Raw genomic sequence first — 144,179 nt, 5'->3', positions numbered from 1 at the left:
TTCTGCATCTCACACGTGAAACGATTCATAACGCCAAAGCATCTGCTGTCTGTTTTTGGAGGGGTTTTTTTCACGTCCCTCTTGAATCATTTCCTCAATTCATCACCCTGTGTTCTTAATATATGTTTTGAAAGGAAGGACAAATTAGTCCCAACTGGCCAGTGTTGAAGTTTCAATGGGAGAGATAATTCACTTTTGATACATAACCGTTCCACTGATTGCCATGTGTTTCCAAGGTAATGGATAGCTGTATATACACATAAACTGTATTATATCAGCATATATAATATATATATATAAATATAAATGTGCTTTCTATGCCCAGGACCCCACAAACGGCTACTACAGCGTCAACACCTTCAACGAGCACCACGCGCCGCCCGCCATGCCCCTTGCCGCCAGCCAGCCGCCCGACGTGGTGCGAAGCCCCCCCAGTGGAACCATGACCATGGGAAAGCAACGTGTGCCCACCGGCATGTCCTTCACCAACATCTACAACACGCTGGGCGCCGGCTCCAACCGCCTGTATGACTACGGCCAGCGCTTCGTGCTGGGCATGGGCAGCAGCTCCATCGAGCTGTGCGAGCGCGAGTTCCAGCGCAGCTCGCTCAGCGACTCCAGCTCCTTCATCGACACGCAGTGCGACAGCAGCGTCAGCAGCTACAGCAAGCAGGACGGCTACGTGCAATTCGACAAGGACAGCAAGGCCTCGGCCTCCTCCTCATCCCACTACTCCCAGTCCTCCTCCCAGAACTCGGACCTTACCCGGCCCCTGCAGAAACGCATGCAGACCCACGTCTAGGGTGGTGGCGAGCCACGGGGTGGGGGGCGGAGGATGTGACTTCTCAAGCGGTCGCATATCAGTCTGATCCTGACTCTAGGGGGGACGGTTTTGTTTTTTGTTTTTGTTTGTTTTTTTACCCGCGTTGGGTTCTGGGTGACGAAGCAGAACATAATGCAGCGTATCCTGAAGAAATGCCAGGAATCAGAAGACGAAGCTACATTACTGAGAGCCACACAAACAGAAAATATATATATATGTATATGGATATGGATATGTTTATATATATATATATATATATATATATATATATATATATAAACGTAACATGAAACAATGATTTGTCATCTTTCTCTACTCCTTGAAGATTCGACCTTTGCCTCATTGTTGCTTGTCGTGTTGGAGCTGGAGAGCAGCCTTGACACGCGCGGCAGCAAAAAGGACAGAGCCTGTTAATAACAACAACGTGTAGCTTCTCACCTTTGAGGAAACTCAGAGCACTCCCGCGCTCGGCTGCCCCCGCCGACGCTCGGAGAGGCGAGATATATTGTCGGCGCCGGAAAGGCGTCTCTCGTCCAGCGCGGAGAATTTGCAAGATAAGCGTTAAAACCTTGAAGGGACTAAGAATGTGGGCCGAGCATCGAGCCCTGTTATGCGGAACTCCTTCCCAGTAGATCTGTTACCGCCGCGGCGTGGTGACTTGCAGCGCTCGACCCATAAGAACACTGGAGTTACCTCCAGAATAATGTGATCTATTTTTCCTCTTTTTTTTGCCTCCTTCTCATTTGACGGTAATTCTTCTAGATGTGACGGTGATGGGACTTGCAAAAGATTATTTCGTTGGTCATGGATGCGTCATCTCGTGCGTCACACGCAAGGTCGTCGGTGTTCCCTCACCTGTCGGTCCTCGAGGCGTTTACTTTCAGCCTCTCTCTCTCAGAGGACCTTAATATGTTTACAAGTGTAAGGCAAGGCTCGCGGAATGTGTACTTTTCCCATTAATGTGAGACACTCAGCTTGTGTGTGTGTGTGTGTGTGTGTGTGTGTGTGTGTGTGTCTGTGTGACTGTGTGTCTGTGTGTGTGTTGTATCTCTGTAAAGTGCTTCCCGGCTGCCAGAGCGATCTTCTCTCATTTCCATATTTGGCTGATATCGTGTTGTTTACATTTTGAGCTTTGTAAACCCACCGTTTTTGTCGTAATGTGATTTGACTTGGGGAATGACGAGGGGTGCGGATGGAGTCTCTTTTTATCCTGTCTGACATGTCTAATCTCATGGTGACTCTCATGCCCACTGTTTTAAGTGAGCCAAAGTGTTTGAACCCAAACACAAAACACATTAGTGTGAAGCCTGACAATTAGCTGAAAAGTATGAACAAACATGTTTGTTTCTTCTTCAATCAACTCGAGTGCTCTTCTCGCAAAATTAAGACAAGCTTATCTCAAGCTGTTATTACTATGTGCTGTGTTTTTCTTTTGGTTAAATGCCGTCACTCGGAGAAGCCATACAATGAGATAACTTTGCCATGAAGGAGCAGGGTCACAAAGGCTTTCAACGCTCCGAAGCGTGTGACACCAGCGCTGAGGTGAAAGATCCTTACTGAGCAGCCGTGAAGAAAGCCTGGGCGTGATTTACTCAGAGCCTGGTGTTTTTGGAACTCAATGAACATGACTCAAGTGATGATTTTGGAGGGGGCCGTTCTTGACGGCAAGAAGGGTAATAAACCTGGAGCGTCCTGAGTCGAGCCGAAGTCAAGTTCCCGAGTCTGTGATGTCTTTTTCTGATTTTATGATATTGTATATTCTTTTATTTTATTGTATATACTTTATTAATCTGTATCTGACCCATCCTTGTATCTTACGCATCTAGAAGCAGCATGGGGGCCAACTCCAGATCTTGACCGATGCCTTGCTCGGGGGCAAATCTTCAAAAAGAGACACTTTTCATTACTAATGCAACAGTGGATTTAGGGGTGTAAATGATTTCAAAATGGTGCGACAGCGTTAATGGTAGAAATGACCCTTCTTGAATCTCACGGTTCCTCGCGGCCCTCTCCTAAAGCATCCAGGTTAGGCTTGGGCCATCGTGCAAAATTCCAATCCCTGATCGCTGGAGGACAGCGCATAGAACGTAATGTGATGTTGCAAATGCGATCTCCCCGTTTCGGAAGTGCAGGGTTGATTATTAACAAGTAAAGTATTAACACAAAAATATCCAGTTTTTCAGTCCCATAGCAACGGAAACAACGGGGAGACGCGTGTCCCGACAGTGGGGACTCAATGTTTTTTTGGAACAGTACGGAGTAAGGACTTGGACAGTCCCTTAACTCAGTTGTGTTTAAAAAAATGTTGTTTGATAAATGTAGGAAACAAACAAAACAAACGGATCTAAAATAAAAAGACGGGCACGGGAGCCTGCGCGGACCACTGTCTGGGGAAGAAACAAAAAAATCTCTGTTCCAATTCTCTGAGTTAGGTTTACGTTTTTCATTTTCCATACAAGTAAGAAACTAAGGAAATTAAATGAATTGAATCCTTTCTGTACGAGATTATATTATATATTACTAAATAATAATCACAAGATTTGCATATAGAGCTGCAGGTACGTGCAGAACCTGGCTGAGCACCTGCCCTTCTGCCCCACGGTGCCCTTATCAGGTGCGCTTTTTTTTTTTTCTCTAATGGTTGTCGAGGTAGTGGATTGTCAGGGCAAGATGTATTCATGAGGAGCACCTCATGCTCCTCGGTGCCCCTGCGATGTGCACACAGCGGCGCCGCTATGCTGCGCCGTTTGCCCAGAGCCGAAAAATGCCTAGAACTGGAGGTCCATGGGATATTTCTCTTTTTTTTTTTTTTTGAGCACCTGCCCCTCAAAGTCTCTGTACGGGACTGTAGAAGGGAAGCGAGACCCGATCACCAGTGGTTACTGGACAGCTCTGAGCGGAGAGGGGGAGACCCATTCTCCAAAACTGCACTTACGCTGTTTCAATGCTCGGATTTTTCGAGGCAGATATTTAAAAACAAACGCCTGTTATCAATGTCAATCGCGATCGATGGAGTCGATCACTGATAGACGATTTCATCGTAAATCGGCCCAAGCCTAATCCAGAGCAAATGTTGCTGAGCGGCTGACCGGAGCGGTTTGGCTTACATTTCTCTGCGGTGTAACGTGCGACAATCCTGCATCACCTTTTGGGACTTCCGTTCTGTTGTGAACATACATTGCTGTACAGTATGAAAAGATTTTGTGCCAACATTGTGTTTTGATTAAAGAAACCTCAAATTTCAGCTCCATTTCAGTTGATCCGCAATGTTATTTCAAGGTCCCTCCGTTCATTGGATTGAAGTTTCTTTTCCAAACCTTTTGTCTGTTTTGTTTTGTTGTGTTGCCTGAAGCTTCTTGAAAGAACGGGTAAAATATGTAAAAATCTGTGTAACCAAACATATCTGAAATCCGTGTCATTTTGGCAGCGTTCCTCTAACAAAAAAAAACAAAAAAAAAAACACACACCATATGGAAGGAGCGCCCAGATTTTGCCCAAGGAATAACATGGATTCTGGAGGGCAGTCAGGAATCTTTGGGCCGCTGTTTGCATAAACTCACCCCTTGACGTGGAACACCTCCCTCAGTGAGACGCAGACGTGCAATAAGATAAGTTAAAAGTTCATCGGTCCCTGGAGGAAAATTCAGGATGGGAGTCAGAGCACTTATCTTAAGCGGGGTACACACTACAAGATAATCAAGACGTCATTTTTTTTTGGTGTTTCTAAAGATTATCATGCCAGATTATCCTGTGGTGTGAGGTATGTTACGAGTGTATTTTATTTCCCCTATCTGCTCAGACGTCCGTCCTGGCCGCACCGATCGCAAATCAAAAATATTAATCATGAACAACATTTGCGATCCGATATAGTGTGTGGCGGGAACCCCGAGGACCCGGGCTGTGAATCGTCTCGTGGGAAAGAGCGATAGCCAATTGGGAGCCAAGCTGACTGAAAGGGAACAAGTCATAAACATAACAGCAGCCATGGCGGCAAATGCCAAGCTGCAAAGCATAAAGCTCACATTCCAACATGTACAGCCAGGGCCAGCCCGAGGCATAGTAGGCGGACTAAGCGCCTGCTTAGGGCCCCTGTGGCCACTGTCCCCAAATCAAATTCTGCTTAGGGCTCCATAAAGGCTTGAGCCGGCCCTGTGTACAGTCCATGTTCACGCCATCTCCACGACTTCATTCTTTGTTTTTTCTTTTTCCCTTTTGCATTTTCTGCGAAACATAGTGTGGTGTGGGGGTGGTGTGGTTTCAGCAGCCACACCTGTCTTGGGTCTCGATAATTGGGCCCAGGACCAGGGTGGCTGAACACCTGTTGCTCATTAGACAAATCAACGAGCAACAGGTAAAACCCCCATCCCCACACACACACAGGAGAGGAGCCCTTGTCATGACATGCCGGGAATATTCCAGTTTTGAGAGTCGGGACCGGTAATCTTGCGTTAGCCACACGTCCGTGTCAATTGTTGTAGTCTCTTGGTGTGTGGTGTTCTGTTTTGGCCAAATTGTTGTTCTCCATACACTACAGGGACAAAACTTTTCAACTGATCATGATATGTGGTGGGGTCGCTGATATTCTCAACATCTCAGTTCCCACTGAATAATAATCTAAGAATATTTTTATATATATATATATATATATATATATATATATATATCACATACACATTTAACACATTCAACATATAATAATCACAATATGTTTTACATGATGCACAACTAATGGAATTTGAAAGATATTGAAGGAAAGTTTTGCTCTTTTTGTTTATTTGTTGATGTTGTCGAGTTCTTCAACAGAAGGTCTTTGTTGCTTCGCGTCCGGGAACCAGACAATCGACAGACGGAGTCGAGCTCTACACAAACAAACCCTCTTTGCGCTTGAATCAGAAGTTCAGCGCACCAAGAATAGGGTACGTACACACATAAATATTTATACACAACATTTATAGGTTTTATCCTCACGAAAGACGGAGTTTGGCCCAGAAGTTGTCAGTCGTTACGACGTTATTTGTCTTTATGCGTCGTTGGAGAGAGAAGGGCGTTCGTTCCGAGCCGAGTCAGAGCAGTTTTACAAGAGCGGTCGCTCGCGCAACCTTGAAGCGGGAGAAAACACTGGAACCAAATACATTCAGCTCACATTTTCACATTTTCACATTTTTCACTCTATTCGGTGAAAAATAAAACAGAAAAATAAACATAAGGTTGACGCAGCCTCCATTTCCGAGGGTTGTGTGATCCGTAATTGAGGCGGTCAGTTTTCACTGATCCTCGAGAAGAAAACCCCTGTTTGTTTGTTTGTGATTTGTTTTGCATTTTCTTTCAGGATTAAAAAAAATAAAAATGAAAAAGTGAAAAAACGGAAAATAGCCTCCGCCTGCAGATCATCCACCCCGGAGACGAGAGTTGGCACAGAATTCATTATCCTCTGATATTTGCGTTTTTAAATTAATTGTTGAATGGTTGCGGGCAGGCAGGCTTTGGTCCAAGGGAAATCAACGGGTGACATTTCATGCTTTCATCCTTGAGGGAGAACAGCATGAGGGCGAAGACCAACAACCCCCCTGTTCCACCGGGGCAATTTGCTCGTGTCTCGGTTCCCTAAATTATTTCTCAATCGTGATCTGGTGTTCAGTAAAGCCGCTAATTGGGCCTTGTTGACATGCGGAGCCCCCTGGCATCAGCCCCCGATGATAAATTGATAAATATACATAAGCAATTATCTTAACAACACCAGCAAAGGTATTTTTCCTCTCGCCACTTTATTTTTTAATTGTCTTACTTAGCGAGAGACTTGCTTTATTTTGCTGTGTCGTGCAAACTCTACTTTCCACCGTTTCCTAATTCTCCGCTCAGGTCTCCAGAGATTTATTTTTCTTCTCGTTTTTAATTCAGGCTTTAATCTAGACATCTTTTGTCTTTCCACCAAGGAAGGCCCCCCATGGAAACGGCCAACAAAGCGTCTCCCCGGCTATTAATCTCTCAAAGATGCGAGAGAAAAGTGCCTCACCTCGTCAGTAAATGACAAATAGGGAACTCAAAATTAAAATCATCCCCCGATAAGACTCCTCAAAAGTGAGTGAAACATCATATCTGGCCGTGCGTCGTTATGGAGCTGGGCGGTGAGGCAAGAGAAAACGCACTGTCGACAGTCCTCGCGACCGATCCGAGTGAATCACTCCTGGTTTTAAGTGCATCGGGCTTAATGAGCAGGAACGATTCCGGAGAGGATGGTGCAGTACATTGCGCTTTCTGGAATCTCGATTATCGACTATGTAGTCGCCAAAGTCAAAAGCCATCGTGGGTCATTTTGATTTGTGATGTCTCACAAATCTCTCTGAATAAATTTGTGGACGTAAAGTTTGCTCAATAGCACTTTAATCGCCAGTAACTATTGTGATATCCGCGTTCACTACGGAACCCGACCCTCCATAGAAATGAATGGACTTCTGGTTTGTTGTTGTCGTTTGTCAGATTCAGTGTAAAGCCGGCTTCACGGTATAATTTCCTGAAAATCCCAAAATCCCACTTGATTCCTTCGAGCTCCGCTAAGAGCTCTCCGTCTTGTAAGGTGAGTTTTAACCGTTGTTTCTTTGTTGTAGTTCACGTTTGGTGCAGTTCGCGGCGGACGCGCGGCGCCGGGAGAGACAACACGGAGAAAGGAGATCCAGTTACATCACCCTCGCCGAGTTTTGCCCGATACACAGTTCGAGGCAACTCGGATCAAAGGTTCTCCCGCGATACCAGAGGTTATAATATTTTAATGTTTACAGAGATGTCAAACTCGGAAGACAAATAAATAAAGACAAATTTTTAAATGAAGGCATTCGGCTTGCACACACGTAGCCCACTCACTTGTTTCCAGTAGGGTTGAAGATCAACAAAAGCCTTCATTAATAATATGTTTTTGAGTGAGAACGCTATCCAACAAAACTGTATCGACCAGACACGAGGCGTGCACTCCTCCTCGGGACTTTTAGATAATTTACTATGTGCTTATCGACATTTTGCAAGTGCAGCTCGCCAGCGAGGTGAAGCATCAAGACCTCTCACCGTTTATGCAGCGTGAAGAGATCCGGGAAAGTGGAGTTTTGTGCACACTGGAAGCCATAGGAAGCAATTTTTTTAGCGTCAATGAAATAGAGAAAAAAACGACTTCATTTCACAAGGTGATGTTTACATCTGTGGAATGATTCATCATCTGGACAAAAAAACAAAAAAGACAAAGTCCTGCCATACTGTACAGACAGAATGGGGGGGGGGGGGGATGCAAAAATCGATGACACTCCAAACATTCCTTGAATAGAGATTTGGCTGAAAGATGATGAAAAGTAATATCGGCCACAATGAAAACTTAAAATGGACCCGTTTCTCCACTGCCACCTAGAATTTAAAATTCTACTTTGCGATTTTGAAGAAAGGCTCTCAAACTGGATGGGAACACAGAACCCGCATCAGCGTGTGAGACTTAATGAAAAGCGGCGGCGCTCTTCAAGTTCGGATGAGCTCCGTCAACGCCGGAGAAATGCTCTGCGTCCAGCAGACGTTCCCGCCGCCACGCACCTGAGGAGCGTGCGGTGGTACACGCGGCGCCGTTTTCCCACGCGGCCCCCATGCTGGTCATGGGAGCCCGGTTGAACCAACCAACCTGGCGCGGCTGCCCGTGCGTTGCCGCCGTCATAAATGTCAACTTTTTTTTAATCCTAAACCTCCATCGGGAGTTAACCTCGGCGATCGGAACCTTTTAAATTGATCCACCTTTGGGAGAATGGCTTCAACGGGGGGCGATCACGGGGGCCAGTGAACTTGGCCACGGCGGTCTGCGGGAGCTGCTCTCTCAGTTCGTCTCGATGCTGTCCATCAACTGCGAGGAATCATTTTTGCCCAACTGCCCTCACTTTCTAAACCGCGTTGACGAGTGCGCGTGTCATCGCGTGCCGTCTCCCCCGTATTTTAACTCTAAATATGGCTCATCGGGCTGCCCACATGACTCGGTGACGGCGGCACCTGTTGCGTGCAACAGCGACAGAAGTGTCCTCCTCTGCAGCCTCCTGGAGAAACTCTTTTTTTTGCTTTATTTCCACGGCTGCTGGCGAGAAAAGGTTTTTCCCAAAAGTTTCTCGCGTTTCTTAGGTCTCGAGATGTTACATTTGGCTGGCGCGGCTCACCATGCCACGCCAGCCTACTTTTTTTGGTTTATTTGTGGGGTTTTTTGTTTGGGTTTGGGCTTTTTTTCTTTAAATGAAATAACGCCATGGCACCACCACTATGCCGTTTACAACGAAACTGCTTATTATTATGGCCTACAAATAGGGATGCATGTGCTATTTTATTCAGCTTCATATTCTGAAAACACCAAGTGTAATTGTGTGGATGAATTAAGCGTTTTTTAATTTGCTGGGCCAGATTTATGGGGATGGTAGCTCAGGAGGTAGAGCTGGTGGTCTAGCGATCTAAAGGTTGCTGGTTTGATCCCAGGCTCCTCCTGCTAGCATGCTGTAGTGTCCTTGAGCAGGACAATTAACCCCTAATTGCTCCTGATGGCTGCGTCCGTCGGTGTTTGAACAATTGTAAGTCGCTTTGGATAAAAGCGTCTGCTAAATGACTAAATGTAATGTAAATGTAATTTAACAAGATATTATAAACCTGTGAGCGGGGCCACATCAAATTGTCTGGCCGGCCGGATGTGGCCCCCCGGCCCACAGTTTAAGATCCCCGCAGGTTTACATGGTCATAGTCTCCAACCAACAGAATGCTCCAAGGATTGACTCATTGTCGTGACCTCATACGTCCGTGTAGAAAGGGCGATGAATGAAACAGGCGACCAAACGTTTAAATACAGTACGTAGCATGTGTTGGAGATGAGTGAAAGTTCTTCTCATTCTGGTCTCAAGCTCATATTCATATGACGTCCAGTACTGCTGCCACTACACAAGGCCCACCTCCTCTTTCATATCCTATTCTATTATGCATTCCACTGACTCTACACTGTGTATTTGCGAGCAGTTTGTTGTTCCGTCATTACATCTTAATTATTTCATCCTACTCTGTTGAGCTGCTTATAACTCCTCTTATTTGTTTTGAATGTATACAATGTGAATATATTGTGCTTATCGTCTCACTCTGTACTTCATGTTCTCCAATCAGCTGCTGCGACGCCTGAATTTCAATCCATCAATAAAGTACTATCTTATCTTATCTCAACACAATTACATTCTGCTCGAATTGTTTGAGTCAATCGTTAATCCATTTTTGTATCTTGCATATATTTTGTATATTGTTTGTACTGTAGCGGGTGTTGATGAGCTGTGGGATTTCTCTCTATATTTAATCATTTTCGCGGGTATTTTCGGCATTACCGCCTCAGAAGGAACGTGATTCCGCACCTGACGTGTGACGGGACTTGGCCGCAGTTTTGATTCGGTTTGTCAAAACAAGTCTCGAACGTGAAGCCTTTTATCCGTTGCTCCTTTGGCTGTTACACGCGACACATTACCTGCACCATAATATGTTTATGGTATATTTATATCCAGCACCAATTCTACATTCTCATACTGTAGCGTAGAAACACACTCCTGGAAAGAAGTTGAAACACCCATAACCCTTAAATGGAGGCAGGTAGGGGGAACAATTAGATCAAATACAGTTGGATGTACAAACCAGTCATTAGAACATCAGTAACATCCTGATGCGTTTGATGCAATGTCGTTCAATTGACTACTTCATTTTACTTTCTGCAAACGAAAAGAACCCGAAAACAAACAGCGAGCAAGCAATAAGCAGCCGTTATTGCTTGCTTGCTGTTTGTTTTCGGGTTCTTTTAATTTGCCTGGAAGATGAATAGACGCCGGGTTCGGAAAAAGAAAACACTGTCAGTGTGGAGCATTGAGGAACTATCAGATGACAAACAACAAAACACATCGTTCCTCTTTGTCCTTCCCACATCTGTTAAAGTAAAACAGTAACGGTTAATCATTCCCAGTTACCCCCAAAGTAAGTAAGTGCTTCATGTCATCTTTTCCCTCTGAATATGCATTCGAACCGGGCGGGAACTCGGCAGTCTGTCCCTGCCAGAGACAAGAATAGTTTCTGTGTTTAAAGAGTGCCGACACCACTATCCATAGGGGCTGAGAGGAGATGCCCCCCCCCCCCCCCCCCCACACACACACACCCCACCCCCCAGTCAATTCATGAGAGCCTTTCTCTGTGTTTCATCACTTTTCCCATTATGCCTTTCTGAATTCCGCCTCAAAACGGGCACAGAGCGGGAGCCGCGCCGTGAGCTTCCGAAGTGATTTACTGCCCACTGTTGGCGAGACGCGGGCAGGACCCGGGGAATAGAAAACACTTCCCTTCTCTCCCATCGCCTCCACACAAAGGGAAAGGCATAATGAACACTCGGCACTTTAGTCGTTCTCATTAAGTGCTCAAATCTGGAATTTAGGCGGAACCCAATTCCAGGGAGCCGTCGTGGTGGGAGAACAATTAGAGACCCCTCCGAGCCTGGATTTTTGCTTTGATTTCCACGGGCAGGTTAGGGCCCGTGTTTGTCCAACCCTGTGCCATGAGGTGTGCCGTGAAAAATCCATCCATCTTATCAAACTCCACTTGAAAAAAAACCCAAGAAGAACGGAAATGATTCTCTTGTGTTGCAAGATCAAAACCGCACGGCTGCACTCCTCATTTGATTCATCGGTTCCGGACAGAATAGCAGCTCCAGCTCCTCTGGTGATGAGAGGCTTGACTCTCTTTTGAGATTTGGTTCTTGACGAGTCTCTGATTAAAAAGAGTCGGTCGGCTCTCAGTTGTGAATGGAGTTCTCACAAAAATCTCCTCATCCTGTCAAAATTATTTATTTTGGTGCGATGCAAATAGTAAATCGGTCACATTCAATTTGAATTGTGTCAAATGCCATGGCCTATTGGACTTTAATTTAGTCCTTAGCAATTATTTTCAGTTTGAGTCGAACACTTGCACGGCAACTATTTTACCGGGTCATTTAAAAGATGTGTTGGCAGAGAACGAATCCTTTGTGAGTCCTGCATCACTAGTAGTAGACCATAATAATAAGCACAGTTATACATGTTTCTGGTGTTTTTACTGGTTAACAGGATAGGGGTGTGGATTATTATTAGTGTGCCCTGGAAGAGAAAATGTTGGGAAACACTGGGATAGGGTGTTGTTAAAATTGTACATGACATCAAACCAGGCCGTCCTGTACTAGTTGAGCGCTCAGGCCTTGAATCGGTTCAAATTATGAATAAATAAAAAAATGGAAAAGTGCCAAATAACTAGAGGGGAAAAATTACAGAATTTCATATAGTCCTGCAACAGAGGAGGCTGCAGTTTCAGTAACGCAGTCCGAGGAGCCCATTTCTAGGACCCCATTTCTAGGACCCCATTTCTAGGACCCTAGTTTTTCCACCAAACAAATTCTAGTGTTAAAAGTTCATTCCACCCGAATACTGCTTTCTGTCAAACGACTTATAGTCTTAGGAATAAGGTTAGAGATGGTTACGTTTGGGTAATAAGGTTGGGGATGGTTGAGTTTAATTATAAGGTTAGAGATGGTTAAATTTAGGTATAAGGTTAGAGCTGGTTAAAGTTAGGTATAAGGTTAGAGATGGTTAAGTTCAGGTATGATGTAAGAGATGGTTAAGTTCAGGTATAAGGTTAGAGATGGTTAAGTTCAGGTATAAGGTTAGAGATGGTTAAGTTCAGGTATAAGGTTAGAAATGGTTAAGTTCAGGTATAAGGTTAGAGATGGTTAAGTTCAGGTATAAGGTTATAGATGGTTAAGTTCAGGTATAAGGTTAGAGATGGTTAAGTTCAGGTATAAGGTTAGAGATGGTTAAGTTCAGGTATAAGGTTAGAGATGGTTAAGTTTAGGTATAAGGTTAGAGATGGTTAAGTTCAGGTATAAGGTTAGAGATGGTTAAGTTCAGGTATAAGGTTAGAGATGGTTAAATTTAGGTATAAGGTTAGAGCTGGTTAAAGTTAGGTATAAGGTTAGAGATGGTTAAGTTCAGGTATGATGTAAGAGATGGTTAAGTTCAGGTATAAGGTTAGAGATGGTTAAGTTCAGGTATAAGGTTAGAGATGGTTAAGTTCAGGTATAAGGTTAGAAATGGTTAAGTTCAGGTATAAGGTTAGAGATGGTTAAGTTCAGGTATAAGGTTATAGATGGTTAAGTTCAGGTATAAGGTTAGAGATGGTTAAGTTCAGGTATAAGGTTAGAGATGGTTAAGTTCAGGTATAAGGTTAGAGATGGTTAAGTTCAGGTATAAGGTTAGAGATGGTTAAGTTTAGGTATAAGGTTAGAGATGGTTAAGTTCAGGTATAAGGTTAGAGATGGTTAAGTTCAGGTATAAGGTTAGAGATGGTTAAGTTTAGGTATAAGGTTAGAGATGGTTAAGTTCAGGTATAAGGTTAGAGATGGTTAAGTTTAGGTATAAGGTTAGAGATGGTTAAGTTTAGGTATAAGGTTAGAGATGGTTAAGTTTAGGTATAAGGTTAGAGATGGTTAAGTTCAGGTATAAGGTTAGAGATGGTTAAGTTTAGGTATAAGGTTAGAGATGGTTGAGTTCAGGTATAAGGTTAGAGATGGTTAAGTTCAGGTATAAGGTTAGAGATGGTTAAGTTTAGGTATAAGGTTAGAGATGGTTAAGTTTAGGTATAAGGTTAGAGATGGTTAAGTTTAGGTATAAGGTTAGAGATGGTTAAGTTCAGGTATAAGGTTAGAGATGGTTAAGTTTAGGTATAAGGTTAGAGATGGTTGAGTTCAGGTATAAGGTTAGAGATGGTTAAGTTCAGGTATAAGGTTAGAGATGGTTAAGTTTAGGTATAAGGTAAGAGATGGTTAAGTTTAGGTATAAGGTTAGAGATGGTTAAGTTCAGGTATAAGGTTAGAGATGGTTAAGTTTAGGTATAAGGTTAGAGATGGTTGAGTTCAGGTATAAGGTTAGAGATGGTTAAGTTCAGGTATAAGGTTAGAGATGGTTAAGTTCAGGTATAAGGTTAGAGATGGTTAAGTTCAGGTATAAGGTTGGAGATGGTTAAGTTCAGGTATAAGGTTAGAGATGGTTAAGTTCAGGTATAAGGTTAGAGATGGTTAAGTTCAGGTATAAGGTTAGAGATGGTTAAGTTTAGGTATAAGGTTAGAGATGGTTAAGTTCAGGTATAAGGTTAGAGATGGTTAAGTTTAGGTATAAGGTTAGAGATGGTTAAGTTTAGGTATGAGGTAAGAGATGGTTAAGTTTAGGTATAAGGTTAGAGATGGTTAAGTTCAGGTATAAGGTTAGAGATGGTTAAGTTTAGGTATAAGGTTAGAGATGGTTGAGTTCAGGTATAAGGTTAGAGATGGTTAAGTTCAGGTATAAGGTTGGAGATGGTTAAGTTCAGGTATAAGGTTAGAGATGGTTAAGTTCAGGTATAAGGTTAGAGATGGTTAAGTTCAGGTATAAGGTTAGAGATGGTTAAGTTCAGGTATAAGGTTAGAGATGGTTAGGGTGTAGTCCATCCTTTCCATGTGTCCTTTAAAATGCTGTCCTTGGTTCACCTTGGCTGTCATGAAAAACTAGGGTTTGAGAAATGTGGTCCCAGGACTGTGGCCCTGAAACTATAGCCTCCTCTGCTGCAGGAACACACTCGGTCCAGCTGGTTCCGCTCGTCAGCTCAACACCTCTGGGATTACACTCACGAGAAGATCCTCGCGGTTGACTCAAAATCCCAGAGTTTTTTGGGTTTTTTTCTGAACCCGGCTTTTCCCTCTTTCTGCTAATTAATTTGAAAGACAGAGACATTTACAGCTTTGTTTCATTCTGGCCCAGAGCAATTCACAGACCAATTTAACCCACCTCGGAACGAAAAAGGGACCTGGTGTTTGTCAACTCTCAGAAACCTTTGAAAGGCACCTGCCTGAGGACCCGAAAAGTGGAGATTGGGTGTAATATGTTAAGATAGATAGATAGATAGATAGATGGATAGATAGATAGATAGATAGATAGATAGATAGATAGATAGATAGATAGATAGATAGATAGATAGATAGATAGATAGATAGATAGATAGATAGATAGATAGATAGATAGATAGATAGATAGATAGATGGATAGATAGATGGATAGATAGATAGATAGATAGATAGATAGATAGATAGATAGACGGATTCTTTCTTTAATGGCTCCTTTTGCGGGGATGGGGGCTGCGCCAGATTCGTGTTGGGGGGAGTGCGAGTTTGAGCTCAAATTGGAGTTTGAGGAAGAACTGCGTGTCAGCTCTGGGCGGCCTCATCCCCACTGCGCACTGGTCGACCGGGGAGAGAGCGGACGCTCTCGCCGGCGCTCCTGCTTGTACGATTGGCTGTTTATGTCACATGGTTGTTTCTCTGCTCTGTACCATTGGCTGTTCGTGTCACATTTTGTAAAACGCATCACGAGTTATAGTTTTCCAAGTTTCCTTTAAACGCAGCACCGGCTCAAGGTGTCTGTCTAGGTGTCACACTCACAGGGGGCTGGAGGGGAATGACTTCCAAGAGGCGAAGCTTAAACTTGTATAACTTTGGCTGATGATGTCACAAAGCAGCTCGCGCCTGAAAAGAATGAAATTACGACAGTTTTTCACAAATTTCTGCTTCAAATGTAGATCAATATGGATCAAACTTGAACAACAAGACATCTGTTATGTCCCGGTGCTAACAAGATCTCAACCATATCTGTGCATTCTGCCGTTGTCATGTTTAAGATACTTTCAGCTCGAAAAAACGTTGGGATGAAAAAAAAAAAAAAACAGTGCAATAACAATTTTATTGTGCTGGACCCCTAATAATAAATAGTAATAATAATAATAACGATAATAATAATAATAATAATAATAATAATAATAATAATAAATAATAATAATAATAATATCAATAATAACAATAACAATAATAATAATAATAATAATAATAATAATAAATAAAGACCGATGTGCGGTCCACACAAGCGCAACCCTCCTGTCTTAAAAACGACCGTCAATGTTTGCCTGTAAACAACAACTTCTCATTGTTATAACTCACCCTGTTGTCTGTGGAAATAGAGCTGCACTCTCAGTGACGCGTGGCATATCGGGAACGTAGTTCATTTGTTGAGTTTTACGTACATTTTTTGAAAAGCTGAGTTTTTTACTCTGATTATGTCGTGTGTGGATGGAATGGTTTGAGCAGCCACACCTGACGCTCATTGGTTGGGCTTGTGACGCGCAGACAAATTTTGAAGGACTACTTTTTATTCTATTTTTCTTTAATCCGGCAAAGTAATATGGACCACAGATTTTAAATATCATTCAAACAGATCTACTCACATCTACCAGGTAGGAAGCTATATAAATACACACGTAAATCGATAGTTTGGTAACGTTGGAACACAACAGAGTGACCCAGTCCACGCCGCACACTGGACACAGTCCCACTGGACATTCTCAATCGGACTCTGTACATTTATAGTAAATAATATGATGACATTGTAAAGCGTCTTACTGTGAATCTCATCTTGTTCATCTTAGAACGAGACTTGGAGACTTGTGACGTGTCAGTTCACCAAGACCAAATGAATATTTAGGGTCAAAGTTGTTCGTTTTTTCACTAACATCTGCTCCATTTGTGGATCGATTTGGATGAAATCCAAACCAGCAGATCCTTGTGACATACCGGTTTAAATGACACCTCAACCATGTTGGTAGGCTATGCCGAAGTATGTCTTCCAGATAGTTTGAGCCGGGTTGGACATATTTCGGCATCAAACGCATTGGCTCCTCTCTGTAACATAGATCTAAATTTGTTTGGTTTTTCGTTAATATCTGCTCCATATATGGATCGATTTGGATGAAACTTCAACCGCAAGGTGTTTGCGACAGCGCGGTTCAAACAAGACTGTGTTTATGTGTTGTGCCGAAGTTGGTGTTTCAGATAGTTTTAGGCTTCAAAATTCAGATACTTTTTCACCCGAACAATAACCATAAGGGTCCAGCCAATTGAAGAAAAATTAAAAGAATAAAATAGCAATTTATGGAAAAATATGAAAATATACAATAAAGACAAGTTAAAATATATTTAGTTCGCCAATGGAGCTGTCTATGGTGTATTACAAAATTGGGGTACAAACTAGAGGGTTTTTTTTCAACGCTTAACCAAGTTCGCAGGAAGTTAAAAGAAAGAATCTCTTTTAACAATCTCACCCTCACGCTCCTCCTCCCGGGACGTAGGCAATTACTTTTAGTGGACCCCCTCCCGCAGGCGGTGATCTGTGTAAATTGAAACCAAGTTGTTGTGTTGCAGTGATAGTGTGCCTGAGGCGTAAGGAAGACACACGCAGGCACACACACACACACAAACACACACACACACACACACACACACACACACACACACACAAACACACGTGCAGTAATATTATATATTATATATAAATGATATATGATGACTGTCAAGTGAAAATTCAAACACATGAATATCCCGCAGCCTGTTTTACATTTAATCTTTTATTATATTGTTTTATTATTTCAATCAATCAATATTATTTCTTTATTTATTGATTCATAGTGCACTTTAGAATGAGAAAAACAATTTTGCTCCCAAGTGCTGCACAGAGGGCAGGGATAAAAGAGAATAAAAGGAATGGACTGCAATAAAACTTCACATGTTCTTCCAAAATGGGAACGTACATAATGCAGATATTAAAAATAAAAACCTATAGAAACCAGATTTTGCATTCTTGCAAAATCACAACACAAGAGCGTAATTAATTTCATTTACAATTTACAGCCACTTGGATTAACGGAGTGAGGAGTAGCTTCTTGTTTTGTTTTGTGTTGTGCTGTCCAGTGCCATCACCCTTGTGTATCCAAAACCCTTTCAAACATTAGGGGGGAAAAAGAACAAAAACTGTGAAAGAGTATATTAATAGTATGTATATTAATAAACAATTATCAATATTACAAGATTACATTATAATCCCCTAAACAAACTGCCTTTGGGGATTGATTACACTCATGAGGGAATTACATTCAGGCTCTAAGATTTTGGGAGTTGGGACACAAAAGGAAAGATAATAGAAGTGGAAGACGCTGAGAGTCGCGCCGCGCCGCGAAACGCTTTGGCGTCATCCAGTGGCGCAGGAAGAAGCAAACAGCCTTAGAATAAAATGATTCTAAGGCTGTTTGCTTCGAAATACATATATATATATATATATTTTGAACAGCTTTGTGTTTAGAGGCGTGATTCTTCCCTTTTCAGTCACGCTTGTTCAATGCTGCACACGGAGAGAGAGAGAATAGGATAAAGCCGGACGCACAGCAGGCGCGTTCGGGCGCGGCGCGGAGCGGCTCCACGTGGGGAAGCGTGGGATGAGGGAGGAGGACTATTACCAAACAACAGCGATTTAAAAGGGTTTTTAACACACGCTTTGGTGATAAGTTTCATGTCTGAAATGCCACCGATGCTTTTATCGGAAAAGCAAATATGAAGCAATCTTTGTGGTTTTTGATTTTTAGTTGTTTAAAAATTACATTACAACATGTTGATCTTGTTTAGACTGTCTCACAATATAATATATCTCTGAATACACTTTAAATTAAACAAAGTCTTTCAGTTATCCAGTTAAAAGGTGTGTGTGTGTGTGTGTGTGTGTGTGTGTGTGTGTGTGTGTGTGTGTGTGTGTGTGTGTGTGTGTGTGTGTGTGTGTGTGTGTGTGTGTGTGTGTGTGTGTGTGTGTGTGTGTATTGCATATGTGTTTGTTCTATGTATTAAAAATGTATTTAAAATCTTGCTCAATAAGCAAATCCGACAGCAGCTCGAGGTCCGTGGTACAATGCAGACTCACACTCAACACTTTCACATCGATTGCACTCTTTACAAACACATTTCTCTGTAGTTTGATGTATCCCATGTTGGTGTGGGAAAGGCTCGCGTAGCAATGACGTGGCCGGTGTAGCCGCAGCAGTGGATTAACATGGATTTAATAGGAAACAGCACTTACTGCACCGCGCCTGTACGCTGCGCCAACGCATCCGGGGGACACAAATAATCACTGGAGGGAAACTGAGGCATTACAGCAGCAGCAAACAAAAAGAAAAAAGGGGGGCAGCTGAGAAAGAGATAGTAAAAATGAAATAAGAAATAACACATATGTACACACACTATCTACACGAGGGAACATGAAGTATCACTGTGTTAACTAGTGGCTGTAGTGAGCCCAATATGGCAGGTGTCAGTCAGTCTTATACAGTAAGTATAAGTTGCAGCATTTCAGCATCACTAATAAAAAAATGATGTCTAGTAATAATAGCCGCATCCATTTTAACAACAGTCAAAATATGGCATCCGACATGTCTTGCATATGAAGTGATGATCTAGAGTACCAACAATTAAACCTAGTGTTTAAGTAATTAAGCCTAATGTTTCAAAAATGCACAAATAAATATACGGAAAGCAATAAAAAGTCACAGAAAGCTTGGAGCATAATGCACATTAAATATGTGGTGCTGTGGATCTACTGCATTGTCGTCCAATGGTGGTAGCCCAGAGACAGAATAGATGTTTCACACAGTCCTCTGCTGATATATTATGGCGGCTCATTTAAATAAACCAAGTGCATTGTATCTACATCTTAGTTCTGTCAGACAACTCGACTGCGCCACACGCTTCCACGCCCTTATGGGCTGTGCTATTTAAGCAGCCAATCCCCCTTGCCTACTGTACCTGCTTTGCTTCCTGCTTTGCTCGCCGTGTTGCTGCGCTCCCTCCACCTCCTCTGCATCCACCTATTAGGCTCCACTCTTCTATCTGATGGAGGGACTTGCGCTCTTCACTCCAATATTTCTCGATCATTAAAGTGCAACTATTATGCTCCTTTTCAGCAACTTAATAGAGGTCTCTGAGGTCCCCAAAACATGTTTTAAGTTTTAGGCTGAAAATACCACTCAGATTATGCATTGGAGCCATTCTAACATGCGTCCAATCCACCCCGTCTGAAAACGGGCTGATTCAGTGGGTGGAGCCATCCTCCCGAGGCCCAGAGTTTCTGTGTGCCAATGCGGTTTGAGCACAAGTTCTGGGCTCTGTGAGCAAATGGCGTTTGTGCATGGCTTCCAGGTAGCGTTGTATTTAGTCCGTAACTTTTACCTACTTTACCATAGCAGTCCACCAAAATTTGTTCCCGAACAAATTTGCGACGAGAAATAAACTATTCAGTCACTGAATCTTCACTCACATTCGATCTATAAGGCCTCATTTAAAAGTTTGTTCCAACTTTCAACTTTCAGGGCTGAGCTTGGGGCAGCGAGGGACACTGCAAGGCTTGGGGCTTTTTTTGCTCCATGCAATTACAGAAACGTCGGAAACTAAAATAAAATAAATTAAATAAGTACATCTACAGTTTTGTTTGGAAAAACACTGAGTGGATCGAGCACCGCAGCCTACAGCACAGTCAACCTAACGTGGACACACGCGCGCACACACACACACACGCACACACACAGCAGAATACATTTTGAAATATTTACATTTCCATAGTCTGCAGTTTTGTCACATACAGTTGGTATTAATTCCTCTTTCTTTTAAAAGATTTGTGCTGGTCTCTGCAGCCAACAGAGCATTTCCCGTGATTAGCTCTCAGCATTGGTGTTAGCGGGTCCGGTCGTGCTCCAGGTGTGGGTAGAGTTACTCAGCTGGAGGGCGCTTCTAATTCTAATGCAGAACGGCTCGTTTTAGGACATGTTTTCTGAAACGGACAGCTCACAATAAATGGAGACTGGGTTGTCTCATTTCACTGTTTGTGTGTTGGCAGGCGCATCAGAAACCCAAATGCACAGTATGTGCACTACCACTGAAAAGGTGAGTTTTGCACATTCGGTCCCCTTCAATCATGCCTTTGTTTTCTGTACACCGCGCCGCCGAGAGTGATGAGCAGCAGAGCCTGTACTCCCAAACTCAAACGATGCTAAATAAATAAGGATCATTTAAAACCAAATCCAAGAGTTTGTCCGTCAGAAAAGACGCATTAAAAGGAGTCGTTGTTTTTTTTATTTGCAAACAAGCGGAAGATTAAAGCCCGCGGCAGTTTGGTCAAGTGACAGAGTGCCAATACCACAGATCCCTGTCAGCAGCAGCTCAGCACATCGTCGGCTGCAGATGCTGATGTCAACAAAATATGGAGGCTTTCCTCCCTTTCCCAGACACGGGCAAATACTTCCATATCTGCCTGCTACACGACTTGCTTTTCTACTCCAAAGCGGCATTTATGTAAACTCACCCCTGACAGAGAGAGACCTGACAGAATCCGTTCTTAAGGCTAAACTAAGCTGCCCAATCCTCACAATATTAAAAGATTACTCAAACCCCGGCTCCTCTCAGAGTCACTCCGTACCGGGGATACCGTATTTATATTTTAAAGGGACTATCGTTAAAGGTCAAAGCCGAAGTGATATTAAAACCACCCGTCACCATTTTAATGTCTGGACACTGACATTTTAGGGTTGCTGTGAGTTTGCTTTTTTTTTATTCTGAGAAAACGTCAGAACATCCAGCCGTTGTCATTAGATTCGGTTAAAGCGACAAAGCAATTAAGGTCACCGTTAATAAATACATTTGATAGCGTTTTGTGTGATAAATAATCCTGGTAAATTGCCTCCAACAATATCATGTATTATCCATATCCTTTAGCAATGAAATGAATTATTAATAATAAATAAATAAATAATGAAAATGATTTTTGATTGGACCCTTGAACATGCCTCATATTTTGTAATAAAGATTTGAGAGTAGAAGTAGTAGTAGGACCATAGACACGTCAGGTGGGACTGGGGAAAAAAAATTAAAAAATTGTTGTTCTCCACAGAAGCTACTAACAAGGTTCATACGAAGACAAACTCTCTACACAACTTCCATGTTACTCTAACACTTCCACAACACCTGGGAAATGCAGCTGCACGGAGTAGTCAAACCATCGCAGATAGCCGTGCACCATCAATGAGCTACATGAGGGCCACAGTGGAGAGTGCACAATGGATTCCCAACACATCCTTAAAAGTATGACTGGACGACGGATGTGGGGGCTTTACAAGGTTGAAGTTTGTAAAACTGAAGAGGTCCCTGAACAGCTTTGTACCGACATCAGTAAGACTGAGGACACAGGTACAGCAAAGAAATAAAAAAATATTCTATTCTATTCTATCCGAGTCTATCCTACCCTATTATATTATATTATATTATATTATATTATATTATATTATATTATATTATATTCTGTTCTATTCTATCCTAGTCTATCCTACCCTATCATATGATATCACATTCTATTCTGTTCTATTCTATCCGTCCGATTCAGAGTGAAAATCGTTTTAATTCGGCCAGATTTGCATTTTTTAATGTGTCTCTGGAATTTATCTTGTTAGAGTTGGTGCAATCATTCGCGGAGACAGACGAGTAAAACATATTGTCTGTCTAGTACAGTGTATACTAGAAGAAGAATCTTTACTTGTCACACACCGCATGACAACACATGGACACACACACACACACACACACACACACACACACACACACACACACACACACACACACACACACACACACTTTGGATGGTGGCTGGTGAACTGTGGCCTCTGCATTTGACCCATCCTGGCTTGTCCTTCCTCCAGGGGGGCAGCCAGGAGCAGTGGGCGGCGTTCGTCGACCTGGTTCCAAATGTCCATCGCTGGTCAGACGATGATGGGTGCATGTTTTTGAGGGGGGTCCTTACTGACGTGAGGTGGAGGAAACCCCATGTGAGCACGGGGAGAACACGCAAACCCCACCCAGAAAGGCTCCTAATTGGGAGATAACCCCCCGGAGCAAGGTGCCAACAGCGCCCCAGGCGGGAATCAAAGCCAGGACCTTCTTGCTGTGAGGCAGCAGTGCAATGCACTGCTCCACTACATGTAGCATGCAGTTGGTCGTGGCTGTTCAGAAGGTTTATGTTTCAGCATATAGGTGGTTGTATCTGCCCCCAGTAACTGAATTTAGTTCCAAAAAATAACCAGTATCGTTTGTTTACTGGCAGGTCGTGCCCTCCCCAGTATGACGACCAAAGACGCAGACGTCAAACCGCCACACGCTACGCTGCGCGTATGCGTTTGTCTAAAACGGTGGGTCTAGAACCGAAGCGCAACTGTAACGCGCTTAACTGTGAACCGATTTTCATGAGAATGATGATGTTTGTTATAAACATTTAATGTAATGTTTGGAATTGAATTCAGTTACTGGGGGCAGATATAATCACCTATATGCTCAAACATCAACCTTCTGAACAGCCATAACCTGCTCCGGGACGTTCAGGCTCCGATCAAGTGGAAGTTATTTGGAAATTCAGCTTTTGTGAGCTTCTTCAAAAATGTAGATTTCTATATCGAATATATTGTTATAAAGCCGCCTGGTTAGTTGGCATTGTATTAGTAATTATATCAATTCATTAATAAAACAAGCAAGACGATTTTTGTTCCCCAGAACATTGGGTTGACACACTACATTGTATGTAGTACCCTATTGTATTATTATATTATATTATTGTAGTATTGTATTATTGTATTACTGTATTATTCTATTACAGTACAATACAGTACTGTAATATACTGTTGTATTGTATTATTATAGTTTATTATAGCATTATATTATAGTATTGTATTATTATATTATATAATATAATATAATATTATATTATATTATATTATATTATATTATATTATATTATATTATATTATATTAAACTATTGTATTGTATGTGTCGGGTCTAAAGTGAATTTATGAAGATGAAAATAAAGTATTTGAGATGAACAATATTTGTGACATTGTTTGTGTAATGGCAGCTGTCCTGGCAACTGATTGGGGGTTCTTCTCTTAACCGTGGAACCGAACGGTCTTCTTCACCTTATTAATTCATTTATTTAATTTCTCATTTATTCCAAAAAGCCAAAACATGTATCATGCTCAAGTGTCCGTTTTGTATGATAAAGCAAGTTGAGTGAGAACCGGTGGAGAGTTATGCGCGTCACAGTGGATTTGGTGGAGAAGCCTGCGTCTCTCCACACACGTTGTATTTGTTTATATTGGCGGGATCTTGCCCGCTCCAATATGGCGGACGCGCAGACGCATAGCGGCGACATACGGCAGCGGCCAACGAGGAGTTCGCGTCTGGAACTGCAGCTCTCCGCCTCTGCAATTGGCTGTACGTCGACGATGACGCGTTATCTTCGCGGCACTCGGGATCGGAAACCGGCACAGAGATGCCGGCATGCTGGCTGCCTTCGTCCTGGGCTTCCTTCGGTACTTCACGCTTTCTCTGCGCAAGGCGGTGTCCGGCGTCCCCCAGAGCCCTCCGCCATTCACGTTGTCGAACTCCTGTTTTACAGAGACCTAAGCCCGCTGCGCGAATTCAGTTCCCCGTCGCCGCGAAAGGGCCGGACTTCGCCGGGTTACGGATTCCTGCTCCCCGGCTCAGCGGCAGTATGTCGTCCGCCAGATCGGAGCCGGCAGACGCCATGCCCCAGAGGATGGTGTGGGTGGACCTGGAGGTAAAGTTACTTGGGGAAATACGTGCGATTGTTTTGCCTTAAAAATAAAGTAAGTAAGAAGGTAAGTGAATAAATGTGGTGTCATCGTTGGTGGCGGGGTCCGCCTTTCCCATCAAGAATGCCTTGAGGTGCATGGCAGCGTAGCTAGTTTCTTGCGGACATACCGTCACCCAGCAGCAGAGACCTCCAACAGGCAGCTCTGAAGGTATTTAACGATTTCGATCGGCGCTTGTTGGTGATATTTTTCGTTGCTAAACCGTGTTTCTTCAAAGAAAAGCTGAGCATGGGATTACTATTATTTTCAATCGACATCGCGCAGTGGCCTAGGCCCATGTAGTTGTGCAGCACATTTCATACACAAACGTCCAGTTCCAAGGGCTTTAAACGAGGCGTCAGATAAGAGCACATCAAGTCAAAGCTAAAAACACACGCAGGCATTTGAAGTGCAATTGAAGACATAAACAATGCCGCAGGGCATTTAAGATGACACTTTTTTGACCCATTCCCCCCCCCCTGCTCCTCCACTGCTGCCCAGATGACGGGGTTGGATATTGAGAAGGACCAGATCATCGAAATGGCGTGCATTATCACAGACGCTGACCTCAACATTCTGGCCGAGGTAAAAGAGAAATCTTATCGGATGTCGCATCTTCTTCTTTTTTTTTTTTTTTTTTTTTAATCTTCCCTTGGTGATCTAATTCTACTCTGATTTGTTTCCGTTTGTTTGTTTTTTTTCCCCCTGGCGACAGGGACCGAACCTGATAATCAACCAATCTGACGAGCTGCTGGATGGAATGTCGGACTGGTGCAAAGAGCATCATGGACAGGTTTGTGTGTCGGTAGTTAGAGGAGGGCATTGTCACCTCCGTCCCCGAAACAAATGTGCTGGGGTTACAGGCTGTTAGGTACTGCTAACGCGCAGGCTTTAATAGATTGCCTTTTTTTCCTCGGAGTTGGATCGACTCCAGTATCACTGCAAGCAAAGCAACCACAGATTATTTGGTTATTGGCAATGACCAGCATCCTTTAACATTTGTGCTGTGAGGTCTTGTGTTGATCCATATTCCGGTTTTTATAATGCTACAGATTTTCCAGGCCCCTCTCTTGGAGGTTTCAAATAAAGTTTGTTTTCGTAAAGTTGGGGTTTAAGCAAACCCAAGCACTCTTCTTGCTAAAACTGGGAGCCAGAATCAGTTTGGCAAATTCCATACAATGACTGGTGGTCAGCAGCTCCGGAAATAGCGTGGTCGTCTGGTCTAGCGTGGTCGGAGGGTTGATGGTTTGATCCTCGGCTCCTCGGACCGCGCCATGATAAATGCTTTCATTTACCGGCCAAATAAGATAACATAACCTCCGGTAAGCTTGTTTTCTTTCCCTCCCTGTCAGTCGGGGCTCACCCAGGCCGTGAGGGAGAGCAGGATCAGCCTGCAGCAGGCAGAGTACGAGTTCCTGTCCTTCATCAGACAGCATACTCCACCTGGACAGTGTCCCCTGGCCGGTGAGTAGGGCTGGAGCAGGAGCCAAACCTTGATGCAATTGGATGGATGGATAGATAGATAGGTACTCTCTTCATTTCCGGGGGACATTGTAGCGTCATACCAGCTTACATCGGAAATAGGCAATGAGAATAATGCAATAGAATACAAATGGATAAAATAAATGGCAATACACAATAAACCTCGAAGTTAACAAAAGGATGGAAAAATGGGAAACTATACATCATCTAGTAAGCGCTCAGGTTCCTTGTTCGATCGCAGGCTCCTCCTGGTAGCGTGCTGATGTTTCCTTGAGCAAGACACTTAACACCCTTACTGCTCCCCGGGCGCCTCTACATGGCAGCCCACTGCTCCGAGATACATCAGATACTAGGATAAATGCAGCGAAATTGTGAATTTCCCCGTTGTGGGACTGATAAGGGTATATAAATAAATAAAAATCCAATAAATACCCAGTTGATAAACAATAAATATAAACTCAAAAAGAGTAAAAATTACCTAACAATTTAGATTGAAAAATTGGCAATGTCCAAACACCTAAACACTAACTAGAAGATGGGTAAATGTGCAATAAACCTAAGTAGTCCATAATGTAATAAACCAAAAAAAATGAACCTGGAGATAAACATTAAATATTTGGTGATGAACAAATGACGAATATTAAATATTAACCTATAAATTGGCAAACAATAAAATAATAAACCTAAAAGTAATTCAAGTAAACCCAGAAATTAATAGGAGGTGGGGAAATGTTCCTATATGAACCTAAACACAGCAAACTAGAAAAATGAACCTAAAAGTGCCGGTAAGGCAGGGTAAAAACAAATACTTTGGGGCCTCATTTACAAAACTGTTCTCAAACACCCGCTCCTTTTAGATGTTGGCCGTCCCTCGTCCCCCGTGTGTGAACGTGTCGTGTCCCCCTCACAGGAAACTCTGTGCACGCCGACAAGAAGTTCCTGGATAAGTACATGACGCAGTTCATGCACCACCTGCATTACAGGATCATCGATGTCAGCACTATCAAGGAGCTTTGCAGGTGACTTTTTTTTTTTAAGTATATATATTGATTTCCAAAAAGTATTTTTATTCATTTGTCTGCTTGTTAAAATAAGAGCGTTTGTCATTCGGGTTTGTGCAAATGAATTGGCACACACAGCCTGACCACCGTTCAGGTGTGATTGTATCACTGTTAATGAGCATTTGAATGTTTTCCAAATCCTGCTGTTTTCCACCTGTAGTCTGGTGCCTTGGTAACCGCAATGATAAGATCTGTGAGATGCAAATTACAGCCGGATGTATTTGTTGGTTGGGTGGTTTATTTTTGTAATGGGTCCTTTCCATCCAGTTTTTCATTAATGGATCTCATTATTTACCCATTTGTTAAGCCCAGCCTAACATTGCACACCCTTATTATTATTGTTATTATTATTTTTGTGGTGATAAAGAAGAAGAAAAGTTTTTATTTAGTAAAATGTAACGAAAGGAGTGAAAGAATTATTTGATAGTTTAGTGAAGTCAAGAGCTGTGTGTGTGTGTGTGTGTGTGTGTGTGTGTGTGTGTGTGTGTGTGTGTGTGTGTGTGTGTGCGTGCCAGACGGTGGTTTCCACAGCAATATAAACTGGTTCCTCAGAAGAAAGCCTCCCACAGGCAAGTTCGACCGACGCATTTTTTATTTTTTATTTTTTTCAATTTCATTTACACATTCACTAATCTGTTCCAACATCTGCATGCCCACGTGCACCGCGGCAGCTATTGGCTCCGAAACTAACTCAAAAAACATGCACCTTTCTTAAGATCGTTTCGCATCGTGTCGAAAAGCTCACCGCGTGGTGTCGTCCCTCCCAGGGCCCTGGACGACATTCAGGAGAGCATCCGAGAGCTGCACTTCTACAGAGCCAACGTGTTCAAGAGCCAAACGGAGGAGCACAAACGCCGGGTGGTGGCCAACGGAGACGGGCGCAAGGGTGGACACGACTGAATGAGAGCGCCGATGGCACCGCCTTCCCGTGTCCGCAGCAAAAGCAACTCGTTGATGATTTCTTTTTTTTTTTTTTTGTTGTTGTTTGTTTTGTTTTGTTTTCTTTGCCCCTCATGAAAGTTGACGTCCGATTGTCCTTCATTGATTTTAGTTCCCGGTTTTGATCCGTCGAAGAACAAGTCTTCGATTCCGCACGTGTTCCAAAGTGAATTGTGTATAAGCTTCATTGTTGAAGCCAAGTTGCTGTGGAAGCTTATTTAAAAAAAAAAAAAAAAAAGGGAAACAAAAAAAAAAGCTTTGTTTTGCTGTTGTCACTGTGATAAAGTAAACATTGTGGTGTTGATGTGACTGTTTTTGTCTTTAATTACTGTGGGATTTAATTTATTTTTTATAATAAAAAAAAAAAAGAGAGAGAGAGAGACTGCCTCTTAAGAGAGATGCCATTTGTAGAAATAATAATTATTAATACTAGTGTTGATATGTGGGCCTGTCCACCAGGTGGCTGTATGCTCCTAGCGTTAAAGGCATTGTCTGAAATGCATCGCTCCCAACGCAGGGCAGTGGTTTGGATGAGAAAGTAAATCATATTTCTAGAAAGGGGGTTTTTTCCTCACCAAGATAATCTCAGGTGATACGCCAGGTTTCAATTTTTCACGTAAGCTGCACCTTTCAGGTGGAGGTGGGGGGGGAATCATAAACGTCGCCCCGGGAGTGTCTGGCAGGACACTGCCCAAAGCGATACCGGGGCAGGCCTCGGTATGTCGCTCTGTCGCTCTGTCGGGCTGCGAAGTTACAACAGAACGGGAGTCTCTCCCGCGCCGAGGAGTTTGAACTTTGTAGGAAATGGAAGGACAGGAGCAAACCGGAAGTAGACGGGAGCGAGGTTTGTTGTCCTAATTGCGGAGCCGCGACGTTTCAACTGGAGTGGAGGGTGTCCCGTATTTGGCGAAGACTTGACAGATAAAAGCACCACAGGGCGGGGGTGTTTTTGTCGCCCTCCACCTTCTCACCCTGTGTTGACCTTCCTTTGTCATTTGTCCTTCAAGACTTCACCGACCGTGTGTGTGTGCGTGTGTGCGTGTCACTTACGCGAGGACCGCTTACGTCCGCGTGGCGTCCTCGCTTTGACGAGGCCACGTGACGCCGAGTGGGAGCCCACGAAGCGAGACTCTATCAAGTGATTAAACCCCCACCACCACCATCACCACCACCACCACCCCCATCACCACCATCATCACCACCACCACCACCATCCCCATCACCACCATCATCACCACCACCACCACCACCATCACCACCACCATCACCATCACCACCATCATCACCACCACCACCACCATCCCCATCACCACCACCATCACCACCACCACCATCCCCATCACCACCACCATCCCCATCACCACCACCATCACCACCACCACCATCCCCATCACCACCACCATCACCACCACCACCATCCCCATCACCACCATCATCACCACCACCACCACCATCACCACCACCACCACCATCACCACCACCATCACCATCACCACCACCACCGGCAAGGTCTTCCCGGCTCCCTTAAATCAGCTGGGATTTAACACTGGGTGACTGAGTTGTGCGCACGCACGCACGCACGCACACACACACACACACACACACACACACACACACACACACACACACACACATATATATATATAAAATTAATATAAGAAATACTTTTAAGGTGTTTTCCCATCTTATTGTGTGCATGTATGACCCTGCAGCGGAACTTTCCGTGCCCACTCTTTCACCCAATGAGTTGTTTGCTTACCCGCAAATGCTTTCTTGGCTTCTTTCAACAACGGATCATTTAGCTTCAACGGTGTCAAGATGCAAATATGACGAAAATATTCATGGCCACTCTGAGTGAGAATTGATGTTTTACCTGCAAATCAGAAGTTACTCGGCCGCACGCACTATTATCAAGGACTGCAGCGTTATCAACAACATTTACTTTATCTAGGCTTCACCTCAATAAATGATGTCATTAAAGTTACATTTTAAATAGTGATTACACCAGTGAACGCGCGCGCGCACACACACACACACACACACACACACACAAACACACATTTCGAGGCTGTGATGCATCCAGGAGCCAAGTCAGAATAACTCAACAAATCCTTATTAATAATTAATCATTATTTTGTAATTTATTGTTATGTTTTATATATTTCAGGTTTAAATTGCCTACATTTTCAAAATTTCTGGTTTAGTTTCCATTATCCATTGTGTGGAGTTAACTGTGGGGTTTATTGTATATGTCACTTTACCCCAGATATTGACACTTATATTTGGTTTTCTATCTATCTATCTATCTATCTATCTATCTATCTATCTGTCTGTCTGTCTGTCTGTCTGTCTGTCTGTCTGTCTGTCTGTCTGTCTATCATAAAGATAAACAGTCCAAAAATCAGCTCCATCTCTCTCTGATCTGCATGGCTGACTGCATGTACCCGGTGGGAAAAAAACAAACTCATTCTGATTGTGATTGTGGTGTTTTTCCATATAAGACTGTAATGTACACGACCGTCCCTCTCTTGCATCCCAGCTTACTATATAGAATGCCAAATTAGTATGTGAATGTTTTGGGGATATTTTGAAACCATGGCGTGCTTCAAATAGTATGCGAAAAGTACCAGGATGACATGACTACATCCGGGGGAAAGATTGTAGTCTGGAAACATTGCACACGCTCCACCCCTAAGTGGATTAATAACTCATTCAATCATTTACACATTGTATGTATAGACGAAGGCCGGTCCAGTTTGAGATCCTACACAAAAATGATGCACAAAGATGTGTCGGGGAGAGGGGCGGGGAGCAGTTAAACGATGTAATCAGCGATTCCTGCATTATGCTAGTGAGGGATCCATCCCTCCGCCGAGGCAGTTTGAAGGCTGGCTGCATCGGGTTAAGAAGGGGTGATTATGGGGGAGGTATCAGAGGGCTGCGACGGAGGGAATTCAGCAGAAAATATGCCGCCATCTGTCCCGGGCCTTAGAGAGGAGAAACAACTGTGTGGCATCAGCAAGTTTTCACCTGCTGCAGGAAAAACCTTGCTTTCAGTTGGATGTGTGTGTGTGTGTGTGTGTGTGTGTGTGTGTGTGTGTGTGTGTGTGTGTGTGTGTGTGTGTGTGTGTGTGTGTGTGTGTGTGTGTGTGTGCCTGTGTGTGCGTGTGTGTATGTTTGATTCACAATTTATGTATGTTAAGCAATGCACCTAATAACGATACTGGATAAACTGTTATCTTGTTGGTAGAGAAATGTTAGGGCGCAGTTAAATATCAGTTTCAGTTTCCTCATGCAACCTGCAGTAGAAGCCACAGATCCTGCTCTGGCACCTGCCGTTGCCTGGCAACATTTTTCAGGTAAGTATTAGTTTGTAACTGCTCTCATCATGTCCAGGTCTCCAGCAAATTCCCTAATCAGCAGCCGGTTTATGTTGCTCTGACCAGTCTGTGATATGGCTTTCTCTCTCATAGTGGATCAAAAAATGACCATTTATGCTTCTCTTGCCAGGCCTATGTGGCCCACATCACTTGTTTTTTATGTTTGACTTTTCTATGCTCTTTTCCGATAGCAAAGGTCCATCCGGTCTCAACTATTTTTCCACTTTGCTATTTTTGCCGAAAATGTGACATTTTTATGACAAATCAAAAAGCTACAGACCACTGTCCAGGCCATTATTAGGGCTGAGGTTCCCAGCACACCCTCTGTCTCGCCGTACCATAATTGGCCGCTAGCTGCACTCATAATTCTGCCACGGCATTTTATGTGTCGGAGCAGCCGGCCGGGTCACCGCCTCCCTCCGTCCGCGCTGTCCCTCAGCAGTCATTCTGCGGCTCATCAAAGCGGGTCGAGGCGCTGTGACTCCTCGCAAGTCACCTATCACACCGTGGCTGTCAGTGGAGCGACACTACTGGCCACACGGCACTTTACACGGGAGGCCAGCGAGGGTGAATGTGGACCTACGTGTCGGACATGTTGGGGTGAAGGCGCGTGAACGATGGGCGTCTGCTGCGCACAGCCTCTGCGTGTTACCAAGGCAAAATAAACGCCGCTGTTCCTCGTACTTATGCCGCTTACGATACGATACTAACGTCGTTAGGTTAGTCGAGATCAAATAAAACAACCGCTCTCTCACGAGGCACCTTGCCGAGAGTGACTGCAGTGATGCAGGAGAGCGTCAGATCCGTCGATCCATTTCCAGCTGCTCTCTAAATGATGTCATGACATTTTCCGCCCCAAGAAGGCACGGCCACGCAGCGAGCGGTTTCAACCAACACGGCATTTGCATTTTCTAAATCTATACCGGAATCTCCTGGAAAACGTGTCCCGGTGGGACTCGGTGTAACCGAGTCTTAACTTCTGTTTTAATTACTTTCAGAGAGAGTCAGGTCTCAGGTGGATACTTGTTGTTGATGTTAAGATGTGGGCTCGTTGTCGGCTTTCATCTCCTGCCGCTCTATTTGAGTCACCAAAGCCACCGATTGCAGTGTTTGTCATGCTGGCGGCCGCGGCCCTCCTCATATTATGGTTATTTCTGTTTGTTTGTTTGTTTGAGATAAAATGGCACTACAAAGTCTACACATGTTTCAAGATTGGCCGACTCCTGTGGAAGATACATATTTAGACTCATTTAGATGCTATGGCATTAGTCCCTGAGGAGAGGATTTATTTCATCCAAGGACCCCTTATATGAGAGAAAAAACATCGAGGACCCCCTCACATATCCCAAAAAATAATATGATATTAGGCCTATTTATTGGACTACTACGTGTTGAAAAACATTCAAGGGAAATGTATTAGAAATATTTGTATTGCACCATTTCATAATACAGAATATAAAAACAATGTATTCAATTCAATTAACATCGCAACTACACAAAATATCAGACACTAATGAATAGAAACGTAGAGTAGAGGCAGGAGCATGCACGATGTCAAGGAGGTGCACATGGCGGGATTTGTTTGTCTAAAAGGAGCTCATTATATACATATTTACTCTATATTGCATAAAACCCAGGCTGTGTTTGGACAGGAAAAAAAATGGATCATTTTTTTTTACCCCCAAACACCTATCATGGACCGCCTGGCTGAGTGCCACGAACCCCTGGGCACTCCCTGGACACTTTGAGAATCACTGCCTGAGAGAACTCGCAGATTTGAGATGAAATTCAAAAAAATCACCAAAAGTTTGAAAGAAAATGCGTCCACCATAAGAGCCAGTTTTGTTTATGTAGAAAATAGTCATGCTGCCCCTAGTGGACACCTGTAGCTTCAGCACTTAAGTCAGCACAGGTACCAGCAAGGTAATAAGGCTTCAGTTTCTCACCGTTCTACGTTCTACTTATTGTTTTCGCTTTGTTTTTATATTAATTAGATGCCATTTAGTTGGAACCTTTATGTACGGATATTTTGGTTTGCATAAGGCTTTATATAACTGATCAGTTAAGAACCCATACAACACACATTTCACCACAATGCAAGAAACAGAGTATTAACAGCTGTCAATCAATCCCATCAACAAGTGAGTATAATTAATGAAGCAGAATTAGAATCAATGGAAGGCGCTGGAGAGCGCTGGTAGCCCACGCCAGTGGCCAAACATAGGGAAGTTTAAATGCCACTACATCCCTGATAAATGTCAAAATATCACAAAATATTACAGCTATGGCGCTGCCCTCTGGACCCGTGTATAAGATGAGATGAAATCAGATAAGATAAGATAGGACTTATTTATTGATCCCTTGGGGGAAATTCAGAATGTGAAATTAAATCAGGGCGTCGCAGTGATTAAACTCCACCTAAGGACACCAACCGCGCCATGCAAGCTCTTCAATTGATGAATTGATCGAGTGGAGCCCACGAGCCCAGAGATAGGGGGCGAAGCAATAGCGGGAAGAATTATTGGTTGAAAAAAAAAAAAAAGAAGATCTGACCAGGAAAAAAAAAGGCTCCCGATGAAGACAGGAAGGAAATAATCATTGAATGTTGGTAATGAATCAATGGCTGCTTGCGCGCATGTGCGTGTGTGTGTTTGTGTGTGTGTGTGTACGTGTGTGTGTGAGTGTGTGTGTGTGTGTGTGTGTGTGTATGTGTGTGTGTGGTTCATTCCGTCACAATTGATTCTTGTTCAATTGTCGGCGTAGTTTCAGACAGGGGTGAAGACAATACCTCGGGATCATTGCAACCGGGGCCATTGTTTCGAACGGCATACTGCACACACACACGCACATACATACACACACACACACAGACACACACACACACACGCACAACCACACACACGCACACACACACACACACAGACACACACACACGCACAACCACACACACACACACACACAGCACAAACATTGGAACTGTGTGGGTATTCATTGTTTTTCTCCTGGTTTTGATCAATTTTAATTTAAAGTAAACTTGGTGACGGGGTTTACGTGTGGTTTGCCCTGAACCACCGTAACTCTGAATGGTCTGTACGGTATTGATCGGCCGAGGAGCGTATCTCATCTGATGTCAAGGGTCTTAATTTAAAAACCTGAGCCAAGTGCAGTGTCAGCAGGGAATAACCAGCAAGTGTGGCCAAAAGGGATGAGGCCTGTAGGATGCTAGCTGCAGTAGCAGCTGGAGGATGCTGTAGGCTACTGTAAGATGGTGTAAGGTGCTGTAGGATGTTGTAGCTGCTGTAGGCTGCTGTAGGATGCTGTAAGATGCCGTAGGATACTGTAGTTGCTGTAGTATGCTGTAGCTGCTGTAGGCTACTTTGCGATGCTGGAGGAGGCTGTAACTGCTGTAGGCTACCTTACGATGCTGGAGGATGCTGTAAAACGCTGTAGGATGCTGTAAGATGCTGTAGGATGCTGTAGGATGTTGTAGCTGCTGTAGACTGCTGTAAGATGCCGTAGGATACTGTAGCTGCTGTAGCTGCTGTAGCTTCTGTAGGAAGCTGTAGCTGCTGGAGGCTGCTGTAGCTGTTGCACCGTAGCTGCTGTATGATGCTGTAGCTGCTGTAGCTGTTGCACCGTAGCTGTTTTAGGATACTGTAGGATGCTGTAAGATGGTGTAGGCTGCTGTAGAATGCTATAGGATGCTGTAGGATGCTGTAAGATGCTGTAGGCTCCTGTTGGCTGCTGTAAGATGCTGTAGGATGCTGTAGGATGCTGTATCCTGCTGTACCCATTGTAGGCTGCTGTAAGAGGCTTTAGAATTCTGCAAGATGCTGTATGATGCTGTAGGAAGCTGTCAGTTGCTGTAGGATGTTGTATGATGCTGTAGGCTGCTGTAGGCTGCTGTAGCTGCTGTAAGCTGCCCTAAGATGCTGTCAGATGCTTTAGAATGCTGTAGGATGCTGTATCCTGCTGTACCCATTGTAGGCTGCTGTAAGAGGCTTTAGAATTCTGTCAGATGCTGTGGGATGCTGTAAGATGCTGTATGATGCTGTAAGATGCTGTATGATGCTGTCAGATGCTGTAGGATGCTGTAGGATGCTGTAGGATGCTGTATGATGCTGTAAGATGCTGTATGATGCTGTAAGATGCTGTATGATGCTGTAAGATGCTGTATGAGGCTGTAAGCTGCTGTAGAATGCTGTTAGCTTCTGTAAGATGCTGTAGCCTGCTATAGCTGCTGGAGGCTGCCATAAGATGCTGTAGGATGCTGTAAGATGGTGTATGATGGTGTAGGATGCTGTAAGATGGTGTATGATGGTGTAGGATGCTGTAAGATGGTGTATGATGCTGTAGGATGCTATAAAATGCTGTAAACTGCTGTAGCTACTGGAGGCTGCTAAGTGGAAATGATGTGATGTGATCCTTTTATAGATAGATAGATAGATAGATAGATATATAGATAGATTTGCAATGTCCCAGCAGTTCACATAAAACAATAGGCAGTAATAATGATAAACAATAGAACAAGAAATCAACAGTAAACAAAAGTGAACATACACTTCCCATTTCTGGTTGTGTGTGGTTGTTGTTTTTTTATTCATCATCATTGTTTTTTAAATGTTCAGTTTTTAACTCGGACTCAGATAATAGTTATTTTGGCCTGAAACCTGTAGAATGTTTTTCTGTAGAAGGTCCCCCAATGCATCTCTCTGCAGCTCTACCTCCCCCGTCCATCAAATATCACCCATACAGTAGAGACTAAAGGCCGGCATTAGTGTAATGCTTATTTAAGTTGAACCTGTTTCGTTTCAGCACATAAACATTCATAGCGTCTCCCGAAGAAACTTTCACCACCTTTCTCCCAGCACTGAAAATGACATTTCCAATAATATTTTTCTTGTCTGTAGTCTAATGCAGTGAGTGGCTGAGCTAATGTGCATGCCGTATAGGGTAGAGGTGTCCAGAATGGATTTTCTTCCTTGGATGTAGTTGTGTTTTTTTGACAGCATATATTATAATTTGTATTAAAATGTTGCAAACACTGTATTCAAATATCAAATCAGCATCATCCCATTTCCAAAAGGCTGCTTACTGCAGAAATCAGAATCTGTTCATTGGAACAAGTACATTTTCATGTACAAGACATTTTTCATGGTAATAGTTGCTACACTGTAGTGCAAACAGACAAGTCGCACAGAAAATGAATGTTTTCCTGTCTAAAAAAAAACCCCAAGAAATATAATATACTGTACAGAATCTGCTCAATGCACATGAGTACAAAGCCGCTGAGACACAAACTGTGTTTTTTTCCTCTCCCGGGACATCCCAGACCTCCAAGAACTCCCAGGACTTGTGATGAATCATTCTATTGTCTTCGTGATGACCTGGAGGGGGCTGCACAGTTACCTGATGCAGGGCTGTTGCAGCGGGGCCCTCACAGTGTCGTTCATGAACAGTCAAGATGCGGTTTGAAGGGCCAATGCGGGACGAATGGACAAATGGACTAGAAGGGATGGATGGTTCTGCCATTTTGAAACTGTTCCATGAAGAGACAGCGGCACCGGGTTGATAGGGAAGCCGACAACACACAACCTGAGACGACCCTTTAATTGGACAGATCTGCGTGTGTGTGTGTGTGTGTGTGTGTGTCTTTGTGTGTGTTTGTGTGTGTGTGTGTGTGTGTGTGTGTGTGTTTGTGTGTGTGTGTGTGTGTGTGTGTGTGTGTTTGTGTGTGTGTGTGTGTGTGTGTGTGTGTGTGTGTTTGTGTGTGTGTGTGTGTGTGTTTGTGTGTGTGTGTGTGTGTGTGTGTGCGCATGGGGAGGGAGGGGGGTGTTGATACAAATGAGTGTTTGCAAAATATATGTAAAAAAATAAACAATATTAAATACATTCAATAAAAACTAATATTAATACAATTGAAAATACATAAATACAAAAAAATGTAATATATATATGTAACAATTTTGCCTAGCTGCTCTTTTTTTAAGCGCTTTCATCCACACTATGTGTTAAGGCCACCAGGAGGCAGTGGGTGTTTTACTGCATTTATCTGTATGGGAGGGAGAATGGGGGTAAGAGGGAGGGAGAGAGCGAGGGAGGGAGAGAGGGAATGGAAGGGATGGCTCAATGAGGACAAACAGGAAGGAAAAACTTGACGTAAAATCTTCAAAATATCACGAATGCAACGCACCAGAAGGAGAATGAGACACGACATAATACAGATTAAACAAATTTGCTTATGAATACCTTATGACACGAGGAACTTTACACTTTTGCAGGATAATACGTTCCCTGGATTCAATTTACACCTGACATCACCATATGTCTCAGTGAGGACCCCTTCTTTTAAAAAGAAGAAAAATCATACCAAAATCCACTGCAGCATTATAGCTGCATTGCTGCTGTGTAAATGCTGCATTCACAGCTGGCTCTTCTATGCCTTTGTCTCCGAGGATGCACAAGGAGGCAAGTATATCTCAGACAAACAATTTGGGGAATCACGACACTGCAAATGTAATGATCAGTCTTGACGCCACGTTCAGGTCTCCAGCGGTATGACTGTGCCGTCAAAGTCAAGAACTATTACATCACAAATTCGACTCGTTAAAATCCACGTGATGGAAAGTCCACTTGTTTATTCCGGAGACGATGAGGGTGCCAGCATCCCTCCGTATCTCTACCTCCTTCATCCCTCTCTCCTCCTCTCCACGGCCCCCGCCCAGTGCATCACAAAAATTACAGCGGATTGATTTTGTTGGGGCTGCAGTGGAGTAAAGTTCAACCTGAATAATGTGTGCGTGCGTGCGTGCGTGCGTGTGTGCGTGCGTGTGTGCGTGTGTGCGTGTGTGTGTGCGTGCGTGCGTGCGTGTGTGTGTGTGTGTGTGTGTGTGTGTGTGTGTGTACAGTGGTCCAATGAGATGGGGCCTGACACAAAAGTGCTGATGCAACTCGGGAGCTATATGGGATTGTCTCTCCCCATCAAGTGACGTTATGGATTGGGTATCGACGGGCACCCAATGAGACGCGAGCTCGCAGCTAAACGGCTACAGCCCTCGGTACCAAAGGCAGCCGGGAAGGTGAGCGTGCATGAAAATTTTTTCTGAAAAACAAAACAAAAAAAATAAATTATAATAAATATATATATATATATATATATATATATATATATATATATATATAGGGAACATTTGTATTTGGAGATGCAAGTTATTAAGCATACACTGCATGTCCGCACGGGCCAACTCCTGGGGAATAAGACAACAGGGCTGTTGAATAATGCAAGTGCCGGCCAATTAGAAGGAAGGGCTGGCGGTGTGTTTATTTGGATTATTTCCTTCCAGAAGTTCCCCTGATGCTCGCCTATGTGTCTCTGGGTAGCGCTATCCATCGGCATAATTAATATATGAAGAAAATAATTATTCCTTTTCATTCCCGCACAGGGCGGCAGACCGGCAGTTCTTTCCCTGCACTGGAAGGTTGCAGACGTGTGCAGAGATGGAAAGGAGGACAAGGGGCTTTGTGCTGGAACAGGCACCGTCTGCTGCTGTTTGGAATTTGGTTCTGGCCGCAAAATAAACATGTTGGGGGGGGGGTGATTGATTCACCTTCCTCCTTCCTGAGAGGAGTTCGGACAAAAAGGAGGCGACGAATAAAGGTAGAAGCAGTTTGTTGTGGAAACGTGTGTGATATCTCTGCGTTGGATCACTGGAACCTGAGACGGGAGGGAGAGCGATAGAGAGAGAGAGAGAGAGAGAGAGACAGAGAGAGAGAGAGAGAGACAGAGAGAGAGAGAGAGCGAGCGAGCGAGAGAAAGAGAGAGGGGGGAGAGGGGGAGGGAGGGAGAGAGAGAGAGAGAGGGAGGGAGGGCGGGAGAGAGGGAGGCATACTGACAGTATACTTTCAGGACAAAAGTGTGAGAGTTGTTTTGAAAGGGTAAATGGATGGAAAGGAGAGGTGAGGAGAGGGAAATGAATGGGAGGAAATCGAACGGGGGGGGGTGGGAGGAGAGGAAAGGAAAGGAGACGAAACCAGTCCACGCAAAACAGAGCGAAGCTATCCACACTCTCAGTCCGGCCCCTCCTGTTCTGTGCTGGACTACCACAGTGCACTGAAATCAACTGTAATGAGAGCCGCTTCTGTGTTACTCTCAATTGCCTCCAAATGGGACACGGGCTCCTCTCTATCTGGGCCTACCCACCATGCAGCCTGTTTTGTCTCGCAACAAATGAACAGATAAGCACATACACATACGAAAAAAGATTCGTAACCAAAGATCCCTGAATCATCAGAGCCCTAAACACATTAATCGTAAGCTACCCCCGCTGCCAGGAGTCCCATTTTGAGACGCACGCAGGTGGCTGCACAGTAGTGGCTCTCACACCCACAATGCATGTGGTCCTTTGGTGTGTGTGTGTGTGTGTGTGTGTGTGTGTGTGTGTGTGTGTGTGTGTGTGTGTGTGTGTGTGTGTGTGCGCGCGTCTTTCCCACTTCTGCACTAGTTTTTCGATGCAAAAGGTCTATTTCTCGCTCTCATTCTCGTAAGCACCCAGCGCACCTTGGTCACTCGTTTCTTTTCTTGCGTTCGGGGAAAGTAGTCCATGTGTGACTCCCCGTCCTCCACACTGCGGCTGAACGCGGCGCTCTGCTTCCTCGCCGCCCCTCCACCCCCGCCCCACGCATCGCTCTCCACGACTCCAGCGCTAACACTGCTGCTGTGCCGAGGACTCCCCCAAGGTGACCCTCTTTTATCTCTGCTGCTTTGCACCTCGCTCTCTCTCTCTCTCGCTCGCTCTCTCTCGCTCCCTCTCTCTCTCTCATCATATGTGCAGCTGGCCCATGCACACACTGTACGCAATCTGTCACGCGCACGCACACACACACACACATACACACACACACACACACACACACACACACACACAAAGCTAAGTACAAGAACAAACTTGTTGCAATGGGTTGATGCTGTTTATCACCATTTAACACAAAATAACAAACAGTCATGACAGCGACGGCGAGGTGACGATGCGGTTGTCCATAAAAACTATAGCAATGCTCGGTGCCATCTACAGCCCCGCGGCACACGCACCGCCGACGGAGCTGGAAAAGGCCGTGATTAAACTAATCCGCTGTGATTCAGATGACACGCTCAGCGCGTTAGAGAAGAAACGACCCCGGTATAGACGGCAAACCCCAGATAAAGGTTCCTTGTCATATTTTTTCTCTCATGTTTACCGGACAGTAGCTCTCAAAATGGAAGGCTTTTCACAAATGGGTGCACAAGACATGCGGCGTAGAAAACAGTTTGAGACAGGAATTGCACCGACGTTTGCAAAGTGATGACAGCAGCATTGACGGAGGCCATCTTGGCTTCCGAATCCAAGGAGCCGGAGAGCTGTGCCTTCGGCAAAGAGTATGAATGTGTAGATACCACTGGAGTGGAAATGAAATATTGAATTGAGGCAGACTTTTATGTATGTATATATATATATATATATATATATGTATATATATGTATATATATATGTATGTATATATATATATATACATATATATACATATATATATATACATATATATGTACAGTATATATATGTTTATATATATGTATATGTATATATATATATGTTTGTTTTTTTACTTTTAGACTGAATCTTCAAATACAGCACCATTGCTTGTCAGCATTCAATCATGATTGATATAATAAAACAGATACCTCGGTGAGTTTTTGCAGAAGTAAATTCTGAACGATGCTCTCGAGGGTCGTTTTGAGGGAATCATCAGCAAAAGACGATTCGGTATGACAAGAACCACAAAATCATTCGCAATTTTAATGGCACCAGCAGGGTTATTTGAGGTCTACTTTTTTCAAGATAAGTTTCGTTTAAGGGGCTACTTCTGTTTTGATTTTTATTTAAGAAACTTACATGACTTTATATTTTAGCCCGAACAAAAGGAAATGTAATGCTCTTAAATCAAAGCCAACCAACAAATAGACTTGGAAAGTTCAGCCCTGAACAACTGTTCAATGTGCTTGAAGATTTTTGAACAGATTATAATGCCATCTACGGGATTCAATCCCTTGCTGTTGGATAATGACATTTTTGAGCGGACTAAGGAGAAAACTTTTATAAAGAATGAAACAAAGCAACTACTAAAGTCCATTTCAATTGTCTTTAGTTAAGTCTTTATTTTAATAAACAGAAATGATTAGTTTGTTTTTCAGGTGATTTTTGTTTATTAATAATAATAGGGATATTAATATATATAGCTGCAGCGAGGAATACACAGGGTCCATTTTAGTTGTGTTAGGTACGTATTACAGTTATCCAGGTTCTCGGAAACGCAGCACGAGTTACAATTTTCCGAGTTTACATTGAACGCCGCATCGGCTCCTCCGGTATGCGGTCTACACAGTGCAACTTTCTCAATGCAAATGACCACCCAGAGAGGGTAACCAGACTCATATAGCATTGGTTCATGATGTCACGAGTGGAAGTTCCCAACAACATGGTTCCATTTAAACGGACTGAAAACGACATGTCCCTCAGAGGCATTTCATCAACTTTTTAAACATTTGGGACTAAAATAAAACGGACACGATTCAGCCGCGCTGCTGGAGCTGCAAGCGAACTCCATGTGTGACACAAGCACAGAATGTTTTTGACTGACCTGGGGGTGAGTAAGGAATGTCAACATTTAAATTCCGCCAGCTTACTATGCATGTCGCGTGTACTTAAAATGTATTTTCTTATTCGGCACGTTTCAGTCTTTGGCGATTGTGTTCATCATGCGTGTGCACTGTGTACTTCCAGTGGTCCAGAGGGCAAATATTTAAATCGACAGCTCAGGCATTCAAGTGGCACCGAAATCTGCGTTGCAATTCAGCCAGTTAGATACCAATTGTATAGGAACCGGTGCCATATCGGCACGGGGTTTCGGCGCCCATCCCTCGTTATGACTGGCTCGAATGGCGCAAAATAAGGAAGGGCACGCCACCGGGCTAGATGAGAAGAGAATGTGTTTATTTACAAAAAGGGAATAAGAGATAAAGTATCAAACGAAAAGCTGGATGTTGTGTCAGGTCGTCTCTGCTCAGCGCAGATACTGAACCTGGAGTAACCACTACAGAGCGATGGAGTCTACACCATGCACCTCACACGATGCGAATGCCGCCCCAGAGCCATCATTTGCACATATACAACCAATCAACAAGTTGTTGCTGACCTTTATCAGGGCCGCTTCCGTGCTGGGGTGCAGGCCGGAAACCGGATTAGAGGGCTTCATAAAGTTGATTTTGTGAAAGATGTAACCGGAGGAGTGAGGCCACAAATTTCTCTCGGACTTTGGCGAGGAACGGGATGTTGGGTTTTGGTCTGTAGTTGTACAGGAGTTCTCGGTCCAGATTTGGTTCCTTTAAGAGTGGGGTGACAGCCGCTCTTTTAAAATGGATGGGTATCTCTCCACTCTGAAGTGGAGAGAGGAATGTGATGAAGAATTCAACCAGGGTTGTTGGACAGGCTTTCAACAGGGGAGTGGGATTATTATATGGATTTGGTTATGAAGGCCAAAACTTGGTGGAGTAGATGGTGTAACCTCTTTGAAGCTGCACAGCCATTGAAGAAGGGAGGACAGGTGGGCGGGGTCACGGCTGCTGTGAAGGCCACAATGTGGCCTCTGATGTCGACCACCTGGGTCACAGAGAACACAGAAAGACACAGAGAAAGGCTTGCACACGAGCACATGGTTGTAAGAGGAGCAGGCGGCTTGAAGGGAAGCAGCGTAGGCAGTTTGGTGTTCTCTGAAGGGGATGGACAGCGACTGTGAGATCATCTTTCCTCCACCGCAGATCATCAGCGAACCAGGGAGAGGAGCGCTGCAAGGTGGCTTTCCTGAGGGGGGACATTATGCAGGTTGCGGTACTTGCGGGGCGGTGATTGAAGGACGGAATTGCCAGTGATCGTGATACAGCCTTATGGTCGACTCCAAACTCAGTTTCAGCTTTCATTAACAATAACCTCGGTAGTAGAATACACTTAAATTTACCTGTTTATCTATCTTTTCCAATTATATTTTTAATTTGCAAGTTTTTGAAATATATATTCTAAGATACTACACAGTACACACTTGTGCACATTTACTTATTCGTTGAAGTTAATGGGCAGCATGAGTCGTGAGGTCGTCCAACGACCTTCATCAGCAGTTTATTTTTCTGCTCATCGTTTTTAACAGCGTCAAGCGGTTGTTCTGAACAATGGTATTGACCAAACTAAAGCGTTTGGAATCTTTTTTGTTTAAAGGAAATCAGGAGTGGATGACACGACATAAAGGCATTCTGCATATATCCAAGATCTACAGGGTTATAGACCATTTGCAGAGCATTTAACTGTATATGTTCACCAACTTGATAAACACATCCTGTTATCGAGGAAAAGCCCATGCAAGTATATCGAAAAATAATTCTGTGTGCAGTCTGTAATTGTCGACAGAGAGATTATTTTTCAAGTGGCGTTAGAGCTATAGCTTCTAGCTAGCTAGAAACTATTTGTCTGCTGAAGTAAATAGTCCGATCATCACTAATCGATAGCCTACAGAATGTTGAATTGGTGTTTGATATACTTGCATGGGACATTTCAACTTGTCTTCTTATTTTAGTCTGAATGATGTTTTTGAGATGTCCGATTGTTGTAACCAAAAGAAGTCAATCGGGAGCCTAAGAAAAGTTAAAACCTCAGTGGCTACTGTCTACGGCAGGATGTGGACTTATGTCAAGGGGAGGAACATAGAGGGGCGGTTTCGCAGACAGGGTTTGATCTAAATCAGGACTAAAATAATCCAATTTGAGACGTTGCTAAATTTTAAATGAATTAGTGCTAGAATAGGTTGATAAGACTAGACTAGATGGCTAGACTAGTGAGCTCCCTCCGTCTCTTCTTGGTGCTGGTCTCAGTCCAGCTCATCCATTTTCTCTGTTGCCAAGGTCGACCTGGAGGCGCACTTCCATTAATCCAAAAATAAACCTGCCTCTGTCCATCTTTAATTTACTCCTTCACTCAGACCTAGATTAGCTTTTTTTTAAACCAAGACTAGGGCAAGTCTGAGACTATTTCAAACCACGACTGAGAAGAGGCCATTTGAGTCAATCCAGATTAAAAGCAGGATTTAGTCTGAGATTAGGTCTGATCTGTGTCCGCGAAACCCCACAAATGTTCTACTAAACCTCTAAATCGCTTCCACAGTCATTCACAGTCAAATTAGTAAAATTGAATCTTCCAAGTCAAGGGATGGGAACCCTGACAATTAAATGTAAAAAAGAAAATGTTAAGATAGGTTAATGAAAGCCACTTTTGGATACATAAAATAATCATGCAATCTTCTCATACTTCTAAACAAAACTTTCTTTCAAGTAAAGTAAAAGTACATTGCCCGATATTGATTGATTCCCCCTCACTTTTAAACATTCGCTGTGTACACAGCGTGTTTTCTGTACTCGGTGTTGTTTCCTGCTCAACCCGCGCAGCCTGTGAATGACTTCCTCTCGCTCTCTGCCTCTGCTTGTTGGGAGCGTGTCAGGGGATGAGTCACAAAGTCGTGTTTGACGTTTCCAGCAAAGTGGAAAAAGGAGACTTGGCAGATCCATAAATAAGATGTGTACTCCCCCAATGCAGGGCACAAGCCTGTCTGGAATAAGTTTTTGGCTTTGTTTTTCTGCCAGCAGTTCGTACAGGTTGTTGAATTATTTTGATTTTTCTTTTTTTCTTTTTCAATTTACAAACAGCAAAATGCTAATCACCTCTCTGGGTTATATTTGGAACATGTTGGAATGCAGGAGGATTGAAAATGCTTTGAAACTTTAAGTTTTATTTTTTTTTACCCTTTTGTTGTTTTCATATTAAATCAAATTTGTTCCACTTTTTGATTTTTTTTAAAGTCATCCCAGTTGCAGCTAAGTTGTGTTTCAAACACATATGCCCAATTGGCTCATCTTTTTTATATCTTGAAATAATAATAATAATAATAATAATAATAATAATAATAATAATAATAATAATTATTATAATAATAATAATAATAATAATAATAACAATAACAATAATAATAATAATAATAATAATAATAATTATTATTATTATTATTATTATTATTATTATAACAATTAATAATAATAGTTAATAATGATAATAATATACATTCAGCAAAATATAGACCGCAATATAATGTCATTTATCTTAAATCATCATGAATCAGCTTCTCGTTCCAATGCACTTATCCTAGCATGGCGTGCATACACATTATTTATTCAGAATGTCCTGTCTGGGATTAATAAAGTGTTATCTTATCCTATCTTATCTTATCGTATCTTACCTTATCAGCACCTCTCACTGAAGCTCTAATTGATCCAGACTGTGATAGACATAAATAGTCGTTTCAAACGCCCAGCGCACCAGGGAGGTGGCGGCACGGAACAAATGAAATGATCGACCATATTTCACCGGGACACAAGTTATTTCAGACATTGAGTAATGCGTTTGGAAGGCCTTTGCAAATTATCATAATTCAGACGCATCTTGGAAGACGAAGCCCTGGTTGGCACACTTCTCAATATTGTTTCTGGTGCCGTAGATTTGCCTCCTTTTGTTTCCACTGTGGATTGAGAAGGAAATTGTTCATGCAGTGAGACAGAATCACAGAATCTCACCGTGCCACACAGCACGGTGATGGACGGAGAGCATATCTTCAAAACAATTGTATATACATATATTTCAAACGCAAAGTGTGTAGATAGCACCATCCGTCATCCATTCAGCTGGCACTTGTCTGTTGGGAAGGATGCATGCCAATTTTAAGGTTGGGCAAGTTAAATAAATAACGATTAGTATGGGCAGTCATAAAGCCAACATCATTTGCAAGTCTAATGGTTCTGGGAAGCCCACGCTGCACCCACACAGACACCCTTTATGAATTTAAATAACCCACTTTAAATTATGACATGCATGCAGATAGTGATTGATGTATGCACCATTCGTTTCACGACTTGCGACAAGTTGAGGGCGCCAATTATTTTTGATCTTAATTTTTTTTGTGTCGTCCTATAGAAGACACTGCCAGGGGTTGAAGTATAATCCACAGACTTGGCACGCTCAATTTTATATTTTTTTTCCGTATAAAACCGCTCGCCGAAAGTAAGTGTTTACCTGCGAGTGACGCCAGGCGGCAATTTAAACTGTTCCAAGGTTAATGAGCTCAAACCATCCCACGGCATCGGGAATTAATCTTCACTCCAGAGCTTTGCCAGATTGTTTGCTTAGAAAAAGAATCCCCCTACCGCACACGCACATGCACACAAGCACACACGCGCGCACACACACACGCACACACACACACACACACACACACACACACACACACACACACACACACACACACACACACACACACACACACACACACACACACACACACACACCTTGGCTACCTAAACCCTAATGAATGAAGTTGAATTCAATGAATACCTTGATTTGCACCACTGTAGGTAGCTTTTTTTTCCCCCCTTTGATGAATTGTGCATGTGATACCTGAAGTGCCTCCGTTGTTCGTGCACAGAGTTAAATTCCTCTTTTGAGAGAGACAGAGAGGGGGGAGAAAGAGAGGGAGATAGAGAGAGAGTTAGAGCTTCCCCCACAATTGTTTCGGTGTGCAGCCGCCATAAGGCTCCCTGCAGCACAGTGGAATGTGTAACCCTGAGAGGTCAGCTGATAAAATGCTTATACGCACATTTCATAACAATGGTTGATTTTGTGACACACTGCGATACCATGATGCAGATAATATTATTAATTATAGCATTATCTGCATCGTAATAACAAAAGGATTTTTTTTCCCAGTATCAATTTCCGTCCTTCGACTTAATGAGGCGGTTTCATGCGTGCCATGTCATTGTTCCAACGGCCCATTATTCCTTAACCCTGACCATCTCGAACCTTATACCTAAACTTAACCATTTCTACCCCGACATTTTCAAAAATTCGAAAATTTCTAAAAGAGGAATGATAAAAAATAGTCCCAGGCCTGCCCTAGTGTTGGTTTAAGAATCTGATTTTCAGAAGGAAGATTACAGCTTATCTAGGTCTAAGTGAAGGCTTGAATTAAAGCTGAACATAGGCAGGTTTATCTTTGGATTAATGGAAGTGAGCCTCCAGGTGGACCTTGACAATACAGAAAATTTATGATCTGGACTAAGACCAGCGCCAAGAAGAGAAAGAAGGAGCTGACTAGTCCTTCCTCACCTTAGTCTAGAACTAATTCCTAAATTACAAAACTAAGCAACATAATTTCGCAAAGCCTTTTTAAATTATGGATTAATTGAAGTAGGATTGTCTTAGTCCTGATTTAGATTAAACCCCATTTGCAAAATTGCCCCTATATGAAACAAGTCACTTGATCTTAGATAGATTTTTAAAAAGAACCATCTTACACTGAGCCTATGTATCTCATGCAGTTTATCTTATATATTCCAGTAATAACGTGCAATGTAATATGTCTGTTCAGCCGAATGTGATGTATTTCATTTTCGTTTCATTGGTATTTTGTCGATGTCCTCGCTCCCTCGTACCATTCGGCTTGGGGTTACGCACGGCTCAGCATCAAATAGACACAATTTCCTTATTCCTTGGACAATAATAGTGTTACGGCCTCCGCCAACTCCTGCTTTGTGTGTATACATGTGTAACCCTTTTAAGTGTTTTTATTATTTTTTTTGCCTGTCAAGATCTGTCTGGCCAGACAGGTTCTGCCGTTCCTTCCACTTCCTGGTTGGCTCCATTGGTGATCCTGACTGGAGAGGCGCCCGGTCCGGCGCTCCAATCCAGACGGTTCAATCGGGGATTTGAATCTACAAATGTTTGGCCAGCTTGCCAGTCGGGGCGTCGGTGATTTGATGAGGGCAGCTTGCCACCGTGTCTCCCGCTCCGCCTTTACGGGAAAAGTGTTGGGACTCTGCGTCGACTCTGCGATTTCAATGTTAATTGAAGGCATTCGTTTAACTACCTGGGGACTGGGCCAGGTATAGTTTCCTCTTCAGCACTGACAACACACACTTAGTTTTTCTTTGTTAGGCACACTGGGTGCAGTGATCCAGATTTGACTGTTTTTGTTTTTAGGCTAGATAAACAATAGACGGTGAGGTTTTATTTTGTAGCTCTTGTTTTAGAGAGTCCTCCTTTTGTTATGTTTGGTTATTGATTTGAACAGCACTCACAGGCCCTTTTCCTTTGTAGTTTGCCTCTTGTGGTTTTGTTTTGAACAGTCTAAGTTCCTTGTTAATAAATAACTTTGTTTTACCGACTTCGTTGCTTCCCTTTCTCCTAACGAGCTGGGTCGTAACAAATAGAAATAGGAACGTTAAGCATCGCTGCTCATTTCGCGGTGGGCGTACGGAGTAGTGGGCCGGCAGTGCGTCATGAACACATCACCGCCGCTCCGCTCCGACTTAATGTGGCGCCGCAACATGCGTCTAAATAAAGCATCATTATCTGCGCTGTCTCTGCGACCAGCCCGGTCTCACGAGGTCGTTGTCGGGATGTGACGCTTGACAAATGGATCAGGTGAAAGCAGGGAATATAATGATGTTTCCCTGGGATGAAAATCCACCCTGAACTGGGAAATAACAGATTTACCCCAAAAGAAAGATCTTCTATCTCTACATCTACTCTATATGTACCCTACTCCATCTGTACTCTATAGCTGCTTTCACACATGAATGAATTCCGGACATGATTATTTTAGTTTCCCTTTCACACGTGTAGCACACAACTGGAGATTGTCCGTGTCAGACACATTCACACTTATTGGTAATATTCTACTAATACTCGCCTAAACCTAAACATTTGGTTTAGGCGAGGGGTGGAGAGTGTGCAGGCTGTGACGCCACAACGTTTTTTTTACATTGATTCTCCATGTATTTGGAAGTTATCTTCTTCTTCTTCGTTGTCCTCGTAAGTTATGGTGGCAAATGACCCTTCCCCACCCTCAGCGAGTGGGCGTGTTGATGACGTCTATCATCAACCCGCGACACCACCACTCGCTTACTGTGAATCCTCCGGACAATCACCTGTGTTCACACATACCACTCAATCGGACATTCCCAGACGTCGTACTAGGGTGCTGGCTGGGTAATGTCCGGTAAATGTCCGGTCCAACTTCTTCGGACATTTGCGTTCACACATGCAGCTCCTCCGGGTAATGTCCGGATAATTCCAGGGTTGCAGTTCATGTGTGAAAGCAGCTTATGCCTCTACATTTTGTCTACATCCCTCTACTCCATCTCTACTCTCCATCTACTCTACCTCCCTCTACCCTCCATCTTCTCTTCCTCCCTCTACTCCATCTCTACCCTCTATTTACTCTACCTCCCCCTATTCTCCATCTACTCTACTCCATCTACTCTACCTCTACCTCCCTCTCCACTCTATCTCTACCTTTATTTGTCAATCTCTACCTCTTCCTCTACTGTACTGTACCTCCCTCTACCCTATCTCCACCTTCCATCAACTCTACCTCCCTCTTCCCTCCATCTACTCTACCTCCCTGTACTTCATCTCTACTCTCTATCAGCTCTACCTACCTCTACTCCATCTCTACTCTATCGACTCTACCTCCCTCTACCCTCCCTCTTCTCTACCTCCCTCTACCCCATCTCCACTCTCCATCTACTCTCTCTTTTCTTCCTCCATCTACCACAGCTCCACTCTACCTCCCACGGCTCCATCTCTGCCTCGGCATCTGCTCCACCTCCCTCTTTGCCATCTCTACGCCACATTCCTCCACTCCGCCTCTACCTATAGCCCTCTAGCTCTACTTTACCTCCTACTACTCTACCTCCCTCTCTCCACATCTACTCTGCCTCTACTCTATTGGGAACTAATGAGGCAACCCACCAATTTTCATCATTATCTTAATATCAAACTATATAATATGATATTATTATATTTCATTTGATTGAATACGATTTTGTCCATTATCTCACTTGTTTCTGTTTGTTTTTTGTAGATATAAAAAGTCCATTTATCCTTGCTATAGCTCTACCTCGTCTCTGCTCTCATCCTCTACCTCTGCTCTACTTTTCGACTACTGTTGGATTCAACGCAAAATGTACCGCTTCGCTTCAGGTGTGTTTTTCCACCACACCTTAAAAAAACCCACAGCTATAAAACTTTAATTTTCCGCTCTCTATAAAATCTTTATAAATGTTTCCACTTCAAAAAATCCCTGTCTTTTTTTCCCCCCTTCCTTTTTAAGACTTAAGTTATTCATATGTTTGAAATGGAAAGAAATCTCCAGTGTTTGTGCAATTGGGAAAAGCGCTTTTTTTTTTTTTCAACCTGCATCTTTTGTTTGTTGGTTCCTCACACTTTGTTGCGAGGAAAGTTCCTACAGGTTGTTCATTAGGCAAATGTCTGCCTGAGCCCTTGTGTATTTCTTCCTGCAGTGCTTCTTCCAGTCTTTCATATAGTTTTTTCTGCATATTTAAGTCAAGGTGTGCCAAATTTAGTTTTTGACGTGGTTGTATGGAAACGCAGACTTTCAGACTCCATCAAGTGTAAGAAAGAAAGTCCTGAAATAAAGGATTGTTTTGTTTGTTGGTTTACGTCAAAGCTACCCACAGAAGCTCATATCTGGAGTCTTTAAAGATAATCGATACACAAAATCAACACCTCACATTAAATTCATGGACACAAATCAAAATAAAATAGTCAGAGTACAGAGTAGCAATGTCACATTTTTCACATCTTGTAGAGGTTAACCCTGATATTATTTTGTTAGAATATTCCATATTTTATATTTTTTGGAGTCCGCCTTTCCCGGCCAGAGGTTTTGAATGGAATTCTGGGAGTTATAATGTAATCCAACCAACACAGGATCTTATGGATTTGTACTTTAACTACTTTTATATTATGATGCATTCGTTTTTCCCAGTGATAACTCAGTCTAACAATACAGTCTTGTTCGATTTTTTTTTTTTGTACAAAATTATGCCTCATGCTGCATTGAAATGGAACACGAGAGACGACAAACGGTACGGCATAACGGCACTTTGTGAACGGCACGGGGAGTGAGGGGGAGGTACCACGGCAAAACCTGACGATATGTTGCTATGTTGCTAATTATTTTGTGTCAGTTATTGTATATAAGAATTCTAGTAATGCATGAAGCTAGAAAAATGTAGCTTCCTATTCATAGTTTATTGCAAACTTAAATGAATTTTAAATTCCCCTCCAAAATGTATTAGTCATTCATAGTTGGTTAACTTTATACAAGCCAGCTATAAAGCATCGTATTCATCTCTTGCAACGTTTGACAATGGATTATTTTGCATTATGGTATGGGTTAGGGTTAGGGTATGGTATGGATATTGTAATGCAGCTTTGAGAGAGAGCACATCTACATCTGTTAACTGAGTGATGGCTCATCACCTGGTTTCCGCTGGCAATCGAAGCCCTTCTTTTTTAAATTAATTATTCATATTCTATTATATTATTATATAAGTAATAACCTGAAGCTGCAACTTTACAGGACCAACTACGCCACGCGAGACCACCACACCACCCCACATCAACCCACCAGCGCCCCGCCACCCCGGAAAACCCCAGTGCCCAATGTGTGCTGTTGGCAATTGCAGTTAAAATTGTAGGGTCTGGGGGTGGGAGTCCTCCAAACATGTCGAACCCGAATCACTCGCACCCCTCCTGCCCCACAGACCCTGGTCTGGTGGAGTGTTATTCGGAGTAAGATTTATGTGCGTATATGTGTATGTGTTCTAAGCTAATATGAGTGGTATTACAATTTTAGTACGGATGAGAAGCACGTCGGGGTAGGAGCGTGACGGGCAGCGCCTGGCACATCCCTACCCATATAGCTTGCACCCCAATTGTCCCAAACTGGGCATATTGTGTGGTGTATGTACTGACTCTGAGTTCTGGCACTGGGAGAGATAGGCGAAGCACAACCAGATCAACACAGGGATGTAGCGGGAGGCATCCAACCCACAGGGACCAGCCATGGGTGCAGAGCGGCCCGCCATGCGCCCCTACCATGCCAGGCCGCCTATAAGGCCTCTGACAAGCCGTCAGCTTATAAGTTCAAATATTTTATCTTGGATGGCAAATGGCATGTACTACTGCTGTTTGCTAGTCTTCTCTGCCGGTCTGCAATCATGCTCTCGTCCACTAACATTCCGATTTGCCGTCTCCCGTCTGCCCAGTTCTATGAGAATGCAGCATTAATCCTGAGAAATTTCCTGCGATGACATTTAAGGGACATTTATCAAGCTTGTTGAAGGCCATAATGCTTGTTCCGTTTGACTGCACAACGGATTTGTGAAAAGGTAACAGCATGCCTAAAACCTGCAGCTGAAAAGTTGATCTCTCTGACAAGCTGATTTGAGGCAAAGTAAAAACAAAACAAAAATGGAGACCTTTTAAATGAAAGTGTCTTGGACTGAAATCCATAATCGGTTACCTTTATAGGCACAAGCATCCACAATCATATCAATCAATCACAGGCAATGTAATGTTACACTTCTTTCCTGCTCAATTCTAGAACTTTGTAATGCAATGTTAAGTTTCATTCCAGCAGAGTAACCGTATACCCTCTGCGAAAGGTTTATTTTTCTATCCAACATGACAGGTGTGACTTTTCCCACCATATGGTGTTGATTTACTCACAGTTTCTTTGCTTTGGAAGGTGCGCAGAGACCTTGCCGCTCTATTTTTCTTAGGCTGAACGTTGGAAACCCACATCCTGAACTCCATATGTTCATAATATATCCGCGCCTCCCTGGCCCTCGACCAAAAGAGACTTAATTGCTTCTTGGGAAAATGGATTACTCGGGATATTATCCGGTTGGCGTATAGAAAACATAGTGTGTGTGTGTGTGTGTGTGTGTGCGCTTGTGTGTGTGTGTGTGTGTGTGTGTGTGGTGTGTGTGTGTCAGGGGTGGCTGTATGTGTCTGTGTGTGTGTGTGTCAGCTCTCAAATCTGATGAGGTCCTCTGTAGAAATCCCGCACTTCCAAATAGGAGTGGAGGTTGGGCCGCAGAAGGCTACTTTGGAAAGCAGCAAGGCGTGTTTCTCTGTCACCAAAAGTGTACCAGGGGTGAGAAGTTGGATGTCCACAAGTGGAGAAAAAGTATTTAGAACAAACACACAGTTGAACGGACACACACACGTATACACACACACACACACACACACATACACACCTACACACACACGCACGCACACGCTCGCACACACGAATCAAAGCAGCTTGCAACACACGCAATGAATACCAATACCAATGAGGCCGAACCTTGGATGATATCCCAGAATAGGGACCAGAGTATATGAATATAATTAATGATCATATAAGCACATCAATAAATATGAGTAATGGGGAGAAACCATTTATTAATTCTGAAATCTGCGCACATAATAACAATTCACACGCCATGAGCCTTAGGTCAGTATGCCTGCTCCTCAACAAACTTAGTTCTATAACAAGAGCGACGTCAAGGCAAAAGCAAAGCAAAGTGGAGACGGAGCGATTACAAACAGGTGTATGTGTCTGTTAATTCACTGCACCAAAAACTCTGTAGAGCTCTGTAGAACACAGTTAAATGATCCGATCCACTTAATGTAACTCATTTCATTGTTTGCATTAAGATTCCAAGCGTTTTCGGTTTGCTGCAGCCCAACATCGACGGGCCTTGAAACGCACAAAGTCTCTTTCCTTTTCAACTTGACAAAATGCCTTCTCTTCATCACAGGACTTCACCCGTGTTTAAGGATAGGTTTGCTGTTTTTCAACCCGGGTCCTTATTAAAATGTTCGTTCCCATCGTTTAAAACGTTGTGCAACCTCGCTGACCTGAACTCTTTGCTACCGAGAAACTTACCCCTCTGCTGCAGCGTCTCACTGTGCCCAAATGCCTTGAAGCAGCCTTAGAATAACAAACGTATCTAAGGGTATTGATCGATAAAATAAGTAGTCTTGAGCTCACGAAGCCGGATAGAGCAGCACGCACCGTGTTCCTTCTTTTATGGACGTCTGTACGAAGTATTGCTAGATATTGTGTTGGTCAAGTTAAAATGAGATTTCAAAGTGCATCTTTTAGCTGTTGTCTGTGTTGCTACAAGGGCTCTGTCTGTGATTGAAACTCTTGATGAGTGTATGTTTTGCAGGACACGTCAAAAGCCATGTCTGCATGGCAGCGATGTCGAAACACATGGAGCGCTCTCCTTAACCTTTGCATCAAAGGCTCATTTTGACCATACTGACTGAAGTACTTATAATGAAAGTATTTTTTGGCAAGTTTCTAAGCCCTAACATTCTCAAATTAGAAATACTCGGAATAGATCTGTGTGTCTGGAAATTGGGTTTCAAACTGCAGATAAACTCAGATTTTCTTCTCGCATTTCTCCGCATTCAAATGAAATCCAGGTCTAAATGGATAAACTGGGGTTCCAATTTAAAATGTGATCTAAAAACCAGATTGCAAAGTGCAAAAAGTGGAGCAATGCCATCTAGTCTCTTTGCAGTCATTAGCAAAGACCAGAGATGTCGACTCAAGTCACTGTTTTAATGACTTGCCGATGTGTTCTGATTTTTAATAAGTATAATTAAAAATAAAAAACACTGATTATCTATCCTGTACTTGTCTGTTTTACATTACTTTTAAGTTACTCACCAAAATAGGCGCAGAAGTCTGACTATGTAAAAATAAATCCATCCTTGTTTGGTCACACTGGTGTTTAGACAGGACGCGGCTCTCCAAGCAGCAAGGGATACTGTGTTCATGGGAAACTCTGAACTCTGAAAGAAATAAAATAAAAATGTAATGTCGTGGAAATTCCAGCCACTCAGGTGGTGGTCGATGCGGGGGGCGAGATAGTTCAGGTTAAACAGAAAATACAACAACTGTCACTTAGTCTAAGTTTATTGTAAAGAAGATTGCAATCAGCGGGGAGCACGTCACATGTCACACAGAATAGCAAAGAGCATCTCCCTCGAACCAGCCGGCTCAAGGACTTATATCGCCTAGGTCACATGGACGGTTACTGTGAGAGTGGAAAAATTGTATAGTTCACATAAACAGTTAGCAGAGGGTGTGGCTTGGTTTCCTGTCCAGACGGTCTGGTGGGGTACGATAAGTCAGACAAGTGAAAGGCAACTTCCCTTTTGGTCACAAGGCGGTTTAACAGTTTCAATTGTGACCTGCCCGACAACAGACTAAAGGAACATCTTTGACCAATATTTACCGTTAATCGATGGGCTGGGATGTAAAATGTTCAACGTTGTCAATGTTCACATTATAAGTGTCAGTGTAACGTTACTTGGTATGCAAGCGCACACTTGCATTTTTTTTGATTGAGAAGAAATATTTAAGAAATGAAGAATTAAGAAATATATAACTTGTAAAAAGTTTTTTGTTTTTTGTTTGATTACATTTATTTTACTGAATATACATAATTATAATATAAGTTGAATTCATTGTCATACTTGTTGAACAGGTTAGATAGATTGGCCAATAATATCCTTATTAGACAGGTACTAATGCCTTGTCTTTCTCTTTATAAAGAGTGGATACTGCAGGTAGACTGAAGTATCTTGGGGAAGAAAAAATGACTTGACTTGAGACTTGACTTGACTTAACTAAGGACTTTACTTGACTTGACTTGACTTAACCTTTGACTTGACTTGATTGCCCAAGGACAAAATGACTTGGAATTTGCTTGAGACTTGGACCAAATTACTTGAGACCTTCTTGTGACTTGGATTAGGTGGACTTGGTCTCATGTCTGGCAGAGACTTAGGTTCAGGTTCATGTGAGATGTAAGTTTTATATTTCTTAATTTTGGTTGTTCAATATTTTATTTAGTCTTTTAATGTTTTATTCACATTGTTTTAGGTCATTCTCTTTTACATAATGCAGCAAAGTTGTCTGAGACAAAGGGCACTCCAATCCAGAGAAAACACTCAGTGGTCCTTGGCGCAGTCGAAAAAGCATGACTGGTGATAATGAATTACGGGCATAAATCTTAATAAATAATTACTCCTGGGAGCAGCCGTGCCTGTGCAGATGGATCGTACACTACATGGCTCGCGGATCAAATCATTATTTTTTTTTGTGGGCCAATGCCACAAATGCCATAACTAATACATATTCTATGTATTTGACAAACTAAAGCCTAGAGAATCAAAAAATTGCACCTTTGAAATCCTAAAATCTCTCATATCAAGTATGGTCTCTGCTGTTGCTCTATTAGCCTATGTTCTATGTAGGCTGCAGGTATAATAATACTCAGCATTTTGACTTCAAGACATAAGATCGGGGGATTTAAAGCCTTTATTCATAATGGGAATTTTTTAGTTTTAAATAGACATATAGCACGTTTTGCTGTTTATTTTTCTATTGTTTTTATTTTTGAAAAAAAAAAAAGAAAAAAGATAAGCATTCACTGCACAGGCACGCACACACACACACACACTCACACACACACACACACACACACACTCACACACACACACACACACACACACACACACACTATTTCAGATCTCAGAGTTAATTTTTATGTCCATGTGTTTCTGTATTTTTTGTTTATTCTGTCATTTGGGATCTACTATCATTTGATTGTTGATTCATTTTCAAGTTTTAAACTTTCATATGGTTCAATATTTGTTCATATGGTTCATATGGTTCATTCATGATATCTACTCAGGTGATTTTGATTGGACTGCATTTCATAGTTTATGCTTTATATGAGTATAATCAAGCCTGGTTCAATTTTTCCCACAAAGTTCCAAACACCCTCTCTATCCTATGTTTTTCATAAAGGCACTTTCATGAATAAATGGAGGGAGGGAGGTAAGGCAGAAAAGCTTTTTAGTGCTTTTGAAGTTGGCCACTCGAGAACAACACAGGGGCACTAATTTAAGGGGCCTGGCGGTTCCCATGTGTAGTTCAATGTTGAGTAGGCTGTCTGAGGGCAGGATCTCTGCTTGGCCCGCACTTGCTGACTGTAACAAAGGGGTTTAGGTTTCCATGACTGCCATTATAGAATCTAATACAAATTCAGGAATCATTTCCCCCCCTTTATAGGATAATACTGTTATTATTCAATCACAGCCATCCGTAGTGAATGGATTATGGAAAATGATTCCAGTCATGTTTTTGAAAATAATTTACACCTTGGCGCCTTCTCTCCGCGTGGTCCCATCAATAACCAATATAACAAATATTAATAAACATGCTGCTGTCACTTTATTACATATTTCCATATGCTACTTTGCACATTGCTCAATTCATATTTTACATATCATATTCTATTTTGCATTTCACTGAAACTACACTGTATATTCGTGAGCAGTTTCTTATTAATTTCACTTAATTACCTATTTTATTTTCTTACTTTGTTGAGCTGTTTATTACTTTTTTTTTTCTTTGAATGTTTATATTGTGAATTTAGTACTTCATATTCCCCAGTGAGCTGCTGCCCCATGGGAGATCAAAAGAGTACCATCTTGCCTTATCTTACTGACAGTATATTTTTGAGACATGCTAAATTCTAGCATCAGGGGTCATAGATTTGAATGTGAGTTATCTGGAGACATCAAGGATCACTGGTCTCTTGATTCCATTGGTGGTCGGAATTCTGTCATTCTAAATAGGTAGTCTCCGCTTATGATCTAAAGGTGTTCCATTGCCTCTCTACACGTTGAGAGTAACGTCTTGCGTCACTACCAGTAGGCCTTAACACTCAGCACCGTGATACATATTTCTGAAGTTTTCAGTGGTTTACAGGATCGTGGTGTGCCGTGGGATTATTTCATTCTGAAAAGAATCAAAAAGGTTGGGAAACACCGCTCTATAGCCCTGATTTAGGTCTCCGAAACCACTTCGGAATAATAACACTACAGGGTCTTTTGATTTCCAACCCCAATCATAAATCTCTTAGGCTAATGCGACGTCCGCCGGCATGAAAGGGCCCACTCAGCAGTACAGGAACTGCATTGCACCAGTAGCCAAAGTCTTAAGACACCACAGAATTTTGTATCAGATAAATAAATAAATACCTCCAGGAACTGTGGCCCCTGTGTCTGCTTAGATATAAAATCACATGGAAAACTATACATCCCACGGAAACACAGAGATGGGTTTACACACTTGTGGATCCCATCTCTGTGGAGTTTTCTTCTTCACTTTTCTGTAACCTGAACATGGCTGGACTAACCTTTGCCAGCAATGCGAGCAGATTCCCCTTTTCAAGCTTCCAACCCATTGCCGGAACACTGACACGTACAGTGTGTTCTTAAATGACACAACAATCCCAGAATTGCTGACAGGTGAGGGGGACCTATTTGGTGCTGATTTGTAGATTATACAAAATAGAAGGTCCTTCATATGTTCACAGTGCAGTGATACGGTATGTTTAACTTTGCAGTTATAAGACTGTAATTCATATTTTGTCTTGGTTAAGTGTACTTATCCCCTTAACTGGGCTGGAGACCCTTGTGACCATTGGATCTCAAATGAAACTATACATTTTCATACAAAGCTCTTCAAACTTCCTTCCTTCAAACAAGTTTTTAGCGCTTTTTGGCCATCAGTAAGGTGGGGGCGGAGTGGGTGGTGTCATTTCAGTTATGAGAGCAGTTCCGTTTGATTTGTCTTCAAATTCTAAAGGTTCCGTTCATCTAATATGAATGTCCCACCATTTCTACATAGATCCATAGATCCATCCTAGATCATTCTCCAAAAAAACTTGTCAACGCCGACTTGAAAATACTTTTTTTCAAACATATTTTACGTCAGCCTGGCATCGCCAATCTAATTCGCAAATGCGTATTAGTCCGGAATCTCTCAGTTCAGTTTCAATTTAAGAGGGGCGTTACCAATGGCCGCAGACCAAAATGTCTCTGGACCCAATTGGATAGACCTACAACCAATCAGATCATTGGATAGACCTACAACCAATCAGAGCATTGGATAGACCTACTACCAATCAGAGCTTTGGATATACCTACAACCAATCAGAGCACTGGATAGACCTACAACCAATCAGAGCTTTGGATAGACCTACAACCAGCTGCAGCCTTTCCATCTCAGTATTGGTGTACAGTTGGCACACACATTGGATGGAACAGCAGTCACCAGGAGCATTGCTAGGATACAATGACATCAGGGTCTTAGCCCAACCAGGCTTTAGCCATTTTGCCGCTCTGGCACGCCGATTGGGGGCGCCCCATCGCTGGCGCGCCGTGGGCACAGTCTGTACCGTCAGAGAGGGAGCGATCGGGGCACAGAGCTCGCTCTTCGGGGCTATTTTAGATTGCGGGCTATACATAAAACATTGGGGGCTAAAGCTCTCAATGCCCACCCCTAACGACGCCACTGCTAGTCACACACTGAATGGAACTGGGAGTGGAGCTGCACACCCTGGTCACCTCAACACACATTACACAAGACAACACGCTTAATCACTCGGCGCAGAACACCAAATTATTTAACCTTCACTTTTATCTAGTGGGACCTCTCAGACTTAACTGGCAGACATCATGCAGGGACACCCAGAGCACCAAACGCTCTGTGTCGGATGAGTCACCGCATCTGGAGAGCTCGCTGGATAGTCACGGTTCTCCTGCTACAGTTGCCTTCATTTGTTAATGCAAGGCTCACGTTCACCATTGAGTGAGCATCGTTATATATTTTTTTTATCCTCTTTATTAGAGCATAAGCTCACTGAACCAGAAAATAATTTACGGAGCTCAAGCCTCAAGCCTGACTGAATGAACCACTCCACTGTCCCCTGGGCGGGGCTCCACTTCTACCCTACAGCAGGTGATCAGCAGTTGAGGTTGTACATCATCAACACCGGAATATATATGTGTGTGTATATATATATATATATATATATATATTTACTGTATATGCAGTATATATTTATATATAGGGGCACTGGCGTGCCACAGTCCTCCTCTCTTTCTTAAGACAATGACAGAGAGAAGGAGAACAAGAGAGGGAGAGTGAATGGAACTGATTAAATGAACAATCCCTCTACATGTCTGCAAATTGTTGGGGGGGGGTACATCCTTGAAAGGAAGGGAAAATGGCTGACTGCCCGGCAACTGCCCTCACATCGGCCTGAAACGAACGACAGAAATTAACTCGCAAATGAAATGCATTGTTGGGAATGATATTAATGCCCTTAGCCTTTATTGAGCCATGCAGAATCCCTGAGCAAGGAGAAACACAGGGGCTGTGTACCCTTCATACATTTTTAATGAGCCTGTTTTTGTTCGCTCAGTGCTATTTCAGGAGGATTTTCACAGTCAACACACATGTAGATGATGCCCCATGTCGCCAGCCCCATGGCCAAAATGACTCATTCCTGAAGGTTCAATTGACCAGGGACGGCGTTAGTGGCTATAATTTTGAAGATTTAGTGTCCAGATTGGTGAACGTAATAGACTCAAGCTTTAAAACCTGGGCTCGGTTTTATTGTACCGCACACAAACAGAAGATTCTGCTGGTGGCGTCCAAGCCTTGTGAATCAATGTGAGCCAAAATCAATCTCCTTAGTTTGAGGTGTCATCGACTTCCCTATTTTAAAGCCTCTTCATAAATTAGAGGATTGGAGAGGAATTTAATTTGTTATGATGTTTACAAAACAAGGCCTTTTTTCCTCTCTCGAGTATAATGCTGTCATTCAGTCAGCGGCCTTTTTTTTAGTACATTGTCCACACTGGATTTGAATGCCTAGGAATTACAAGGTGTTTATACGCATTGTGTGCTCGATATGTTTACTCACATTCAGGGCTCAACAGCATCTTTTACGAGGGACACAAATGTGAACGGAAACATAATCAACATGCATAAATTTTATTGCTCACAATAAGCCTCAAAGCATCCAGCATTTAGATCTAGGTTTTGTGTCTCTAGTTCCTTGGGCTGCACTTTTAGTGCACTTACGAAAACAAGATAAAAATTCAAAACAATAATTGTGGTTATAAAAAGCAAAACATGAATAGCTCCTGCATTTTTTGTTCTAGAACACAAATGTTACTTTAAAATCTCAAAAATGTAAAAAAATAAAGTATATATATATATACATATATATATATATATGTGTGTGTATGTATATATATATGTACATACTGGCTCAACTCGGAACTCGAATGAAAAAGAAAATACATCTGTTTTGAAGAATAAGTTTATTTTAAATCCACTTAATATAATTTAGTTGCTGACAGAGGTTATCATAACAAAAACCACAATGGGCGTCTGCAAAATTTCTAGTATTTTTTTTTTTTTTCCAAATTTAGGGTGTGCCCAAATTGGAACACTGGGGTTTAAGTCGCTCCAAATTCAATGTCATATTTTTGGATGACATGCCGTTCATACAAAATAGATCCCGCGGTCAGGAAAGGAATTTCCTGAAGTGGAAAACCAAAACTTGCCGAGAGAGGATGACAATTCAAATATTGGGACGTGGCCTGGTTGAAGCGACGAAAAGAGTCGTTGAGCGAGTGGTGTCAGTCAATACCACAAGAGATAGGAATGTGATGACTGCAAGTACACAGTGCCAGCACGCAATAACGCAATGCCATCGAGATGAAAATGAAGATGGGCGGGAATTCCTGAAAGGTTACACACAGCCATGTATCTGGAATTAGGAACGATCCTGATTGTGTAAAAGTGCAATCCTTTGCAAATATGTAACGCTAAATCAAAGGTATTTTTAAAGACCTGTGTGTGTGTGTGTGTGTCTGTCTGTCTGTCTGTCTGTCTGTGTCTGTGTCTGTGTCTGTGTCTGTGTGTGTGTGTGTGTGTGTGTGTGTGTGTGTGTGTGTGTGTGTGTGTGTGTGTGTGTGTGTGTGTGTGATGTGTGTGTGTGTGTGCGTATCTGTTTGTAATTAGATACCAAAATTGTTTGCAACTTACAGAACTAAGGGTTATGTATTTGGCAGAGCGTTTAGAGTTGTTTGTTATTTTCCTCCAGCTGTTGTGCATTATGTGTTCAGCTGGCTGGCTGTCTCACAGCCCTGAAGCGGAGCCGACCTGGACTCTTTCTTTATCCAATAGAAGGTATTTTTGTTGTTGTTTGGTCTTGGAAATGGTAATTGAAAAACAAAAATCATCCGTAGAGGTGTATGCTATGTCAACGTTCTCGAGAGTCATTAAGCAACGGGGGTGGCGGTGGCAGACATCTAATGAAGGCGTGGCTTTCACAGGCACTACTCTGTTCATTACCCACAAAAAACACACTTCAAATCCTTTGAATTACTCTGATCTAGAAGGATGTCCATACTGGACTTAGGTCATATTTGACCTTTGAAGAAATATAAATTCCACCCCACTGAGTCAGCATTTGGCAAGCTACCCAACTATGGCCACTGATGTCATATTGGAAAGGGAAGGAGCTGAACAAGAGCTCTGCATTCATGATCGGGAAGACCAGAACAGACTTGTCATATTATAATTAGAGATCGCTTAACAACAAAAAAACAAAAAACTAAATAGACCAACTCCACTTTAAAACCCTACACTTGTCAAGGTAGCTCAGTCTAATAAGGTAAGAGTTTAAGATCTTAATATCAATGGAGTCAGATTACCTTATATATATGAAATATATGTATATAAAATAAATTTAGATATATATAAAGAAAAAAAAAAATATATATATATATATATATATATATATCTCTATATATCTTCCTTCTTCTATCTTCCCTTTAGTGACTTAATTTAAGCCTATACTACCTATTCAGAATACATGTGATGACCTCACAAATCCTGTCTGGATTTGCTTTGACTGTGACTCGTGTGTTTGGTCTAACCAAAATGTTTTGGGCTATGGCTATGCTGTGTATTATATATTGTCAAGTTTTAAGAGAGGATATGTGAGGATAATATACATATTTTGCTTTCTTTACTTTCCAACTTTCAAATTCAGATTAAGAAGGGGTCTGGATCACGGTGTAATATGATATCTATGTGGTCTTGATGCAAGCCAGCCGCAATTTGCGTGTAATGCAATAAAAATGCAACTTAGTGGCGACAAAAAAGTAGTGCAAGCACAGATTTAAATGTAATTCACCAACAGGAGACACTGACTTTGAACAGCCATTGGTGTTCGTTGACAAGCGGCAAGCGCTATGATGAAACCCTTATCTTTTGAAACAGATCTCAGAACACACATCAAAATGACAAGTGCAGCCGTAGCCTTTGAGCGTCTTGTCAGCCGTGACAGCAGAAGGAAGGTGAGGCACTGCGACCCCCCCGCACCCCCACCCCACCCCCCATCTCCCCTCTGGCGACAGAAAAAGAGAGAGAGAGAGAGAGAGAGAAACAGAGCTAGAGAGAGAGAGCGAGAGAGAGAGGGAGACGCTGTCACACTCAATGGATCCTCTGCCTTCAGAAGCTCTGCCAGTCAGCTGGAGGGCCAGAATGGAGAAGGGCCACCTCATACGGTGCAGCACAAGAAACTAGACACACACACACACACACACACACACACACACACACACACACACACACACACACACGCACACACACACACACACACACACACACACACACACACACACACAGCAGTCAGTGTTCTACAGAATACCTGTGCGTATTGCAGCAGTCCATCTTTACAGCTGTAGGTAGAAATAATGATTAATGAGCGATAGCACTTCATCCATGTGTGCCACGGACTTCATTTAACTGTAGAACCGCATATCTTATATCACATCATAACATTGTGTGATAGTTAACAACGCTGTCTTTGAGGCTGCCTTACAGTAAAGCAATGCAATTTTTCAGAATTTCATAGACTGTTCTAGCTTATCTAATCAATGCCTCCAGCGTCATAATGTCTACATTGCCAATGATTGTTTCTCAAATATTTCTTGTGGGTAAATATCCCTCATGATGAAAGCACCAATAGTCACCCAAAATATCATAACATTCATATTATTTATACTGAGGCATTCGTCAAAACATAGTGTTATATTTGATTTTGTCAATATCACCCAGCCCTAGTTCGAAGGGCCTGGCCACACAAAATTTCTCCAAAATGTTGTCCTGTTACATTTTCTGCCAGCAGTGAAGTTAAATTTTTCGATTCGACCAATAGCAAAGTTGCTTTTTCCTACCTGAGGGCTCATTAGAGAGACAAAAACAGAACAGGTGATCTGTGGTAGTGGGGGGGTGGTTTTGGCTCCATCTGCAGGTGTGGTGAGCCACCACTGGCAACTGGCAGGGGATGCAGCTGTCAGAGATTTAAGTCATTAGCAGAGTCTTTAAAATGTTCTTTATATTTGATGTCTCCCTCTCTCACCTGACAGCGAGGCTGGGTGGTTACATAAGGTAATTATGTTACCCTATGTAGCGCTCCTGTCCACTATAACATTGAATGGGCAGGGCCCTGAGTTCTTGTTATACATATATATACATTTGTTTTGTACATATATATATATAAACATATGTTTTTTTTTTACTTGATTGGAAATGCCAAATAACTTATCAATTTTTCTCTTATCAGACTGCAGAATGATGTGACTTAGAGTTGAATACTCCCTGGCCAAGAGGTAAGATTAGCAATTCAAAGCTTAATTTTTTAAAGGTTAGGTGACACAAATTGACCATGAGATCAAATGTTATTGATCAACGCAAGTCAAGCTTCTATTAACTTGATGACTGCTGAGATCTAAGGCTTATTGTTTACAGTTATTAGTTGTACCTTTAAAGGTATGAGTAAAAAATATATATAAATAAATTAGGAATATAGTATTGAACGCTAAATTTCAAATATTTTAGTATGTAAATCACATTATTTTTTCCGTATCCTCTCTAGTTGCTTAACTTATTGTTGAAGTTGTGTGGAGCCTCCGGTAATATTTTTCTGCCACATTACAGAAATTTATTTGGCTGATTTCAAGTTTTTAATGGCAGCACATTAATTCCAATGTTGATAGTTGATTGATCTGCTTGTGTCGTGGATACACAGGACTTCCCAAATTACTTGGAACAAGATGGTCACATTGTTTTTTTTCCCTTATAACTCTCGTCGGCACAAAAGAACGTTCACTACTTGAGTCATGAAATTTATTTTATTATTTATTTTCTCCTCAGGGTCGCACCCTGGCATGGCCTTTCTGGGCTGTTGTGGTAATTGTTGTTTTTGGATCGTGGAATGAGGCAACGTTTGCCCAGCCATTAGACCGGAGAACGTTTTTGTTGCTTTCAAACAAGCTTTTGCACCTGCTCCATGTTGGGTTTGCTGGATTATGTTTACTGTGGATGAGGGAGATGGATATATGTTAGCTGTGTTGTTGCAATGTTGCTTAATTGCTTATGAAGATAAATTACATCTTGTTGCATACTATGCTCGGAAACTTGGTGCCAGGGTTATTGGGTTGATTACATGCTGTAGCCTTTATCTTGCTACGAAGCAAATCGGCTCATTTCTCTCCAGCAACACCCCTCCATCATCAACATGTGCAACTTTCAATTTGCTCATGTTACTTTAAAGTGGTGCACCGCTCCTACTCCAGCTACTTTTCCTCTCTCTTATGGAGATTTACATGACTGCTTGGCAGTCATGTAAATCGTTGTGGCTTCCACCCGCCCAGATCTTGTTACTGAAGCTCTTGAAAAGTTCAACTACGATGATTGAGACTCATGAGTACAACTATTAGGAGGGTTTTCATTTTGTTTGTCTGTCCGTCATCCGTTTATTGCATAATACAGTGTTTGTCTATTTCTTACAATCGGTTGTGCTTGTGTTTCTATCTGTTGTAAACTGTATTTTGTTTTATTTTGATTCCATGAATGTGGACGGGCCAATGTGATACGGTGAAGTGTAGCTGATTAATGAGATATGCAGAAAATCAGTTTAATGTTTTGATGTCATAAGCCCCCCATTCTAACCTTCCTATTTGTGTTATTTACATTAATTTGCTTGACCCCATCTCTTTAGGAAATGTTGGAGCCCACGCATCCAACAAAGCCAAAAAACAAAACACAACCTGATATTGCTCTTGTCTAATAATGGTTGCTTCCTCCTCGGATTCCTCACTAATCTTGTAATCTTGTAATAACTGCACCAACCTGGACCGGAAGAACCTGCAGCGAGTAGTGAGAACAGCTGAATAGATCATTGGAATCCCTCTCCTCTCCATCTCAGACATCTACACCACACGCTGCAACCAGCATTGCGGAAGACCCCACCCACCCCTCACATAAACTTTTCACCCCCCTCCCATCTGGCAGAAGGCAGAAGCATACGGTTCCTCACATCTAGACTATGCAAAAGCTTCTAACCCCAGGCCATCTGACTCCTCAATCCTCAGGGACTGATCTGAACCCCCCCCTGCTGCTATATAAACTTTGCACTGAACTAACACTCTGACCACCACACTACTGTTTACCGCCTATTGACAATTGCCACTATCTGACCCCCCCCTACACACCTGGTTGCGTACTCTGCACTCTGTCGAAGGTTGTATGCTGTCTTGCGTTGCTGTTTTGAACTATTCCAGTCACTAGGTCACATTACTTTCTACAACCACTTAACAAGATGTTGTTTAAGTCACTTTACTAAGTTGTTTCTTGCACTCTGCCAGACTATATGCAGCATGTCGTCCAACTGTGTTCTATGTTGCACTGAGGTTCTTTGTTGTGGCAAGCCAAAGTTTGAAGTGGCAGAGCCACTTGGTACTGTATGATCTGCAGGGGAAGCCAAACCTCCCCCACTAGTTTTTCGTTGCTTTGCTTGTTTGAGATATGGTAGGTACCATTTATCAAAAAGGGGGGATGGTTAGAGAATTAAGTAAACATAATGATTGTGCTTAGAAAAATGCAGGAAGAGACATTTATACCGCCAGTTTCTGCATTCTATTCCAAGTGCTTCTTTCAAACACCTCATGATGGACTTTATCGAGCTGACTTCCTGTCATAGTAAAAATATTGTTTGGTGATAATTTATATGTTTTTCTGAATGGAATCCCATTGAAGGTAAGCTTGAGTGAGTTTCATTCCCGCCATTAGTGATGATGGGAATGCAAGGACGATCACATGGTAGCTCAGGCGGTAGAGCTGGTGGTCTAGTGATCTAAAGGTTGCTGGTTCAATCCCAGGCTCCTCCTGCTAGCATTCTGTAGTGTCCTTGTGATGGCTCCTGATGGCTGCGTCCTTCGGTGATTGAACAATTGTAAGTCGCTTTGGATAAAAGTCTGTTTAATGTGACTGGACTGTCCATGCATGAAGTGCTGACTGGGAGATCAATGCGGTTCGGTCTGTCTTCTGTCAACAAAAGCCAACCACAAATTACTCACGTAAACCAGTAGGGACCAGATTGTCCAGTTAGTATTTATCACTTTTAGATTTTACTTAATTAATGGATTGTGTAGACGGGGTTATGTTTAGGCAACATTCAAGAATTGCATTCCAGGAAAATTCAAATACCCTGCATGGTTTTGGATTCGAATTAATATTCTATAGAGATTATCGCCTACATATTAGACATTGTGACAATGTAATTATGTTGTTACACTAGGGTGCATGCATTTATTTTGGTACTGGGACTGTAGTCGGCTATTCAACATAACTGTTAACAGAATTATTCCACGTACTTCATTTTTGCAATCGTGGGCTTGGACCAAACATTATTGTCATAATGTGTCTCTCACCCAAGTGTTTAAGTCTATGTGTCCAGGTTAAAGCAACCCTATCCATCTCACTTGAAGGACCACTACATGACCAGTTGACTGGGTGGTGGTTCGCGGCTTACGGAGGAAAAGCTGGAACTGCCAGATACCTGGAAGGATCCAGATCCTCCTCACCAAGTGCTCGCAGCAGATCTTACAAGATCCAAGATTCAAGAGGTTATTTGTCACATACATACAGTCATACATGTAACCGATTATCATGACAGATGGCTACAACTGGAAGGACAGCTATGATCACCATCCTGCCCCACAAATACCAGCCCCTACTATGCCCACCCTTGTGAACCAGAATGCTAACCCATCCCATAAGCTCAATTCATGCCTGTTGACACCCTCTAATTAAAGTCTTTTAATAGCACCACCTTTCATGACACAGGGCCAGGCATTATATTCCCAGCAAATGCTCCCGGCTCCTGGCATATCCCCCTGGAAAACCAGTGGCCCCAAAAACAGAGATTTCCCACAGTTAATCAATGGCCCCAGAACCCCCAAAGATTCCACTCAGGTGAGTTCACACCCATGCAGGCCCCATCGTCACAACCAGGACGACTGGATGCGATCCCTAAGTCTCAGTCCCCCTACACCAGCCTCCTCCGACATGTCATCCAGCTCCTCGTCAGACACAGCCACAGAAACCACAGTGGACCCGCTCTTTGCTAACCCTGCCACAGTGGCAGCTATGTCTTTGCCTGCTTACAGTCCCTTCTGGGCAGGGTCACACAAGCTACAGCCATCTGCCTGCGTGAAATACACATCATACAAAGCTCAAGTGGGACATACTCAATACCGTCATCGAAAATCTGTGCCAGCAGGTGAAGGGGGGCTTGGTGAACTTCCAAAGGCTACCGGAGATGAATGGTTTCTTATGTACCTGTTATATTAAGGTTGTTGTTGTATTAAGGTTGATATTTGGTCATCTTTTTCTGTTTATACCATGGAAAAGATTGTTTTGCATGTTTTTTTATCCATCACAAATTTTATCGAGTATAAACATTTTTTTCTGATAACAAATATGACGGCTCTAATGTTTATGCATAAAATGCAAAACTCCATGCCTGTATTTCTCATATAATTCACTGCATATTATTGAACACATATATCCTTGTAGTATTCATGCACTCACTACAGTTGTTGTGTTATATGCATTTGCTCCGTATACTCACTACAGTTGTTTTATTATGTATTTGCTCACAGGTACATCTATGTTCGCTGCTTGTTGGTGTACAAAATATCCAGCGTACACATTGTTTCCTTTTAAAAGCCATATGTTATACAGCATACTCATTGTTATAATTTAAAGTCATGTTATCCAGCATAACCAGTGTTACCACTTGTAGTCATTCATTTATCCTCGTTATTCTGTTAGAATGTGACTTCAGAACTCACAAAGAGGGGGATGTTGCGGTTAATTATTAACCCCCAGATGGCAAGAAACTGATTATATGTTATAGTAAACCGCCAGTATTCAAGGTATATGTATTAAAAAAACTTTTAAAAAGGGTATGCTATAAAACCCAAAACTAAAGGAGTTATTTAAATAACAGAAAGAAATTAGTCTTCTCCAAAAACAATCTGTGTCTCTGGCCACCGCGGTGATCGAGGGGGATGAGCTGGGGCCGTAGGTTCCAAAAGCCATCAATCCCACCCTGGCCCTTTCCACTAACCATCTCCCGCCAGACCAGAGTGCAGATGTGGTGACCTGCTGGTAGGTAAACCCGATGGGTTGGTCTGGTTCTGTGTAGACTACTGTAAGGTGAATGAAGTGTCCAAATTTGACGCATACCCGATGCCCGGGTTGAGCTACTTGACCGGACATGCACAGCTCAATTTTTCACGACACTGGATTTAACCAAGGGCTATTGGCAGATTCCCCTGTCTCCATTCCCTTAATTCCAAGGAAAAATCATCCTTGTCCACTGCAGAGGGGTTGTACCAGTTTGTTACACCTCTGTTCGGGCTGATCGGGGCTCCAGTCACCTTTCAGGGACTCATGGACCGGGTCCTGCGTCCGCACATGGCATACTCCGCCGCCTACTTGGACGACGTCATCATCCACAGTGACGGTTGAGGGCGGCATATGTAGCAGGTGGGGCAGTCCTCGAGACCCTGAGGTGGGCGGGGCTCACCACCAACCCGAAGGAGTGTTGGGCGGAGGGAGGTACGGAATCTGGGGTGCCTCTTTGGTGGAGGACTGATTCATCTACCCCAGGTAGATAAAACTGCCACGGTCACAAACATTCCAAAGCCCAAGACAAAGATAGAGGTAAAACAATTCTTGGGGCTGGCTGGCCACTACAGAAGGTTTGTAGCTGACTTTTCAGAGCTGACCATCCCTTTGTCTGATTTAACTCAAAAAGGTGCATCAGATCCGGTCTAGCAGACGGGGAAGTGCCAGCAGGCATTTGAGAAAATAAAATCAGCTCTCTGTGGCATGCTTGTGCTGTTGATACCGAATTTTCCTCTCCCTTCCTGCTTGCAGAGTGGTGCGTCGGACAGAGGGCTGGGGGCATTGTTGTTCCAGCAGGTGGAAGGCGCCGACCGGCCAGTGGCCAGCCCTTGATGTGGCCATCAAGTCGACGGTCGGCACCCTCCTTTACTACCTCCTGGGGTGCCTGTTCACCCTCTGTTCTTACCACACCCGGCTGCAGTGGCTCCACCGCATGAAGGATACCAATGTGTGGAACACCTGTTGGTACTTGGCTCTCAAGGTATTCAAGTTCAAGGTGATCCATAGGCCGGGGGTGCAGATGGTGATTGCCGACTTCCTCTCCCACTCTGGGGAAGGGGATGGGGAGAGGGCTGGGGGCTGGATGGCACCCTAGCCTAAGTCGGCCGTGGCCATGGTCTGCAGGTGACACAACTGACTTCATCCTGCATAACTGCATCTGTAATGGGCCGCACCAATCAGTCCCATTGCCATTGTTTGGCCGGAACTGGCTGGGAGAGTTTTCATATGTGTTGCCTATCTTGCTGAGGATTGCGTGGTGAAGGAGCAGGAGCCTGCGGACCAGATTGTGACCAGACCAAACCAGCAGATTAATTAATTTGGAACTTATGTTAACGTAGGCCCAGCGAGCCTTTTTGTTGTACTGGAAATAAAAACCCACATTGTTGGCACCTCACTGCCCAACCGACTCCGTCTCCCTCCATGAACCTGTGTCTATTGGTAGAGTCGCCCACAATATGGAGTTAGAATGACCTGGGGTTCGGGAGAGGAGACCACATTTCAACAACACCTGCTACCAATCAAAATTTAACCTTGCAGATCCACTTGACATTCAGTTGTTCTGCTTTTTGCTACCCACTACCTCCCCAGCTCCACCTCTTTCACGCTTTCTCTCTCTTCTCCATTTCACAAGAGTCAGCAGGATCTCCAAAGGCATGGCTGAGGCCTGACGCCTTGAGTCAAGACTCCTAATGTTCCATCTTTCACCAAGCTCGGCATTCATTTATCATCCCATGAGCATCATTGTCACCACCATCCCTATGATAACCTTCACCTTATCTTCATAATCATCATTCCATATTTTTTGCTTCTCATCCTCATGAACTACAACTCAATGTTTTCGTTGTCGTGTGGTCTCTAACTCTTGAATACTTTGTGGGGAGCCCTTCATAGTTGTGTGTTTAAAATATGGTGTCTTTTTGTTTTGGCAAGACCTACTGTCTTGGACGGAGACAAGTCCACATACAGTCCAGTAAATCTCAGGGCAACAGGTTGTCTGGTTCTTGATGGACCACTATGATTCCACTGCGGTTGGTGGCAATGCTCCCTAATATAGTCTGAAGGTACATCTTACAAATCAAATTAATCATTATGGCTTATTGACCATTGGGCTTTTGGTATTCTTAACTCTCCAATTCATATGATATCACTAATCTCTCTTATCCAAAGGAATGTTATGGAAAGTATGATGATACCAAAGTGTAGGACATTTTACTCAAAATTTTACATTCCCTTTAACTGTACTTGTCCCCAAACACAAGCCCAGCCAAACTCCTCATATTAAATCTTCAGCACACTGAACCACCTGCACTGAGGCGACACATGTTGCAAAATAGGATGTTTCCAAAATCCACTCATGAAATTTGGCTTTGTGTATCCCCCATCTGGTAATTCCACGCATCCACGGCTGAGCCACTCCTTCAGCCAAACATCCACATAGTCATATTGACACAATCTCTCATGTTGTAAAAGCACGGTTCTCCAGTTCCTGCCAAATTTACACATTTATCTTTTCTCGTCCTCATATTTCATCAGTTTTTTGTTGGCGGCACCTTAAAAAAACTTTGGCATTCAAATGTTTCACTTCCTCAAATGCGAACCTGTGCTGCATCATTACGCTCTGTTCCCAGAGTCACACTTAGGCTGGAACCCAGAGGAAGGACACACCCAAGTCACTGTGGCCTGCAAAGCATGGTCTTCACAAAGCCTTCTACAAACACCTCTCCAATTGGATCTGTGGTCCTCTCCTAGGCACCTCTCCTATCATGTCTATACAGCTGAATCAAAACACATCTCTGTTTCTCTTGGATTCTGTTCTGTTGCTGGTCTGGTGCTGTCAAACTGGGTGAAGGAAACAAGGTTCAGTTGTTCTATCTGTTTAACTTAAAGTGAAAATCTATTGGTTTGTCTGTTGTTGGGTGGATTACACTATACATCCCAGAATTCCATTCAAAAATATGCCTTCTTCTGATAGATTGATTTGTTTCTTTTGTTGGTCACTTAAAGTTGTTGAAGATATTTTTTATCATTCATATCAGCGCTTTCTTGCCGGGTAAAGGCGGACCCTGCCACCAACAATGGAAGCAGCTAAAAAAATGGGATCCAAAATGACATGATGGAACAAAATAACCTTACAGATTACCACTTTCACGACACATTTTATTTCATTATTATATTATACTTTGGTCATTATTATTATCATAAATCATTATCCATAAAAATAAATAGTATATACTTTATTATATAGTTAACCATACCTCTATAATTATCGCTACTGCTGCTATCACCGATTGACACTTTCTGTAATGCTGCTGTGATGCCACTGCATATTATTGTGACACCGCCACCACTTGTGTCATACAGCATCTAAATGAATTATACACTATATACTGTACTATATACTATAAACTATGCACTATACATTATATACTGTACTATATACTATATACTATGCACTATAAGCTATATACTGTACTTCACTTATATGTATGCATTATACAGGATAAACTATATACTGTGCTATACTTATACTATATGCACTATACACTATACACTATATACTACCTGTACTATATATATATTTTTTTTCTTGTTTTTTTTTGCTGCTGTGATTCCTGAATTTCCCCACTGGGATTAATAATCTCATCTCACCTCTTCTCTCCCCACTGTTTGTGCCTTTCCCCTCCCAACGCCCCAGGTGAAGCCTCCCCGACACAATGGTTTTTGGGACAATCCGGAGACGCCGCTGAGCCTGTCCCGTCGCAGGCTACGCAGGGGTGCACTCCCAGCCCCACCCCTCCCCTCACCCCACCCTTTTTTTCCCCCCCCCCCCCCCTCCAAGGTGCCACGTGCACACCTTGCGCCGCCCTCCCACCGCGGAGTCCACGCGCGGGGCTGGACGGACGGCGGGAAGGAGCACGAGGAGCGCAGACGCAGCCCACGCGTGGATTCCCCGGAATATATGAACTAAACAGTGGTTTCGCAGGGAAGTCGGGGAGCTAGCTGACGATATTACATTATGATGGGGGTTGGTTCGTGAAAAAGAGCTGGCCGCCCGTAGGACCCCCCCCCCCCCCCCCACCCCTCCTGCACACACACACACCCAACACACCCCACCCTCCCCACAGAGACAGGCGGTAGCCACTCGTCGATCCCCCGGTAGTGTCACACTGTAGTTGCAGAAATAAGGAAAAAAGAAAGAAGGAGAAAGAAAGGCGTCGCTTTTGGGCTTGACGAGGAGTGGGAGTGGGATTGTTCTGGATGGAGGCTGCGATGCGAGGCTACGCTGCCGTCCCGTTCTTAGGTGAGTTCCTTTCCCCATCTCCACACTGTGCTTTTGTGTTCATTTTTTTTTTTTTTTAAATCGATTCATTTTTTTTATTTAAAAAAATGTTTAAAATGTTTTTTTTTTTTTTAATCAATTACCATCGTTACTATTTTTTTCATTATTATTATTATTATTTTTATTTTTTTATATTATTATTATTATTATTATTATCTTTATTTATTATTTTCATTCTCTCGAATAGCTCCCGGTTTAGTGCTGTGGGCTTTTTTTTTTTTTTACAAACTGAGTTGAGTTATCTTATATTAAAGTACTGAAGTTATACACCTGCATTTGGCGACACTGACCAGCAATCCACGATGAAAAGTCACTTGATTGAAGTCATAGTGAAGTGAAGTTGTAGTTTTTCTCTCTCCATCTCTTAAAAAAAAAAAAGGTATTTCTCTAAAAATTCCCACGGTTAAAAACCCTAATATCTTTTAGAAAAGCAGCCGAGGTGGATTTTACGTTCGGACCAAAACTCTTTTTCAAGGATTTGGATTATTTTGATCCCACATGGTGCGACATTTAGTTCATAAACGTCAACCATAATTGAGTTGAAATACAAAAGTGTGTCTCCTTGTGAGGGATTGACTGATTTTCTCGGAAAGCGCACTCGTAGTAGTACTACCGTCTCAGAGGGCTCCATAGAAACACAGTTCCAGCAGTGATTGGATACTCAAGTCGTTTCTTGGTCCCTCCCTGCTCCTCAGAAGAAGCGAAAAATGTATGAAACGTGTGAGATGAGGTTCTGTCAGTTGAATATTAATCCTAAAACCAAGCGTGTCCTCAGCCTTTTCTATTTCGCATTAAAAAAAAAAAAAACCTAAAGGAGTTTTTATGCCTCCTCTAGGTCAGTCCTTCTCAGTCTTTTTTCACATTGAGGAGCCTCAATTTGATACCATTTTGCCAGTGGCCCCCCAATCTCAGATTTTTATTTATTTATTTTTTGTTGGATATGATGCCACCAAATTCTGTCCCTCTCATTCAGGGAGATTGCACATCCTATAATAGTGCTAAGGGCTTAACTGTGAGGTTTAACTATTAATTATTTTTCTGGGGACCCTTTGGAACCTCTTGAAGGACCCCTGGGGCTCCCCCCCCCCCCAACCCCATGTGGGGCACCGCTGCCCCGGGATACAAAAAAGGCGTTGTTCATCTCCTTAAAAGTTAAGTTCCAACTCTGACGGAATGGGATTCAAGGAACCGGACGCGATGCACGTCCCCGACAAAAGAAAAGCCAAACCCGACCGTAACCATCTGTTTAACACGCCTACACGGACATGTGACCACGTGCAAGGCAATCCGTCTTGCTGTCCATGCTGTGATGTTTTCATAAGTTGCATTATCAAGCAGCGTTCGACAAGCCATCATTTACAAGAAGAGGAAAAAACCGCAGCCTGATCTCGTAGGACTGCCTGCTCCTCTTCATTGCGAGTCAAACGGATAACCACCCCTGCTCGGTAATGACATTTATGCTGTTGAATAATTCTGACACTGTGCGCTGTTTCTGTTCCGTCAAAAACTGTTCTTGGTTCCTCCGCCAGACAGCCCCGAAATAAATGAATCATCTAATACCCTCATTTGGGACGGCAAGCATTCTACGTGGTCACTGCTGGCTTTAGTAATTCACCTCAGGACTGAGCTACTGCCACACACTTTTAAAAAAATGTCTAAGGCACGCTGTACACAATTATCATGCCACATCAGCGTACTTTCATGACCTTGAAACTGATTGTACTAGGTAACGCCATATGCACGTTATCCCCTTTACTCCTTAAGCCTGAAACCTTTCAATTAGCCTGTGATGGAAAGGATTTGATTCACTAATTGTCGCTGACAATGGCTGACGTGGTTCACGATTTAAGGAGGTAATAGGAGGGGGGGAAATAGGTGCTCTCACGTTTCGTCCTCTCTGGCCACACACATTCATCTCCAGCTCTCATCCTTTTGGATGTGTCTCGTTCACCTAGTGGCTTTTCGTTTCACACTCACGCTAATTTTAGAACGCTTTCATGGTGACCTTTATGGTAACCCCTCCCTTCGTGTTTTTTTTTTTTGCGCGATCCGTCCCATGCGAAACATCGCGGAGAATCTCCGGAGATCCAGCCTGCACGGCGATACCTGGTTCGTGGCTGTACGGCAGCGAGTCCTGCGACTGTCTTTATCTTATTCGTCATGTAAACAATGGGGCTGTTCCATATCTGTCTCCCCGGTCTCTATAAATAGTGTAGATTACCGGGGGCAGAGCAAAGGATCTGTCATGAGGGGAGATGACAGAAGCGTCCAGTGCCAGAGGTGAGGATGTGACATCTTGCAGCAGTCCGGCCTCGAATCACTGGCAACCACCCATCCTCGTCCACCGTCGGCTGCCTCGTGTCTCCCCTCGCTCTCTCTGGCTACCTTGTTTGCTCTGCCTCGGAGCATCTCAGGGGGAGGGGGCTTCTGATAGGTAGAAAGTTGCCCGATTGGTTGTTTGTGTAGGACGTTTGTGTCGATTGTTTTCTGACTCCAGTACAGAAACGACCTCATTATCTCTCTCTCTCTCTCTCTCTGTCTCTCTCCCCCCCTCTCGCCGTTGCTCTCGCTCCGTCTCTCGCTCTCATACAAATGCCATCTCTCCTTTAAATCAGTTAGCGTTCACCTTGGAACCCCTTGCGTAGCTCCTCGCTTGCCAGCACCTCAGGTGCCGTCATGTCATTGGTTCTGGCATTAAAAAATATCTTTTTCAGTTGACCATCACGAATCCTCTGCGCCTGGCATGGGGGATAGAAACTGACACACATTAAAAATCCCTTTGGTGAATATATGAATATTGTATTAATTTATTTTTGATGCAGTAAAATCACATTATTTCCAAAGAACATAAAAACAGGGGTAACATTTTAGAAGCCAATTGTAGTCAATTTTCTTTCATTTAACAAAACACTTTTTTTCCTGTGCTGTTAAAAAGATACCTTGATCATACATCACACAAAGTGAGGCTTTTATGTAGAGTATGGTTTTTCCCTCGAGATTTGGGAGCGCGAACTGGAGTTGGTTACAGGAGCCCTCAACATACTGTACACAATCAGGATAACGTCAGAGATAGATGCCTGTAGATAGAGGAGGGGGTAGAAGTGAGACTGTCTCCCGGTTTTACGTAAAACAGCTGGGTTGAAAAAAGGCGATTGAAGTTTTCAATGTGTTTTTCTTTCTTTTTTTTTTTTAACTTAAACGCTTGAGTCTCCCATGGTGTGTCTACAAGCTCTAAGTCGGATGTGCATTCATACATTCTACTATGTCTACACACACTACCAGCACGGACATCTTGACTCCCTGTGGGTGGTGGCACTTCAGTGGCCGTTGAGGACACATCATTTGTCTTATTAGTGTCCATAATATATGTAGATATACAGCATGTTGTGTGTATGTATTACCAAGGGAGCAAGAATGAAGGTAGTAAAAGGTGTATAATTTTACTTGTGGTCAGAACCGGGGCCGGGGCTATGGCCTGCCCTATATATGTGTTTTATGGGTGCGTGTGTGTGTGTGTGTGTGTGTGTGTGTGTGTGTGCAAAGGCGTGCATAAAGAGCGAGTTTTAATTAGCTGAGCGCAGCACAGTGCAGGGGAACCTCCCCTTGACCGAGCGCCGCTTCACCCAGCTGACAAAAATCACTGTGACACCCACCCATCTCTCTCGTCCCCACGTCGCTGCCCCCTCCAACCCTCCCCCCGCCCCCCCCCCCCCCCTGTCCATCTCCAACCAACCAGGCTGACCCTTTCTGTCTGTCTCCAATCTCAAATGGAGACTTGCTGCTCGCATCGTCCAAATGGATCAGTGTTTCAACCGTTGTTTATCGGGACTGTTAAGGAGAAACTGTGCTCGCTAGAGACAGAATTCCTCGGTACTCCCTTCTATGGAATGTGCTTAAATTATGTTATTACGCTGTTGGTTAATATGAAAAAAAGAAAAGTCTCTTAAGGAATTCTGCAGGAAAGGTCAAATTCAAGACTCAGGACTGTTTCAGGGCTGTTTAAGAATAACAGGATCCATCTCTTATTTTAAAACACTCATTTGAAAATGGCTGAATGAATACCACTCTGCAACTTCTTCAGTGTTTACCCCACAAAGACTCTACTTGGACGGGGTGCCCAGGTATATTAACAGCCGCCAAAGTTTATTTGGCGGCCCATTTTAGCATTTCTTATTTCTATTTTTTTATTCATCCGAGAGAGCCACGCCATCCGCGATCGATTAACCCGTGGACTCGTTCTCTGGTATTACGCGGGAAGACGTGGACGCGGCTCTCTGGTTCAGGTTGATTAGAAAAGCGCTCAAAGTTTGTATCGGGTCGAGAGACGGCAGGAAGTGATGCTGCGTTCATGGGAATTCGGAAAAATTCATTTGTGACGGAAATGATGCTGCGTTCACGGGAATTCGGAAAACTGTAACACGTGTCCGAAGTGATGCTGCGTTCCACGAGAACTCTGAAAACTGTAATTTGTGTCGGTAGTCTCCCACCCCCCGCCAAATTCATTTCTTCTCTTTTTTTGAGAAATGCTTCAAACGGATACCTTGAGTCACTCTTGCGGTATGGTCTGCTAAACTGCAGCTTCACTAGATAGCTGTGCGTTTTAGATTGAGGGCAGGAACCGTCTGTCCCGTTTCCTCGGGTGTTGAGTGAAGTTTTTGTAGGACTTTGGTTTCCTCTAATGGAGACCACATGCCCTGCCTGTTTTCACAATGAAAAACGAGCGCAATATTCCCAAATATTTGTCTTGCGATATTAATTCCACTCACCCTGTGGATTTATAGGCTATTGATGTGTGTGCGTGTATGTTGGTCTGCACCTTTTATGCATGGATCATTGCAAAGACATCTGCTACAGCTGAGCCTGGCACATGCTCTGCATATTTGGGTGGAGTTTAAGTTATGTTTCTGAAGAACTCACACACCGTTGGTCACCACAAGAGGAATCAGTCCTTTTATAATTGGCGTGACTGGAAAAAAAGAATTAAATGTATAACATCCTGTGTGTTTCTGGGTAAGGGTTTATGACTGACAGAGTGTTTGGGCCCGGTTCCAAAAATTGTCGACAGTCAGATAATGCAGAAAAATCACTTCATTCACAACTACGGTAGGAGTGTCACGATTCTCCAAATCAACGATTTCATTTGACTTTCGATTTCAAGGTCATGATTCGATCTTTTTTTTCTAACATTTTCTTTTCAGCACTGACGCCTATGCCATTGTAAGACTATCAGTCTAACGCTTGTTTCTCAATAAGGAACTTTTATTTGAATAATAACAATCATAAGTAGGAACATATGACATACTGTATAATATGAGAATATTTCAACAACACACCTAAACAGTTAAGAGAAGACCTTTTATCAAAACTAGACTGTAGAATAATAAACAGTTGAACAGTTGAACTTTTACATTCCTGACTAAAAGGAGCACAGATAAAACACATGTTATTTTTGCCAGAGGATTTGCTGGTAGTAAAAGGCAAATTAACTTGTACTGACGCTACCTGTGTATTCTAAATGCACTAAAAGACGATCGGCTTGGTTGTCAACTCTCATCTTATGTTGTCGCGGCGCGACAGCAGACAGTTGTGATAATCCATGATCCATCTAATGACGAATTTTCAAAGTGCTCTGTCCCTCCACTAATCCGTTTGTTTACACTCGCAACCACGTGCAGATATTATAACGTAAAATATTGCCATAAAGCAGTTCTGATTTGTGATATAGTTTAGGGAAGCCGCTTTCTCTGCGGAGTCAACTGCTCGCTTAACTCGGAACCAAATTTCATGAAAGTCGGTTCAGAGTTGAGCGAGTTGCAGTGGATTCTTTGTGGAGGGGTCTGCGTCTCTCAGTACACATTGTTTTTGTCTACCGGCCGATCTTGACCGCCCCAATATGGCGACCACGCAGACACGTCAGACGGTACGTCACCCGGTATCCACATTTATATATCTATGGGAGGGACCGTATCGAGTGTGATCAGATCACACGATGTATTTGTCATGACATACAGCAGATATACCCTATGAGACCTGACTACGCCGATCCCAGATATACACGCAAAATGTCGGACAATGTTAAGCACAAAAAACTGCGAGAAACGCCAAACTGCTTTTGATTTGGAAGTTTGAAATAGAAACGCTCATTTTGAAAGATTTTTCGAATCAGAATTGTGACACCCCTAATCACAACACATACCGCTAATTTCTATGAAAACACGTTTAAAGTTAGGAATAATTTATGGTGCTTTCAAATCGATAATCCTTATTCAGTTAATTGATCGCCTTTATTCCACCAAAAACAGCATGGTTGCTGCAATGGGAAAACCATTAACCATTAACATTGTTACTTTGATGTGGTAGATATGACCAATTGAGCTTCAGTTCAGTTTTCTGCGTTGCAATAGCAGCTCTGAATGATTTGTGGGGAAAGGTATGTTGGCACAGAGAAGCGCAATTGACAACCAATGGCTTGAGGGCAAAGAGTGAAGCGCTTATTTTCTCTGGAAATGAAAAGCAAACACTGTGGGAATTGATCCCTGTTTGCCGAGGATATCAAGTCACTCATTAAGCAGAGGTTAGGGAAGTGCAATGCTTATGAAGCAATTCTGGCAAAATAAGCCTCCTTTCCTCACACACACACTCACCCTCTCTCCTTTTCTTTCTTGATCTGGTTCTTCCCCTCTTCATTTTATTTGTCTTTATTCACTTGCTTTCACCCCCCCCTTGCTCTTTTCTGCTTATTTTGTATTTTGCCCATCTAAACAGATGGCACAAACATCTAAGCCCTTTTTTTACGCGAGTCATTAGACTACTTCTGAGGAGGATACGGCATCTCTGTGGCCATTATAACAGACCTACGGCACAGATGTGCATTTATCTGGCTTTATCTTCCTGGTGGATCTGGGAGGGGCTTATGTTGTGGCTCATGCAAGTCAAAATGAGCCTAGCTTGTACAACGGTGCCGCCGTGTATTGCATTTGAAGTCGATTTTCAGCATTTAGTTGACGCTAAACTACCCTATTTTTATTCTATAGACACTCAGTCATTCAGACAGTCATTGAGTGCAACTGCAGAAAGAATATAAATTCCTTGATCACAAAAACTACTACTATCAACCCTACACTTTTTTGGAGAAAGACAGAATACAAATGTAGCACCACCACACAGTGGTGCTACATTTAGTGTGGAGAGGGTGATATTTCAGTCCATGATGCCGTGTTCCGAATGAAGTTGAAAAAAGGTCAGTCAGTGCGCTACCAATGTTGAGCAAAGAAGGAAGGAGAGAACAGGATGTGTGGAGTGATGATAGCGGTATGGATGACCCAAACCACTGGTCACAGAACACTAAAATGGGCTTCATTATGAGGCCAGAATCAGGCCTGGACACACAGTGTGGTGTTAAAATTATTTTTTGCAGCCCTGTAGACTAGAACCAGCCCCAGGATTTGGAATTTGAAACCTACAGGCGTAGGCAGCCAGGGGAGGGAGTGCCAGAGGACTGTGACATTTGAGAATTCAGAGAGATTTTCAGAGAGGACGGGGCTGCAGTGTGCCAGATGATATATAAGGGCTTGGAAGGCGCATAATGGGTGAGAGGTGAGGTGTTGTCATCCAGAAAGGAATGAGTAGCTGGGCTAAGTTCCTTTCGAGAAAAGCAGTTTGATTATGACAGATGCTGTTTACACAATGTGCTGCAAGTGTTGGTGGACAATGCGGTAGCACTGTGTGGCACCAAATGAAGATTCTTGGAGGCTGGGCAAGAGACACCATAGTGATATTAGGATAAGGATGCAGTGCAGATGTAGAGGGCCCGCCCTACCCCAACCCCACAGTGTAACCATATGCCTGTTGCAGCAGATCTCCAAGGGAAAATGAACAGCTCAATCGTGGCCTGCGTTGACAAGGCATACCTTGCCTTGCTCCTACCCCTCCCCAGCTCCACCCCTCATCCACCCACTCCCCAGGAAAGTATATTTGAGCAGCATCAGCAGAAACCCAGGGTTTGCTAGTGTCACAGAACAGAAGGTAAAAGAAGGTGTCGGTGGCCTTTCTCGATGGATTTGACTTTCTGTGTCTTAGTGCAGTGAAGTTGCTGCTCTGCTGCTGCTACTGTGGGCCGATGGGCAGGTGACAGCCCCCTCTTGGAGGGAATGTTGAATTCAGATTTTTTTTTTTTAAGTAACCCATGTCTGGTGACAATATGAGCTGACACACGTGCACAATTTAATAACAAATCAACAAATGAATACCTGTCACTGACGTCAGTTAAAGTGTCTCCTTATGTTGGAACACTTCATCGGTTGGAGATGTAGACATGAGGACAAAGTAGGCTAAAGTCAAAGCTTTAACTTTAGACTATTGTGCTATAATATTTTGAACAGCCTACTTTTTATAACAGCAACAATTTGTATAATTTCAACCTCTGAGCGGTATGTGCTATAAAAGCATTGTTCGTTTACCCCATTTACCCATTGTTTCTTTTTTTTTTTTTTTGTTATTTCTGACGCTATCTCTAATGTCTATTCTTGGACCTTTTACCTTAGTGTTCATGGAGGCTGACAGCCTAAATGCCATGTGGAAGGCTACCAGAGCAAAACATTTAATGAAATAAAAAATGCTAAGGTTCTCGGAGATTTCAAAGAAACCCTGGGTTTTTCAAGAATAGAATGTGACATTGAGAAGAGGACACCCAGTTTACAGACGTAATAGAGAGGAGAAAAAAAGATCACTCTCACTTTTAAATGTTGACTGTACATTTAGGACCAGCTAAAATGTGCAGTGTGGCATACAACATGTGCCTGGATAAAATACTGTGTACTGTATCTATATAATATTACATTTGACTAAGAATGAAGAACAAAACAGGGCAGATGTTTTTTTGTTTTTTTTAGGCCAGTCAAATTCTTGATTGAACCTGACATTTCCTTTCTGGAGAACAAAATGAAACAAAGGCAAAGAAAACGTCCAAGATGACAGCGGCACTCTGCCTTCTCATCCCCTCTGACGCACTTATTGGCTTTGCAGCACTGCCATGGTGAAATGATGGGAGATAACAAGGTCTTATTGTGTGTTTTTGTTTTTTGATTGGAGTATAAGCCGAAATGTCACAGTAGCACAGACGGTTCTCATTGGGGTAGATATGTCAGCACACACACCATGACATAGCTGTCAACCCTCCCATTTTCCCGGGATTCTCCTGTATTTTACCCTTCTTTCCTGCTGTCCTCCCGGTTTTTAATTTTCCTGTAAATATCCCGTATTTTCAACCTTTAAAAAAAAAAAGGGGGGGGGGGGTTGGCGGTAGGTTTGGGACGATATTCGATAATATTAAATATATCGCAATATTTGCCAAAATATGCAATATCTTACAGTATCTAAATATCGCTCCCCCTCACCCCCCGTGACGGACCGAGGTCTTTCACTTGCGCGCAACAGTGAGGAAGCAGATGGAGGATTTGGACATGGTGGCGCGGATGGTGATTAAGTTGCGGCTCCGACGGCACCAGCAATGGGCGTGCCAGCTATGGGTTACCCACGATTGGCGCGCCAAAACAAAAACAGAATGGTATGGAACAAAACTGTGTGTAATTGGGACAAATCACCCCCTCTCCATGCGTCATGCGCAGAAAATAATATTAACGCGTCTACGAGTCGTGCCCGTCCCCACACTGTTTTAAGTTGTTTTATTTGGATGGGGGCATGGTGATGGGGGCGCACGGAGAGCCGAGTTCGATTCACACATATAAAAATACATTTTTATATGTGTCAAGGATTAATCAAATTCAAACGGACATTGCAATGTGATAGAATTTCGATTTTCAAGTCACTGTGTCCAAATCCTCCATCAGCTTCCGCGCTATTAATAAACAGAAAAAAACTACTTTTTTATCAACACGGCACGGGATGGCATCTACTGTTGCAGCACAAAAACCCGACAGCCGCAGCAGACATGCGCAGTAGAGTCGGCTCATCACTTTCTTCACAAAACTTCCGCTTTCCTGTCTCCCGTCTACCCGTATACGTTGGTCGTTTCTCAATACCAAGTACGCGAAGTCCGGACTGGCGGACTTGGTAGTTCAGACTTGGCAAGTTCGAATCGGGAGTATAGACTCCTCTCCGCCATTGCAATTACCACCGCTTGGTGCGAAATGCATTCTGGGATACTTGGCTGTCCCAAGTCCACACAAGTCACCACCGATGCATCCTCGATAAAATGGGCGGCGCAAGTCCACATCCGGGCATTTGGACTGGACTTGGCTTGATGCGGCCTTTGAATTGGAACAGTACTTGGGCTGCGACTGATGACGTTTCACAAGTCCAAAAGAACACAAGTACAGAGAAGAACGCAGATTGAGAAAGGCCTATTGTACTAGTGGTCGACGGATATTTCAATGGCCGATGTCGATATTTAGAGAGCAGGGTGGCAGATGGCCGATATATAATTCCGATATCATGTTGTTTTTTGCATCTGATAAAATTCAATAATAATAATAAATGAGACACAAAATTGCTGAACTTAAATGAATATTTATTTTGTCTGCATTGTCTCTGCAGTGCACTTATTAAAAAAAAGTATCAACTAAATTGACGTCCACAGGTAATAAAAACACTAAACTTTGTATAAAAAAAACAACAACTTGTGAATGTAAAAATAAGTAATTCTAAACGATACAAAAAAATAAAAAACGGCGTCATATTAAAGTCTGGTCGGAAAAAAGAGAGTCTCCCCGTTACAGAAATGATCGATTTATTATTTACAAATAAGGTTTAAACAAAACACTAAATTAAGGCCCATAGCAAAGGGGAGACGTGCAACGCTGCACAGGACAGCTGGGACACATGGGCGGGCACTTGCGTTTGGGCTGAAGGTGCCCGAGGATGGACCTGCCTGTTGATGTCCATCGTTCCCTTTTATGCACCGCGTTTTATGTTTGTTTGTTTTGTTCTTTTAAGCGTGAATAAACATCGAGGTAGCGCCTTTCCACGATCGGGACGTCCGCGATGGTGTGCATCGGGGCAACGGGATCTGCGCTCCGCTGTGCGCTCTATTCCCTTACTGAACTGAAATTTAAAAGAGACGTGTTTAAAATAAATAATTAAATATTAAAAATTATATATATATATATATATTTAATACAAGTTAGGTCAACTTTGACCTTCCGCTGGGCCTAAGCATCGCCGTTCTTTTTTTAAAATGTATTTTTAAGGTTGTTTTTTTAAATGATCAAAAGTCAACATTAAAATGGGTAAAATCTTATTTCACTGTAGACCTACGCGCAGAGCATTAATTGCCTCTCTCTCTCTCTTTCTCTCTCTAATAGAGAGGAGAAGAAAAGATCACTCTCATTTTTAAATGTTGACTGTACATTTAGGACCTGCTAAAATGTGCAGTGTGGCACACAACATGTGCCTGGAGAAAATACTGTATACTGTATCTATATAATATTACATTTGATGAAAAATGAAGAGCATTAATTGTCTCTCTCTCTCTCTCTCTCTCTCTCTCTCTCTCTCTCTCTCTCTCTCTCTCTCTCTCTCTCTCTCTCTCTCTCTCTCTCTCTCTCTCTCTCTCTCTCTCTCTCTCTCTCTCTCTCTCTCTCTCTCTCTCACACACACACAGACAATGGACCCGTCTGTGATTAGCCACTCCTCTCTGTATCAAAACATGATCCTGCGTGGGATGTTTTAAACATCGTGTTGGGTTAGGTACCGAAACCCGGGACCACTATGGCACACGTTCCTATACCATTGGTATCTACCAGACCGAATCGCAACGCAGATTTTGGCGCCTCATTTTCGTGCCATGCCAAGGCTGCCCGCTTAAAATATCGGGCCTCAGCTGCTCCGAAACCTCCACACACGCCTTCACTAACATTATCGTTTTGGAGCACGCTGCTTGAAATGCTCCGTATTCCTCTCTCTGACACGCCGCCGCTCTCCTCTCCCTCGCCCGTGTGACCAAACAACAGCGTCGCTCGTCAATGTCACATTATGGTCACCTAGCCAATCAAATAAAAGAGCCGGGTTACTATCGATAACATCAGCATCTTCATACAAATTGTCAGTTATTTATTAACATGTGAAAAGTATATGAAAAGTAATAAAGGACAAATAGGATTTATCATAAAAAATCTGTCAGGGTGCCCCAATCAAATTTTTTTCTTTTTACAACAATAGGAATAATTTAAAAAAAGCCCTGGATCTGTTCATTTGACATTCTGATGAAGCATTAAAGCCCGCGAAAACATTGGGTTTTAATTTTAATTGTATTTTATTTTACTCAATTTCCTTATTGAACGAAACAAAGAAAGGACCGAGATAACGGGGATACCCGTTACGCCCCGGCCCCCGTACTTGCCGGGGGGGGGGCAGAACAACTTTTCTGGGGGAAACCCTTTAATTTCCTAGGGGCCCCATTTTAAAATGCAAAATGGTTTAATGGAGGAAAGGGAAGTTTCAGAAATTTGGCCTCAAAATAAAAAAATAACCTCAAAAGCAAAGTCAGTCCCATTGCATGACTGGGTGGTAATACTGTCGTGGCACCAGCCATAGTCTGCGTCTTTAACGCGGCTTCCAGTAGCAGCATTTGAGACGACAACATTTAATCACCCTTAAGGCAGATTTTGGGCTGTTTATAGGCCTTGATATAAGGAGAAATAAGAGAAGATACAAGGTTCCATTCCTTTTTTTCTTTACCAGTACATTATTCATGCACATGTTTTAATGATTTAAGACATTTGAAAGACAAGGGCAATGTGTGAAATTGCATTCACACATTTAAATAATTCCCTTTGCAGGTAATCGTCTTCTGCTAGATATGTCAGTGTCTTTTTTTTTTTTTTCATACATTAGCATTCTTGATGGACAGCTTAATCCTAGTCTGAGTAGGGCTGTGAAGATAACTGAATTACCGCAATACCGCGGTCGCGTGACTGAAAAAAGACACGTCTCTTTGCTGGTGAAAGTTACAGGAGTGCATATGGTGTGTGATATGAAATATAAACACAATAATTGTTGTTTAGTTATAATCATTGACTGTCTTCTATGCTATGTTCACCGGCTTCTGCAGAAACAAAATTCAGTCCATTAAAATAATGGGGATTTCTTAAGTGTGTGTCCGATTATTATTCATTATTTCTAGGGCTGTACCGACTCAGAATTGCGTCAGTGGAATCGGATTTGGCTCTTCAACGAGAATATTAGACTATTGGAGTATATTAAATGTGATCCCTGTGCGTTTTTGTAGGCTTCTATCTGTTTCATCCTGTTATTGTAATGCACACTGACTGACGAAAAAAAAAAAAAAGCGCCCCCCTTCCCACCGTAAACAGCAATCCTGGTTTACCGACGGTCTTTTCACCGCGGTAATTAAAAATTCATACCGTCACAACCCTACGTCTGAGAAGGAAATAACTGACCACCGCCGAACAGCCGTGGCTGCCGGGAAAATGAGTGGATCGCGGCGTCCAGAAGACAACAAATATTTTGAGAATGGATTATTTTCACTCTAAAACTCACGCTCCGGCTTATCTGTCAGCGCTAGATGAGGCGTGGGTCTCAGAAGTGCTTTCTTACATGTTGACAGCGAATGCCTGCTACAGGGATGGGATTGACATACCAGCGAAATTAATTGGGTGGCTGTGCTGGAATTTTACAGCGCAGTGAAGTGAAAATAGATTTGGAGTGGCGTAGATTTCAGAAACAGACACCGGATCACAAGAATACAAACAGGATTCTGTCTCCCGGTCGGCCATTCCTTTGCACACGTAGCTTTGTCAATTTAGTGTTCACTTATTTTTTGTATGAAATTGATTTGTGTGGATTTGAAACCCCAAGTGCCTGGGGTCATTCGATCTCGCCCCATGGCGAGGGAATAACGGTATTCCCAGGAGAGAGACTGACCTTTTATATAACCATTAATAGGAATTCCAGAGCAAGACTGTAGAGAGGAATAACACTCGTTTCTGAATTTCCCAAAGAGTCTGGTGAGTCTGGGCCAGTACAGTTGTGTTGGAACCGTATTGCTATATTATTTCACTGATTTCACTGATGACATCCATTTGAGGATATCCGTTCGTACCTTGTACACATGGTTTTATAATGCCTGGCATGATGTCCAGAAATGTGGGGATAAAGTCAGTCCTATAAATTACCATGAAAGGGATTCACATATGGAGGTAAATAGTCAATTCGTGTGAACACTAAAAAAGGTGTTCAACGAATTGGTCAAATGAATTGATTAAACAGATTTTATGTACAGTCGCACAGTGGCGATATGAAACGACCACACGAGCAATGACTAATTGACATTTAAGAGACTGTCTCCAACAGTCATAACATTTAAACTCTGATGTATGGTACAGTGTAAAACAGCGCCTTCAGCGGAGCACTCGAGTCACGTTCAACGGGAAGCGTGTCGCTCAGGTCTCCTGGCAGAGAAGCGATGCAGTTACTCTGCTCAATGACATACAGTATGCAGTGTCTAACCAGACGCCATTCACACCAGCCGCACCGAATCTCCTTCTTACCACGGTCAGCTGAACTTCCCCGACAACCATCGCTGTTGCCAGTGAAATGCGGAAGGTCAGAGTTTTAAGCAGCAGACAGGTTACTGGTCTGGTTTCAGTGCTCCTACCTATTACGCTTCAAACCATCAGTGCTTGTAATGGATGGCTATATTAATAAATCAGCCATCATGTCTACCTGTCGCCCAATTTAAATTGAGTTCAGAAGCAATTTGAATGAAAAATAATGGATGTCAACTATTTATTTACTTTTTCATGCATAGAGTTATGGCTTTCTAGTCTTGGAAGCATGCTCGTTTTCACCAAAGATGGAAAATGCATCAGGCCCCCATGTTAATCTGACTTTGAGGTGACTTTTGACATGACGATTGGAACTTCCCTCACCAATGTAACCATCAACATGAATTGAGATAGTGAGACCCTTTGGATTTGCAGGTTCTGTCTGGTCTAGTATACTGAATTGTACATTGGAAGGAGGAGCTCTGCTGCACAGTAAATGGTATGGATATGGGTAATACTAAGGTATCACAATTATCTGGTAGGCAGCTTAGCAGACACTGCAAGTTCTGGTGCTGGAGCAACAAAACAAATCATCAAATGTTTGCTGAAGGCGTGCCAGTCAAAAGGGAATACAACAGCTTTCAGAGACAGCTGATTAATAGGAGTTGAAAGTTCATTACACTAACAGAGAGAGAACAGGGTTGTCTCACAAACCTAAAGGACCGTTTTTAAAGTCAGTTTCAACAGTAGGAAACTGTTGCTTTTTATTAGCTCGAGTGTCCTCTCCGAGGCAGAGTGATGTGAGGTTGATTCCTCATGCCCATGAAACCCCAACATTTTAAAAAGTAGGAGAAAAACAGAAAGGGGGTTAATACTGTAAGCTCTCTGCTTACCTTACAGGGCTCCCATCATGACTCACAATGGGAACTCAGACAGTGATGCTGATGAAGTTAGCGAACAGTATCCAATGCCAACGCTGCTTTCTCAAGGAGTTGGTGATGTTAAGTGAAGATCATATTAAGGACTTAATTCAGGACGGTTTTTCAAAAATATTATTTTATTACTGTTTTTTTGGCATACGCACACACACACACACCAACCTCAATTGATGTAAACGTGCAATAGCAGCCAAATAACGTTTTGGCCAGCAGAACCAGAAGAACTGTGTGTGTGTGTGTGTGTGTGTGTGTGTGTGTGTGTGTGTGTGTGTGTGTGTGTGTGTGTGTGTGTGTGTGTGTGTGTGTGTGTGTGTGTGTGTGTGTGTGTGTGTGTGTGTGTGTGTGTGTGTGTGTGTGTGTGTGTGATAGCCCAGTGCTGACTCAGTGGGGTGAGGTTTATTTCTAAAAAGGTCATATAAGACATCACTGAATCCAGTTGTGACGAGTCCTTGACTTACTACTTACACAAGCCCCCACTGTCCCCGCCCTCGCCCTGTGTAGGGCGCTGCAGCAGCCTAAATTATTTGCCATGTCTCAAAGAAAAGAAAGAATCAGCCTTCAACGAAAGACACTTGCCATTATATATATATTATACATATTATTTGCGATTATTGGTATCAAATCAAGGTGGAGCAGAGTATTGTCAGTATGTGTTCATCTGCTGCTTCTTGGAAAGACGTCACATACTCTGTTTTTATGCATGGGGCACTATCTAAACCTATCCAACCTCTGTTTTTGTTTCCAATTTTCTCTTTCTGGTGATTTTACTCATCTGACACATCCAACACACACATACTGTATACACACACTTAATCTGCGAGTCTCTTGCAGTGGCTCTGCTAATGTAAACCTCCTGCAGCACCGCACACACACACACAGACACACACACGCACATCCTGCCTCTCCTACCGCAGTATCATTGTTTTTAATCTTCAACATCTCTCACCTACTTGCTCATTCATTTGTTCCCTCTCATTCTCTAAAACTCGCTCGCTCACTCACTCACTCACTCACTCACTCACTCACTCACTCACTCACTCACTCACTCACTCACTCACTCACAGCTTGGCCACAGGGAACATGTCCTCCTGGATCTTGAACTCAAGAATCCTGTTGCAGTGCCAGCACCATGGCTGCACCTTTTGTGAATTGGTGGTGGGGGTGGAATTTGAATATAAAACGTTTGTAAATAATGAAGATACGATTCAACTAATAACACATTTAACATGCAACATTACAGACATCCCTGCACCCTGCAGAGCCTGTACTCATGTGCTTATTAAGTAAATTAAATGTGAAATGTAAATGTCAGCAATCAAGCCTACTGAAGTAATACACATTTATTATTTCACCCCACCAACTGCCTCCCCCAATTTGATTATTTAAGATTTCCAGCACATAAACCAATCTATGGCCATAGTGCCCAGGCCAAAATGATACTACTTAAGGCTGAAATGGTTTGTAGTACAGTGAAAATTTTTCGAATAATCCAAAAGGAAAATGTTCTGAACATCCTTTTTTTTTTTTGGTGTGTGCAACACAAGACATTGGGCCTTTGCTTAAGCTATGGGAGGGGTTTGAGCAGCTTTAGGGTTGGAAATGTGTGCATGACCTGGTAACCCCAGACAGTGTAAAAGTGCCTACATGTGACTTTATACGAGGCTGTGATGTGATTTTAAATTTTTTGTCATAGAGTTCTGGGAACTCTGAGGAAAAAAAAACATTTGTCCTCCATTTTGTCATATATCTATCTTCCTATCTCCCACTGACTGCACATCTACGGTTATGTAATTCTGTAAAACCATTGGCTGGGATTTGAAAGGTCAATGATAAACGGGTCATAGTTCAAATGGGTTGACCATTTTGTGGAACACCACTACGCCTGTGTTGAGCTCTATCTGTCGCAAAGGGTACCTGACCACTTCCCGCCAGACATGAAAGCTCCCCCCGTGGGAAAACAATGGTTCCGGCAGCACTGAGTGAATTTTATCACTTGCCATGTGCAGGCAGCTTCGCTCCATCTCATCTCCTTGCTCCCTGCGCATTAGAGGAGCCTCCAGCTCCTTCAGATCAGATCGCTTGCACTCCAGAATCAGAGAGCCGGGAAGACAGAAGGTCATTTGTCACTAATGAACTGTGACCAAAGTTAGCTGAGAAACAGTCCAAGCAAATCTGAAGACCACTCTTGTTTACTGTTTAGTTAGCATTAGTGTTAAGTGAAATAAAGCGTTTCGAAGTTATTTACTGTTTGATTGAATCAGCGTTGATAGGTAGTAACACATTATATTATTTAGTGTGGATGGAAACTCAATTCCGCAGGGCATATACTGTGTACGAACGAAAACAAATGTCTGAGCATTTTCTTATTCTCCAAATTGTGTTAATTCATTTTGAGTCAGCCATCAAACATTAGTTGTTTCCTCGTAAGGAAGTGGTTGAAACAGGAGAGTTTCTTGTTCCTTAATTTGAAGTTTGGAGTTGTATTTTTAGATCAAACTATCAAGTTAAATAAATCTACAGCACTATACTGTAGGGTCTGTATAGCAACAGAATTGAGACACACACACACACACACACACACACACACACACACACACACACACACACACACACACACACACACACACACACACACACAACACACCGTATATCATTTGTTCAAGGAGCCATTATGCTTATCTGCACATCTACAGCTTTTTATGCATGCTTTGGTTACCGGATAACAAGCCTATAAATGCATGGATAGTCTACAAATATGAGGACAGCATGAGATGCAGTGAATTGTAATTGGGTCAATTATTTCTTCAGCCAAAAAGTGGAATAGAGCCACGGCAATTAACATACCTATTCCCTTCAATGGCTATCAAATGTTTTTGTGATTACACAGATCTGAAATACCTTTGGTAAAAATGAGCATAACCTTTTTTTAAATGAACATGATGTGAGACCTGTATATCCTTATTTTTTGGGTGTGAGTTCGCCGGAAAGTTACTGAGCACATAAAGCAATGCGGTTCACACACTCCACGAATAGCAGACACCACCAGCTCTTCTGCTGCAGCTTCTAGGAACAAAATGAGAAAATCTGCATAAAGCCTGGGAAGGGAAGGTATAAAGTGACTTTCAAAAGTGTGCACAGTTATTGGTGTCGGTTTTGCTGAAAGAGAGAGTCATGAGATGATTACAGACACCAGCGCATGTTTCCTTTGTTCAAGTGATTTCTATAGCAATTGAAGTTGTAGTTGATTAACAAGCGGAAACGCTTGCGTCGCGTGACCCGAGGAACCGTCAACTCACAACTATGAAGCCAAATTAAAAAAACATATATTGAACAAAAAACCTCCATGATTACCAAAAGTAATTACAGAACTTGCTTGTTTGATGTTATTCACACACATAAACACCCTGTGTTTTATTCCTTTGTATCGAATTGTTTATATCGCTGGGCCGGGTTTGAGTCGTAAAGTCATAAAAATTGAAAGACCGTGTCTGTGTCTGTGTGTCAATGTTAATCACCTTCAACTATCTAATTAAAAGAACAAATAAAAAACAAAATCAAAATTTTCAAATAAAAATCACCATCATATTTCGGACCTCATACTGTGAGGAACATCAAGGTTTTACTGGTACCGTTATCGCCATTAATTACAAGACAAAGTAAATATAAAGTTAAAGAGAATTTTGACAATCTTTTGCAAAATTATGGAAGATCCCGCCTTCCTTAATTGCTGTAGAAACCTTCCATCGCCTTCCAGACGCCCGGGATAGTGTGTAATTACTACAAGTCCCATCCTGACACCTTTTACCCATTTTCCAAGTACTGTGAGTTATCAAACACTGTTCTTTTTAGCTTGGCGGTTAAGCAGTTTGTCGGAGGAAATGGTGCATAGCGACAGTTCGCTCAGCACGGATTGGTGGATCTCAATCACGCGTTTGCAAAGGGTGATTTCAGTGTCGCAGATGGATAAAAGATGGAATTGTAAAGGGAGTTGTCGCACAGCAGTGGGGCTGCTAGGGGGAAGGGGCGGCGGGGTTGGAGTGTACAGAGGTGAGGAGGAGGAAGAAGCAAGGGAGGAGGAGGAGGAGCAATATCAAGAGAGAGGGAAAAGAGAGGAGAAGGAGGAGGGAGGAAAAGAGGGAGCAGTGTCACGTCCACTCCTGTCAGTGTCCTGTCTACGTCACTCCTCTCTGCATTTCACCATCCCTCGTTCTCTCCTTCTCTCTCTCTCTCTCTCTCTGTTTTCTGCTTCGCTATGCAGACAGAAAGTGGGGGCATAGATTTAGATGGTCCCTCCTTCAGTCTATCCATCCCTCCCTCTATCCATCCACCCATCTATCCTTCCCTCCCCCTGTCCAGCCATCCATCCATCCATCCTACCTCTCTGCAGTGCTGGCACTCTTTTCCGTGCCGCACCTGTTCTGTCAGTAGGAAGGATCTCTTAAACGTGCAAACACTCACACATGCACATGCAGATAAACACACGCATAAATATCGGTGCATTTGCCCGCAGATAGCCACATGCACATACACGTGCACATTCATACGCATACATACAAACACACACTTACACACACACATGTGTACATTCAGGCACGTACAGGTATACACAGATAAATACTAGGGGACCTACATACAAACACTTGTATGTCTGCTCGTACGCTTATTCTCCCTGTTAATGCACATGCACAAATTTCCCCTTTACTACTCACTGGAACAATCTGATACTCTGCAGGTAACCCATCAGTGTCTCCATCAATGTAGTGGTGTGTGTGTTGTGTGTGAGATAGAAGGAGAGAATCATTGAAAACGTGTGCGTGTGCGTGCGCACGCGTACACATATTCATGAACATGAACGCAGAAAAGCTGGATATGCAAAATCAACGCTGGATTCAAGACCTGTGTGTACCAGCCTGTGGCGGACAAAGGGGCGTGATCAAGCACCGGCTGCGGACGACAGCACGGTTCCCCTTCCCGCGGCCAACAAGCTGCCTCGAATCGGACCGATGAGCGCCCGCGCGGTGCTGATTGGGCCGACTCGAGTCAGGGAGTTTTCTTAATGTTTGTCTGTCTCACGATCGGCGCACGGGCTCGTGAGCTGCCCAGAAGCGGAACGCCATTCCTCCTGCGCCCGAGAGGACCATTATTCACAATTATCATAATAAATCCTCGGTTATATATATAATTGCGGCCTGCGTGCCGGAAATAAAATGAGCAATAAAACTCTCGAGACATGGCGAGAGACACGGCGCCCCACCAGCACCGCGCAGGTGCTGATTGGGCCGATTCGAGGCAGCTTGGTGGCCGCGGGAAAGGGAACCGTGCTGTCGTCCGCAGCGGGTGCTCGACCACGCCCCTTTGTCCGCCACACAGCCACATTTGTTATAATTCACATGCGTATATTGGTGAATCTGAACTATTCTAAATTGACAGCTGAGTGGCCAAAACATCGGATTAGCATAGACCACGCCCCTATTTCTGCTGCTGCACAGAGATGAGAGGAGATAAGAGGAATAAAAGACTTCACGAACTGAAAAGGTTAATCACAGCCCCTGAAGGTAAAATATATATATATATTTTACTCGTCTTACAAACTTGTAATAGTAACAAATGCGTCCTTTTAGTAGTGTCTCCTCTGAAGTGACTGGTGCAGTTTGCTGCAATAACGGAGGCAGTGGATCCTGTGTCCCCTGCAGACGCACTAAAAATAGGGGATCAATAATGCGTCTCACTTTTTTATACCATAAAGAAAGGCACTGAAAAAATTTTTGGAACCCTTCTCTATTATTCATCGTTACTTCTAAAAAAGATGATTACTAATGCCCAGACTTACAGGTGACTTACTCAATAGGGCTTCAGCAGTGAATGTAATTCAGGGGTGTAACTTTTACTAGCTATTCTGAGGTCCCTCCATCCCTCTAAACTATCAGACCGGTCTGATCTGAGTTAACAAACAAGGGCTCCTCGAAAGAAGAGGAAGTCAGAATCAAGACAGTTCACTTCCTCCCACGAAAAAAAATGAACAAAAAAACTCTCTCAGTGTTTGAATTTACTTATTCCCACTGTCAGAAACATTATCAAACAAGGTTAAGTTAAGATAAATGGAACAGCTGAAGTCAAGCCAATGTCTGGGAGACCGAGAAAGACTCCTGATAAACTGGCCGAAAACCTGGTGAGAAATGCTCAGAAGAACCCATCACTGCAAAAGAGCTGTGGAAAACAACACAAACCACAACAACTAGACACAAGTCTAGTTGTTCAAAGGACAACAATAAAACAGACTTTATCACAAAATTAAGCACGTGAAGTATACGTCTGATCATATATATACTGTATGTATGTGACAAATAATCTCTTGAACTTGAACTCGAACTTGAAGTATGTGCTTTGCACAGTAAAAAATAAAAAAATGAACTTTTGGCCCGCAACAAAAGAAGGTCCATTTCGAGAAAAATAGGGTGAAGCATTTGCACACCTTACCAACTGTCAAACATGGGGGTGGACCCATTATCCTTTGGGTTTGTGTGTCAGCTGCGGGCACAGAAAATATTGTACAGGTGGAAGGAAGACTGGATTCCATCAAATATCAAGAGTATCTAGAGGCTAATGTTTGAGTCAAAATCAAGACATTGAAGTTGAAGAGGGCTTGGGTATTTCAGAAAGATAATGATCCACATCGTTATAATGGGGGGAAAAGCCCAAAAGAAAGAATTGAACTCTGTTCACTTAGATATTCAATGTAACTAATGATTTTGAAATGGGGTGCTCAAACTTTTACATTGCACTGTACAGTATATACAGTATATTGTCCTGTACAGTTATCAAACAAAAATACATTATGAAGACAGGGATAAGAGATTGTAGCATAAAGTGATATGGTCAAACATAAAACACTTTACTCAGAAGTTGGTCTGGGGTCTCACTTGACTTACATGATAAAAGCCATGGTTTATAATTGCTCTGCAATCAGCCAGTAGAGGGCCACAGCGAGACTTACCTGTTAATCACTTCATGAGACCCTCCTGATGTACACACCCACACAAGCACACATAAAAAACTGTTGCCACATTGATCAAAGTATGTTGTCAGCTTTGAAATGTTTTTTCTCCCGCCCTCTCATTAGCAGAATCAGTGGTCTACGTAAATTGATGGGGTTAAAGTGTCTGCACATAATCAATAGCCAAGCCAATCAATAGCCAAGCCAAGGAATTGGTGGCGGTGGAGGCGCAGCGGTCTCTGATTGAGTTATACCCCAATGTAAATCACACACGTGCACCGCTTGGCACGGCTGAAGCACAGGGAAGTTGAAGGCACACATGAGCAAGGTGTACACATTCTCACCAGGTACACATTGAGTGCAAGGGCTGGAAGTAACAAATAACAGCCACCCACGCTACCATCATATGCCATCACTTTGGAACTGTCACTTTGCAACTCATGGTTACTTTGTCAAAGTAATATGGTATATGCACACATTAGTAGTTAATAATATCAACGGTACTGCACATTGATTGGTATTGAGAGTGATTCATGCCACACAACTCTGACTCATTCTTCCAAGCCTTTGTTATGTGGCACGTTGCATCAGCATCTAAATGAGGCAGTTCTTCTTCACATCCCAGTGCTGGTGCTTCCAAGATTAGCTAAGTCGTACTGCCTGCCTTGATAGGCCTTATCAGAAGTGAATCCAGTAGGCCGGCAGTTAAGTGAGCCCGGCCTTATTTGAGTGACATATGTTCCAACTTCCCAACCACCCATGTGTGCCCGCAACGAGAGCGATGCAGCCTTGTTCCCGAGGCCCCGAGAATTAGTACGGTGCATTAATTCAATACGGTTAAATGTTCGGCGTGCTGTTTTGAGCTATTTTTACCGCGGCTTGTTTATTTTCTCCCTCATCGTTATTCATACATGCTACCCACCTGTGTGGTTTGCTCAGAGGACTGCAGACGAAAATGAAAAAGGAGAGGGCTCTGTGGTGTGGGGACGGTGTGGTTTCAGCGGCAAACACCTGTCCTGGGTCTGGGTGATTGGGGTGCAGAGTGGCTGCATATCTGTTGCCCGTTGGTTGGTCTAACGAGCAACAGGTAAAACCCCCATTCCCACACTCACACTCAGGAGAGGAGCCCTTGTCATGACACATGCCCATCTGCTCCTGGGCTAATTCCACCTAGCCCACTCTCTGAAATAAACTGTGTCTGGAACCCGTGTTGTCTGTGTCTCTTTGCAGGAGGGCCCTGACAACGCCACTTGGGTGGCCTTGACCGCTTCTCGCCAATACACATCAGTTCAGTTAGGCTCACCCGAAAACCACCGTATATTGACGAGAAGCTGCTGTGAACGGAAGACAAAATGATAGGTTGCCTGCAGCTTATTATTTGTATCACAAAAAGCTTATTTTCTAAATTGCACAGTTGTGTTTTATGAAATCTTTCAGAAAACATAAATTATTTTTATCAATGCAGTGAATAGTTAAACTAATCCTGAAACTGATGAATAGTTCCAGGACCAACCAGAACAGTCAATGCTATCAGAACGTCTGAGGGTCCTTCGGATAGTCCTGGGTCCACCAGTGTTTTTATTTGTGCATTATATTTACTTATATGTCGCTGAACCTTGGAAGGAAGGATTAAAAAAGACGGCCCTTTTTTCTTACCCTGGCTATACTCCCCGCTGTGGGCTCTGATTAGCTTATTATTTAATTGGTTGAATTTTGAATGTTTATCCGAGCGGCTCGTTGCAGCGAAGGACGTGGCCGCCTCATTATAGTCAAACGTGCCGGCAACGATCAAAGGGGCATCTTTTGCAAACGAGGCTCGAGCATCAACAAGGTTCCATTTTTATGAACTTCCTCCGAGGATTTTATTCTTTATTTTTGGTGGAATCTGTTAAATAATTTAAGTGTGTAGAGGTTCTGACGGCCCTAATGAAGTGCCACCATTCTCTTAGACTTAACACACACAGCGCTGTGTTCTGTGTGGGTGCGATTGCTTTCTTCTCCGCTGCTCTCCAGTGGCTTGGCCAGCGGTCCTTTGAAGATTCTTTTGTTTGCAGCTTCCCATTTACATGTTGTTGTTTGGCTCGTAATAGGGGTGGTGCTGCCGGACCACACGGGCGCTAATGATTGTGAAGTTTTATTGAGATAAACTTGCGCATAAAATTTGTTGTGTTTTCATTTTTATATTTATGGTGGTTAACGGTGCAATATTTGAAACCACTATTGCCGATTTATTTTGTCCACTTGTTGCCACTTGTTATTTCAGGTGTTTTTAGGTGTTTATAGTACGTTTTCACAAAGAACTTCACGTAATGCCCATGGCGGAGATTAATGAGCGCCAAATGATTTTAATGATCTTGATAATGACAAATGTTGAACAACAGCCTCTGGCAATGACCCAATTTGTACTTTAGAGTATTGCTCACTCTGCTGGAACCCAGAAGGATAGTTGCGTTTATGTACAGTATGTTGAATTTGATGTTGTTGTTGTTTCTCTCTGCTGGATTTGCTTTTATTTCTTTTGTTGTATTTTGGGTTATAATAAGTTGAGAAATAAGAAAAGAAAGTCCCTGAGTATGAAGCTTATTCTAAATCTACAAAACCCCTCAAGAAGTTAAAATTTGAATAAATTACATTGTGTATCTTACACAGTTATAGCCTGGATGTAATGGCAACACTTCCCAATTGTTTACTGTGCATTTTTCTATTTCTATTTCATTTTTTCTATTTCTATTTCTATTTCCTCGACCCAATGTTGAGGGAACATAGGACCTAAGTTTGTGTCGAGGGACCATCAGGTTGAGGGACATAGACCTGATCCATATTCCTAAATTATACATTGAACCACAAATAATATATCCATTCCTGCTGTGTAGAGGAACTTACTGTCCTGTAGATCATCAGAGCATGATGGCATTGAGACAGTAAATAAAGATACTACTTCATAGGAGACAGTGACATAACTGTACACCTGCGCTGGCTCCATTTATCTCTAAAATTACTTGGCTGGGGAACGATGTCATTGCTTATTACAACCAAAGCATGATAAAGTTCTGATCTGCTCAAGTAGCCAGTGATGGGTGGGATGTTGGTTGAGGTGGCCTGGGGTTGTCTGTTTTGATGACCTCATACTGCCGTCTCCCAGCGAAGTCCCCAGGTCAGGGCCTTCGAGAGAAATATAAGTGGCAATCTCCTTTTTAATATCTCAGGTACCACGACGGTCCTTGGAGGGAAGGCTGAGCGAAACTAATCGTGATTCACAGGACAGCAAACCAAATTCCACCGGCTGAATTTCCTTGGTGCAAACGGAGATAATCCCAACTGTATCTGAGGAGAAATGTTGATAGCATGTATGTGATTAGGCACAGGCCAATCGTAAGCTGTATAGTGTCCTCAGCTGTTACGTAAACATTAGTCCTGTTGGGTGTTGTTTTTCTCTTATTTATATATTTTTTACCACATGGAAAGTGTGCTAGTCCTGTTTGAGGGTGTTGGGAGATTTCTGTTCAAACACTTGACAGTGACTAGATGGGTTCAATGGTGACGTTTTATTCAGAGGGAGGTGAGAAGAAAGATTCTATCGGAATGCATGTCATTCCAGAGACAGGCCGAGCATCTCTAGTGGACACACTCCCTGTTGTTTGAGAGTAAACCCATCAGACGTGTGTTGCCCTGAGATAAAAGAAGTTTGATGGGTAGACTACGTAAATTAGCATATACGGGAAGACATATGAGACGTGGAAGTCCATCATGGATCTGGAAAGTCTGCCAGCCTTTCCAGAAGCTATGGAGCTGGTTTGTCTTGGAAAAAGCTGGCATACAAACATGACACAGCAGACTTAGGGTGGTCTCCATTCTGAAAAACACAATCTCACAATCTTTACTTATTTTAAGAATATCATATTTTGTGGGCTGTTTTTTAAAGTCATATATATTCATTTCTATCGCAACATGTGTTTTAATGACTCTTCTCATAAAATGTTCAGGCTTTTTTGACGGTGATAGTTTGCGAGGCATGTGGAATAAAAACAGGCAAAAGAGCTGTAGCTCATTGTGTAGTTAGTTTGTGAATAATTTGCGAGAGCCACTGATCACGGAAATATCTGTTACTTGGTTTGGCACTTCAATGTATTTCTAGGCTGTTAAAGCTCAACACTGTCAGCCATATTGCCGAGGTTATGGCACCGACTCAGCCACTGAAATCCCTGAAATCGCTGAACCCCGACCATGCATGTTACACTAAACACGGCCTCCCCAAACCTGGCATCCCAGATGGCATATCCTCGTCTTTCTGGTATTTTCTCTACCCACCGTTGTCAGGGGAGTCTGTTCGTCTGTTCTGTCCAAACCGCCAAGCTACTGTGGTGAGTCGTCGTGAATAGATCATATGCCAACGCCTCGACCCACAGATGGCTACATAGATGTCCCCAGTGAAACCCAAGTCATTAAGCTTCAGGTCTACCTTCTAATGTTTGAAATTGTCAAGCACAAATGCTCTTTTTGGCTGCGTTGAGCAGCTCAATTAACATTTAAAATGTGTATTACTTCTACAATTATACATTTGTGGCATCACTTCTTCCAGCCGATAGCCTAAAGCCACGTCTGCATATCTCATATCTTACCGTGAAATGGCTATTCTACAAATAACGTTGAGTATTTATGGCATTGTAATCCCTTCTTTTTGATGACGGATGCCATTGCATCTACCTCTGCTTCAAAGCTGAGGCATCCCCTCAGCAGCAGCTGTGATTGACGGCAAAGTCAGGGATGTCCCGAACAAATATCAAAGATCGGGATCGGGTTTGCGGTTAGCAAAACCAGATAAATAAAACAAAATAAAATGTTTATTTGAACATCCCTCACTGTGAAAATCCTGTAAAACATGCGCACATTCGTAGTACCAATACTCCCTGACGATGGCGCTGAACCTCTGGCAACTGCTGTGCGTCTGTGGAGTTGCAGGTTCTATGCAAACAACTATATGAGGAGGGGAAATGGAGTGCTTCCGGCGTGGACGGCAACGTTCTGAACTTTATTTGTCCGACTTTTCAGCTGCAGCCTTCATCTAGGCCTCTACAAATAATATACCCATTTAAAAACCATGCAATCACCTGATACCTGGTACCAATAAGCCCTGTCAATTGATAAAGGGATAATTGCAAATCAATCATTCAACATAATTGCACAACTGGTTACCACAAATGTAGCACAGAACTCGTGGAAAATAAAGCGTAAGAGTAGTGCACTGGTACTGCCTACTTCATAAAGACACATTTGGTGTAGGTCTACTTTTATCTGCTCCCTTCCAGCCCTCTTCCAACATTATTCCCCGAGGCGGGGATGAAATATATTGGCAGGTCTGTCTCTGATTTGTCTTCCCTTTTCTCTTTGTCGCCACAGTGCTTCTCTCCTGCTTAAGCAGGCAGTAACAGAAAGCCAAAGTAGGGCTCAGTGAGCATTGATTGCGTTAGGGAACTCCTCCTCTTACCGCTTTTCTGTCTTCCCCAACCTCTGTTCTCACTTAATCAGCTATCATGCTTTGACTGACTGTCTCTCCATATTAATTTTTTCCATCATCCTAGAGATCATATTGGATTTGCCTGGCATATGAATTAAATATATTTGACATATATATTCACATCCTCCACATTAATACACTTTTTTTCTATATTTCAATTTGCTTGCACTGCTAAAGTGGAATGGAATGCAGACACAGAGACATATGGTTTTAATTTATTCACGTGTTTTCTTTTGTCACCTCCTGTGGCGAGGCTACATTGAGGTGGGTGTTTTCATCCTTTTGGAACGAAGTACAATTTATTTATTCTAGACAGACGCGCGCACACACACTTGAATGCAGAAAAAGTTGTGTTCATGACTCTCAAGCTCATTTGTTTTCCCGGACAATAAACTGGTTTTGTGGTCGGCATGTAGCTGCTGCTGTTTATATTGCTTTTAAAAGTGTGACTCATCTGTGCGCCCCTGGGCTTTCCAGCCAGGCCTGGTTTCATGAGGCCTGCGTAAAGAAGCCGCTACATATCCTGACTTGCAATTAAATAGCTTTTAGTAAACCAGTTCATACATTCAATTTGTGCAAAGTTTATGGTTTTATTCTCTGGCAAGACCAGACGGATCTGCAGGAGTGGAACGCTCTCTTCTGGATCCACCTGAATTCATAATCCTGAATTCATGGCTGGCCGGAATAATTTCTGACCGAGAAACTGTCCGTCAGTTGATGGGCCTGAGGAACGGGAATGGACGTTCACGGAATTGCCTGAGACGACACCTATATAACAGTCGTGGCCCAAATGATGTGTGGCATGTTGACGGGTATGACAAACTAAAACTCGACATAATATTTTTTAGCGGCTGTATTGATGGTTTCCCGAGAAAAAATATCTGGCTTGGAGCATACAAAACTAACAATGACCCACAAGTAATCGCAGGCTATTTTATAACTGCTACTGGAAATACCCACACACACTTTTTATAATGTGACAGAAATGGCCTTCCATATGCTGCAGAGGAGGTGACGCTGCCTGATTTGCAAAAAAAAAAAAGTTTTTGGAATTGCGAGAAATAAATTCACAATGAAGCAACCTTTTTTTTATGTGGCAGAAACGGGTTTCCATAAAAATGAGCGAGATTGATATGAATAGCAACATTCCTGAATCTTACTGACGTTGATTGTATACCAAATATAATATCTACTATTAAATAAATACCCAGTCTACCCATTTTCCTTCGTTCATTATGAGCCCTGAGCACCCTGTGAATATCAAATAAAGTGTTTTTGTCGCTATACACATTTTTTTAATCTGAGCCAACTCTTTTCTTTGGTTTGTTTTAGAGCCTCTAGAAATCATACAGGAGGTTATCACTCTAAATCTATATCTGCTTTCCAAATGTATACATAATGATAGTTATGAACAGCCATTTAGGTATTAAATGACCATTTGGGTATGTAAGGCATGAATTTTGAATTCTGTACCCTCAGCAAATTTGAAAAGTAAATCCCAAATGCATAGATTCACTGATCCTTTAACAGTGGTCCACTGTTACAGGATCAAATTACAGCTCAAAAGTGATTTTCCAACGAATCCCCTCTGTGGACCTTCAACTGCCAAGAAGAAATGACTCATCGTAATTCATATGAAGAAATAAAGAAAAATCCACAATTTACCTCCCTTTTCCATGCGAATGGATCTAATTTAATCTTGAGTGTGCCATGATGAAATACGCCCCCTGTTTGTTTTGTGCTTATGAAATACGACCGCAAATTGGTTCCCTCTCCCCGCTGTGCGGCCGCACCCTCGAAATATTGTGCGTCTAAATGCGGAGCCTTCTGATCAATTTCCGTATCCTTTTAAAAGCACTTCCCCGGGATAACCTGCCAATGTGACCTGGGCGGCTATGATCTATGGCCACGTCTGTCAAACAGCCACGGATGGCGCAAGTGCGTCTCTGCTGCTGTATTGCGTCCGCGGGGAACCTGTCGGGGGAAGCGTGCCGCAGCCCCAACAGTGCTGACGGGGGCAAAAAATACAGCGGCCATTTTTTATGGATGTCTGCCGTTAACATGACGAGGTGCGGGCATCAATCTCAGCGGGATGATTAAAATACACTGCGATGGGTGATATTTACGCGCCCAGGAGAATTGGAGGGGAGGACAGGAGTGTCGCAGTTGATAACAAAACGGCAAATAAATGCATTGAAAAACATGAGAAATATGCTTGATGGGATCCTGTTTTTGAGAGACACCAGGAATTGGGCTTTTTTTCCTGGTCATGAAAGTCAGTCATTTTTATTTTTGTCAGAAAACAAGTCATATTATAAAGAATCACATACTGCAGCAGTCTTATTGAGGGCTGACAATAAAAATGGAATTGGAATATTATGTATTAAAAAAATTCCATCATGTTGATTATCAGAGAGAAAACGTCATGAAATGGTGTTTTGGTCATATGGCCCAGCACCAGGTGTTGGAAATGTTTCTTCAAGTGCAGAGTAGGTCAAGAAACTTATCTAAGTCATACATAGAAAAAGAATATAATTCTCGACTCGAATTGTAAGCACATCAACATTTTCTTAAATGATTACGGCAGCAGCAAACCTCGGGAGGAACTTTAACAAGAGAAAACATTTATTTATTAAGTCTCCGGAGACAGCGTGTGCACTTAGAAAAACAGACAACATTGCACTCCATCCATATACTCATGTCGGGACCAATTTTATTTCTCTCCTGGAGCCACGAACAAAACAGCCCAAACAATCGGGAATAAGATGTCATCATCAGGGTTCAGTGCAACCACTACAGTGGTTTCAGTACTTATAGCTATATATATAGATATATACAGTATATATCTATATATATATATATAGATATACACAGTATATCTATATAGATATATATATATTTCCCATGGTTTGACATTTTTTTCACGTTTTGATATCATGCTATTATTTTTATACATTGTCACAACTCAAGACTTTGCCTGCTGATCGTGGGTAGATCACTTCATAACAGCAGGTGAGGTCTTTGGTTCAAAAGGTCTGACTCTAACCTTGTTTTTTAGAGATCAACCCCGCAGTCTGTCATCGCAGCCTTGAGCTACATGCGCTGTCTCCTCTGGGACACACTGTATATCTCTTTTTATAAACACACGCGGGAACATGCGACACACACACACACACACACACAGACACTCACTCATGAATACCCCCCCCCCCCCCCCCGCGCATCCTTCCCCCGATCCTTACTCCAATTTTCCTTCAGTCTCCATTTCTTGTTTCTTTGTGATCCTCACCTCCCCTCGTCCCTGCCTCCCAGACTGCATTGCAGCAGCATCAAGTGTGACTGCTGTTGGTTCCGTTCCAACTGCAGGCTTACCAGGAAACATGAAGGAAAGAGATGTTTTCAGCAAGAATGGGATGAATGCAAATGACATCTAGTGGTCCCTGGGAAGAAACAACCACAGGTTTAACAACCACAGGTTTAAATGGACGCAGTTTACCACTTTAGTAAATCCGCTGAAGTGGCAAATTTGAATGGTCACCTCCCCGATTTTGCCACCTTCCCCGCTGACTTACAGTACATACTAATGAGGTCAGGGGCACCAAATTCCACGGCCCGGCGGCTTTCTCGTTTCCCGGCTCAAAAGGCTTGTGCGGACAGGTTGACGGATCAGCTGCACTTATTCTTACGTGCAAATATGTTTAACCAATGCGGAATTTAGCAAATATTTTCTCTTTTGCTTCGTTTGCTGAGGCCCATAAATTGAATTATTGACCGTGCCTCCGAGACAGATCTCTACCAGAGGGGCGGATTAATCAAATATCTGTAATGGATAGGCAGGTGGGTGGGGGTGTGGTGCTGTGTGTGCGTGGGTGGAGGGGTAGGGGTGGGGGCGGAGGGACGCTGTGGAGTCGGGGCTTGGTACCTGTCGTCGTAAAAGAAGAAGGGTCGGCAGGCCGAGGCAGAAACGCTGAGACCCGGGAAAAAAAGGGAGCCATCCACAGTCCTATAACTCAGCTCGACAACTGCCAGAGAGACAGTGAGGATCACTATGTTGGGGGGAGATAGGTGGAGAGAGGAGGGGGCATCTTAGGGTCAGGACGGAGTCTGCGAAAGGAGAAGGACAGGGATTCCTGAAAAAATACTTTTGTTTTGTTTGATTTGCGCAATTCAAAACCTGCGTCGTCAAGGGTTAATATAAATGTCCACCAAAGCGCTTAGAAGTGAAACTATGCGCACAAAAACAAAGCCAGGTTTTCAAAAAAGAAAGGAATAGCCATTGCAATACAGTTTTTGACATAGATTTCCAGATTCAAGGAAACATTCAAGAGAGTGACGGAGAAAGTGTCAGCATTACGCACGGTGCTTACTTCCTTATGGAACTAAACAAGCACCCTGTGTAATGGGGACACTTTCTCCGTACCTAATAACCTACATCTAAAATAAAAACACACTTTTTTGGTTCCCGATCACGCTGGAGCGCCGTGGCACTGTACCTTCTGTACCGTCAGAGAGTGAGCAATCGGTGTGTAATTGGCTTTTCATAAACACTCATGTCCCGGACACCCACTCCTAACGATGGCACTGATGCTGAGCATCGCGTTCCGGAGAGCGGCTCCGCAGTCGAGGCCGCAATCCACAGCCCAGATAAGAGCCATCTTTTTTCAGACAGTGTGTTTTTATTGTAGATTTATTTCTTTTCCAATTTTTTCTAATTGAATTAAACAAAAAAAGACCTGTGGGGGTTACCCATGCTTAACTATGCTTAACGGGCAATCCTGCGGGATTGAAGAAAAGTAGAGACCAGGCCAAACGCAAACATACTCATACTTAATAGAAGCTAATTCATATTTTTTTATTAAATGAAATCACTCACGTACACAAGTAACTCACTTATGTATGTCTTTTTTATATGTATATGAATGAACTGGAAGTTTAGCAGTCTACGACTGCTAATATATACAGTATATATATTGTATATATGACAAAAAATATACTGATACGGTTATATACTAATATAATAATATATACTGTATATAATATACCAAACTTTTTGCTAAATTATTCATATGTTGAAATCTAATTTAAGAGATTTGCCTTGCTCCCAAGTGCACACTCTTAGTCTCTCTCTCTCTCTCACACACACACACACACACACACACAGACACTTGCCCATATCATCAGTGTTGAGTGGGGATTTCCCAGCTTCTCTTGCTATTGTCTAGGTCCTCACACCCAATTACCTCTGAGTAAAAAGCGAGCGGCGTGTGCTCAATTTTGCCGCCTTTGTCTCCTTTTTGAAAACCCTGTTCACTTTGATCTCGAAAAAGTTAGCACAACACTCCAGTAAAGAAAGAAAACGTCACTTCATGAAGCGCTCATTGTTTCGCTGATTGTGAAACATGAGTCGCCATAAATGGGCGTAGTGTTCAGAAAATCTGTAATCTGATAGGCGCTTATAAGGATGAATTAGTACAGGACAGGAGAGGAACAAAGCGAGGAAAGACAAGAGAAATTGAGGCACGGTTCAAAGCCACCGAGTCATTTATTATCGTTTTATCTTCGGTCAGAAGTCTTCCCATTCCCGGTACCTCATTAGGACGAGCGACACAAATAGACTCAGTTTGTTGCTGCGGCGACGGGTTGCACGAAACGGAAATGTGACAATAAAGAATAAACGCGGAGAGCCCACCTCCCAGCCACATCATTAAGAACCCTTCAAGATGTGACCAGAGTCTCTTGGCGTTTGTCCACACCCTCCACCCCCACCTCGTCGCTTGTCAAGCTTCTTCCTCGCCAACCCGCCGCACCAATGTCAAGCGTCTCCCTGGGCACCAAGGGCTTCACATTGGGTTAGCGTTATCCACGCTGACAGGACAGGGTGGGTACGGGTGGCGCAACGCACACACACACACACACACACACGCACACACACACACACACACACCTCCTCCATATCTTCAGGTAGATAGACTTCTATCGAGTGGAGCAGTAATTCCAACCCGCCGGGCTTCCTGAATTGCAGGGCTGGGTGTCACCGAGATCCTGGTCCGGCTTTGAATTACATTGACTACAGTGGAAAAAGAAAGTTGATTAAACATGTTGAAGTGAAGGTCGAGTGAGATGAAGGGCCACCTTTGTATGACATCAGGGTTTTGGTAGAGAGGCGTCATCTCAGACAAACTTGCCTTGCCTTCATCCCCTGTCTCCAAGGGTAAAATTTGTTACGTGTCACATGACAGTGTTGTGACTAACACCACAGCAGTGTGTGTGTGTGTGTGTGTGTGTGTGTGTGTGTGTGTGTGTGTGTGTGTGTGTGTGTGTGTGTGTGTGTGTGTGTGTGTGTGTGTGTGTGTGTGTGTTTGTGTTGGGGGGTGGGTCAACAGTGGTGATGATTACAGTGATGATGGCCGTGTCGGTCCGTCCAGAGTGGCGTGGTGCTGACATGTCGCGGCTGGCCTCATTAAAATCTGCTGGAATATTAAGCCGGGCCTTGCAGCTGGCCGACGCTGCCCACGTGCCAAGTCCCATAATTAGCAAAGATGAAATGGAGATCAATTGAACACAACCAGAGGTCACAGGAACTCTGTGTTTAGAGAGGGGGCTTCTCATCTGTTCCCTGGGTTTTGAAATATATTGAATTTGTGTTGATTATTGTGATAAATACACAAAGAAGACGCGTACCAGTCCCGGTGGGGGACTTAAACCCCACAGTGACGCCCACATAAATATGGCTATTATCTGGGCTTATATTATTATGTTTTATTCTGTTAAGTTCACAATTGGGAAAAAAATAAATAAAAATGCTCCACTCTGTCTTTGCTGTCTCGGAGTAACCGTCCCACCATCAGCATCCCCCTTCCAACCGGCAGACTAAAAGAGGGGTCTGTCCGGTTGGGGACTTCTCTTTTTAGTAGATGTATAATACAGCTGTTTCCAACAAAATCTCAATGTCCATTCACGCTGAAAACAAAAAAAACTGAAAAATGCCTCTTTTGATGCCTGATAGAAAGGGCACCATGGACATAAAGGGGAACCCTCCACCACCCCCTCTGCATGTCCAGGATGTGTGTGTGTGGGTGAATGTATAAATGTGTGTAATGTACAGGGTGTGTGTGTGTGTGTGTGTGTGTGTGTGTGTGTGTGTGTGTGTGTGTGTGTGTGTGTGTGTGTGTGTGTGTGTGTGTGTGTGTGTGTGTGTGTGTGTGTGTGTGTGTGTGTGTGTGTGTGTGTGTGTGTGTGTGTTGGGCTTTGTTTCCTGGTCATGAATGTCAGTCATTTTTATTTTTGTCCAAAAAAAAGTCAGCGTGTGTGGGGGAGGTTCTTTTTTTGAGTAGAATCAATCACGATCAAAGGCCGTTTGGAGGCTGTCAGCGTTCTATAATACCTTTCTTTTTCTTTTTGCTCTCCCCCTGGTTCCCACCAAACCTGCCTCCATCCACACCTCCCTCTTGTCAGTGGATTCACTTGTAGTCCTTCCGCTTTCCCACTCACCATGTTTTGGTTAAAAGGAAGTTAAAATGACATTCATTGGGTCCAGGCTGTAACCCGGCTAATTTCGTTGGAAAGGGGAAAGTGTAGTAAACTTGTCGTGTACGCCTGAGTCATCAAAGTGTGATCAAAGTATTTCCAATCACTATATTTCACTGTTATGAGTGTTTTGGTATTTTAGGCAATGATAGAAACGTTCAACTCAATCTCATTGCTCGTTCTGAAAAGGGGTCTCCGCGTATCCCGTGATTCGAAGGAGTCGTCAGGCCCAGCTTTTTTCAAGGACGTCAATTTCTCACTGGGTTATCAAATGTACATATCTAAACCTACAAGATGAGACCTTTCCAAAAATGTGTTTGGTTTTGTTCTACGGCAAAGTCAAAAAATTCCTACCCTGCCAGTGGGGTGCCGAGTGTGGATTCCAAGACCATTCTCATTCTTAATGGAGGAGCAAAACACATTTTTGGAAGGGTCTCATCTTGTAGGTTAACATGTATTCGTTTTAGACATTTCAGTGGACCATAAACTGAGATAGTGACCTTTGAACCCTGACGAGAGATCACCTTTGAAGCCCTATATCGCAGTAATTAAAAGAGCTACCAAAATAAGGTCAGCTGGTTTGGACAGCTCTGGACATGTGCTTTTAGAGGGGTGGTAGTGTCAGTGGGGGCTCCACAAAATGGCCTGACATAGAATTCAGTGCTTTGCAAATTACATATATAAATTCTGACAACGTAGGTATATTCCCCGACCAAATTAACCCCTAATAATACATGCATGTCGTTTTTCACCCAAACCTTCTTTTCCTTTAGGTTTATAACAATATAACTATTTTAGCCATGAGGCCATTGCATCAAGATGCATAACAAAATAGTGCAGAAGTTTTGTCAATTTTTAGGGTTAGGGTTTGTCATGTCATGGAGAAGTACGACACTACCCATAATCCTAAGTGTCACAGCGACATCTCTGATTGGTGGAGCTCGCTGTTACCATGGAAATGTTTACCGCACTGGCTGATGGGTTCATTTAAATTTTCAGCCAGGCACGCAAATTTAATTTAGGTCATTCAATAGAGTAAAAGCGAAACCAGCATTCCACTTTTATTTCTTGCTAGTCAGAACTCAATTTTAACCTATGCATTTAAAATTTTGGCACATCCATGGGTGTAATTTTTCTGACTATCCACCCTCTCTCAGATAGCGAGAGGGTGGATAGCAGCGGAGAGGGAGAGGGAGATGGAGAGAAGGGTAGAAGGAGGTACTTTGAGACATCTCCCTGTTTGTAAGCGAGTCTGGTTTTTGTCCAATGATACCCCCAGCGCCACCCCTTGAACTTTAACATACACACACACACACACACATACACACACACACACACACACACACACACACACACACACACATATACACACACACACACACTGCTTAAATGTCAGTGCATTCCAAATAAATAGAGGTGTAAGTATTCCTCTATGGTATCCTCACACATATTAAACTGATATGAAACTGATTGTAATCACATTGAGTGTTTGTTTAATTGCAGACTGCATTCAATCTGGAGCCATACTTTAAATGGACATTACAAATGTCCCTAATATACACTTACAACACATGATATTTCAATAGGTGTGTTATACCAATTTCATTCCCCAAACTCGAGGAACTACCGATTTGACAGAGTTCCCATTAAATCTGGTCGTGAGAATGTGAGTCTGGCAGGCTTTGAATAACACTTTTGTCTTTTGTTCTCCAATCCAAGTGAGATATACCAGGATTTGTCACAGCCGTCTAAGTATGGATAATATCTAGCAATTATTAAATAAAGCACTTCCATAAAATGCACGTTCAATCCTGTAATGCCCACATCTGTAAAGCCCTTGAAGTGAAAACCACTGATATTCCTGACATTGCTTCACACATTGCAGTCACACACAAAAAAAGGACTTCTTCATCCAGCTTCACTGCATCCCTTTTCAAGCATCTGTATTCAGCCTGGCGTTTGAGTGACTATTCCAGAACATTCAGGCAGTTGCATTATCACAAAGAGACGGTATGGACTTTCCATCTCGGATCATGAACTGTCACGGGTGGACAGTCCACCCTTTTGGGGTGTTTGGCCCCCTGGCCTGACCTCAGGACACGGGTCATTGGATGCACACCACTGACTTGTACTCATCAACTGTACATTAGCTAACGAACCTGCGGCTTAAAGAGCTCGGAGGTTGCAAAAAGTTGGAGATTTAGAAGTTGCTGGCAAAGGAGGGGGGCTGATTGAAACGTTTTGCTTGAGTTGAATAGAGGGAGGGCTCGTTTATATGAAATGCAGCTGAGCATGTACACACAGCGACCACTGTCAGATTCATTTCATAGTTTTAGTTATAGCCATAGCTTTGTCTGTTTTCCCACACTGGATCGGAAAAGGCTCCTGAAGAATCTATTATCAAAATAATCATAAGGGATTTCAGGCCATTCCATATATATCGCACCTTGGGCTCATACAGAATCCCATTGAGGTTCAGCTGAATAACCATACAGTGCACATTGAATCATCTACCAGGATGAAGCATATCAGACCCAAACTACAGTGTTCCAACGGCACCCATAGATTTAAGACCTCGCATTGAAGAAATGACCCCTCCTAAATACGAGGTCTCATATTATTCTTATCACCGTGAGAGCACGTTACCAAATTACATACAACAATATGAAAATGTCTTGGTCTCATTACAGAAAAACCATAAAAGATACGATGAAATGACCGTCCCGGCCCTAAATCCCGATGGGATGGCTTTGATCTAACGGCTCATGTCGTCCCCGGTGTGAACTATGGACTCCATCCTGACGCACCGCCTGTCTCCCTCGCTGGCAGGCCGACATGGCTCCTCTCACATGGGAGGACCTGGGAAAGTCCCATTGGAATCCCAGCTTATCAGCCAACGCCTCCACCCCCAAACATGCGCACGCCACCCGTGAGCCAACACTATCTTCCCCTTCGCTGCTTGAGGATTTGTCTGTGCTGTGCTTGTTTAGAGCTACATCCGTTGTCCTGCGTGCCGCACTGACCCCCGTATCACCTCAGAGGCACTCTTGGAATTCCAATCAGTCTTTTTTTTTTTTTTTTTGGCGCTGTGCGTTTTACCCCGACCATTAAGTGCTTCTCACACATCGCAGCCAAGCGGCCAACAGATGAGATTCCACATCCTTGTTTCGCTGAAAGAAAATGCTTCTTTTTTTTTTTTTTTTGAGGGAGGGTGGGTGCAAGTGTTGTCCTCGGCTTAAAGGGCGGATGCATTGATTGCGCTGTTAGTGCCGTAGGACCTGAAGTGCTCTCTAAAAGTGCCACGTCTCCCCATACGCATTCACACACAAGCGCGCCCGCGCAGACACACACACACACACACACACACGGGCGCACGCACACGCACACACGCGCCAGCCCACACAACTTCCTCACCATCCCCATCTTTGGCCAAATGTTTAAATGAAAATCTACAGTATTAGGTTAGCATTTTAATCAGCAGGGGGAAAAAGGAGTCTTGAAGTACGGCGAGCAGGAGAAAGGAATGAAGGAAATGAGGTGAAACCTCGCAGCAAGAGGAGTATGGCGAAGGAAATGAATTTGGATGAAAACATTTTTTATCAACTTATTTTGGCTTATCCTTCCACATCCTTCTGTAATTGATCGGCTCCCGTGTGTCCGTCTGCTGCTTCTATACATTTAGCATCAAGTCGTTTTGCGAATTGTCAACATTATGTCCCTCCATTTTTTTTTTACCCTATGTACGCACATGATGGTTGTTTAGCGAGGCACAGTAGCGTTTGGAATGGCATCTTCCTCGTCTTAATCTAGAGGTGTTTGAGGTGAAGAAGGAATAGAGAGCTAGAGGAGAGACGAGGAAAAGAGAGCACCAGAGAGTTGGAGAAAGTAGGGTCTTTAGTAAGCTTTAGCCTGAGCGTTCATCTGGTTCCAATCATTCCACCTTCCTCTGCCTCCCGCTGTCAGACCTGCCTGAATGTAGGACAGAAACTGTGATTGGCTTTTGTGTGTGTGTGTGTGTGTGTGTGTGTGTGTGTGTGTGTGTGTGTGCGTGTGCGTGTGCGTGTGTGCTTGTGCTTGTGCGTGCGCACTGCAGAGGAACCGGCAGGATTCTCTTTGAAGGTGCGCAGACAGATTACAGGGCTCATGTGACGTCACACAATCCAAATTGACTGCGAATGTGCCTGTACTGTTTGCCCAGCCTGGGAGTAAACTTACTACCTATAGAAACAGATATTTTCTGCATATAACCCACAAACTGGGAAGAGACGAAGCTAGATGTGAACAGATTTGAACAGGTTATTCGCTCGTATATCCAGTTCAAGAGGGTGGCAGTGGGACCGGGGCCTATGCCAGCTGACAATGTGTATCTCAGGGTTAAACCCAACACAGACAGAGACAGAATTGAAACCCAGGTCTGTGGAAGTGCTAGGCAACAGCATCTCCCACTGCGCCATCGTGCCGTCCATTGCCTCAGCTAAAAATAGGAAAAAATTGATCGCTCCTTTAATGTGGTAAGTGTCCCTTGACGGCCATGTGCATACTATTAAACTGATTCACTTTGCTACAGTGTTGAAGCATCATGTCGATATTCCTGTGAGATTCAGAGGGGAATTAAGTTAACAAATTAAATAACACTTAGTTAGACGTTCTGCTGTTTAAAATGGTGACAACGTCACTATATTTAAGAAACTATTTCGATGTAAATTTGTTACATCGGAGTGGAAATTCCCTTTGGCAATAGGGAGTGCGTTTTGCGGATTCTCCATGGCGCTAGCTGTGTGTGTGTGTGTGTGTGTGTGTGTGTGTGCGTGCGTGCGTGCGTGCGTGTGAACACGGACGCTCTTGCCAAACAAAATGTGGTGTGCGTTGAGGCGAAGGCAGGTAAACATCCAGCCTACATTTGCATTGCCCGCATACCAGCACTCACTCTGGCCACTGCGCAACTTTGAAAAATGCCACACACTGGGTGAGGAGGGGGCATGTCTTGACGCCCTTTTTCGTCTTTATTATTTGTGATGCAGAGATGCTCACAAGTCATTTTTTTGCAAATCCAAGTCAGGTCTCAAGTCCTTGAGGGTCAAGTCTGAGACAAGTTGCAAGTCCTCGGTCACAACTCTGAGTCAAGTCTCTTATTGGGGTTATAAGCGTTCTATCTGCTGCATGTCAGGTGTTCTTTGACTACTACAGAGCTATTTCTAAGGAATTCACAGTATGTATACATCATCACACATTTATCTATTAGCATATCCGAGTTGACGAGTTATTTCAATTATTTTATAGATAAGGATTGTCTGGTGTGAAGCTTTAAATCAATACTTACATACTTTACATACACTTTACATACATACACTACAAATACTGTACATACACTTTACATTACACTACGTGGAAAACCACAACGGAAGATTGACTTTTTAAGTTCAGAATTGTATTATTCATGTACCATCAACATACAGTATAGGCCGAGCATGCATGAAAACCATTATTACTTTAAAACTTGTTATTTAACTTTTCTCTCATTATTTTTCCCTGATCCATGTTGATTTGTCAATAACAAACTATTTCACAATAATAAAATCTAAATAATTAGAACAATGAAACCATACAATACAACGGATGAAAGGGACAGATAGACATTTTTATTGAGAAAAAATATTAGAACAAATTGATCAAAAGACATGGAATGGAAACACAGACCAACATTATTATATAACCTTATTATATAAGACAAGTTACTTCAGGTCTCTACGTTGTACAAATTTAAGCCCAGTTTTTGTGTTTGTTTTGCGAACCATTCTCACTGATCGGGCTCTGTTCAATCTCCTGCTGCTCGTCGCCTCTGTCTGCAAAAATACTGTTATTTCTAACGCTGGTGTGGAAAGTCGTTTGGTGTAAGTGCCAGCCTTAGACCAAACAATTTTTCAAGCAATTTTACTGTCGCAGACAAATTTCCAATATTGGAATAAAATCATGAGTTTTACCTCGGTTGGTGCGTGCCCCCGTCATCTCAGTCGTTTGCTGTAAGATGGTCATTATGCCTGCCATACACTAGAAGACTTTGAAAATACTTTGAAAAGACTGCCTACTTCTCGCACCTAAAGACAATGTGTCATAAGCCACTGAGTTTTTAGTTGGAGTGGGGATCTTGCAGGGTCACTATTTGCAAGACTACAACTAGATTCCCTTTGAGATTATTGTGATGGAAATTTACAAGAAAAAAACTGTTGAGCAATGGAGCAGAAACAGAAGCAGCCTTTGGCCACAGCTGCCCTTGTGTGTGCAGTAGTGTGTTCTGAAAAACCAGCCAAACCATGAATATTATTTATATCATTATGTGATGATGATGGTAATAATAAATATAGCTGCGGGCTGCAATACACGGGGTCAAGTGTCGGCGCCAATTACAATTTTTCAAGTTCCCATGGAATGTAGCATCAGTTTGTGCTGTCGCTCCTCTTACATCTCCTCCCACATCAGCATTAATACTAAAGTGATTTAAACTTTTCAGAGTTTCCATTGAACGCAGCATTGGCTGACGTAATGACGCAGTTTTCCGAGTCCTGGTGGCACACAGAATTACTAATACAAGCCGACACTTTGCGTTGTTGCGTTTTATGACTTAAAAAAAAAGAAATTATAATAATAATACAAATCTGTGTGAGCTGGACCCCTAATAATGATAATAATAATAATAATACTAATAATAAATGGCTTCGCTTCAGGGTGAGTCAACATTTTTTTTTAATAAATATCCAATTATTATTAAGCAATTATTAGTATTTAATGTTCTTGCGCCTTCCCAGAGTCCCCGCCATGTTTACTATCTACTGGTTTGCTGCTATCATCTGCTTTGCTGCTTCCTGTTTGGTGCTGGGGAGAGTGCACCTATTGGTTGTTGACGATGTTCACCTCATTGAGTTAACTATTTGCATGAGCCAAGGCTAAAAACTTCCGTTAATATTCAACATTGATTTTATCGGAACGTCAAGAGGAGAAAAAGACTGACTTAAGACAGGCTGAGTATGTAAGACTCTGCCTCGACTCAAGTATCCATCTCTGTTGTCATGTAGTAAGCCACTAAAACTACTAATCTACTAGTCAGCATCCTCCCTGCACTCTTTGAGATCATTTCTACCAGTAGGTGGCCTTCTGAGCCACCATTACTTTCTGTAATGCCTATTTAATCACATTTGGAGAGAAACATAAATATTTTGACTGATTGACAAATTGTCTATATTTCAGTTTACAACTCAAACATGTTGTCGTACGCGGTAATTCTTTAAATGTAACCACATATTGGGCTCGGTTTTTGCTCAAAACCCAACCAATTACATCCCTCGTCCCATGGCGACTAGATTACATCTGCGCACTGCAGTTAGGTGCTGTGATGGGAAGACCTTTACAAAGCCCTGCTGGGTCTGGTTCCTGTCTCCCATCCCCCCCAAAATTCACTTCCCCCTCTGTGCTGGACTATGATATGGGCCAGACCACTGGGGCTCCAAGCCATCTGCTGGGATCAACAACGACAGCGACAGTGGTACATGTTAGGGTATGCGGGTGGACGGAGCTCACTCATTGATGGTCATGCTCTCTCACTTTTCAGTATGACTAACCTCTTCTTGGCTATCGGTTTCCTCAAGCGACCATATTGGTTTATCAATAAACAGGTTGCACTTTGTCACTCTTAGGGGTATAACTACAAGGACATTATTGTTATACAGTGTGTGTGTGTGTGTGTGTGTGTGTGTGCGTGCGTGCGTGCGCGTGCGTGCGTGCGTGTGTGAATATATGTAATTGGAATAAAAGCATAATAGTAATGAATTCAAACGTTTGTTCATTATGGGTGGAGCCCCTTATAGCTCTAATCATATATCTATGTATATATATCGTTGGAAAAGTCAATATCCAACCGTATGATGAACTTCTAAAAATCTATAAAGAATGTAATTATAATCTCATTAATGTAATTAAAGATACTATCGTAGGAATAATGAATAAGAGGCCAAAAATAAATTAGTCTATTAAGCAACTGAGCTGTCAAAATCAACACTTTCCTTTTTTATCTCCTCCACCAGCTCAACGCAGCCCTGGCCTTGTTTCTGACACTGGGTTACTCTTGTTAATCCTTGCTTGCAAATCATGCGGACAGTAGTTGATATAAAGCTCCGAGCTAAGTAACGACTGCTTCAAACTTTTTTTGATCCTGTTTGTGTCAGAGCAGTTTAACCAACCTCCCATCAACCAACCTCGCAGCCCCATCTTAGTGAGTAAAAGCAACACCTCCTAGGTAAGAGACAATAGAAGCTTATTATAACTATGGAGTGTTTTGTCAAAGAAAGCTTTTTTTTTAGAATCTGTCAGTGGACCGTAAATGACTGAAAAGGGTGGCACAGCACATACAAATCCACAAAATGGGACCTCTCTTTCTTTGAAAAAAAAATTTAACTTGAATTTTGAGAAATCCCCTCTCCTAAATATGAGGTCTCCTATTATTCAATCACATTATACTACAGTTGGCTAATAGGAGGGGCCAAGATGTCTTGAGAAACATCATACATGCTCTCAAATCTTGGGAGGAGTTAAAATACGGGCTGGCTCTCGTCAACATTGGAATTATATTTTCACAAAACATCAGCTTTAAACTTCTGCTATTCGGCTGCGTTCAAGCGCAGAGCCGCACTTTTTAAATTTCCGCTCCCTTTTACACTGTCATGTATGTCGTTCATGCATGGTTGAGGTTCAGCTAACTGTGCCTTCCCAATTAGTCATGTTTTCACACCACCAGCAGTGTTTAGTTCCACTTTTACAGCCTTCCTGCAAGTAGTAAAGAAATGTCTGAAACACTGTTGTCAGCCCACCCTCAGGCTTGTTGCGCTAGACTTAATGAAAACCAAACATACTTGGTGGCTTATGATAATTGGAAAACTTTAATATCGGCCAAGAATCCCAGTTGAATGACGGTTTGTTTGCGGGAGAGACAAAATATGCACGCACTACACACACACACTACACACACACATGATGCACTGCTCTGTACATAAATGTGTGATGGCTACAAATACAGTACACTCGTTCCTTCATTTTGAATAATCCCAAAATGAATGTAAAACTGACATCCGACTATACCATTCCAACGTTTACCAAATTGTAACCGTTTATTCACGCAACCTAAGTAACCTACAACCGCTCACACTCCGGATGGTGAACTGTATAGGAGTGCAGCTCTGACGGTAAAGCAGAACCTCCTCCACCTGCGGCCGCTCTGTCATGCAGGGAATGTGCCAACGAATGAGCAGGGAACCTTTGGTTCTCCCGAAGTGATTTAACATCAGGAGAGGAGAAGTCAAACACTCTTTGACGCTGTGCGACCACACAAACACACACACACACACACACATACACACACAGAGATTTCCCGCCTTAATGGGCCCAAAAACTTGCCAATCACAGCAAAAAAAAAGGAACTTGGCAGCTTCAAAGTGTATTAGATATTGATCTGCGAAGGTCGATGCTTTGGAATGAAGAGCTCTGTCTCCTTAAACAGCTGGGTCATGTGGAGGTTGGTATATAGTATAACCTATAAAGTGACAGTAAATGGAGCGGGGCACTCAGAACCCCAAGGACTAATGGTTCAACACGTTAGGCGGGTTCGGTGTTTATGGCTTGAGATTTTGGGCCGTGGGCTGTGCCTTAAAGGAATGATGAACTGCATGGCATTGCCAATGCAAAGTCCTTAAACTTCCCAGCTTTGTAAAGCAGATATTGATCATGGCGCCAGGTTCCCTAAATCAGTCTCAGGTAGGAATGCACATTCAGCAAAACAGATGTGAGTGTTTAACCGCTTGGTACCAATGGGACAAAGGAGCCAGTGAGCACCGGACGTCGTCTAAACCAGCGGCAGAGCTATGATTCGTGGCTTTCGGGAATATACAGCATCTCCTTTTATATCACCAGAAAGTGTGCGTAGAATAAGAAATGTAAGCGTTTAATCATCCTTGAGTGTCATCAAGCCCGGTGATAAAGGAGAAAGCATAAAAATGGGAGAGAGTGTGTCTTCACATGCCACACAACAAGTTGGCGTTCAATAGTTTCCTGTTTAATACGGACACAGATATGACACGCTCTCAAATTGTCAGATCAATACTTTCACATCTATAGACCCAAAGACGATGGCAGAAATAGCGCCTCACCTGAAGCCGGGAATAAAATGCGTGTGCGTGTTCACGGTGACATCCTTGCTTTTGGAGATTTTTTTTTTTTTGAAAGCAAACTTGTATATGAGACCGATATCGGAAGAGGAATTGTGAAACCGCTTTTGTCGACGTTTGTCGCGCCTTTTTTCGTACACTAAACGATCCTTTTTGGAGTGCGTTTTGAAAAACCCGCCACGGACTGCCCCGCTCGAGGCATGGCTACCTTCGGATGCCGTGACGGCCGTTTTGATTGGAATAATAGCAACAATAGTTTTAAAAATATTATTTACAGATCACCGGAAAGTCTGGGCGTGACACCCCTTTTAAAGGCGCTTCAGCTGCACCACCTCTCTGAAGACGCTCGTGCACCGCTGCCTTTTTGAAGTGCATTTATTTCTTTGTGAATTAGACGCTCGCTCTTTCTGTTTGGTTTTTTTTCTGCGCTGGTTTAGGCCCCTCCTCCCCCAGCTATGCATACATTTATTTATATGTATATGAAAAACTGTATATATGTATATATATTGTGTATATATTATGCTTACACATATCTCAGGAGATCGGACATTTTCAGTGTGTGTGTTTTTTATTTTTGTCTGTTTTCTCCAACTTCCAGTGAAAAGGTTAGTTGAAGACCCAGATCTAAAACGATGGGGGACATTAAAAATGTAATTAACGTTTGTGAGTGTCCCGTTTCTGTCAGTGTTTACGAGACTGCGCTGCGATGAATGATGGTGTGAGGACTCCACATTCACACTTTCATGTTTCGAGGCCTCCTCGCAAAAAACAAAAGAGCAAAGCACGCTGGTATTTCCTGTGCAGTGCACATTCGCAGCTGCATGGATGCCGTGTGAGGATTGTAGAGCGTCTCTGTAGACCTCAAGCTAACAGATGCTGAAGGAGGATTCCTAAAACAACAGAGCGATTCATTTGAGTTTTGGTCCATCTGGTGTGTTTTCTTTTCCGCAAGCGGCCTTTGACAAAAGCATCACCTTGCGAACAACTAACATTGTGCCGCGTGAGTGCCGTCCTGAGCCGAGGATCATTTCAAAGACCTGGCGGAGGTCCTATCTTTTTCTTTATTGTGGAAGTGGCGATCAACTTGTGTTTGCTTCCGAAACCTCAGGAACTTGAAGTAACGTGCGTTCAATTTGCACGCTTTTACTTTGGAGATTAAAAAAATAAATAAATAAATGAAAAGTGAGAAACCATGTTATGTTTCGTTTCTCTCACTCGGGATCCTCAGCTGCAGTGAAAAGAAGGGTTGTTGTTTTTCCGTGTTGCAATCGAGAACCGGCGAGAGGGTGGTTTTTTTGGGTTTTTTTTTTTTTGTGAAAGTTCACCCTTGTCGCTGATGCAACATCTCGCAATTATTTTCAGCGCGGCTCTCGGTTCGGTTATCATGTTTAGAAGCCCCGGTTGGGTTCTGTCCTAGGGTCGATGACAGCTTTGGATCTGATTTAATTCTCAAATGGAATTCTTTGCAAGGAAACCCACATTCCTGAGACTCCCGAGTTAACCAGAGACTCGGAAGTACAATCAAGAGTCAAAGGTTGAAAAACAAAATAAATTGCGTATCCATGCAAGCCCAATCTGTTCACATCTCAGGTGGAATGGGTCACAGGCAGTGGTTTAGCTGAGGACGGTAAACGTCATGATAATGTTGCCGTGGCGATATAGTGGGCGGCTACGGTGGCTAAAGCAAGTTTCTAGCTCCCAACGCTCCCAGCAACGACTTTATTGGAAAAATATGTTTGGAGACAAAAAGAAACACCCATTTCAGACAGGGTGAGATTCCCGAGTGGAGCCTGTTGGGAGGGGTTTAGACAGTCAAGTAAAAGGGCATGAATGCAGATACACAGTTGACCTAGCTTACAGACGAGGTAACAACAGCAACTGACTTTTCAGTTACTGTTTGGATCCCGTTGTCTAAGTAGAGTTAAGGAAGAAGTCTTACTATAGTATTTGAGGTATTATTATTTAGTTAATTTTTTTCTCCACCTTCACTGCATCTCTACGACAACGGCTGTGTTGTAAAGACCCCGACCCATGGACAAAAACTAACCCATTTCAGCACTTAAAAATTTTTTCCCGGCGGGAAAACCACAGACCTGGCAACTCTGAACACTGGCTTGAATGAATGAATGAATGTGTTTACACTCAACCTTCTGCTGGATATCAGCCTGGGAACCAGACGAATCTGCAGCTCATGTTTCGTTTGATTTCCACCCGTCCTTGCCAGGGTCGGGCCAACCGTTTATCTCACGGGGTGCAGGTTTGATATGATGACGATGCCGAGGAAAGCCGTTGACGCACCTTACCAAGATGGCTGCCGCTGCCGTGGAGCGGTCTGTTGAATCCGCTATCGTGACAGTTCTAAACGAACTGGGCCGTATGTTTTCTCTAAAAAGCTTTTGTTTGCAAGAAAGATATGTTTGCCGTACTTCCAACAGGATTTGGTAAAAAACCAACTCACTCGCTCAGCGCTACATCACACGTTTCGTTGCTCTAATGGGTTTTAGGTCCATCCTGCGTCCAGAGACGCAGGATGGACTGCAACCGTTGCTAAAGTCCCTTGGAAATTGAAAGAGATTACTCTATACACTCTTAGAGACTAATACGTATTTACAAATTGGTTTGGCAGTGCCAGGCTGTTTCTTTCCCACTTTCATCGCCACATTTGTGGAATTATTGGACATTCCGGTCAAAGGCTTGAACTTCATTGCTCATCGCATGTGAATTGATTCCCTTAACGTTAGGAAAAACATTTATAATCAATAAATTATTGATTAAAAAAAAAAATAATAATACACATTCGAATGGCAATTTCAGCATTCGAATAGTGATTCTTTTTAAATTTTATTTTATTTTTTCATATTTTATTCGAATTTGAATAGAGCCCGAGTGTAGTTTACACTTTATTCAGGAAAACATTCACATTTGTAACACGAAATACACGACACAGCTGCAACCCTTTTATTTGTGTTTAACAATGTATATTATTTCACACAGAAATGGCTGGCAATCTCTTACACAGTCAATACAGAATGGATATGGATACAACACATGGCTTCGCTTGCGCGCCGAAAACCGTTGACGAATTAGAGAAAATGAAATGGCAGACTTACAGAATGTGTGCATGTGTGTCGCAGAGATTTCCAACCCCTATATAATTGAGGTTGTACGATTTTATACTTGCGCTCACAATTATTCAAGTGGTATGAATAACGTTGGTTCAGGCCCTCATCATCAATCTTTAATCCTCTTACGGGAGCTCTTATGAGAGTCACAGGCGTGGTTAAAATCAAATTCCTCTCATTTCCACTACTACGAGAGTGTTGGAGGGAGCTGCATGAAAAACTGGTATCCTGTTACGTAGTTTAACGCACAGTGCAGTTTTTCTCTTAACCATGAAATCCCTCAACACCTATCATGACTCAAACCGTATGCTGTACCCCTTAAAAACAAACGCCGCCCAGTCGTAATCTTAATTCCACATAACAAATGAATGCAGACCAAACCTAAGTTACATATATAGTATATATGAGCGCAGAGCGACGCCCTCGCAGTGTGAGGCCGCTTCGTTTCCACTGGCTCTCACCACACAGCGTGTCCTTAGTTCTCTCAGAATATCTACAAAGACAACGGAGATCTTGAGGAAAGGGAGCTTCCAGGCAGAGTTCTGCTATCGCGGTGTATTCTTTTTTCTCAGATAAGAGCCTTTCCGCCGCGCAAGCCCCCTCGGAGCCGGGCTCCGTGCGCGGCCGAGCGAGGCAGGCGCGGCGACTTTGGACGGTTTGAAGGGTACAGGGTCCGTGGCTGCCCCCCACCACCACCACCACCACCACCACCACCATCCCCGTAACCCCGCCCGCTGGCTGCCGTACAGCTGTAATTGGCCCAGCCAGGAGTCCGCACTGGGAAGAAGGAGAATTTACTGGAGCGCAACTCACCCTAGGGCATCTTCAGAGGAACAAAGCTCCGACGCACTTCCTTTGAGCTCGCGTTGAGCTTCCTGTTCCCAGCCAAGCAGCTTGAGAGCCCCCCAACCCCCCTCTTTTGTGCTGATAATCACTCACCGACAGGGGCACACGCGTCCGTGTGTCCGCCTCGCCAAATAGGACACCGCAGTCCGTGCATTTGGTCGCGGTCCAAAGAAGGATAAACAAAATAAAAGGGGAGTTGGTGTGGGTGGGTGCGGACATGGTGGTGGGGGTTCACTGAACAATCAGGCTTTCATCCACAGCCTCTGTGGTCATCGTATCCCACTCCAGCGCTGCCAGCATCAGTCTGTCCTGCTGTTTGTTGTGCCAATATCCCTTTTGAATCGTCTCCATTGTTGTGTACCACGCTGCTGTGGTGGTACACAACAGCGGTGGTTTGCAGTCCTTGCAGCCTGCATAGAATTCTGAAGAGGAAAAATGGTTCCCTTAAAAATGGTTCCCAATCACTACCGAAATGCAACTCCTGGTCCGGTTACATTTTCCATAAATGGGACGTTTATTCTACCCTAAAAGGAAAGCCGCAAAGTAAATGATTACCTTTCATTTATTCTTCTTTTCAAATCACCCGGTTTATCGTCTTGCTCGCCGTCGACACATGACATCTTCATCCACCTCGCCCGCGGTTGTACAAGCCTCTCGCCTCCGTAAACGGATTGGCGCGGAGTCGCGGCTCTCGCTTTACCTCCCGCTAAATCACCAGAGATGTTTGCGAGATAATCGTTTGAACAAACAGCAGGTACATCTGGCCGCCGACAGGCACGGTGGCTCTAAAGCCAGGCTGGCATCGCACTCTGCTGATGTTGATGTAATGTACTCTGCTTTCCGGTAATGAGCGCAAGCTAATAAGCTAGCGGTAGCCGCAATGACGACATTCGCCCTGACATCAACACATGCATTACAGACGGGGTGATACAGTCCACTCAAAGTTGTGTCTGCGTTTGCGTTTTCGGCTGTGTGAATTATGCCTTCATATGCTGATAAGGGAAACGATGAACTTCAAAGCCTCTGTGATCACACGAAGAACTTGAAGCAGCCGCTGTGTGCCATGCAGGTTAAGTTACGGTTAAGCTGCGTGACATTTATTAACAATTAGAGATTATGACCGTGCAGTGCTGCAGCAAACACACAAAATAGTTCTTCGCGAGATGGTAGTTCAAAATCTTTGGGTTATAACTAACTTTATGTCTCCTCTGCAAATTAATGTGCAGCCTATATTGAATAAACAGTTTATTTTGGAGTAAATTAAAATATGTGTTAAAAAATATTGGTTATATATATATATATATATATATATATAATATTAATGTTAATATAATGTTTAAAAAAAAAAAACCATACAACGCACATACGGAACATCTTTTATGTTCATTTGTGTAGTGAAGGGAGTACTCAGCTGGAAAAAAAAAAAGAAACTTAGAGCTGGTACACGACCAAAAAAGTTCGTCAATCTTTATTTGTTCAGTTCAAACCATCACTTGGCCGTAATCTTCACCATATGTTTAACGTTCTGCATAGAAATATTGCCTCTTCAGTTGAGTAAAAATGTCAAATCAACCAAACCCCCCTTCAGGTTGGTGTTGAAGGCAGTGAACAGTTTTTTCTTTGACTCCAGAGTCCTTTGCGACATCATTTAACATTCTGTGTTGTCTATGATTCACTGGTGCATCTAACTACAGTATAACATGCAAATGATGATATGCATGACAGGACCCTGCATACAGTATAGAGGACCCTCCATTCAAAGATTTAACAATTCAAAGTAGTTGTATTTTTAGCCATAAACTTACTGCCGTTACCGAGATGGAGACCAAGTAGGGATGTAACAGTATGAAATTTTACAGTACGGCAATTTACCGCAGTATACAATATTTCACAGTCTAAATCTTTCCCCCTTCGTTCTCTGTTTATTCAATTAATCACTAAATTAGTGTCAATTAGTAAATAGTTTATATTCAAAAAGAATGGTAAAGCCTCTGACACGGTGCAGCACGGGAAGGCGCTTGTGGGAGCGCTCAAATTCTCAGGGGAGGCAAAATAAGTGACATATATATCAAGATCGGACTTATTTGGAAAGTTGAAGATGCAAACTTTAATTATTTTAGAAGTAATTAAAGTTTACTTCAGGTTTACATTTTGCCGTCTGCGACCGCACGGCGCTCCAGTGTTGTAATAATCTATGTAAAGCACTTCTGCTGCTGATTTGTGACATAGCAATACATATCTCTATTCCCTTCTCTTTTATACCCCCGCTTTGTATTATCTTTTTGAGTCTTATTTAATTTTCATTTATTTTATTTATATTATTCTATTCACTAACTGCATTACGTTTTAGGAATCAGGTAGTTTCAGTTAGTTAGCTCGGTAGGAATTAAGTAAGCTATCATGTTTGGTTTAGTAACTATTGTGCAAAATCTCGGGGTGTGTTGCAAAGACATTTCACTGCATATTTGTATGAACGTATGTATATGTATGTGACGAATAATAAACCTTTTGAATTCTCTCGGGTTCTCTCGCGATACTGCTTTATGCCAATATTTTAACGACATCGTAGCATTTATGTTACTTGTAAACAGAGATGGTGGAACGCAGCGCTTGGGGAAATATCTCATTGGATGGATAATTACAGGGAAAGGCTGACGGTTCGCGGTTAACCGTGGTTGCTTGGTGCCGCGGTATACCTTAATAGCGTTGCGTCCGTACGCCCGAGTGAACCGACCTTTTTTAAAGGATAACTTTTATGCTGCTTTTTGAGTTCTAGTTACCTGACCCCCTCCTCCCCGGACTGTCTTCTCCTTCTCACCACAGTCCTGGTGGGGACGCTGACCACAACATGCGCCCAGACGGAGATGAAGAGGGTGGTCGGGGATAATGCCACATTGCCCTGCCACCACCAGTTCTGGGCAGGCGATGAGCCCACGCTCGACATCGAGTGGCTGCTGCTCAAACCCACCAACAGGCAGAGGGTGGTGAGTGTTAAACCGGCTTTGCTTTGAATACGACGAACAACAACAACTCACCGAAAGTGTCGTTCATTTCTATGGAGAAACTACTCTGACACTATGCCTGGAAGCCACTATTGTAGAGTATGACCAGGTTAAGTAATAGGAACTATTGACTACTAATCAAATAATAATTTAGTAAACGAGATAATGACGTTATGAACTTAAACGTTGGTTTAACAGAAGTTGGTTTAATGAAGGTTTGACACCAGAAGTGTGGTCCTTCTTTTGATTTAAATGGAGCAGACTATCGCGTCATGTGTATCGCGTCACAACCTGCTCCTACTGTATGCTTTCGTTAAGACTAATGGCCCATTGGTCCCTAAACCAGGGCACAGTGGAGAGGGGCGGGCATCTAAGGCGATCTACCGTTGGTTGTATTACATTTTTTCAAATCTTCGTATTGTAGACATTCATAAGATGACACACATTGATGACACGCGGCGATCATCGAAAAAGGAGCGAGACACGTGTTGCCATAGCAATCCCTTCTTCTGCAAACAATTGTTAACAATGGATTATACACCCACAAGCCTTTATATCCACAGATTAAGACGTCCATACCTAGGTCAGTGATCACCATGCTCCATACCGCAGCCGAATGCTTTGACTGAACGCTCTGTACTGTTTAACCGGCGGTTTAAAATCAAGGAAACACTTCCTGAACAAGTGCACCAATTAGGGGGGAAAAGCATTTACCAGCTGTACTTATGTCAAACTGCAGGGGGGCCAGTCGGTGCCAAAATAATGAGCTTTGCGACTGATGTTTGCATGTGGCTCAGCCTATAACTATGCACCTGGATTGATCATTTACACCCACACTCACTGCACTCACTGCTTTCATTTGCATTCACAGCCCCATGTATACACCGGCCCAGAGGATGATTTGCAGATCACACCAGAAGGAGCGCTTGCAATCGTATTTTCACTCGCACGTGCAGATGCACTCGTATTTGCAGCACTTGTATATTCCCAACGGGAAGTTGTCCGCTCATTCGGCTAAAGTAGGAAAAATATTTTAAAAAGTAAAGGCCATTGACCTCCAGGCTTAAAAATATTCCCAACCTGGCAATTTGTTAACCAAAGTGGCTGGCATGAGACATGAAACGTAAGTCTGCTTCAAATGAGAGACTTCATGATACATATTTGTCCGGCTTTAAAACGTTCTGGTACTTCGGTGGAGGTTTGATCCAGAGAAAAGTCATTGTCTACCTCTTTCACGCGCACAAATGGTTATGAGCCGTGTAAACATTTGATTTAGAGGTACGCTGTTATGTAAAACGAGTAAAAAAAAGATTCATTGATCAACAGAAAATGTATCAAAATTAATTCATATAATTAAAAGTTGTGAAAAGTGATATCATGTGATCAGTGTTTTTACATATTGACCAAATGTAAATGCCTGTTTTTGTTCCATGTTATTACATAAAAAGTTGTTTTTTCGGTTGCTGGGTAAAAATATTAAGAAATTTCCTCGTGCCTCTTTGGTTTTCTGAGAATTGGGAATTTCAATTTCATTCGTGTCATCCCTTTTTGCCTTATGTGACTGTCGTTTAAGGTTCGTAATTAAACACAAACACATAGATTGAATAATCATCAGCAACTAAATCGATTATGAAAAAATTCACAGGCTGCAGTCCTGTTCACATTATACACATTTAATCATGTAAATTTGAGCAAATCAAATTTACCTGAATTTCCACCCAGGGATTGATATCCTGTCATTATTAGTATTCATATTGTATAGACAGACAGACAGATTAACATTTCACTGCATATATGTATGAAAGTAGGTATATGTATGTGACGAATAAACCTCCTGAATCTTGATAGATAGATAGATAGATAGATAGATAGATAGATACAGTAGATAGATAGATTGATTGATTTGATGCCTGTATTACACAAGACAGCCCCTTCACGGTCACTGTGCTACCGATGTCGACCACTCAACAAAGCCATGTGCTGACCCTCTGTCTCCTGCCAGCTGATCACCTACTTTGCGGGGCGAGTTTTTGACCCCAACGAGGCGGACCGGGGCCGCGTGGCCTTTGCCGGGGAGTACCTGAAGGGCGACGCCTCCCTGTTGATCAGCGACCTGTCGCTGTCCGACTCCGGCGAGTACAGCTGCAAGGTCAAGAACGGCGCCAAGTACCACTGGAGCACCATCAGCCTCATCGTGCTGGGTGAGTGGCCGCTTGGGGTTAAGCACGTGTGAAACTAAGGAAATAAGTTACTGACTATTATAGTGGATGTGTTAAGTATCAGTGGTGTAACTGTCACGGGCCTACAGTCCGTAGAGACATGGCAAAGGTGGGAGTCTGTTTAGCTATTAACCAACAGAACTGGAAAAACAAAAACAGCCCTTTTATGTGGTGTGGTAGGTGTGCTGGATGGTGCAAACGCCCGTTGCCCGTCCACCACGTTGGTCTGTTACTAAGCAAAAATACCATATGTCTATTGAAAAGAGAGTTCCAGCAGACAATTTGTTATGACGCAGGCGTAGCTCACAACATTAATTCTGGGTCTGTTTGATTTATGTATCTCAGTGTCCCTGTACATGTATATTGAATTCTCAAGTATTGTCTATAACGCTGTTCAGATATACATAAATGAAATCGACCCATAATTCATTTTAGGAGCTACGCCTGTCGACCTGCTATGACACCTCTGTGAAAAGGGCTCCTTGTCAAGCCAAAAACGGGAAGAAACAAAAGCCCCTTACTGGGATAAGCTTACCGGCACCGCTCGGGAGTTTCACTATTCACACATGCAGCTACATTCCGGAACATTTCCGTCTTGCACCTTCCACACATGCCATGGTAATGCCGGAATAGGAGGGGCAAGGGACGGTCCGTTCCAGTGTCGATGTGATCGTTTGGACAATCGGTCGGCAACAGACACGCAATTTTTTTCCCCGGCTCTCAGAGACCAGCGCTTCGGTTTCCACCTGCCCCATCTCCCTGCCCCTCCTGGGAAGGTCAGACATCATTCTGCATCATAATTAGCCATGTGCTTCTGTTTGTTTGACAAACGGTGGAAGGTTCAGTGTGAACAATGGACAGATGAAGAAAGATAAATTTGCCACGGAGTAGATTCATTATTATTTTGAATGTTTGTTTAAAGTTAACCTAATTTTTTAACTCCTTACACATAATATGGTACGCAGAATGACCTCATCTGACCTTCCCGGTTGCAATGGGAGGTTTTTCGGACTATTGGGGTTTGGGAACTGCACCGCACCTGTTAAAGACACGTCTAGGCTCTGGGTGGCATTTTTAGGAAGTAAAAAGATAAAAATTTAAGAATAAAATGACCTGTCTCCATAGAGACTGGACGTGTTTCAGTCTCTGGTCTTTGCAGCCGAGCTCCACGGTTCGGATCGGACTCTTTTTATACTTTTATGGAAATGCTTTTTTTATACGAAATATATATTCGTCAAAACCCACTATTTGTCTTTTGCCAATCCCGTATTTGGATTCTGCTCCACTCCTACTTCACGTGCTTGCTCCGGCAATGTTATGCTTCCATTCACAACTCAGCCGTACCGGCATTTGCCCGGTTACTAGCTCTTGAGGTGGGAACTTGCCGGTACGATCGATCGATCCCTGCTCCCACATGACCCCATGTAGGAACGGTTCCAGGAAGTTTCAGGGACAGACAGCATGTGTGAAAGGGGCTTAACAGAGGGTTTTTGAGACAGGAAGAGTGCATGGAAAAGTACTTGGAAACAAACATGGAAGCCTTCAAGAAGGAGAACAAAAACAAAAAACTTTCTCAGGACAAAGCTAAAATCTCTTTAACAGAATTTTTCAGAACACTATGCAGACTTCTTGCAAACTTCAGAAAGAAAGTTGAGAGGACAGTAAATGGCTTAAATCAATTCAATGGGGGATAAAGCCGCCGTGCTGCCCGACTCATTTACTGGAAGTGGACTCCTGGCAGAGTGCTGATGGTAGAGGCGCCAGAATGCAGTTGGATGAAATTTAATTCTCACTTCCCCTGACGGTGTCTTATTGAAGATTAAATTTTCTTGGTCACTTTATCAGTGAGAGTGTGCCACGTTGTTCCTTTGTTCTTATACACAGCTAGAATGCACCGTTATGGAGTTTCCCTGTACAGTTGACTCCCGTTAAGTAGGTTAACGCTTTTCTATCATTCTTCTATCGTGTTTCATTACGGCGAGGCTTTGAAGTGCAGCGGGCGACCCAGTAACACAGGGGAATGGAACTTTTCTTAATGACCAGCGTATCGCTTTCAAAGCGCTGTGCTGAACACAGCATTATCTCACACACGGTTACATTGAGGTCTGAGATGATTATATACACTTTTAAAGAAACTACATAAACACAGGTTGAATATAAACCTCCATTCTGTAATTCACCCTTACAGTCCCTTAGCCACGAAGTCCACTGTATTTATAAACTGTACTTACCTGAGTCATCTACCCCAGTTACAGTCTCAAAGGCCTTTACTTGCAGGAGGGATTCCCCTTTCGGGATCGCCAGCATAAAAATAAACCCAAAACAAAACAAACAATAAACAGACGAAGTTGCAATAACACCGCTGTCCCTCCCATTTGGCCAAAGGGACGGTAGTTCAGTGGTAGTGAGCCTGAGTCTGCTTGTGTGTCTGCAGTGAAGCCGTCAAAGCCGCGCTGTTGGATGGAGGGGAAACTGTTGGAGGGCGGCGACGTGAAGATGAGCTGTAAGTCCGCCGACGGCTCCGACCCAATCCACTACAAGTGGGAGCGGGTTCTGGACAAGGGCAAGTACGTTGGCAAGCTGCCCCCGCTGGCACTCATAGGTAAGCAACAAGCAAACTGTGTGTGTGTGTGTGTGTGTGTGTGTGTGTGTGTGTGTGTGTGTGTGTGTGTGTGTGTGTGTGTGTGTGTGTGTGTGTGTGTGTGTGTGTGTGTGTGTGTGTGTGTGTGTGTGTGTGTGTGTGTGTGTGCATGCGGTTTATTGAACTATATGGTGGTTTAAAGTTAAAATGTATTTTTAATAGTAAGAAATTGTAGGTCATTTCAGTGAAGACCTGTTTTATTCCCCCTGTTCTTGTTATTCAAATTCTGAACGTAATCATATAAATTCCAAGATGTCTTTTATGACATACTGTATATTATCCCAGGGAAATTGAATCCAGCATGGTTGGAAATAATGATAAATGAACACTTATAATAGTAGATGACAATGATATTGATAATAGATATATAGATAATAGATATAGTCTTCTTCTTCTTCTTCTTCTTCTTCTTTTGGCTGCTCCTGTAAATATAGTAATATAAATAAAAGAGAATGAGAAGATAATATAATGTTTTTATTAATAAAGATCAAATTTCAAAATTATCATATTTGTATAGTGCTCAACAAACTACTTGAAAGTCCTTGAATTTCTTTTTGTAATGTCAGAATGAACGCTGAATATCATTGAGAGTTGATTGATTTATCACCAAGGCCTACCGTGCGTGCGTGCGTCTAGATTTCTGTCGCTGAAACAAACCTTAAAATGACCTTAATTTCCATCCGTCTTCTCCTACCGTGTGGTCCGTCAGATTTGAAAAACCCGGAGATCGTGACACTGAGGAACCTCACCAAAGACAGTGCCGGCTTCTACAAATGCACGGCCAGTAACGACGTAGGAGAGGAGAGCTGCACCGTGGAGGTCAAGATGCACTGTGAGGGGGAGGATGCACAACACAGCAAACACACGTCTTGAACACTTTTTCGTTTTCCTTCCACACCCGCTGAACATCTGCCAGCCATACCCTGAACGCTTCGCTTTGGCCCTAACGACACCAGAAAACAATGCTTACCGTGACTAACCAAAATAACAATGCCTGACCGACTGAGGTAGCAATTGCACTCTCGCCGACCTTGACAGAGTAGAGGTAAACAAAACAACCTTCAAGAAGAGCACAGCCAAAGAAAAGTAAAACAGTAGTTTAAATATACTGAATTTTATGAGATTAAATCTCAGGTTATAGACTGAGCATTTAGTATGTGTTTTGTAATCCACACCCACTCCATAACATATTATAGCTTTGAAGTGAGAAGGAGGGAGCTTGTAGCGATCAAATCTTTTAAATGACTCGGGAGTGGACGAGCGTGTGACTGTTTCACTCACAAACTGAAAATAATGGCGGAGGACTAGATTAAAGTCCAAGACAACAAAAATGGTCGCGATATTTGGCGTCATTTATATTGAATGTGATGTTTCTTGGGAGGGGTCCATTCGCAACTTTGAGCCAAACCGACTCTTCTGACTCTCGTTCGTCATTCAGGAAGGCCCCCCCCCCCCCCCCCCCCCCCGCTCACCGTACATCCTACTGACTGGACCAAATGAACAGATAGTCAGAAAATAGAACAGCTACTTACCGAGCGACTCGTCAAGAACCGAATCGCTAAGAGGAGCTTGAAATGTGCGTGGGGCATCTTGAATGGGGTGTGTTAAGCAGATATTTCATATATTTTTTATATATTTTATATGATGGGTTTTGAGAATTGTATGTGGCTGTACATGTGAAGTGATGGTCAAATGAGCTAACTTCGGATAATGCGGATCAGGTGGTGGAGGCTCAATACAAGCACAATGGTTGTGGTGCCCCCACGCCCCACCCGCTCCAACACGACTCAGGGCCAGCCTCGAGGTACTTTGGTCGGCTCACAGGAGTCCCGCAGCATTGAAAGCCGCTCCTGTTATCACCGCGTTGGATACAACAACGGCCTTCTCCTCTCCAGCATCCTGAGGCTGATATCAATCATCGCTGGCCTGTCGTAAAGTACGGCGGCACCACAGTATGTGCGTAGCTCCCGCCAGGAGCTGTGAAACATTTGCACTTGGGGAAAAATAGAAGGGTTGCGCTTAACCTTCAAGGAGAGCTCTTGCAGTTTGCGATATCCAGCCCCCCGCCCCACCCCCACCCGCATTTTTCCCCGTTCCCCCCCTAATGCGGCCCCGCACATTCCAGTTTGACATGCAAGAAGCGTAAATCAGACATTACTCGGATTAAGGTGTAGGCTTTATAATCCTCCAGGTGCTGTGACTGGCATTGCAATGACAGCCAGAACCCTTCTGTGACCTTAACGCAAAGGGAACAAATGCATAAAGGGTTATGCTCTCCGCACCTTAATCGCAACTATATACCACTGATGCCTTTTAATGTGATTACACGCACATTACATACACATTCTTGCTTAACCTCTGGTTCTTTTATTTGTAATTTTCGAATTGACCCTTAACTCCCGATACCTCTGTTTGTTCACATGTTTTTGTGTCTGTGTGCGTGCAGACGTGCGCGGAATGGGCGTGGTCGCCGGGGCGGTGGTGGGCGTGTCCTTCGGCGTCCTCCTCATTGTCCTTATCATCTGGCTGGTGTTCCGCAAGAAGGAGATGAAGAAATACGAGGAGGAGGAGACGCCAAACGAGATCAGGTGCGGTGGAGTCGCCGGGACGCGCGGGGTCGTGGGTGTCGCTGGTAATCGGGTGGGCGGTGCAGGCGGCACGCCCGGCCGCCTGGGCGGAGGTGGAGGGAGGGAGCTGCGAAGTTGCCCCTGTGTCACGCCGCCAGCTCGATTAGCGCTAACAGCCTTACAACTAGAGCTGGAGCGTAAAGATGACTGCAGAACCCTTCCCCCTGTCTCTGAAAACCTCGCCCGTGAAGCCCAATAACACTTTGCACCTTTCAAAGCAGGTCCCCCTCCACCAACGTCCCTGAATTATGCCTGAAACACTGGCACTATTGGTTACAGCAACAGTTTTCCTCTTTATTTATTTACTTCTTGCATGACTCCACAGCAGTCGCGCTGTTTCTGATTTGCTGGCGTCAGGATGAATTATGCAGCCTCCTCGGGACAACCGGCTATCAATAATGTATGCAGCGTTGGTGCGAGGAACAGGGCAGGGAAACAGAGGGGGCACATCTGTCATTTCACATATGGAAGATTAGCCAATAACACACACACACACACACACACACACATACCTGCGTGGCATGTACACGTGCATTGACAGATCTCTGTTTCTCTGTCAGGGAGGATGCGGAAGCACCCAAGGCCAAGCTGGTGAAGCCCAACTCTCTCTCCTCATCGCGCTCCGGCAGCTCTCGCTCCGGCACTTCCTCCACCCAGTCAATGGTCCACGGCGGCGCGCCCCGGGGCCCCCAGCGGCCCTGCGTGCCCGCCGTCGCAGCCCTCAGGGACGGCTGCCACCAACCGGCTGCCTACGCCCAACAGCCGCCCCCGGCCTCCGCGCCGCCGGCCTACACCCAGGGCATCCCCAGGACCCCGGAGCCCCGGGCCACGCTGCCCAAGCCGGCGTCTTCCGCGGCGTCTACCTCCGACTCCAAGACCGGCACGCCCCCCAAGCTCAGCCCCGCTAACCTGGCCCGCATGGGGGCCACCCCTGTCATGATTCCTGCCCAGTCCAAGGCCTTCCAGACTGTGTAGGGGAGGGACAACCGGAGTGACCAGAGAGAGAGGGGAGGAGGCGGGGAGAGAGAGACAGAGAGAGTGACTGATATCAAGAGAGATGAAGGGAGAAACAGAGGCAGCCTTCAGGACGCGGCGGAGACCGACCCCAACTGGCCAAGTATCACTAATAAGTCAGACACTGATTAGGCTCCGGTCCAATTGTCTAGCTGTACACCCCACTTTCCCCTCCCACCAATTTAGGACCGGCACTTTGGAGGACTCACTGGGGGATCTCTGTTTCACGAAGGAAACCAATAGGGAGCTAAATGGGTTCACCCCCTCCTCGATTCCGGCTGGTGTGTGGAGACTTCAAGCGCTTTCAAAACAGAGCAGCAACTGTTCCATTGTGGGTTTGGCGCCGTGCAGGAAAGTCAGAGTCAGTGTCAAAACCGCGTGACCACACCCTTGGACCCAGAGACCCCTCTGACGGACTCTTTAGATTGTACAACAACTGTTTGCGTAAAATATTTCAGGAAGCTGACTCCCATTGTTATCATGTAATGAGTAGTGCTAGCACTAGCGTCAAGTAGTTTAGTCCCGGTTTCATTGAGAAACACTCCTGACTTTTTGTGTTTTTAATTCAGTGTTAGGTGGGCTGGGCTCTTGAGAACGGGTTCTTAGCAAGACACCGGAAAAGAATACATATCGGAGAGAAGAAATGTAGAAAAACATATAATGGCAAAACACACTCACTGTCAAGTACTGGACTGTTTTTCTGCCCATGAAGATTGTCAAGAGGGTGGCAAGAACGCCCTTGGAGAAAGTGCCACTTTTTGATGGTTTCACTTTGTTTCCTTGTGTAATATAGCTTTTGTTTGTAATCAGCGAATGACGAATGTGATGCAAAATGAGGTGAGAGGTTAGGTAGCGTCTGCCATCGAAAGCCCAGCACTGAACTCTCCACGGTTGGAAAAAGCTTATTTTCAGTCCGTCGGAGTTCTTTGAAAGGCCGTGTACAATAAACTTTGACCGCCGAAAGAGCGATCCCATGATACGCTGCACTCTTAACGCATTATAAGCGGAATAATAATAATCCTAAGAGAGTGCCTTGTGGGTCACATACATATACACACATACAGTATATTTAATCAGAGTTTTTATTTCAACGAATATATGCATTAATTGCAGGACAAATGAAACGGCTATCAGGCAGGAGAGAATACTAACCCCATTGGTATTAGAATCATCATCATCATCATCATCATCATGACACAGTGAGATCCTATGGAGTCTTGGTGTACTGGGTATTACACTTGCCGGAAATACTGCCCCACGGGAAGCGATGCAATTATTACAAATATAGCTTTGACACACTGCGTTTTCAGCCATGCGGGTCATTCACCGAAACATGAAGGAACATACAGTACACGGACACTTTTTCTGAACTCATCCTAATAAGTGGTTTATCTCAATTCCACCCACAAGGACTAATGAATATCCAACATTATTTACTCAGTCTGATCCCTCTGTATAAAATAAAATATTATTATTATGATTCTATGAAATACATCTGTAGCTGTACCTTTCAGGCACCTTGTGGGAAAGACAACCGAAGTTGAGAGAAGCGAAGTTCAAAATAAACGGGTTTTCTACCGTCAAAGAAGTGGAAAGATGGGCTGCCGTCCCAAACACACCGATCAGTTTGGTTTGGGAATTGGAGTTGAACAGCGGTGGTTGAACAATGAATAGTCCTCAATTTCAGAGTGGGACTTGTTCTGCTGGGGTTTGGCATTCTGCCTGGAACTGACAAAATGAAATGAATTACTGCATCCTTGCCGTTTTTGATCTTGCAACACAAGAGAATCACTTCCACACTTCATTTTTTTTTTTTCTAAGGGTGATTTGAAAGATTTTCACAGCACACCTGGCGAGCTCAGAGTTCACAGTGGCTGGAAAGCACTGATCTAGTCGTCGGCGGGGGGGGCGGGGGGGCAGCGGGAGATCCGGGCAGGTGGTCGTTGCAGCAGCGGTGGGGGAAGAGATGGATGAGCCAGCAGCCGAAAACACACACACAGCAATTAACCGTTGAGTTTTAAATAGTAGCAGAGGCGTGACTTGCGGCAGAGCTGACAGGTTAAATTCTGGCGGTTGAAACATGGAGCGCGTTGGAGGTTGTTCGAGCAAATAAGTGGCTTTTAAGTTAAAAGCACTCCCCCCCCCCCCCCCCCCGGGGCACAGATATCTCCTCGCCCTGTTTAAGCCAAAGTGAGGGAAATGGCGCTTTGGAACACATGCTTTAAAAGTGGCTTTTCACCGGGATGCGGTGTTTCCTGTGTGAGGCAATAGGCAGGGTTCTCTCCGCATCAGGGGTTCTCAGCCTTTTTCGGCCTGTGCCACCTGGCTAACAGCAATTAGAGAGTGTGACAAATTGTCTTTTCCTTCTTTTATTATTATTTGGGGTCCATTGCCATACATATTATGCTTCACTATTCACATTTAGGCCTCTAAGGAAGATAATAAGGCTAAATAAGTATCTGTTTTACTGTACTTTCACTGGCCCCTGCTTTAGTGGTCAAAATGCAGATATTCCACATTGCATATTAGTTTCATGTATTGTGGAGGTTATTTTTTATTATATCATAGAGAATGACGGGAGCTCCAAATTTATTATACTGAAATGATGATATATTTCAAAGCCGTTCACCCTTTTTCAAAATTTAAAAATCGATCAATGAAATCGATCAATTTCAGTCCTGTGACCGCATATGGGGTCGTGAGCCCGAGGTTGAGAATGACATCACGAGAATGAGAATGACATCATGGTGTGGCTTTGACAAAATACTGAATGTGTGATCAGTTGAAAGGTCTTTGGAGTCACTTGGTGCTGCATTCAAGAAGCTGTTTTATTTCATTGGATTCTAGGACAGTGTGATTCATTTCTTTAAGTAAATTTAGTGAATCAAATCTGCAGCTGTTTCACAGGTAGCGAATTAGGGAATGACTTCCCTCAACTGGCAACTGTCATCACAACTAGGTCAAAATCCCAACAGTTGCCTCTAGATGGTTTTGCAAAGCAGAGTATTGCTTGATTTACTAAGCGACGTTCTTGGATTTGATCCAATGTTTTGCTTTGCATCCGTCAGGACATTGGTCCCACCAGGAGAAAGAGCGATAACGTCTCTTTTTGGAGTTTCCTTCGTCTCCCTGGGCCGTTCCTATTAGACCTGAAAGACAGACGAGCGGGGGAACACGGAGAGAGTGCCGGTGGGGAAGCCACATAGTTGAAATGATGGTACCACGGCGCCCTTAAAAGCCAGTGGGGCGAAGCAAAGTAAGATGATTGAACCCGGTTTCTTAAAGCCATGCGGCGGGGCCTCGGGGACCCAGCTTGATCGTCTGTCTGGGAGCGGCGTCGGGCTGTGAGCCCGGTCCCACCTGTTCAGCCATCAACCACGTTTGTTTCACAGTCGATCTCAACTGGTCATATTTTCCAAATAGTTGGATGGAAACTAATAAAACCTCGCTATTTTTTTTTTATGTTTTGCACCAAAGCCAACGAACAGCCCCGATCTGGGTTTAATTAGTGACACCTCGTTCTGATGCCATGAATGCGGTGTAAAGTTTAAGAGAAATTTTAAAACCGAGGAATAATGGTTATACTGTATATGCATGTCACCGATACCTATCTATAGGAAATGTTTTTTTTGTTGTTTCTGCCTCAACGCTTATATGGTATAGTAACAATAATCCTAGGAAGTTCAATTTACAGTTATACAATTTCCAACTGTAAATTCATCTCTCTTTTTTTGACTATTCACTTGGTCATTATTTTCTTGGTTGTAACGCAATTAACCATGCTTGTGCAGAGCGCCCCCTAGAGGCCACTGCACATCGTACGGCAACAATGACGTGTCAAAAAGGAAACCCTTTTGCTTTCTTTAGCGCTCCTTATTCTAGCGGACATTAATAAAGGTTACCAAGTCAATATATATATATATATATATATATATATATATATATATATATATATATATATATATATATATATATATATTCACCCGATGTGTGAAACTGTAATACTGTAAATTTGTACAGTCTCTACCTTCTCTTTTTTTGTTTTCTAATAAAACTTTTGACGCTGACATCGCGACTGATATCGTGGCTCTTTTCACCTTTCCCCTTCACAATACAAGGCTTTTCCCCAGAATTATTAAATCATTATTAATTATTATTCAAACAAGCATTGATTTAAAACAAAAAATAAATGCATATAAAAAGATTACAATTGTAAAAAAAACAAAACATATATTAGTTTTTATTATTATTATTAAATAATAATAATAATAATAAAAACAACCAGTATTTGAACTGATGATAACTGGAAACACATGCATTGTTGACATTATACATTTTCTAAATTGTTCTTGGCTTATAAAGGCCATAGTGTGAGTAAAATCCTTCAACGCATTTGAAATTGAATTACCTTTACATGGGAGACCTGATGGAGGACAGCCACGTGAAAATGACAAGGGAAGGCATTTTCACCCAAAATGTAATATCTCATGACCAACATCGTCGATTTTGACCGAAAAGTGACGAATATTCCCCCAAATCTTACACCAAAATCACCTTTAGAAGGATCCAACGCCAACCACGGGCGGGGACTGGACGCGTCCTCTGCTGCCATCCAGCGGTCGCCAACTGACCCTGCAGTGACTTTGTGACAAGCGGCCGAATAACCTGAGCGCTGTTTTTGTATTTTTATTTGTTTTGTTTTTATTTTATTTTATTTTATTTCCTTTTTTTTTTTTTGTTGTAAGCGTGTTGCATCCCGTCGGGATGGTCCCGCTATTGTAAGTGTTCAGATTTTTGTTCTTTGGAATTTTTCGGGCAGCCGTCATGCGCCGTTACCTGGTAAAACACACAATTAGCCGCTTGATGAACGACCTGAGGACCACTGACGTGTCAGGTACAACGACAACACACTGCCGAAGTAGAAAAAAATGGTAAAGAAAAATAAAAAAAAACCTTTTTTAAAGTACAAACAAAGGGGAATCATTTCTTAATCTACCTTCGCTGAGATGGCTTTCGAATACGTATACTACAAATCTCATGCATGGCGCCGTCACCGCGCCATCAAATGACTGTTGTTATCACTATTTCCTTTTCTTTCTTTTTTTCCTGAAATAAGCAAACGAGCTTGGGAATACGACAAGACCCATAGAAGCGTGAAACGTAAACCACGAGTTGGTTTCGGAAATATGCCACGTCCATTGGGGGTTATTAGCCCAAACCTGTTGCGTTGTCATCATTCCCAACACATTTGAACGATATTTAACAATGTGATGGCAATTACGAGTTCCTTACGAGACATTTCAACCATGTACGGTAAGTTTAGCCATCATCAGATATTATATCCAGACAAGTGTCAGAAAAGCTTACGAATGGTATTTCAAGAGGTTTAAATGTTGAAAGCGCCTGTAACTGAAAGTGGCACGGTAGTGATCATTGCACTATAAATAATATGACTATTAATACTGTCAAAATAGTTAACATCATAATAACTTATTAATGTATTCCGGATTTATGAAAGGCTTTATGTCAATGGCCCAACAACTGCTTCACTCATTTCACAGACATAAACAATGTCACTGGTACTTAAAAGTGATACTACAAAATATGCTTCAATATTATATTGAATGAAACAAGTTACTTTAACAGTCACTGGAACAGCACCGCAGGGAATTTTGAGTTTAGGGCTCAAGCAAGTTGTTTGGAACTATCTTCTAATCGAATCGTCTAACTAACTATAAAACTTGTCCGGACAACCCTTCATCCGATCTACTTCACAACTCGCGTATGGCTGGTGACCCAAGGACGTGCAGTTCATATTTTTGGACACGCGAGACGTGTAATGTTAATGAACTTTCAATAATCAGCGAGCAGCGAGCCGTCGTGGGGCCGGGGCTACAGGGCTCCCAGGCTGAGTCACAAAGAGTGTCTTTCCTCGGTGTATGACTTTAACCGGCGCTTTCACCTTCCATTGTGGAAGACAGGACTGAATCGTTGACATGTTGTTGAACTGTGCCACTAAAATGTCTGAGAAAGTCTTACATTTTGAACAGGCATGCACTCGTATAGTGAACTATACCTGGGGTGCCGAAACGTCTTCTCTCGGAGGGCGACATTTTTAACCTCATCATGGGTCGTGGGCCAATATTTTGTCATCTGAAGTATAATTTTTTCACCATAAAATAACTTCCAAGTGTACTATTTATCCTTTCAAATAAAAACCGTTCTTCTAAAATGCATGTGCCTCCATTACGTCATGTCAAAACATTTATTTTGGTTCAAAAAATAGCCAAACATGCCAAAGGTCAAGGACAAGGCTTTGCAAAACAAAAAATAAAAAAATGAATAAAAATGTTATGGAAGTGATGGAAACCCCAGATAAGGTTGAAAAAAAACGATGGAAACACTGTTTTTTGCCCGGGACATGTGTCAATTGCACAACTGGCGCTCTGAGCTCGGCGGCTTCTCTGAACGTGGCGCGACTCAGTGAAGGACGGCATTTAAAGGATCAACCAATCAGCGGAACGCAGCTCAATACGTGATCAACACAGAACCTTACGTTTCATTTACATCTACAGAGCAACAATTGCTGATGGAACAATATTTAAACACATGATTACTAAAAATCAGCAGATATGAATAAAGACAGAAAAGCATCCTTGCAATCAATTAACAAATGCACAAATGCACATTTATAACGTTGCAATAGTTTCCTCTCCACTTAAACTGATCTAAAGTAAATACTCTGGGCGTTCCATTAATACCAATTTACATTCCTTTAAAACACCAGCCTACACCAACTTGCAATTTTAGATTTCTGTTTTTTGAAACATGTTCTCTTTTTAAGAGGAGAAATTGTATTGTGTGTTTGCACACTAACTTTGCCAAGGGATGTTCAGTACCACTAATATCATAGTGTTTAATATAAAATAGTATCAATATACAGTATATAAAATATGGGGACACCTACTATGTACCTGCAGAAAATAAGATCGTAATGTATTTGAAAAAAGACATTATCTTCAATTGAATTAAACACATTCAATCGCCCGCACTTCATTTCGGTCCGAGAATATAATACATTTCCAACACTGTAAAACCTTGCGTTCGTTAAACAAGCGTAATCCGCTGCATCTGCGTCATGGGCTTTTCCAATACAAGATAAAGTCTTGTTTGTCAAAATGTCTGTTGTGACCAAGTTTAAGATTTGCAAATGATTCGTCTAGGGTTAAGTCACAGAGGTTTGCCAGAAGATATGACTAAGCACTTCAGCAAAGTCTTCCTTTTAACTATACAGCCAAATGGGACACAGCTTTGTTTTTATTTGCCTAATGTTTTGTTTTGTGAGTAAATATGATGGCTCATCCGCACAAACAGGCCTTTGGCACAATTATATAACAAACGTGTCTTCAGAAATATTATAGTGTTCTTTACCTAAAGAAGTCATGATGACGGCCATAAGACTTGTGTACAGAGACGACAAGCATTCAGGATACTATTTTTATATTTGCATTTGTGTCAAATTCATCTTTAATGGGTAATAGGATTTGTGCACATCACAAGTGATCATGATTTGTGTTTGTGTTTAATCAACAAAGAAACATGCTATCACCAAGTTATTTTAGTTCTGCTTTGTGCGCTTGACACTCACATTTTCTGTGAATTAGTAACAGACCATTTATGAAGAATGAAACAGGCGTGGAAAAAAAATACGATGATAATTCAGTTCGATCATTTCAGATCATTTAGTTCTGTTTTGAAAGCTCTTCAGTTTGTAAAGTATCACCTGATTTTAATTTCAGTTTAGTTTCAATGAGGAGAAATGGTTTCAGTTTTGATTTAACCTCAATTAACTTTTTTTTTTTGTCTTAGTTTCAGTTCTTGTCAACAATAACAACCGTTTACAACACTTGTTATGAAAGTTACAACTACTGTCTCAATTGTAGCGGTAATAGCTGGGAGCATGTCAAATTATGGCTTGGCTATTTTTCAATCCAGGCCTGGTTCCCATCATTTATAACTGTTCATAGCACAACCTCAACTCATAGTAGATAGGATAAGAGAGGTTGATCTTCGACCTCATCCTCCTCTCTGCCACTACCTCCAAACTGTCCCAAGACCAACAACAGAGGCGGCCTTCCTCACCAGCCTATTGAGCGTGTTGGCATTACCCGCCTTGATACCTCCTCGGAAGCGCACACCACCATCCAGAGGATCTGGACGGCCTCGTGTTGTGGGTCTAGTCCAGTTTATTGTTGATCTGAGCCCACCAACTCCTTCTCGTCTTCTCGACGTGGAGCTGGAGGCGGTTGTGGTTGTTGTTGTTGTTGTTGTTGTTGTTGCACCATCCAACAAAGCTCTCTATCAGACCTCTGACAAGACCACGTCAGAGAACTTCTGCAGGTGATGTGATGCATGTGTGAACAGGGTAGGGTTGGGCCAGTGTAAAAATGTTCTAACACCGGACCGGACACGGTATACCGAATTTTACCACAGGTAATGCAGGACCATATTTCACAAGCGCGAGTTCCAACCGGAAACCCCCAACTGCCGAACCAAACAAGCCGTAAGCAACATACTAAGCCTAGCTCAAGCTGATTGCGCGTCTGACTGAGTCAGTCACATTATGGTGAGTGCAAATGAGTCGTACACAGGAGCAAGAAGACCCGCCTGCTTCTTTTTAAATCAACATGTGTTCAAATTTTGTGTTCCAGGCGAACTACGACAGCAATGGAAACCGAGTGGTGGACAAGGACGGTGTGTCAGCGTCAAGACGGTAATTTGCCAGGATATCTTATAGTGACAAATGCCAGTTCAGTCATTTCGCATAAAATCAAACCAGTTTGAACTTGGAATCAAAGTTCTCCCTGCTC

The 144,179-nt window shown here is 43.0% G+C and overlaps 3 protein-coding genes across 3 annotated transcripts in view; all 3 read left to right on the top strand.

The window, feature by feature from the left end:
* The window catches only part of kirrel3a (kirre like nephrin family adhesion molecule 3a), a gene marked incomplete at its 3' end in the record, with an annotated part of 202,352 nt that extends 201,550 nt beyond the window's left edge, over nt 1-802 (top strand). The window contains exon 15 of the mRNA XM_080013364.1: nt 326-802. Within this exon, the coding sequence (XP_079869490.1) occupies nt 326-802 (477 nt within the window). The remainder of the gene's footprint in view (nt 1-325) is intronic.
* A 23,309-nt stretch (nt 803-24,111) lies between these two features.
* Nucleotides 24,112-28,227, top strand: smfn (small fragment nuclease). Its single transcript, XM_080014177.1, has 8 exons — nt 24,112-24,161; nt 24,248-24,409; nt 24,945-25,028; nt 25,159-25,236; nt 25,796-25,907; nt 26,836-26,944; nt 27,502-27,555; nt 27,754-28,227. The coding sequence occupies exons 2-8, from the start codon at nt 24,344-24,346 to the stop codon at nt 27,884-27,886; spliced, it is 636 nt and encodes a 211-aa protein (XP_079870303.1). The 5' UTR covers nt 24,112-24,161; nt 24,248-24,343; the 3' UTR covers nt 27,887-28,227.
* A 45,732-nt stretch (nt 28,228-73,959) lies between these two features.
* Nucleotides 73,960-135,270, top strand: clmpa (CXADR like membrane protein a; the record flags this gene model as incomplete). Its single annotated transcript, XM_080014172.1, has 7 exons — nt 73,960-74,092; nt 126,630-126,790; nt 128,811-129,009; nt 131,462-131,629; nt 132,378-132,500; nt 134,115-134,256; nt 134,856-135,270. The coding sequence occupies exons 1-7, from the start codon at nt 74,050-74,052 to the stop codon at nt 135,268-135,270; spliced, it is 1,251 nt and encodes a 416-aa protein (XP_079870298.1). The 5' UTR covers nt 73,960-74,049.
* Nucleotides 135,271-144,179: the final 8,909 nt, after the last annotated feature.

This window comes from Zeus faber (assembly GCF_960531495.2).
Source record: "Zeus faber genome assembly, chromosome: 14".
Classification (NCBI taxonomy): Eukaryota; Metazoa; Chordata; class Actinopteri; order Zeiformes; family Zeidae; genus Zeus; species Zeus faber.
This window is presented reverse-complemented; position numbering and strand designations above follow the sequence as displayed.

Excerpts from the sequence above, each read along its gene's own strand:
- smfn (XM_080014177.1), top strand. The coding sequence starts at position 24,344 with ATGTCGTCCGCCAGATCGGAGCCGGCAGACGCCATGCCCCAGAGGATG. Across the intron at positions 25,029-25,158 it reads ACCTCAACATTCTGGCCGAG|GGACCGAACCTGATAATCAA; the intron begins GTAAAAGAGAAA and ends CCCTGGCGACAG. Across the intron at positions 25,237-25,795 it reads GCAAAGAGCATCATGGACAG|TCGGGGCTCACCCAGGCCGT; the intron begins GTTTGTGTGTCG and ends CCTCCCTGTCAG.